Raw genomic sequence first — 144,179 nt, 5'->3', positions numbered from 1 at the left:
AGGGGAAGAGGTTAAATAAGCTTCCTTTCGTGAGAATTTAACACTATCGTTCTAAAGTGAGATAGTGCTTTTTAGCGTCAAAGGCTGCAATTTCCTCGAATGGAACATTGCAAATACCAGGATCTAAAGCAGGCTTTAGTAGCATTGGAAGCAGTCAGTCTTTTATCAACTATCAGGACCAACACAATGTGATCCATATTACTTCCATCTTGACACAAATTATATTCAGGCACAGGCTCCGACCAGAAGGTAGTGAGGACATTCTGATGCTGTGAAAGTCTTTTTAATGCCTAAAAGGAATGATTGTGATTTTTGCTTACCGTATAAATTGGTAAAATGATGCCGGAAGACTTTTTTTTTTTTTCCTTCAGTCTCGGCACTGCAGAGAAACTGTTGTGAAACACTGCCACTGGTGGTCATTCAGTATAATCTGCAGATGGAAAAGTCCACTGTTAGCACATTTACTATAAGAAATACCAACAATCTTGTTTGAGGGTAAACAGATCAATACTGTGGAGTCTGTATAATTCTGAAAATCAACAGCTCATTAGAAAATCAAATCTCAATTTGTGTTTTTAACCTCCTATACTTCTCTGAATCCTATGCCTCATATCTAACACTCTAAAAAACTGTAGCACATACATTAGGACATAGATAAATAGATCTTTTTCCATCCAAGTGGCATCGTACCCTTCTCACTGCATTTGTTTTAGGATAGGGTACACCAGTAGCAATTAAGCCAGCTGATAAGTTGAGAGGAAGGGTTTTGCTACAGTTAATGGGAATAATAAAAACTATGAATAGCATAATTACCATCTTCATTTTAGCCAATTCCTACCAGTTCAGCATGAGTGATGTTGGGACTCTTTATGCTTAAAACTTACCATCATACACAATTAGAAGTCTCAGAAAATGCCCTAAGGTCTTTCATCTTACATCTTAGTTTTCAGTTTGGCATCCTGTCTACCATGCTACTCATTTCATTACCAAGATAAATGTATACTACTGCTTGCTAGATAACAGAGTGGCCCTCATGTCAGACAACATCTTGCCTTAGCTTTATGATGTCAGCTTGCTAGGCAACAGAGTGGCCCTCATGTCAGACAACATCTTGCTGTAGCTTTATGATGTCAGCTTGCTAGGCAACAGAGTGGCCCTCATGTCAGACAACATCTTGGTTTAGCTTTATGAAGTCAGGTCACTGCTGGACCAATCGTCCTTGTGGAAGCTGAGCACAGAGAAGGATTAGATATCAAAAGTTATGCAGTAGGCTACTATCTGTATTCATGACTGCAAGGCAAATAGGAGGGTTAATGTTAAAGGACTCTAAACCACTTCAAAGCACTGGGGCCTTTTTGAAAGTGGGATGGAGATATATACAAAAACAGATTATCCTTAACAACAATCCAACTTGAGAGTCAGAGTCCAACATATAGAGTGCAGGGGAAGAGGTTAAATAAGCTTCCTTTCGTGAGAATTTAACACTATCGTTCTAAAGTGAGATAGTGCTTTTTAGCGTCAAAGGCTGCAATTTCCTCGAATGGAACATTGCAAATACCAGGATCTAAAGCAGGCTTTAGTAGCATTGGAAGCAGTCAGTCTTTTATCAACTATCAGGACCAACACAATGTGATCCATATTACTTCCATCTTGACACAAATTATATTCAGGCACAGGCTCCGACTAGAAGGTAGTGAGGACATTCTGATGCTGTGAAAGTCTTTTTAATGCCTAAAAGGAATGATTGTGATTTTTGCTTACCGTATAAATTGGTAAAATGATGCCGGAAGACTTTTTTTTTTTTTCCTTCAGTCTCGGCACTGCAGAGAAACTGTTGTGAAACACTGCCACTGGTGGTCATTCAGTATAATCTGCAGATGGAAAAGTCCACTGTTAGCACATTTACTATAAGAAATACCAACAATCTTGTTTGAGGGTAAACAGATCAATACTGTGGAGTCTGTATAATTCTGAAAATCAACAGCTCATTAGAAAATCAAATCTCAATTTGTGTTTTTAACCTCCTATACTTCTCTGAATCCTATGCCTCATATCTAACACTCTAAAAAACTGTAGCACATACATTAGGACATAGATAAATAGATCTTTTTCCATCCAAGTGGCATCGTACCCTTCTCACTGCATTTGTTTTAGGATAGGGTACACCAGTAGCAATTAAGCCAGCTGATAAGTTGAGAGGAAGGGTTTTGCTACAGTTAATGGGAATAATAAAAACTATGAATAGCATAATTACCATCTTCATTTTAGCCAATTCCTACCAGTTCAGCATGAGTGATGTTGGGACTCTTTATGCTTAAAACTTACCATCATACACAATTAGAAGTCTCAGAAAATGCCCTAAGGTCTTTCATCTTACATCTTAGTTTTCAGTTTGGCATCCTGTCTACCATGCTACTCATTTCATTACCAAGATAAATGTATACTACTGCTTGCTAGATAACAGAGTGGCCCTCATGTCAGACAACATCTTGCCTTAGCTTTATGATGTCAGCTTGCTAGGCAACAGAGTGGCCCTCATGTCAGACAACATCTTGCTGTAGCTTTATGATGTCAGCTTGCTAGGCAACAGAGTGGCCCTCATGTCAGACAACATCTTGCTTTAGGTTTATGATGTCAGGTCACTGCTGGACCAATCGTCCTTGTGGAAGCTGAGCACAGAGAAGGATTAGATATCAAAAGTTATGCAGTAGGCTACTATCTGTATTCATGACTGCAAGGCAAATAGGAGGGGGATGTTAAAGGACTCTAAACCACTTCAAAGCACTGGGGCCTTTTTGAAAGTGGGATGGAGATGTATACAAAAACAGAGATTATCCTTAACAACAATCCAACTTGAGAGTCAGAGTCCAACATACAGAGTGCAGGGGAAGAGGTTAAATAAGCTTCCTTTCGTGAGAATTTAACACTATCGTTCTAAAGTGAGATAGTGCTTTTTAGCGTCAAAGGCTGCAATTTCCTCGAATGGAACATTGCAAATACCAGGATCTAAAGCAGGCTTTAGTAGCATTGGAAGCAGTCAGTCTTATCAACTATCAGGACCAACACAATGTGATCCATATTACTTCCATCTTGACACAAATTATATTCAGGCACAGGCTCCGACTATAAAGTAGTGAGGACATTCTGATGCTGTGAAAGTCTTTTCAATGCCTAAAAGGAATGATTGTGTGATTTTTGCTTACCGTATAAATTGGTAAAATGATGCCGGAAGACTTTCTTTTTTTTTTCCTTCAGTCTCGGCACTGCAGAGAAACTGTTGTGAAACACTGCCACTGGTGGTCATTCAGTATAATCTGCAGATGGAAAAGTCCACTGTTAGCACATTTACTATAAGAAATACCAACAATCTTGTTTGAGGGTAAACAGATCAATACTGTGGAGTCTGTATAATTGTGAAAATCAACAGCTCATTAGAAAATCAAATCTCAATTTGTGTTTTTAACCTCCTATACTTCTCTGAATCCTATGCCTCATATCTAACACTCTAAAAAACTGTAGCACATACATTAGGACATAGATAAATAGATCTTTTTCCATCCAAGTGGCATCGTACCCTTCTCACTGCATTTGTTTTAGGATAGGGTACACCAGTAGCAATTAAGCCAGCTGATCAGTTTAGAGAGGAAGGGTTTTGCTACAGTTAATGGGAATAATAAAAACTATGAATAGCATAATTACCATCTTCATTCTAGCCAATTCCTACCAGTTCAGCATGAGTGATGTTGACACTCTGTATGCTTAAAACTTACCATCATACACAATTAGAAGTCTCAGAAAATGCCCTAAGGTCTTTTATCTTACATCTTAGTTTTCAGTTTGGCATCCTGTCTACCATGCTACTCATTTAATTACCAAGATAAATGTATACTACTGCTTGCTAGATAACAGAGTGGCCCTCATGTCAGACAACATCTTGCCTTAGCTTTATGATGTCAGCTTGCTAGGCAACAGAGTGGCCCTCATGTCAGACAACATCTTGCTGTAGCTTTATGATGTCAGGTCACTGCTGGACCAATCGTCCTTGTGGAAGCTGAGCACAGAGAAGGATTAGATATCAAAAGTTATGCAGTAGGCTACTATCTGTATTCATGACTGCAAGGCAAATAGGAGGGGGAATGTTAAAGGACTCTAAACCACTTCAAAGCACTGGGGCCTTTTTGAAAGTGGGATGGAGATGTATACAAAAACAGAGATTATCCTTAACAACAATCCAACTTGAGAGTCAGAGTCCAACATACAGAGTGCAGGGGAAGAGGTTAAATAAGATTCCTTTCGTGAGAATTTAACACTATCGTTCTAAAGTGAGATAGTGCTTTTTAGCGTCAAAGGCTGCAATTTCCTCGAATGGAACATTGCAAATACCAGGATCTAAAGCAGGCTTTAGTAGCATTGGAAGCAGTCAGTCTTTTATCAACTATCAGGACCAACACAATGTGATCCATATTACTTCCATCTTGACACAAATTATATTCAGGCACAGGCTCCGACCAGAAGGTAGTGAGGACATTCTGATGCTGTGAAAGTCTTTTTAATGCCTAAAAGGAATGATTGTGATTTTTGCTTACCGTATAAATTGGTAAAATGATGCCGGAAGACTTTTTTTTTTTTTCCTTCAGTCTCGGCACTGCAGAGAAACTGTTGTGAAACACTGCCACTGGTGGTCATTCAGTATAATCTGCAGATGGAAAAGTCCACTGTTAGCACATTTACTATAAGAAATACCAACAATCTTGTTTGAGGGTAAACAGATCAATACTGTGGAGTCTGTATAATTCTGAAAATCAACAGCTCATTAGAAAATCAAATCTCAATTTGTGTTTTTAACCTCCTATACTTCTCTGAATCCTATGCCTCATATCTAACACTCTAAAAAACTGTAGCACATACATTAGGACATAGATAAATAGATCTTTTTCCATCCAAGTGGCATCGTACCCTTCTCACTGCATTTGTTTTAGGATAGGGTACACCAGTAGCAATTAAGCCAGCTGATAAGTTGAGAGGAAGGGTTTTGCTACAGTTAATGGGAATAATAAAAACTATGAATAGCATAATTACCATCTTCATTTTAGCCAATTCCTACCAGTTCAGCATGAGTGATGTTGGGACTCTTTATGCTTAAAACTTACCATCATACACAATTAGAAGTCTCAGAAAATGCCCTAAGGTCTTTCATCTTACATCTTAGTTTTCAGTTTGGCATCCTGTCTACCATGCTACTCATTTCATTACCAAGATAAATGTATACTACTGCTTGCTAGATAACAGAGTGGCCCTCATGTCAGACAACATCTTGCCTTAGCTTTATGTCAGCTTGCTAGGCAACAGAGTGGCCCTCATGTCAGACAACATCTTGCTGTAGCTTTATGATGTCAGCTTGCTAGGCAACAGAGTGGCCCTCATGTCAGACAACATCTTGCTTTAGGTTTATGATGTCAGGTCACTGCTGGACCAATCGTCCTTGTGGAAGCTGAGCACAGAGAAGGATTAGATATCAAAAGTTATGCAGTAGGCTACTATCTGTATTCATGACTGCAAGGCAAATAGGAGGGGGATGTTAAAGGACTCTAAACCACTTCAAAGCACTGGGGCCTTTTTGAAAGTGGGATGGAGATGTATACAAAAACAGAGATTATCCTTAACAACAATCCAACTTGAGAGTCAGAGTCCAACATACAGAGTGCAGGGGAAGAGGTTAAATAAGCTTCCTTTCGTGAGAATTTAACACTATCGTTCTAAAGTGAGATAGTGCTTTTTAGCGTCAAAGGCTGCAATTTCCTCGAATGGAACATTGCAAATACCAGGATCTAAAGCAGGCTTTAGTAGCATTGGAAGCAGTCAGTCTTATCAACTATCAGGACCAACACAATGTGATCCATATTACTTCCATCTTGACACAAATTATATTCAGGCACAGGCTCCGACTATAAAGTAGTGAGGACATTCTGATGCTGTGAAAGTCTTTTCAATGCCTAAAAGGAATGATTGTGTGATTTTTGCTTACCGTATAAATTGGTAAAATGATGCCGGAAGACTTTCTTTTTTTTTTCCTTCAGTCTCGGCACTGCAGAGAAACTGTTGTGAAACACTGCCACTGGTGGTCATTCAGTATAATCTGCAGATGGAAAAGTCCACTGTTAGCACATTTACTATAAGAAATACCAACAATCTTGTTTGAGGGTAAACAGATCAATACTGTGGAGTCTGTATAATTGTGAAAATCAACAGCTCATTAGAAAATCAAATCTCAATTTGTGTTTTTAACCTCCTATACTTCTCTGAATCCTATGCCTCATATCTAACACTCTAAAAAACTGTAGCACATACATTAGGACATAAATAAATAGATCTTTTTCCATCCAAGTGGCATCGTACCCTTCTCACTGCATTTGTTTTAGGATAGGGTACACCAGTAGCAATTAAGCCAGCTGATCAGTTTAGAGAGGAAGGGTTTTGCTACAGTTAATGGGAATAATAAAAACTATGAATAGCATAATTACCATCTTCATTCTAGCCAATTCCTACCAGTTCAGCATGAGTGATGTTGACACTCTGTATGCTTAAAACTTACCATCATACACAATTAGAAGTCTCAGAAAATGCCCTAAGGTCTTTTATCTTACATCTTAGTTTTCAGTTTGGCATCCTGTCTACCATGCTACTCATTTAATTACCAAGATAAATGTATACTACTGCTTGCTAGATAACAGAGTGGCCCTCATGTCAGACAACATCTTGCCTTAGCTTTATGATGTCAGCTTGCTAGGCAACAGAGTGGCCCTCATGTCAGACAACATCTTGCTGTAGCTTTATGATGTCAGGTCACTGCTGGACCAATCGTCCTTGTGGAAGCTGAGCACAGAGAAGGATTAGATATCAAAAGTTATGCAGTAGGCTACTATCTGTATTCATGACTGCAAGGCAAATAGGAGGGGGAATGTTAAAGGACTCTAAACCACTTCAAAGCACTGGGGCCTTTTTGAAAGTGGGATGGAGATGTATACAAAAACAGAGATTATCCTTAACAACAATCCAACTTGAGAGTCAGAGTCCAACATACAGAGTGCAGGGGAAGAGGTTAAATAAGCTTCCTTTCGTGAGAATTTAACACTATCGTTCTAAAGTGAGATAGTGCTTTTTAGCGTCAAAGGCTGCAATTTCCTCGAATGGAACATTGCAAATACCAGGATCTAAAGCAGGCTTTAGTAGCATTGGAAGCAGTCAGTCTTTTATCAACTATCAGGACCAACACAATGTGATCCATATTACTTCCATCTTGACACAAATTATATTCAGGCACAGGCTCCGACCAGAAGGTAGTGAGGACATTCTGATGCTGTGAAAGTCTTTTTAATGCCTAAAAGGAATGATTGTGATTTTTGCTTACCGTATAAATTGGTAAAATGATGCCGGAAGACTTTTTTTTTTTTTCCTTCAGTCTCGGCACTGCAGAGAAACTGTTGTGAAACACTGCCACTGGTGGTCATTCAGTATAATCTGCAGATGGAAAAGTCCACTGTTAGCACATTTACTATAAGAAATACCAACAATCTTGTTTGAGGGTAAACAGATCAATACTGTGGAGTCTGTATAATTCTGAAAATCAACAGCTCATTAGAAAATCAAATCTCAATTTGTGTTTTTAACCTCCTATACTTCTCTGAATCCTATGCCTCATATCTAACACTCTAAAAAACTGTAGCACATACATTAGGACATAAATAAATAGATCTTTTTCCATCCAAGTGGCATCGTACCCTTCTCACTGCATTTGTTTTAGGATAGGGTACACCAGTAGCAATTAAGCCAGCTGATCAGTTTAGAGAGGAAGGGTTTTGCTACAGTTAATGGGAATAATAAAAACTATGAATAGCATAATTACCATCTTCATTCTAGCCAATTCCTACCAGTTCAGCATGAGTGATGTTGACACTCTGTATGCTTAAAACTTACCATCATACACAATTAGAAGTCTCAGAAAATGCCCTAAGGTCTTTTATCTTACATCTTAGTTTTCAGTTTGGCATCCTGTCTACCATGCTACTCATTTAATTACCAAGATAAATGTATACTACTGCTTGCTAGATAACAGAGTGGCCCTCATGTCAGACAACATCTTGCCTTAGCTTTATGATGTCAGCTTGCTAGGCAACAGAGTGGCCCTCATGTCAGACAACATCTTGCTGTAGCTTTATGATGTCAGGTCACTGCTGGACCAATCGTCCTTGTGGAAGCTGAGCACAGAGAAGGATTAGATATCAAAAGTTATGCAGTAGGCTACTATCTGTATTCATGACTGCAAGGCAAATAGGAGGGGGAATGTTAAAGGACTCTAAACCACTTCAAAGCACTGGGGCCTTTTTGAAAGTGGGATGGAGATATATACAAAAACAGAGATTATCCTTAACAACAATCCAACTTGAGAGTCAGAGTCCAACATACAGAGTGCAGGGGAAGAGGTTCAATAAGCTTCCTTTCGTGAGAATTTAACACTATCGTTCTAAAGTGAGATAGTGCTTTTTAGCGTCAAAGGCCGCAATTTCCTCGAATGGAACATTGCAAATACCAGGATCTAAAGCAGGCTTTAGTAGCATTGGAAGCAGTCAGTCTTTTATCAACTATCAGGACCAACACAATGTGATCCATATTACTTCCATCTTGACACAAATTATATTCAGGCACAGGCTCCGACTAAGGTAGTGAGGACATTCTGATGCTGCGAAAGTCTTTTTAATGCCTAAAAGCAATGATTGTGATTTTTTCTTACCGTATAAATTGGTAAAATGATGCCGGAAGACTTTTTTTTTTTTTTTTTCCTTCAGTCTCGGCACTGCAGAGAAACTGTTGTGAAACACTGCCACTGGTGGTCATTCAGTATAATCTGCAGATGGAAAAGTCCACTGTTAGCACATTTACTATAAGAAATACCAACAATCTTGTTTGAGGGTAAACAGATCAATACTGTGGAGTCTGTATAATTCTGAAAATCAACAGCTCATTAGAAAATCAAATCTCAATTTGTGTTTTTAACCTCCTATACTTCTCTGAATCCTATGCCTCATATCTAACACTCTAAAAAACTGTAGCACATACATTAGGACATAGATAAATAGATCTTTTTCCATCCAAGTGGCATCGTACCCTTCTCACTGCATTTGTTTTAGGATAGGGTACACCAGTAGCAATTAAGCCAGCTGATAAGTTGAGAGGAAGGGTTTTGCTACAGTTAATGGGAATAATAAAAACTATGAATAGCATAATTACCATCTTCATTTTAGCCAATTCCTACCAGTTCAGCATGAGTGATGTTGGGACTCTTTATGCTTAAAACTTACCATCATACACAATTAGAAGTCTCAGAAAATGCCCTAAGGTCTTTCATCTTACATCTTAGTTTTCAGTTTGGCATCCTGTCTACCATGCTACTCATTTCATTACCAAGATAAATGTATACTACTGCTTGCTAGATAACAGAGTGGCCCTCATGTCAGACAACATCTTGCCTTAGCTTTATGATGTCAGCTTGCTAGGCAACAGAGTGGCCCTCATGTCAGACAACATCTTGCTGTAGCTTTATGATGTCAGCTTGCTAGGCAACAGAGTGGCCCTCATGTCAGACAACATCTTGCTTTAGGTTTATGATGTCAGGTCACTGCTGGACCAATCGTCCTTGTGGAAGCTGAGCACAGAGAAGGATTAGATATCAAAAGTTATGCAGTAGGCTACTATCTGTATTCATGACTGCAAGGCAAATAGGAGGGGGATGTTAAAGGACTCTAAACCACTTCAAAGCACTGGGGCCTTTTTGAAAGTGGGATGGAGATGTATACAAAAACAGAGATTATCCTTAACAACAATCCAACTTGAGAGTCAGAGTCCAACATACAGAGTGCAGGGGAAGAGGTTAAATAAGCTTCCTTTCGTGAGAATTTAACACTATCGTTCTAAAGTGAGATAGTGCTTTTTAGCGTCAAAGGCTGCAATTTCCTCGAATGGAACATTGCAAATACCAGGATCTAAAGCAGGCTTTAGTAGCATTGGAAGCAGTCAGTCTTATCAACTATCAGGACCAACACAATGTGATCCATATTACTTCCATCTTGACACAAATTATATTCAGGCACAGGCTCCGACTATAAAGTAGTGAGGACATTCTGATGCTGTGAAAGTCTTTTCAATGCCTAAAAGGAATGATTGTGTGATTTTTGCTTACCGTATAAATTGGTAAAATGATGCCGGAAGACTTTCTTTTTTTTTTCCTTCAGTCTCGGCACTGCAGAGAAACTGTTGTGAAACACTGCCACTGGTGGTCATTCAGTATAATCTGCAGATGGAAAAGTCCACTGTTAGCACATTTACTATAAGAAATACCAACAATCTTGTTTGAGGGTAAACAGATCAATACTGTGGAGTCTGTATAATTGTGAAAATCAACAGCTCATTAGAAAATCAAATCTCAATTTGTGTTTTTAACCTCCTATACTTCTCTGAATCCTATGCCTCATATCTAACACTCTAAAAAACTGTAGCACATACATTAGGACATAGATAAATAGATCTTTTTCCATCCAAGTGGCATCGTACCCTTCTCACTGCATTTGTTTTAGGATAGGGTACACCAGTAGCAATTAAGCCAGCTGATCAGTTTAGAGAGGAAGGGTTTTGCTACAGTTAATGGGAATAATAAAAACTATGAATAGCATAATTACCATCTTCATTCTAGCCAATTCCTACCAGTTCAGCATGAGTGATGTTGACACTCTGTATGCTTAAAACTTACCATCATACACAATTAGAAGTCTCAGAAAATGCCCTAAGGTCTTTTATCTTACATCTTAGTTTTCAGTTTGGCATCCTGTCTACCATGCTACTCATTTAATTACCAAGATAAATGTATACTACTGCTTGCTAGATAACAGAGTGGCCCTCATGTCAGACAACATCTTGCCTTAGCTTTATGATGTCAGCTTGCTAGGCAACAGAGTGGCCCTCATGTCAGACAACATCTTGCTGTAGCTTTATGATGTCAGGTCACTGCTGGACCAATCGTCCTTGTGGAAGCTGAGCACAGAGAAGGATTAGATATCAAAAGTTATGCAGTAGGCTACTATCTGTATTCATGACTGCAGGGCAAATAGGAGGGGGAATGTTAAAGGACTCTAAACCACTTCAAAGCACTGGGGCCTTTTTGAAAGTGGGATGGAGATGTATACAAAAACAGAGATTATCCTTAACAACAATCCAACTTGAGAGTCAGAGTCCAACATACAGAGTGCAGGGGAAGAGGTTAAATAAGCTTCCTTTCGTGAGAATTTAACACTATCGTTCTAAAGTGAGATAGTGCTTTTTAGCGTCAAAGGCTGCAATTTCCTCGAATGGAACATTGCAAATACCAGGATCTAAAGCAGGCTTTAGTAGCATTGGAAGCAGTCAGTCTTTTATCAACTATCAGGACCAACACAATGTGATCCATATTACTTCCATCTTGACACAAATTATATTCAGGCACAGGCTCCGACCAGAAGGTAGTGAGGACATTCTGATGCTGTGAAAGTCTTTTTAATGCCTAAAAGGAATGATTGTGATTTTTGCTTACCGTATAAATTGGTAAAATGATGCCGGAAGACTTTTTTTTTTTTTCCTTCAGTCTCGGCACTGCAGAGAAACTGTTGTGAAACACTGCCACTGGTGGTCATTCAGTATAATCTGCAGATGGAAAAGTCCACTGTTAGCACATTTACTATAAGAAATACCAACAATCTTGTTTGAGGGTAAACAGATCAATACTGTGGAGTCTGTATAATTCTGAAAATCAACAGCTCATTAGAAAATCAAATCTCAATTTGTGTTTTTAACCTCCTATACTTCTCTGAATCCTATGCCTCATATCTAACACTCTAAAAAACTGTAGCACATACATTAGGACATAGATAAATAGATCTTTTTCCATCCAAGTGGCATCGTACCCTTCTCACTGCATTTGTTTTAGGATAGGGTACACCAGTAGCAATTAAGCCAGCTGATAAGTTGAGAGGAAGGGTTTTGCTACAGTTAATGGGAATAATAAAAACTATGAATAGCATAATTACCATCTTCATTTTAGCCAATTCCTACCAGTTCAGCATGAGTGATGTTGGGACTCTTTATGCTTAAAACTTACCATCATACACAATTAGAAGTCTCAGAAAATGCCCTAAGGTCTTTCATCTTACATCTTAGTTTTCAGTTTGGCATCCTGTCTACCATGCTACTCATTTCATTACCAAGATAAATGTATACTACTGCTTGCTAGATAACAGAGTGGCCCTCATGTCAGACAACATCTTGCCTTAGCTTTATGATGTCAGCTTGCTAGGCAACAGAGTGGCCCTCATGTCAGACAACATCTTGCTGTAGCTTTATGATGTCAGCTTGCTAGGCAACAGAGTGGCCCTCATGTCAGACAACATCTTGCTTTAGGTTTATGATGTCAGGTCACTGCTGGACCAATCGTCCTTGTGGAAGCTGAGCACAGAGAAGGATTAGATATCAAAAGTTATGCAGTAGGCTACTATCTGTATTCATGACTGCAAGGCAAATAGGAGGGGGATGTTAAAGGACTCTAAACCACTTCAAAGCACTGGGGCCTTTTTGAAAGTGGGATGGAGATGTATACAAAAACAGAGATTATCCTTAACAACAATCCAACTTGAGAGTCAGAGTCCAACATACAGAGTGCAGGGGAAGAGGTTAAATAAGCTTCCTTTCGTGAGAATTTAACACTATCGTTCTAAAGTGAGATAGTGCTTTTTAGCGTCAAAGGCTGCAATTTCCTCGAATGGAACATTGCAAATACCAGGATCTAAAGCAGGCTTTAGTAGCATTGGAAGCAGTCAGTCTTATCAACTATCAGGACCAACACAATGTGATCCATATTACTTCCATCTTGACACAAATTATATTCAGGCACAGGCTCCGACTATAAAGTAGTGAGGACATTCTGATGCTGTGAAAGTCTTTTCAATGCCTAAAAGGAATGATTGTGTGATTTTTGCTTACCGTATAAATTGGTAAAATGATGCCGGAAGACTTTCTTTTTTTTTTCCTTCAGTCTCGGCACTGCAGAGAAACTGTTGTGAAACACTGCCACTGGTGGTCATTCAGTATAATCTGCAGATGGAAAAGTCCACTGTTAGCACATTTACTATAAGAAATACCAACAATCTTGTTTGAGGGTAAACAGATCAATACTGTGGAGTCTGTATAATTGTGAAAATCAACAGCTCATTAGAAAATCAAATCTCAATTTGTGTTTTTAACCTCCTATACTTCTCTGAATCCTATGCCTCATATCTAACACTCTAAAAAACTGTAGCACATACATTAGGACATAGATAAATAGATCTTTTTCCATCCAAGTGGCATCGTACCCTTCTCACTGCATTTGTTTTAGGATAGGGTACACCAGTAGCAATTAAGCCAGCTGATCAGTTTAGAGAGGAAGGGTTTTGCTACAGTTAATGGGAATAATAAAAACTATGAATAGCATAATTACCATCTTCATTCTAGCCAATTCCTACCAGTTCAGCATGAGTGATGTTGACACTCTGTATGCTTAAAACTTACCATCATACACAATTAGAAGTCTCAGAAAATGCCCTAAGGTCTTTTATCTTACATCTTAGTTTTCAGTTTGGCATCCTGTCTACCATGCTACTCATTTAATTACCAAGATAAATGTATACTACTGCTTGCTAGATAACAGAGTGGCCCTCATGTCAGACAACATCTTGCCTTAGCTTTATGATGTCAGCTTGCTAGGCAACAGAGTGGCCCTCATGTCAGACAACATCTTGCTGTAGCTTTATGATGTCAGGTCACTGCTGGACCAATCGTCCTTGTGGAAGCTGAGCACAGAGAAGGATTAGATATCAAAAGTTATGCAGTAGGCTACTATCTGTATTCATGACTGCAAGGCAAATAGGAGGGGGAATGTTAAAGGACTCTAAACCACTTCAAAGCACTGGGGCCTTTTTGAAAGTGGGATGGAGATGTATACAAAAACAGAGATTATCCTTAACAACAATCCAACTTGAGAGTCAGAGTCCAACATACAGAGTGCAGGGGAAGAGGTTAAATAAGCTTCCTTTCGTGAGAATTTAACACTATCGTTCTAAAGTGAGATAGTGCTTTTTAGCGTCAAAGGCTGCAATTTCCTCGAATGGAACATTGCAAATACCAGGATCTAAAGCAGGCTTTAGTAGCATTGGAAGCAGTCAGTCTTTTATCAACTATCAGGACCAACACAATGTGATCCATATTACTTCCATCTTGACACAAATTATATTCAGGCACAGGCTCCGACCAGAAGGTAGTGAGGACATTCTGATGCTGTGAAAGTCTTTTTAATGCCTAAAAGGAATGATTGTGATTTTTGCTTACCGTATAAATTGGTAAAATGATGCCGGAAGACTTTTTTTTTTTTTCCTTCAGTCTCGGCACTGCAGAGAAACTGTTGTGAAACACTGCCACTGGTGGTCATTCAGTATAATCTGCAGATGGAAAAGTCCACTGTTAGCACATTTACTATAAGAAATACCAACAATCTTGTTTGAGGGTAAACAGATCAATACTGTGGAGTCTGTATAATTCTGAAAATCAACAGCTCATTAGAAAATCAAATCTCAATTTGTGTTTTTAACCTCCTATACTTCTCTGAATCCTATGCCTCATATCTAACACTCTAAAAAACTGTAGCACATACATTAGGACATAGATAAATAGATCTTTTTCCATCCAAGTGGCATCGTACCCTTCTCACTGCATTTGTTTTAGGATAGGGTACACCAGTAGCAATTAAGCCAGCTGATAAGTTGAGAGGAAGGGTTTTGCTACAGTTAATGGGAATAATAAAAACTATGAATAGCATAATTACCATCTTCATTTTAGCCAATTCCTACCAGTTCAGCATGAGTGATGTTGGGACTCTTTATGCTTAAAACTTACCATCATACACAATTAGAAGTCTCAGAAAATGCCCTAAGGTCTTTCATCTTACATCTTAGTTTTCAGTTTGGCATCCTGTCTACCATGCTACTCATTTCATTACCAAGATAAATGTATACTACTGCTTGCTAGATAACAGAGTGGCCCTCATGTCAGACAACATCTTGCCTTAGCTTTATGATGTCAGCTTGCTAGGCAACAGAGTGGCCCTCATGTCAGACAACATCTTGCTGTAGCTTTATGATGTCAGCTTGCTAGGCAACAGAGTGGCCCTCATGTCAGACAACATCTTGCTGTAGCTTTATGATGTCAGCTTGCTAGGCAACAGAGTGGCCCTCATGTCAGACAACATCTTGCTTTAGGTTTATGATGTCAGGTCACTGCTGGACCAATCGTCCTTGTGGAAGCTGAGCACAGAGAAGGATTAGATATCAAAAGTTATGCAGTAGGCTACTATCTGTATTCATGACTGCAAGGCAAATAGGAGGGGGATGTTAAAGGACTCTAAACCACTTCAAAGCACTGGGGCCTTTTTGAAAGTGGGATGGAGATGTATACAAAAACAGAGATTATCCTTAACAACAATCCAACTTGAGAGTCAGAGTCCAACATACAGAGTGCAGGGGAAGAGGTTAAATAAGCTTCCTTTCGTGAGAATTTAACACTATCGTTCTAAAGTGAGATAGTGCTTTTTAGCGTCAAAGGCTGCAATTTCCTCGAATGGAACATTGCAAATACCAGGATCTAAAGCAGGCTTTAGTAGCATTGGAAGCAGTCAGTCTTATCAACTATCAGGACCAACACAATGTGATCCATATTACTTCCATCTTGACACAAATTATATTCAGGCACAGGCTCCGACTATAAAGTAGTGAGGACATTCTGATGCTGTGAAAGTCTTTTCAATGCCTAAAAGGAATGATTGTGTGATTTTTGCTTACCGTATAAATTGGTAAAATGATGCCGGAAGACTTTCTTTTTTTTTTCCTTCAGTCTCGGCACTGCAGAGAAACTGTTGTGAAACACTGCCACTGGTGGTCATTCAGTATAATCTGCAGATGGAAAAGTCCACTGTTAGCACATTTACTATAAGAAATACCAACAATCTTGTTTGAGGGTAAACAGATCAATACTGTGGAGTCTGTATAATTGTGAAAATCAACAGCTCATTAGAAAATCAAATCTCAATTTGTGTTTTTAACCTCCTATACTTCTCTGAATCCTATGCCTCATATCTAACACTCTAAAAAACTGTAGCACATACATTAGGACATAAATAAATAGATCTTTTTCCATCCAAGTGGCATCGTACCCTTCTCACTGCATTTGTTTTAGGATAGGGTACACCAGTAGCAATTAAGCCAGCTGATCAGTTTAGAGAGGAAGGGTTTTGCTACAGTTAATGGGAATAATAAAAACTATGAATAGCATAATTACCATCTTCATTCTAGCCAATTCCTACCAGTTCAGCATGAGTGATGTTGACACTCTGTATGCTTAAAACTTACCATCATACACAATTAGAAGTCTCAGAAAATGCCCTAAGGTCTTTTATCTTACATCTTAGTTTTCAGTTTGGCATCCTGTCTACCATGCTACTCATTTAATTACCAAGATAAATGTATACTACTGCTTGCTAGATAACAGAGTGGCCCTCATGTCAGACAACATCTTGCCTTAGCTTTATGATGTCAGCTTGCTAGGCAACAGAGTGGCCCTCATGTCAGACAACATCTTGCTGTAGCTTTATGATGTCAGGTCACTGCTGGACCAATCGTCCTTGTGGAAGCTGAGCACAGAGAAGGATTAGATATCAAAAGTTATGCAGTAGGCTACTATCTGTATTCATGACTGCAAGGCAAATAGGAGGGGGAATGTTAAAGGACTCTAAACCACTTCAAAGCACTGGGGCCTTTTTGAAAGTGGGATGGAGATGTATACAAAAACAGAGATTATCCTTAACAACAATCCAACTTGAGAGTCAGAGTCCAACATACAGAGTGCAGGGGAAGAGGTTAAATAAGCTTCCTTTCGTGAGAATTTAACACTATCGTTCTAAAGTGAGATAGTGCTTTTTAGCGTCAAAGGCTGCAATTTCCTCGAATGGAACATTGCAAATACCAGGATCTAAAGCAGGCTTTAGTAGCATTGGAAGCAGTCAGTCTTTTATCAACTATCAGGACCAACACAATGTGATCCATATTACTTCCATCTTGACACAAATTATATTCAGGCACAGGCTCCGACCAGAAGGTAGTGAGGACATTCTGATGCTGTGAAAGTCTTTTTAATGCCTAAAAGGAATGATTGTGATTTTTGCTTACCGTATAAATTGGTAAAATGATGCCGGAAGACTTTTTTTTTTTTTCCTTCAGTCTCGGCACTGCAGAGAAACTGTTGTGAAACACTGCCACTGGTGGTCATTCAGTATAATCTGCAGATGGAAAAGTCCACTGTTAGCACATTTACTATAAGAAATACCAACAATCTTGTTTGAGGGTAAACAGATCAATACTGTGGAGTCTGTATAATTCTGAAAATCAACAGCTCATTAGAAAATCAAATCTCAATTTGTGTTTTTAACCTCCTATACTTCTCTGAATCCTATGCCTCATATCTAACACTCTAAAAAACTGTAGCACATACATTAGGACATAAATAAATAGATCTTTTTCCATCCAAGTGGCATCGTACCCTTCTCACTGCATTTGTTTTAGGATAGGGTACACCAGTAGCAATTAAGCCAGCTGATCAGTTTAGAGAGGAAGGGTTTTGCTACAGTTAATGGGAATAATAAAAACTATGAATAGCATAATTACCATCTTCATTCTAGCCAATTCCTACCAGTTCAGCATGAGTGATGTTGACACTCTGTATGCTTAAAACTTACCATCATACACAATTAGAAGTCTCAGAAAATGCCCTAAGGTCTTTTATCTTACATCTTAGTTTTCAGTTTGGCATCCTGTCTACCATGCTACTCATTTAATTACCAAGATAAATGTATACTACTGCTTGCTAGATAACAGAGTGGCCCTCATGTCAGACAACATCTTGCCTTAGCTTTATGATGTCAGCTTGCTAGGCAACAGAGTGGCCCTCATGTCAGACAACATCTTGCTGTAGCTTTATGATGTCAGGTCACTGCTGGACCAATCGTCCTTGTGGAAGCTGAGCACAGAGAAGGATTAGATATCAAAAGTTATGCAGTAGGCTACTATCTGTATTCATGACTGCAAGGCAAATAGGAGGGGGAATGTTAAAGGACTCTAAACCACTTCAAAGCACTGGGGCCTTTTTGAAAGTGGGATGGAGATATATACAAAAACAGAGATTATCCTTAACAACAATCCAACTTGAGAGTCAGAGTCCAACATACAGAGTGCAGGGGAAGAGGTTCAATAAGCTTCCTTTCGTGAGAATTTAACACTATCGTTCTAAAGTGAGATAGTGCTTTTTAGCGTCAAAGGCCGCAATTTCCTCGAATGGAACATTGCAAATACCAGGATCTAAAGCAGGCTTTAGTAGCATTGGAAGCAGTCAGTCTTTTATCAACTATTAGGACCAACACAATGTGATCCATATTACTTCCATCTTGACACAAATTATATTCAGGCACAGGCTCCGACTAAGGTAGTGAGGACATTCTGATGCTGCGAAAGTCTTTTTAATGCCTAAAAGCAATGATTGGGATTTTTTCTTACCGTATAAATTGGTAAAATGATGCCGGAAGACTTTTTTTTTTTTTTTTTCCTTCAGTCTCGGCACTGCAGAGAAACTGTTGTGAAACACTGCCACTGGTGGTCATTCAGTATAATCTGCAGATGGAAAAGTCCACTGTTAGCACATTTACTATAAGAAATACCAACAATCTTGTTTGAGGGTAAACAGATCAATACTGTGGAGTCTGTATAATTCTGAAAATCAACAGCTCATTAGAAAATCAAATCTCAATTTGTGTTTTTAACCTCCTATACTTCTCTGAATCCTATGCCTCATATCTAACACTCTAAAAAACTGTAGCACATACATTAGGACATAGATAAATAGATCTTTTTCCATCCAAGTGGCATCGTACCCTTCTCACTGCATTTGTTTTAGGATAGGGTACACCAGTAGCAATTAAGCCAGCTGATAAGTTGAGAGGAAGGGTTTTGCTACAGTTAATGGGAATAATAAAAACTATGAATAGCATAATTACCATCTTCATTTTAGCCAATTCCTACCAGTTCAGCATGAGTGATGTTGGGACTCTTTATGCTTAAAACTTACCATCATACACAATTAGAAGTCTCAGAAAATGCCCTAAGGTCTTTCATCTTACATCTTAGTTTTCAGTTTGGCATCCTGTCTACCATGCTACTCATTTCATTACCAAGATAAATGTATACTACTGCTTGCTAGATAACAGAGTGGCCCTCATGTCAGACAACATCTTGCCTTAGCTTTATGATGTCAGCTTGCTAGGCAACAGAGTGGCCCTCATGTCAGACAACATCTTGCTGTAGCTTTATGATGTCAGCTTGCTAGGCAACAGAGTGGCCCTCATGTCAGACAACATCTTGGTTTAGCTTTATGAAGTCAGGTCACTGCTGGACCAATCGTCCTTGTGGAAGCTGAGCACAGAGAAGGATTAGATATCAAAAGTTATGCAGTAGGCTACTATCTGTATTCATGACTGCAAGGCAAATAGGAGGGTTAATGTTAAAGGACTCTAAACCACTTCAAAGCACTGGGGCCTTTTTGAAAGTGGGATGGAGATATATACAAAAACAGAGATTATCCTTAACAACAATCCAACTTGAGAGTCAGAGTCCAACATATAGAGTGCAGGGGAAGAGGTTAAATAAGCTTCCTTTCGTGAGAATTTAACACTATCGTTCTAAAGTGAGATAGTGCTTTTTAGCGTCAAAGGCTGCAATTTCCTCGAATGGAACATTGCAAATACCAGGATCTAAAGCAGGCTTTAGTAGCATTGGAAGCAGTCAGTCTTTTATCAACTATCAGGACCAACACAATGTGATCCATATTACTTCCATCTTGACACAAATTATATTCAGGCACAGGCTCCGACTAGAAGGTAGTGAGGACATTCTGATGCTGTGAAAGTCTTTTTAATGCCTAAAAGGAATGATTGTGATTTTTGCTTACCGTATAAATTGGTAAAATGATGCCGGAAGACTTTTTTTTTTTTTCCTTCAGTCTCGGCACTGCAGAGAAACTGTTGTGAAACACTGCCACTGGTGGTCATTCAGTATAATCTGCAGATGGAAAAGTCCACTGTTAGCACATTTACTATAAGAAATACCAACAATCTTGTTTGAGGGTAAACAGATCAATACTGTGGAGTCTGTATAATTCTGAAAATCAACAGCTCATTAGAAAATCAAATCTCAATTTGTGTTTTTAACCTCCTATACTTCTCTGAATCCTATGCCTCATATCTAACACTCTAAAAAACTGTAGCACATACATTAGGACATAGATAAATAGATCTTTTTCCATCCAAGTGGCATCGTACCCTTCTCACTGCATTTGTTTTAGGATAGGGTACACCAGTAGCAATTAAGCCAGCTGATAAGTTGAGAGGAAGGGTTTTGCTACAGTTAATGGGAATAATAAAAACTATGAATAGCATAATTACCATCTTCATTCTAGCCAATTCCTACCAGTTCAGCATGAGTGATGTTGACACTCTGTATGCTTAAAACTTACCATCATACACAATTAGAAGTCTCAGAAAATGCCCTAAGGTCTTTTATCTTACATCTTAGTTTTCAGTTTGGCATCCTGTCTACCATGCTACTCATTTAATTACCAAGATAAATGTATACTACTGCTTGCTAGATAACAGAGTGGCCCTCATGTCAGACAACATCTTGCCTTAGCTTTATGATGTCAGCTTGCTAGGCAACAGAGTGGCCCTCATGTCAGACAACATCTTGCTGTAGCTTTATGATGTCAGGTCACTGCTGGACCAATCGTCCTTGTGGAAGCTGAGCACAGAGAAGGATTAGATATCAAAAGTTATGCAGTAGGCTACTATCTGTATTCATGACTGCAAGGCAAATAGGAGGGGGAATGTTAAAGGACTCTAAACCACTTCAAAGCACTGGGGCCTTTTTGAAAGTGGGATGGAGATGTATACAAAAACAGAGATTATCCTTAACAACAATCCAACTTGAGAGTCAGAGTCCAACATACAGAGTGCAGGGGAAGAGGTTAAATAAGCTTCCTTTCGTGAGAATTTAACACTATCGTTCTAAAGTGAGATAGTGCTTTTTAGCGTCAAAGGATGCAATTTCCTCGAATGGAACATTGCAAATACCAGGATCTAAAGCAGGCTTTAGTAGCATTGGAAGCAGTCAGTCTTTTATCAACTATCAGGACCAACACAATGTGATCCATATTACTTCCATCTTGACACAAATTATATTCAGGCACAGGCTCCGACCAGAAGGTAGTGAGGACATTCTGATGCTGTGAAAGTCTTTTTAATGCCTAAAAGGAATGATTGTGATTTTTGCTTACCGTATAAATTGGTAAAATGATGCCGGAAGACTTTTTTTTTTTTTCCTTCAGTCTCGGCACTGCAGAGAAACTGTTGTGAAACACTGCCACTGGTGGTCATTCAGTATAATCTGCAGATGGAAAAGTCCACTGTTAGCACATTTACTATAAGAAATACCAACAATCTTGTTTGAGGGTAAACAGATCAATACTGTGGAGTCTGTATAATTCTGAAAATCAACAGCTCATTAGAAAATCAAATCTCAATTTGTGTTTTTAACCTCCTATACTTCTCTGAATCCTATGCCTCATATCTAACACTCTAAAAAACTGTAGCACATACATTAGGACATAGATAAATAGATCTTTTTCCATCCAAGTGGCATCGTACCCTTCTCACTGCATTTGTTTTAGGATAGGGTACACCAGTAGCAATTAAGCCAGCTGATAAGTTGAGAGGAAGGGTTTTGCTACAGTTAATGGGAATAATAAAAACTATGAATAGCATAATTACCATCTTCATTTTAGCCAATTCCTACCAGTTCAGCATGAGTGATGTTGGGACTCTTTATGCTTAAAACTTACCATCATACACAATTAGAAGTCTCAGAAAATGCCCTAAGGTCTTTCATCTTACATCTTAGTTTTCAGTTTGGCATCCTGTCTACCATGCTACTCATTTCATTACCAAGATAAATGTATACTACTGCTTGCTAGATAACAGAGTGGCCCTCATGTCAGACAACATCTTGCCTTAGCTTTATGATGTCAGCTTGCTAGGCAACAGAGTGGCCCTCATGTCAGACAACATCTTGCTGTAGCTTTATGATGTCAGCTTGCTAGGCAACAGAGTGGCCCTCATGTCAGACAACATCTTGCTTTAGGTTTATGATGTCAGGTCACTGCTGGACCAATCGTCCTTGTGGAAGCTGAGCACAGAGAAGGATTAGATATCAAAAGTTATGCAGTAGGCTACTATCTGTATTCATGACTGCAAGGCAAATAGGAGGGGGATGTTAAAGGACTCTAAACCACTTCAAAGCACTGGGGCCTTTTTGAAAGTGGGATGGAGATGTATACAAAAACAGAGATTATCCTTAACAACAATCCAACTTGAGAGTCAGAGTCCAACATACAGAGTGCAGGGGAAGAGGTTAAATAAGCTTCCTTTCGTGAGAATTTAACACTATCGTTCTAAAGTGAGATAGTGCTTTTTAGCGTCAAAGGCTGCAATTTCCTCGAATGGAACATTGCAAATACCAGGATCTAAAGCAGGCTTTAGTAGCATTGGAAGCAGTCAGTCTTATCAACTATCAGGACCAACACAATGTGATCCATATTACTTCCATCTTGACACAAATTATATTCAGGCACAGGCTCCGACTATAAAGTAGTGAGGACATTCTGATGCTGTGAAAGTCTTTTCAATGCCTAAAAGGAATGATTGTGTGATTTTTGCTTACCGTATAAATTGGTAAAATGATGCCGGAAGACTTTCTTTTTTTTTTCCTTCAGTCTCGGCACTGCAGAGAAACTGTTGTGAAACACTGCCACTGGTGGTCATTCAGTATAATCTGCAGATGGAAAAGTCCACTGTTAGCACATTTACTATAAGAAATACCAACAATCTTGTTTGAGGGTAAACAGATCAATACTGTGGAGTCTGTATAATTGTGAAAATCAACAGCACATTTACTATAAGAAATACCAACAATCTTGTTTGAGGGTAAACAGATCAATACTGTGGAGTCTGTATAATTGTGAAAATCAACAGCTCATTAGAAAATCAAATCTCAATTTGTGTTTTTAACCTCCTATACTTCTCTGAATCCTATGCCTCATATCTAACACTCTAAAAAACTGTAGCACATACATTAGGACATAGATAAATAGATCTTTTTCCATCCAAGTGGCATCGTACCCTTCTCACTGCATTTGTTTTAGGATAGGGTACACCAGTAGCAATTAAGCCAGCTGATAAGTTGAGAGGAAGGGTTTTGCTACAGTTAATGGGAATAATAAAAACTATGAATAGCATAATTACCATCTTCATTTTAGCCAATTCCTACCAGTTCAGCATGAGTGATGTTGGGACTCTTTATGCTTAAAACTTACCATCATACACAATTAGAAGTCTCAGAAAATGCCCTAAGGTCTTTCATCTTACATCTTAGTTTTCAGTTTGGCATCCTGTCTACCATGCTACTCATTTCATTACCAAGATAAATGTATACTACTGCTTGCTAGATAACAGAGTGGCCCTCATGTCAGACAACATCTTGCCTTAGCTTTATGATGTCAGCTTGCTAGGCAACAGAGTGGCCCTCATGTCAGACAACATCTTGCTGTAGCTTTATGATGTCAGCTTGCTAGGCAACAGAGTGGCCCTCATGTCAGACAACATCTTGGTTTAGCTTTATGAAGTCAGGTCACTGCTGGACCAATCGTCCTTGTGGAAGCTGAGCACAGAGAAGGATTAGATATCAAAAGTTATGCAGTAGGCTACTATCTGTATTCATGACTGCAAGGCAAATAGGAGGGGGAATGTTAAAGGACTCTAAACCACTTCAAAGCACTGGGGCCTTTTTGAAAGTGGGATGGAGATGTATACAAAAACAGAGATTATCCTTAACAACAATCCAACTTGAGAGTCAGAGTCCAACATATAGAGTGCAGGGGAAGAGGTTAAATAAGCTTCCTTTCGTGAGAATTTAACACTATCGTTCTAAAGTGAGATAGTGCTTTTTAGCGTCAAAGGCTGCAATTTCCTCGAATGGAACATTGCAAATACCAGGATCTAAAGCAGGCTTTAGTAGCATTGGAAGCAGTCAGTCTTATCAACTATCAGGACCAACACAATGTGATCCATATTACTTCCATCTTGACACAAATTATATTCAGGCACAGGCTCCGACTATAAAGTAGTGAGGACATTCTGATGCTGTGAAAGTCTTTTCAATGCCTAAAAGGAATGATTGTGTGATTTTTGCTTACCGTATAAATTGGTAAAATGATGCCGGAAGACTTTCTTTTTTTTTTCCTTCAGTCTCGGCACTGCAGAGAAACTGTTGTGAAACACTGCCACTGGTGGTCATTCAGTATAATCTGCAGATGGAAAAGTCCACTGTTAGCACATTTACTATAAGAAATACCAACAATCTTGTTTGAGGGTAAACAGATCAATACTGTGGAGTCTGTATAATTGTGAAAATCAACAGCTCATTAGAAAATCAAATCTCAATTTGTGTTTTTAACCTCCTATACTTCTCTGAATCCTATGCCTCATATCTAACACTCTAAAAAACTGTAGCACATACATTAGGACATAGATAAATAGATCTTTTTCCATCCAAGTGGCATCGTACCCTTCTCACTGCATTTGTTTTAGGATAGGGTACACCAGTAGCAATTAAGCCAGCTGATCAGTTTAGAGAGGAAGGGTTTTGCTACAGTTAATGGGAATAATAAAAACTATGAATAGCATAATTACCATCTTCATTCTAGCCAATTCCTACCAGTTCAGCATGAGTGATGTTGACACTCTGTATGCTTAAAACTTACCATCATACACAATTAGAAGTCTCAGAAAATGCCCTAAGGTCTTTTATCTTACATCTTAGTTTTCAGTTTGGCATCCTGTCTACCATGCTACTCATTTAATTACCAAGATAAATGTATACTACTGCTTGCTAGATAACAGAGTGGCCCTCATGTCAGACAACATCTTGCCTTAGCTTTATGATGTCAGCTTGCTAGGCAACAGAGTGGCCCTCATGTCAGACAACATCTTGCTGTAGCTTTATGATGTCAGGTCACTGCTGGACCAATCGTCCTTGTGGAAGCTGAGCACAGAGAAGGATTAGATATCAAAAGTTATGCAGTAGGCTACTATCTGTATTCATGACTGCAAGGCAAATAGGAGGGGGAATGTTAAAGGACTCTAAACCACTTCAAAGCACTGGGGCCTTTTTGAAAGTGGGATGGAGATGTATACAAAAACAGAGATTATCCTTAACAACAATCCAACTTGAGAGTCAGAGTCCAACATACAGAGTGCAGGGGAAGAGGTTAAATAAGATTCCTTTCGTGAGAATTTAACACTATCGTTCTAAAGTGAGATAGTGCTTTTTAGCGTCAAAGGCTGCAATTTCCTCGAATGGAACATTGCAAATACCAGGATCTAAAGCAGGCTTTAGTAGCATTGGAAGCAGTCAGTCTTTTATCAACTATCAGGACCAACACAATGTGATCCATATTACTTCCATCTTGACACAAATTATATTCAGGCACAGGCTCCGACCAGAAGGTAGTGAGGACATTCTGATGCTGTGAAAGTCTTTTTAATGCCTAAAAGGAATGATTGTGATTTTTGCTTACCGTATAAATTGGTAAAATGATGCCGGAAGACTTTTTTTTTTTTTCCTTCAGTCTCGGCACTGCAGAGAAACTGTTGTGAAACACTGCCACTGGTGGTCATTCAGTATAATCTGCAGATGGAAAAGTCCACTGTTAGCACATTTACTATAAGAAATACCAACAATCTTGTTTGAGGGTAAACAGATCAATACTGTGGAGTCTGTATAATTCTGAAAATCAACAGCTCATTAGAAAATCAAATCTCAATTTGTGTTTTTAACCTCCTATACTTCTCTGAATCCTATGCCTCATATCTAACACTCTAAAAAACTGTAGCACATACATTAGGACATAGATAAATAGATCTTTTTCCATCCAAGTGGCATCGTACCCTTCTCACTGCATTTGTTTTAGGATAGGGTACACCAGTAGCAATTAAGCCAGCTGATAAGTTGAGAGGAAGGGTTTTGCTACAGTTAATGGGAATAATAAAAACTATGAATAGCATAATTACCATCTTCATTTTAGCCAATTCCTACCAGTTCAGCATGAGTGATGTTGGGACTCTTTATGCTTAAAACTTACCATCATACACAATTAGAAGTCTCAGAAAATGCCCTAAGGTCTTTCATCTTACATCTTAGTTTTCAGTTTGGCATCCTGTCTACCATGCTACTCATTTCATTACCAAGATAAATGTATACTACTGCTTGCTAGATAACAGAGTGGCCCTCATGTCAGACAACATCTTGCCTTAGCTTTATGTCAGCTTGCTAGGCAACAGAGTGGCCCTCATGTCAGACAACATCTTGCTGTAGCTTTATGATGTCAGCTTGCTAGGCAACAGAGTGGCCCTCATGTCAGACAACATCTTGCTTTAGGTTTATGATGTCAGGTCACTGCTGGACCAATCGTCCTTGTGGAAGCTGAGCACAGAGAAGGATTAGATATCAAAAGTTATGCAGTAGGCTACTATCTGTATTCATGACTGCAAGGCAAATAGGAGGGGGATGTTAAAGGACTCTAAACCACTTCAAAGCACTGGGGCCTTTTTGAAAGTGGGATGGAGATGTATACAAAAACAGAGATTATCCTTAACAACAATCCAACTTGAGAGTCAGAGTCCAACATACAGAGTGCAGGGGAAGAGGTTAAATAAGCTTCCTTTCGTGAGAATTTAACACTATCGTTCTAAAGTGAGATAGTGCTTTTTAGCGTCAAAGGCTGCAATTTCCTCGAATGGAACATTGCAAATACCAGGATCTAAAGCAGGCTTTAGTAGCATTGGAAGCAGTCAGTCTTATCAACTATCAGGACCAACACAATGTGATCCATATTACTTCCATCTTGACACAAATTATATTCAGGCACAGGCTCCGACTATAAAGTAGTGAGGACATTCTGATGCTGTGAAAGTCTTTTCAATGCCTAAAAGGAATGATTGTGTGATTTTTGCTTACCGTATAAATTGGTAAAATGATGCCGGAAGACTTTCTTTTTTTTTTCCTTCAGTCTCGGCACTGCAGAGAAACTGTTGTGAAACACTGCCACTGGTGGTCATTCAGTATAATCTGCAGATGGAAAAGTCCACTGTTAGCACATTTACTATAAGAAATACCAACAATCTTGTTTGAGGGTAAACAGATCAATACTGTGGAGTCTGTATAATTGTGAAAATCAACAGCTCATTAGAAAATCAAATCTCAATTTGTGTTTTTAACCTCCTATACTTCTCTGAATCCTATGCCTCATATCTAACACTCTAAAAAACTGTAGCACATACATTAGGACATAAATAAATAGATCTTTTTCCATCCAAGTGGCATCGTACCCTTCTCACTGCATTTGTTTTAGGATAGGGTACACCAGTAGCAATTAAGCCAGCTGATCAGTTTAGAGAGGAAGGGTTTTGCTACAGTTAATGGGAATAATAAAAACTATGAATAGCATAATTACCATCTTCATTCTAGCCAATTCCTACCAGTTCAGCATGAGTGATGTTGACACTCTGTATGCTTAAAACTTACCATCATACACAATTAGAAGTCTCAGAAAATGCCCTAAGGTCTTTTATCTTACATCTTAGTTTTCAGTTTGGCATCCTGTCTACCATGCTACTCATTTAATTACCAAGATAAATGTATACTACTGCTTGCTAGATAACAGAGTGGCCCTCATGTCAGACAACATCTTGCCTTAGCTTTATGATGTCAGCTTGCTAGGCAACAGAGTGGCCCTCATGTCAGACAACATCTTGCTGTAGCTTTATGATGTCAGGTCACTGCTGGACCAATCGTCCTTGTGGAAGCTGAGCACAGAGAAGGATTAGATATCAAAAGTTATGCAGTAGGCTACTATCTGTATTCATGACTGCAAGGCAAATAGGAGGGGGAATGTTAAAGGACTCTAAACCACTTCAAAGCACTGGGGCCTTTTTGAAAGTGGGATGGAGATGTATACAAAAACAGAGATTATCCTTAACAACAATCCAACTTGAGAGTCAGAGTCCAACATACAGAGTGCAGGGGAAGAGGTTAAATAAGCTTCCTTTCGTGAGAATTTAACACTATCGTTCTAAAGTGAGATAGTGCTTTTTAGCGTCAAAGGCTGCAATTTCCTCGAATGGAACATTGCAAATACCAGGATCTAAAGCAGGCTTTAGTAGCATTGGAAGCAGTCAGTCTTTTATCAACTATCAGGACCAACACAATGTGATCCATATTACTTCCATCTTGACACAAATTATATTCAGGCACAGGCTCCGACCAGAAGGTAGTGAGGACATTCTGATGCTGTGAAAGTCTTTTTAATGCCTAAAAGGAATGATTGTGATTTTTGCTTACCGTATAAATTGGTAAAATGATGCCGGAAGACTTTTTTTTTTTTTCCTTCAGTCTCGGCACTGCAGAGAAACTGTTGTGAAACACTGCCACTGGTGGTCATTCAGTATAATCTGCAGATGGAAAAGTCCACTGTTAGCACATTTACTATAAGAAATACCAACAATCTTGTTTGAGGGTAAACAGATCAATACTGTGGAGTCTGTATAATTCTGAAAATCAACAGCTCATTAGAAAATCAAATCTCAATTTGTGTTTTTAACCTCCTATACTTCTCTGAATCCTATGCCTCATATCTAACACTCTAAAAAACTGTAGCACATACATTAGGACATAAATAAATAGATCTTTTTCCATCCAAGTGGCATCGTACCCTTCTCACTGCATTTGTTTTAGGATAGGGTACACCAGTAGCAATTAAGCCAGCTGATCAGTTTAGAGAGGAAGGGTTTTGCTACAGTTAATGGGAATAATAAAAACTATGAATAGCATAATTACCATCTTCATTCTAGCCAATTCCTACCAGTTCAGCATGAGTGATGTTGACACTCTGTATGCTTAAAACTTACCATCATACACAATTAGAAGTCTCAGAAAATGCCCTAAGGTCTTTTATCTTACATCTTAGTTTTCAGTTTGGCATCCTGTCTACCATGCTACTCATTTAATTACCAAGATAAATGTATACTACTGCTTGCTAGATAACAGAGTGGCCCTCATGTCAGACAACATCTTGCCTTAGCTTTATGATGTCAGCTTGCTAGGCAACAGAGTGGCCCTCATGTCAGACAACATCTTGCTGTAGCTTTATGATGTCAGGTCACTGCTGGACCAATCGTCCTTGTGGAAGCTGAGCACAGAGAAGGATTAGATATCAAAAGTTATGCAGTAGGCTACTATCTGTATTCATGACTGCAAGGCAAATAGGAGGGGGAATGTTAAAGGACTCTAAACCACTTCAAAGCACTGGGGCCTTTTTGAAAGTGGGATGGAGATATATACAAAAACAGAGATTATCCTTAACAACAATCCAACTTGAGAGTCAGAGTCCAACATACAGAGTGCAGGGGAAGAGGTTCAATAAGCTTCCTTTCGTGAGAATTTAACACTATCGTTCTAAAGTGAGATAGTGCTTTTTAGCGTCAAAGGCCGCAATTTCCTCGAATGGAACATTGCAAATACCAGGATCTAAAGCAGGCTTTAGTAGCATTGGAAGCAGTCAGTCTTTTATCAACTATCAGGACCAACACAATGTGATCCATATTACTTCCATCTTGACACAAATTATATTCAGGCACAGGCTCCGACTAAGGTAGTGAGGACATTCTGATGCTGCGAAAGTCTTTTTAATGCCTAAAAGCAATGATTGTGATTTTTTCTTACCGTATAAATTGGTAAAATGATGCCGGAAGACTTTTTTTTTTTTTTTTTCCTTCAGTCTCGGCACTGCAGAGAAACTGTTGTGAAACACTGCCACTGGTGGTCATTCAGTATAATCTGCAGATGGAAAAGTCCACTGTTAGCACATTTACTATAAGAAATACCAACAATCTTGTTTGAGGGTAAACAGATCAATACTGTGGAGTCTGTATAATTCTGAAAATCAACAGCTCATTAGAAAATCAAATCTCAATTTGTGTTTTTAACCTCCTATACTTCTCTGAATCCTATGCCTCATATCTAACACTCTAAAAAACTGTAGCACATACATTAGGACATAGATAAATAGATCTTTTTCCATCCAAGTGGCATCGTACCCTTCTCACTGCATTTGTTTTAGGATAGGGTACACCAGTAGCAATTAAGCCAGCTGATAAGTTGAGAGGAAGGGTTTTGCTACAGTTAATGGGAATAATAAAAACTATGAATAGCATAATTACCATCTTCATTTTAGCCAATTCCTACCAGTTCAGCATGAGTGATGTTGGGACTCTTTATGCTTAAAACTTACCATCATACACAATTAGAAGTCTCAGAAAATGCCCTAAGGTCTTTCATCTTACATCTTAGTTTTCAGTTTGGCATCCTGTCTACCATGCTACTCATTTCATTACCAAGATAAATGTATACTACTGCTTGCTAGATAACAGAGTGGCCCTCATGTCAGACAACATCTTGCCTTAGCTTTATGATGTCAGCTTGCTAGGCAACAGAGTGGCCCTCATGTCAGACAACATCTTGCTGTAGCTTTATGATGTCAGCTTGCTAGGCAACAGAGTGGCCCTCATGTCAGACAACATCTTGCTTTAGGTTTATGATGTCAGGTCACTGCTGGACCAATCGTCCTTGTGGAAGCTGAGCACAGAGAAGGATTAGATATCAAAAGTTATGCAGTAGGCTACTATCTGTATTCATGACTGCAAGGCAAATAGGAGGGGGATGTTAAAGGACTCTAAACCACTTCAAAGCACTGGGGCCTTTTTGAAAGTGGGATGGAGATGTATACAAAAACAGAGATTATCCTTAACAACAATCCAACTTGAGAGTCAGAGTCCAACATACAGAGTGCAGGGGAAGAGGTTAAATAAGCTTCCTTTCGTGAGAATTTAACACTATCGTTCTAAAGTGAGATAGTGCTTTTTAGCGTCAAAGGCTGCAATTTCCTCGAATGGAACATTGCAAATACCAGGATCTAAAGCAGGCTTTAGTAGCATTGGAAGCAGTCAGTCTTATCAACTATCAGGACCAACACAATGTGATCCATATTACTTCCATCTTGACACAAATTATATTCAGGCACAGGCTCCGACTATAAAGTAGTGAGGACATTCTGATGCTGTGAAAGTCTTTTCAATGCCTAAAAGGAATGATTGTGTGATTTTTGCTTACCGTATAAATTGGTAAAATGATGCCGGAAGACTTTCTTTTTTTTTTCCTTCAGTCTCGGCACTGCAGAGAAACTGTTGTGAAACACTGCCACTGGTGGTCATTCAGTATAATCTGCAGATGGAAAAGTCCACTGTTAGCACATTTACTATAAGAAATACCAACAATCTTGTTTGAGGGTAAACAGATCAATACTGTGGAGTCTGTATAATTGTGAAAATCAACAGCTCATTAGAAAATCAAATCTCAATTTGTGTTTTTAACCTCCTATACTTCTCTGAATCCTATGCCTCATATCTAACACTCTAAAAAACTGTAGCACATACATTAGGACATAGATAAATAGATCTTTTTCCATCCAAGTGGCATCGTACCCTTCTCACTGCATTTGTTTTAGGATAGGGTACACCAGTAGCAATTAAGCCAGCTGATCAGTTTAGAGAGGAAGGGTTTTGCTACAGTTAATGGGAATAATAAAAACTATGAATAGCATAATTACCATCTTCATTCTAGCCAATTCCTACCAGTTCAGCATGAGTGATGTTGACACTCTGTATGCTTAAAACTTACCATCATACACAATTAGAAGTCTCAGAAAATGCCCTAAGGTCTTTTATCTTACATCTTAGTTTTCAGTTTGGCATCCTGTCTACCATGCTACTCATTTAATTACCAAGATAAATGTATACTACTGCTTGCTAGATAACAGAGTGGCCCTCATGTCAGACAACATCTTGCCTTAGCTTTATGATGTCAGCTTGCTAGGCAACAGAGTGGCCCTCATGTCAGACAACATCTTGCTGTAGCTTTATGATGTCAGGTCACTGCTGGACCAATCGTCCTTGTGGAAGCTGAGCACAGAGAAGGATTAGATATCAAAAGTTATGCAGTAGGCTACTATCTGTATTCATGACTGCAGGGCAAATAGGAGGGGGAATGTTAAAGGACTCTAAACCACTTCAAAGCACTGGGGCCTTTTTGAAAGTGGGATGGAGATGTATACAAAAACAGAGATTATCCTTAACAACAATCCAACTTGAGAGTCAGAGTCCAACATACAGAGTGCAGGGGAAGAGGTTAAATAAGCTTCCTTTCGTGAGAATTTAACACTATCGTTCTAAAGTGAGATAGTGCTTTTTAGCGTCAAAGGCTGCAATTTCCTCGAATGGAACATTGCAAATACCAGGATCTAAAGCAGGCTTTAGTAGCATTGGAAGCAGTCAGTCTTTTATCAACTATCAGGACCAACACAATGTGATCCATATTACTTCCATCTTGACACAAATTATATTCAGGCACAGGCTCCGACCAGAAGGTAGTGAGGACATTCTGATGCTGTGAAAGTCTTTTTAATGCCTAAAAGGAATGATTGTGATTTTTGCTTACCGTATAAATTGGTAAAATGATGCCGGAAGACTTTTTTTTTTTTTCCTTCAGTCTCGGCACTGCAGAGAAACTGTTGTGAAACACTGCCACTGGTGGTCATTCAGTATAATCTGCAGATGGAAAAGTCCACTGTTAGCACATTTACTATAAGAAATACCAACAATCTTGTTTGAGGGTAAACAGATCAATACTGTGGAGTCTGTATAATTCTGAAAATCAACAGCTCATTAGAAAATCAAATCTCAATTTGTGTTTTTAACCTCCTATACTTCTCTGAATCCTATGCCTCATATCTAACACTCTAAAAAACTGTAGCACATACATTAGGACATAGATAAATAGATCTTTTTCCATCCAAGTGGCATCGTACCCTTCTCACTGCATTTGTTTTAGGATAGGGTACACCAGTAGCAATTAAGCCAGCTGATAAGTTGAGAGGAAGGGTTTTGCTACAGTTAATGGGAATAATAAAAACTATGAATAGCATAATTACCATCTTCATTTTAGCCAATTCCTACCAGTTCAGCATGAGTGATGTTGGGACTCTTTATGCTTAAAACTTACCATCATACACAATTAGAAGTCTCAGAAAATGCCCTAAGGTCTTTCATCTTACATCTTAGTTTTCAGTTTGGCATCCTGTCTACCATGCTACTCATTTCATTACCAAGATAAATGTATACTACTGCTTGCTAGATAACAGAGTGGCCCTCATGTCAGACAACATCTTGCCTTAGCTTTATGATGTCAGCTTGCTAGGCAACAGAGTGGCCCTCATGTCAGACAACATCTTGCTGTAGCTTTATGATGTCAGCTTGCTAGGCAACAGAGTGGCCCTCATGTCAGACAACATCTTGCTTTAGGTTTATGATGTCAGGTCACTGCTGGACCAATCGTCCTTGTGGAAGCTGAGCACAGAGAAGGATTAGATATCAAAAGTTATGCAGTAGGCTACTATCTGTATTCATGACTGCAAGGCAAATAGGAGGGGGATGTTAAAGGACTCTAAACCACTTCAAAGCACTGGGGCCTTTTTGAAAGTGGGATGGAGATGTATACAAAAACAGAGATTATCCTTAACAACAATCCAACTTGAGAGTCAGAGTCCAACATACAGAGTGCAGGGGAAGAGGTTAAATAAGCTTCCTTTCGTGAGAATTTAACACTATCGTTCTAAAGTGAGATAGTGCTTTTTAGCGTCAAAGGCTGCAATTTCCTCGAATGGAACATTGCAAATACCAGGATCTAAAGCAGGCTTTAGTAGCATTGGAAGCAGTCAGTCTTATCAACTATCAGGACCAACACAATGTGATCCATATTACTTCCATCTTGACACAAATTATATTCAGGCACAGGCTCCGACTATAAAGTAGTGAGGACATTCTGATGCTGTGAAAGTCTTTTCAATGCCTAAAAGGAATGATTGTGTGATTTTTGCTTACCGTATAAATTGGTAAAATGATGCCGGAAGACTTTCTTTTTTTTTTCCTTCAGTCTCGGCACTGCAGAGAAACTGTTGTGAAACACTGCCACTGGTGGTCATTCAGTATAATCTGCAGATGGAAAAGTCCACTGTTAGCACATTTACTATAAGAAATACCAACAATCTTGTTTGAGGGTAAACAGATCAATACTGTGGAGTCTGTATAATTGTGAAAATCAACAGCTCATTAGAAAATCAAATCTCAATTTGTGTTTTTAACCTCCTATACTTCTCTGAATCCTATGCCTCATATCTAACACTCTAAAAAACTGTAGCACATACATTAGGACATAGATAAATAGATCTTTTTCCATCCAAGTGGCATCGTACCCTTCTCACTGCATTTGTTTTAGGATAGGGTACACCAGTAGCAATTAAGCCAGCTGATCAGTTTAGAGAGGAAGGGTTTTGCTACAGTTAATGGGAATAATAAAAACTATGAATAGCATAATTACCATCTTCATTCTAGCCAATTCCTACCAGTTCAGCATGAGTGATGTTGACACTCTGTATGCTTAAAACTTACCATCATACACAATTAGAAGTCTCAGAAAATGCCCTAAGGTCTTTTATCTTACATCTTAGTTTTCAGTTTGGCATCCTGTCTACCATGCTACTCATTTAATTACCAAGATAAATGTATACTACTGCTTGCTAGATAACAGAGTGGCCCTCATGTCAGACAACATCTTGCCTTAGCTTTATGATGTCAGCTTGCTAGGCAACAGAGTGGCCCTCATGTCAGACAACATCTTGCTGTAGCTTTATGATGTCAGGTCACTGCTGGACCAATCGTCCTTGTGGAAGCTGAGCACAGAGAAGGATTAGATATCAAAAGTTATGCAGTAGGCTACTATCTGTATTCATGACTGCAAGGCAAATAGGAGGGGGAATGTTAAAGGACTCTAAACCACTTCAAAGCACTGGGGCCTTTTTGAAAGTGGGATGGAGATGTATACAAAAACAGAGATTATCCTTAACAACAATCCAACTTGAGAGTCAGAGTCCAACATACAGAGTGCAGGGGAAGAGGTTAAATAAGCTTCCTTTCGTGAGAATTTAACACTATCGTTCTAAAGTGAGATAGTGCTTTTTAGCGTCAAAGGCTGCAATTTCCTCGAATGGAACATTGCAAATACCAGGATCTAAAGCAGGCTTTAGTAGCATTGGAAGCAGTCAGTCTTTTATCAACTATCAGGACCAACACAATGTGATCCATATTACTTCCATCTTGACACAAATTATATTCAGGCACAGGCTCCGACCAGAAGGTAGTGAGGACATTCTGATGCTGTGAAAGTCTTTTTAATGCCTAAAAGGAATGATTGTGATTTTTGCTTACCGTATAAATTGGTAAAATGATGCCGGAAGACTTTTTTTTTTTTTCCTTCAGTCTCGGCACTGCAGAGAAACTGTTGTGAAACACTGCCACTGGTGGTCATTCAGTATAATCTGCAGATGGAAAAGTCCACTGTTAGCACATTTACTATAAGAAATACCAACAATCTTGTTTGAGGGTAAACAGATCAATACTGTGGAGTCTGTATAATTCTGAAAATCAACAGCTCATTAGAAAATCAAATCTCAATTTGTGTTTTTAACCTCCTATACTTCTCTGAATCCTATGCCTCATATCTAACACTCTAAAAAACTGTAGCACATACATTAGGACATAGATAAATAGATCTTTTTCCATCCAAGTGGCATCGTACCCTTCTCACTGCATTTGTTTTAGGATAGGGTACACCAGTAGCAATTAAGCCAGCTGATAAGTTGAGAGGAAGGGTTTTGCTACAGTTAATGGGAATAATAAAAACTATGAATAGCATAATTACCATCTTCATTTTAGCCAATTCCTACCAGTTCAGCATGAGTGATGTTGGGACTCTTTATGCTTAAAACTTACCATCATACACAATTAGAAGTCTCAGAAAATGCCCTAAGGTCTTTCATCTTACATCTTAGTTTTCAGTTTGGCATCCTGTCTACCATGCTACTCATTTCATTACCAAGATAAATGTATACTACTGCTTGCTAGATAACAGAGTGGCCCTCATGTCAGACAACATCTTGCCTTAGCTTTATGATGTCAGCTTGCTAGGCAACAGAGTGGCCCTCATGTCAGACAACATCTTGCTGTAGCTTTATGATGTCAGCTTGCTAGGCAACAGAGTGGCCCTCATGTCAGACAACATCTTGCTGTAGCTTTATGATGTCAGCTTGCTAGGCAACAGAGTGGCCCTCATGTCAGACAACATCTTGCTTTAGGTTTATGATGTCAGGTCACTGCTGGACCAATCGTCCTTGTGGAAGCTGAGCACAGAGAAGGATTAGATATCAAAAGTTATGCAGTAGGCTACTATCTGTATTCATGACTGCAAGGCAAATAGGAGGGGGATGTTAAAGGACTCTAAACCACTTCAAAGCACTGGGGCCTTTTTGAAAGTGGGATGGAGATGTATACAAAAACAGAGATTATCCTTAACAACAATCCAACTTGAGAGTCAGAGTCCAACATACAGAGTGCAGGGGAAGAGGTTAAATAAGCTTCCTTTCGTGAGAATTTAACACTATCGTTCTAAAGTGAGATAGTGCTTTTTAGCGTCAAAGGCTGCAATTTCCTCGAATGGAACATTGCAAATACCAGGATCTAAAGCAGGCTTTAGTAGCATTGGAAGCAGTCAGTCTTATCAACTATCAGGACCAACACAATGTGATCCATATTACTTCCATCTTGACACAAATTATATTCAGGCACAGGCTCCGACTATAAAGTAGTGAGGACATTCTGATGCTGTGAAAGTCTTTTCAATGCCTAAAAGGAATGATTGTGTGATTTTTGCTTACCGTATAAATTGGTAAAATGATGCCGGAAGACTTTCTTTTTTTTTTCCTTCAGTCTCGGCACTGCAGAGAAACTGTTGTGAAACACTGCCACTGGTGGTCATTCAGTATAATCTGCAGATGGAAAAGTCCACTGTTAGCACATTTACTATAAGAAATACCAACAATCTTGTTTGAGGGTAAACAGATCAATACTGTGGAGTCTGTATAATTGTGAAAATCAACAGCTCATTAGAAAATCAAATCTCAATTTGTGTTTTTAACCTCCTATACTTCTCTGAATCCTATGCCTCATATCTAACACTCTAAAAAACTGTAGCACATACATTAGGACATAAATAAATAGATCTTTTTCCATCCAAGTGGCATCGTACCCTTCTCACTGCATTTGTTTTAGGATAGGGTACACCAGTAGCAATTAAGCCAGCTGATCAGTTTAGAGAGGAAGGGTTTTGCTACAGTTAATGGGAATAATAAAAACTATGAATAGCATAATTACCATCTTCATTCTAGCCAATTCCTACCAGTTCAGCATGAGTGATGTTGACACTCTGTATGCTTAAAACTTACCATCATACACAATTAGAAGTCTCAGAAAATGCCCTAAGGTCTTTTATCTTACATCTTAGTTTTCAGTTTGGCATCCTGTCTACCATGCTACTCATTTAATTACCAAGATAAATGTATACTACTGCTTGCTAGATAACAGAGTGGCCCTCATGTCAGACAACATCTTGCCTTAGCTTTATGATGTCAGCTTGCTAGGCAACAGAGTGGCCCTCATGTCAGACAACATCTTGCTGTAGCTTTATGATGTCAGGTCACTGCTGGACCAATCGTCCTTGTGGAAGCTGAGCACAGAGAAGGATTAGATATCAAAAGTTATGCAGTAGGCTACTATCTGTATTCATGACTGCAAGGCAAATAGGAGGGGGAATGTTAAAGGACTCTAAACCACTTCAAAGCACTGGGGCCTTTTTGAAAGTGGGATGGAGATGTATACAAAAACAGAGATTATCCTTAACAACAATCCAACTTGAGAGTCAGAGTCCAACATACAGAGTGCAGGGGAAGAGGTTAAATAAGCTTCCTTTCGTGAGAATTTAACACTATCGTTCTAAAGTGAGATAGTGCTTTTTAGCGTCAAAGGCTGCAATTTCCTCGAATGGAACATTGCAAATACCAGGATCTAAAGCAGGCTTTAGTAGCATTGGAAGCAGTCAGTCTTTTATCAACTATCAGGACCAACACAATGTGATCCATATTACTTCCATCTTGACACAAATTATATTCAGGCACAGGCTCCGACCAGAAGGTAGTGAGGACATTCTGATGCTGTGAAAGTCTTTTTAATGCCTAAAAGGAATGATTGTGATTTTTGCTTACCGTATAAATTGGTAAAATGATGCCGGAAGACTTTTTTTTTTTTTCCTTCAGTCTCGGCACTGCAGAGAAACTGTTGTGAAACACTGCCACTGGTGGTCATTCAGTATAATCTGCAGATGGAAAAGTCCACTGTTAGCACATTTACTATAAGAAATACCAACAATCTTGTTTGAGGGTAAACAGATCAATACTGTGGAGTCTGTATAATTCTGAAAATCAACAGCTCATTAGAAAATCAAATCTCAATTTGTGTTTTTAACCTCCTATACTTCTCTGAATCCTATGCCTCATATCTAACACTCTAAAAAACTGTAGCACATACATTAGGACATAAATAAATAGATCTTTTTCCATCCAAGTGGCATCGTACCCTTCTCACTGCATTTGTTTTAGGATAGGGTACACCAGTAGCAATTAAGCCAGCTGATCAGTTTAGAGAGGAAGGGTTTTGCTACAGTTAATGGGAATAATAAAAACTATGAATAGCATAATTACCATCTTCATTCTAGCCAATTCCTACCAGTTCAGCATGAGTGATGTTGACACTCTGTATGCTTAAAACTTACCATCATACACAATTAGAAGTCTCAGAAAATGCCCTAAGGTCTTTTATCTTACATCTTAGTTTTCAGTTTGGCATCCTGTCTACCATGCTACTCATTTAATTACCAAGATAAATGTATACTACTGCTTGCTAGATAACAGAGTGGCCCTCATGTCAGACAACATCTTGCCTTAGCTTTATGATGTCAGCTTGCTAGGCAACAGAGTGGCCCTCATGTCAGACAACATCTTGCTGTAGCTTTATGATGTCAGGTCACTGCTGGACCAATCGTCCTTGTGGAAGCTGAGCACAGAGAAGGATTAGATATCAAAAGTTATGCAGTAGGCTACTATCTGTATTCATGACTGCAAGGCAAATAGGAGGGGGAATGTTAAAGGACTCTAAACCACTTCAAAGCACTGGGGCCTTTTTGAAAGTGGGATGGAGATATATACAAAAACAGAGATTATCCTTAACAACAATCCAACTTGAGAGTCAGAGTCCAACATACAGAGTGCAGGGGAAGAGGTTCAATAAGCTTCCTTTCGTGAGAATTTAACACTATCGTTCTAAAGTGAGATAGTGCTTTTTAGCGTCAAAGGCCGCAATTTCCTCGAATGGAACATTGCAAATACCAGGATCTAAAGCAGGCTTTAGTAGCATTGGAAGCAGTCAGTCTTTTATCAACTATTAGGACCAACACAATGTGATCCATATTACTTCCATCTTGACACAAATTATATTCAGGCACAGGCTCCGACTAAGGTAGTGAGGACATTCTGATGCTGCGAAAGTCTTTTTAATGCCTAAAAGCAATGATTGGGATTTTTTCTTACCGTATAAATTGGTAAAATGATGCCGGAAGACTTTTTTTTTTTTTTTTTCCTTCAGTCTCGGCACTGCAGAGAAACTGTTGTGAAACACTGCCACTGGTGGTCATTCAGTATAATCTGCAGATGGAAAAGTCCACTGTTAGCACATTTACTATAAGAAATACCAACAATCTTGTTTGAGGGTAAACAGATCAATACTGTGGAGTCTGTATAATTCTGAAAATCAACAGCTCATTAGAAAATCAAATCTCAATTTGTGTTTTTAACCTCCTATACTTCTCTGAATCCTATGCCTCATATCTAACACTCTAAAAAACTGTAGCACATACATTAGGACATAGATAAATAGATCTTTTTCCATCCAAGTGGCATCGTACCCTTCTCACTGCATTTGTTTTAGGATAGGGTACACCAGTAGCAATTAAGCCAGCTGATAAGTTGAGAGGAAGGGTTTTGCTACAGTTAATGGGAATAATAAAAACTATGAATAGCATAATTACCATCTTCATTTTAGCCAATTCCTACCAGTTCAGCATGAGTGATGTTGGGACTCTTTATGCTTAAAACTTACCATCATACACAATTAGAAGTCTCAGAAAATGCCCTAAGGTCTTTCATCTTACATCTTAGTTTTCAGTTTGGCATCCTGTCTACCATGCTACTCATTTCATTACCAAGATAAATGTATACTACTGCTTGCTAGATAACAGAGTGGCCCTCATGTCAGACAACATCTTGCCTTAGCTTTATGATGTCAGCTTGCTAGGCAACAGAGTGGCCCTCATGTCAGACAACATCTTGCTGTAGCTTTATGATGTCAGCTTGCTAGGCAACAGAGTGGCCCTCATGTCAGACAACATCTTGGTTTAGCTTTATGAAGTCAGGTCACTGCTGGACCAATCGTCCTTGTGGAAGCTGAGCACAGAGAAGGATTAGATATCAAAAGTTATGCAGTAGGCTACTATCTGTATTCATGACTGCAAGGCAAATAGGAGGGTTAATGTTAAAGGACTCTAAACCACTTCAAAGCACTGGGGCCTTTTTGAAAGTGGGATGGAGATATATACAAAAACAGAGATTATCCTTAACAACAATCCAACTTGAGAGTCAGAGTCCAACATATAGAGTGCAGGGGAAGAGGTTAAATAAGCTTCCTTTCGTGAGAATTTAACACTATCGTTCTAAAGTGAGATAGTGCTTTTTAGCGTCAAAGGCTGCAATTTCCTCGAATGGAACATTGCAAATACCAGGATCTAAAGCAGGCTTTAGTAGCATTGGAAGCAGTCAGTCTTTTATCAACTATCAGGACCAACACAATGTGATCCATATTACTTCCATCTTGACACAAATTATATTCAGGCACAGGCTCCGACTAGAAGGTAGTGAGGACATTCTGATGCTGTGAAAGTCTTTTTAATGCCTAAAAGGAATGATTGTGATTTTTGCTTACCGTATAAATTGGTAAAATGATGCCGGAAGACTTTTTTTTTTTTTCCTTCAGTCTCGGCACTGCAGAGAAACTGTTGTGAAACACTGCCACTGGTGGTCATTCAGTATAATCTGCAGATGGAAAAGTCCACTGTTAGCACATTTACTATAAGAAATACCAACAATCTTGTTTGAGGGTAAACAGATCAATACTGTGGAGTCTGTATAATTCTGAAAATCAACAGCTCATTAGAAAATCAAATCTCAATTTGTGTTTTTAACCTCCTATACTTCTCTGAATCCTATGCCTCATATCTAACACTCTAAAAAACTGTAGCACATACATTAGGACATAGATAAATAGATCTTTTTCCATCCAAGTGGCATCGTACCCTTCTCACTGCATTTGTTTTAGGATAGGGTACACCAGTAGCAATTAAGCCAGCTGATAAGTTGAGAGGAAGGGTTTTGCTACAGTTAATGGGAATAATAAAAACTATGAATAGCATAATTACCATCTTCATTCTAGCCAATTCCTACCAGTTCAGCATGAGTGATGTTGACACTCTGTATGCTTAAAACTTACCATCATACACAATTAGAAGTCTCAGAAAATGCCCTAAGGTCTTTTATCTTACATCTTAGTTTTCAGTTTGGCATCCTGTCTACCATGCTACTCATTTAATTACCAAGATAAATGTATACTACTGCTTGCTAGATAACAGAGTGGCCCTCATGTCAGACAACATCTTGCCTTAGCTTTATGATGTCAGCTTGCTAGGCAACAGAGTGGCCCTCATGTCAGACAACATCTTGCTGTAGCTTTATGATGTCAGGTCACTGCTGGACCAATCGTCCTTGTGGAAGCTGAGCACAGAGAAGGATTAGATATCAAAAGTTATGCAGTAGGCTACTATCTGTATTCATGACTGCAAGGCAAATAGGAGGGGGAATGTTAAAGGACTCTAAACCACTTCAAAGCACTGGGGCCTTTTTGAAAGTGGGATGGAGATGTATACAAAAACAGAGATTATCCTTAACAACAATCCAACTTGAGAGTCAGAGTCCAACATACAGAGTGCAGGGGAAGAGGTTAAATAAGCTTCCTTTCGTGAGAATTTAACACTATCGTTCTAAAGTGAGATAGTGCTTTTTAGCGTCAAAGGATGCAATTTCCTCGAATGGAACATTGCAAATACCAGGATCTAAAGCAGGCTTTAGTAGCATTGGAAGCAGTCAGTCTTTTATCAACTATCAGGACCAACACAATGTGATCCATATTACTTCCATCTTGACACAAATTATATTCAGGCACAGGCTCCGACCAGAAGGTAGTGAGGACATTCTGATGCTGTGAAAGTCTTTTTAATGCCTAAAAGGAATGATTGTGATTTTTGCTTACCGTATAAATTGGTAAAATGATGCCGGAAGACTTTTTTTTTTTTTCCTTCAGTCTCGGCACTGCAGAGAAACTGTTGTGAAACACTGCCACTGGTGGTCATTCAGTATAATCTGCAGATGGAAAAGTCCACTGTTAGCACATTTACTATAAGAAATACCAACAATCTTGTTTGAGGGTAAACAGATCAATACTGTGGAGTCTGTATAATTCTGAAAATCAACAGCTCATTAGAAAATCAAATCTCAATTTGTGTTTTTAACCTCCTATACTTCTCTGAATCCTATGCCTCATATCTAACACTCTAAAAAACTGTAGCACATACATTAGGACATAGATAAATAGATCTTTTTCCATCCAAGTGGCATCGTACCCTTCTCACTGCATTTGTTTTAGGATAGGGTACACCAGTAGCAATTAAGCCAGCTGATAAGTTGAGAGGAAGGGTTTTGCTACAGTTAATGGGAATAATAAAAACTATGAATAGCATAATTACCATCTTCATTTTAGCCAATTCCTACCAGTTCAGCATGAGTGATGTTGGGACTCTTTATGCTTAAAACTTACCATCATACACAATTAGAAGTCTCAGAAAATGCCCTAAGGTCTTTCATCTTACATCTTAGTTTTCAGTTTGGCATCCTGTCTACCATGCTACTCATTTCATTACCAAGATAAATGTATACTACTGCTTGCTAGATAACAGAGTGGCCCTCATGTCAGACAACATCTTGCCTTAGCTTTATGATGTCAGCTTGCTAGGCAACAGAGTGGCCCTCATGTCAGACAACATCTTGCTGTAGCTTTATGATGTCAGCTTGCTAGGCAACAGAGTGGCCCTCATGTCAGACAACATCTTGCTTTAGGTTTATGATGTCAGGTCACTGCTGGACCAATCGTCCTTGTGGAAGCTGAGCACAGAGAAGGATTAGATATCAAAAGTTATGCAGTAGGCTACTATCTGTATTCATGACTGCAAGGCAAATAGGAGGGGGATGTTAAAGGACTCTAAACCACTTCAAAGCACTGGGGCCTTTTTGAAAGTGGGATGGAGATGTATACAAAAACAGAGATTATCCTTAACAACAATCCAACTTGAGAGTCAGAGTCCAACATACAGAGTGCAGGGGAAGAGGTTAAATAAGCTTCCTTTCGTGAGAATTTAACACTATCGTTCTAAAGTGAGATAGTGCTTTTTAGCGTCAAAGGCTGCAATTTCCTCGAATGGAACATTGCAAATACCAGGATCTAAAGCAGGCTTTAGTAGCATTGGAAGCAGTCAGTCTTATCAACTATCAGGACCAACACAATGTGATCCATATTACTTCCATCTTGACACAAATTATATTCAGGCACAGGCTCCGACTATAAAGTAGTGAGGACATTCTGATGCTGTGAAAGTCTTTTCAATGCCTAAAAGGAATGATTGTGTGATTTTTGCTTACCGTATAAATTGGTAAAATGATGCCGGAAGACTTTCTTTTTTTTTTCCTTCAGTCTCGGCACTGCAGAGAAACTGTTGTGAAACACTGCCACTGGTGGTCATTCAGTATAATCTGCAGATGGAAAAGTCCACTGTTAGCACATTTACTATAAGAAATACCAACAATCTTGTTTGAGGGTAAACAGATCAATACTGTGGAGTCTGTATAATTGTGAAAATCAACAGCACATTTACTATAAGAAATACCAACAATCTTGTTTGAGGGTAAACAGATCAATACTGTGGAGTCTGTATAATTGTGAAAATCAACAGCTCATTAGAAAATCAAATCTCAATTTGTGTTTTTAACCTCCTATACTTCTCTGAATCCTATGCCTCATATCTAACACTCTAAAAAACTGTAGCACATACATTAGGACATAGATAAATAGATCTTTTTCCATCCAAGTGGCATCGTACCCTTCTCACTGCATTTGTTTTAGGATAGGGTACACCAGTAGCAATTAAGCCAGCTGATAAGTTGAGAGGAAGGGTTTTGCTACAGTTAATGGGAATAATAAAAACTATGAATAGCATAATTACCATCTTCATTTTAGCCAATTCCTACCAGTTCAGCATGAGTGATGTTGGGACTCTTTATGCTTAAAACTTACCATCATACACAATTAGAAGTCTCAGAAAATGCCCTAAGGTCTTTCATCTTACATCTTAGTTTTCAGTTTGGCATCCTGTCTACCATGCTACTCATTTCATTACCAAGATAAATGTATACTACTGCTTGCTAGATAACAGAGTGGCCCTCATGTCAGACAACATCTTGCCTTAGCTTTATGATGTCAGCTTGCTAGGCAACAGAGTGGCCCTCATGTCAGACAACATCTTGCTGTAGCTTTATGATGTCAGCTTGCTAGGCAACAGAGTGGCCCTCATGTCAGACAACATCTTGGTTTAGCTTTATGAAGTCAGGTCACTGCTGGACCAATCGTCCTTGTGGAAGCTGAGCACAGAGAAGGATTAGATATCAAAAGTTATGCAGTAGGCTACTATCTGTATTCATGACTGCAAGGCAAATAGGAGGGGGAATGTTAAAGGACTCTAAACCACTTCAAAGCACTGGGGCCTTTTTGAAAGTGGGATGGAGATGTATACAAAAACAGAGATTATCCTTAACAACAATCCAACTTGAGAGTCAGAGTCCAACATATAGAGTGCAGGGGAAGAGGTTAAATAAGCTTCCTTTCGTGAGAATTTAACACTATCGTTCTAAAGTGAGATAGTGCTTTTTAGCGTCAAAGGCTGCAATTTCCTCGAATGGAACATTGCAAATACCAGGATCTAAAGCAGGCTTTAGTAGCATTGGAAGCAGTCAGTCTTTTATCAACTATCAGGACCAACACAATGTGATCCATATTACTTCCATCTTGACACAAATTATATTCAGGCACAGGCTCCGACTAGAAGGTAGTGAGGACATTCTGATGCTGTGAAAGTCTTTTTAATGCCTAAAAGGAATGATTGTGATTTTTGCTTACCGTATAAATTGGTAAAATGATGCCGGAAGACTTTTTTTTTTTTTCCTTCAGTCTCGGCACTGCAGAGAAACTGTTGTGAAACACTGCCACTGGTGGTCATTCAGTATAATCTGCAGATGGAAAAGTCCACTGTTAGCACATTTACTATAAGAAATACCAACAATCTTGTTTGAGGGTAAACAGATCAATACTGTGGAGTCTGTATAATTCTGAAAATCAACAGCTCATTAGAAAATCAAATCTCAATTTGTGTTTTTAACCTCCTATACTTCTCTGAATCCTATGCCTCATATCTAACACTCTAAAAAACTGTAGCACATACATTAGGACATAGATAAATAGATCTTTTTCCATCCAAGTGGCATCGTACCCTTCTCACTGCATTTGTTTTAGGATAGGGTACACCAGTAGCAATTAAGCCAGCTGATAAGTTGAGAGGAAGGGTTTTGCTACAGTTAATGGGAATAATAAAAACTATGAATAGCATAATTACCATCTTCATTCTAGCCAATTCCTACCAGTTCAGCATGAGTGATGTTGACACTCTGTATGCTTAAAACTTACCATCATACACAATTAGAAGTCTCAGAAAATGCCCTAAGGTCTTTTATCTTACATCTTAGTTTTCAGTTTGGCATCCTGTCTACCATGCTACTCATTTAATTACCAAGATAAATGTATACTACTGCTTGCTAGATAACAGAGTGGCCCTCATGTCAGACAACATCTTGCCTTAGCTTTATGATGTCAGCTTGCTAGGCAACAGAGTGGCCCTCATGTCAGACAACATCTTGCTGTAGCTTTATGATGTCAGGTCACTGCTGGACCAATCGTCCTTGTGGAAGCTGAGCACAGAGAAGGATTAGATATCAAAAGTTATGCAGTAGGCTACTATCTGTATTCATGACTGCAAGGCAAATAGGAGGGGGAATGTTAAAGGACTCTAAACCACTTCAAAGCACTGGGGCCTTTTTGAAAGTGGGATGGAGATGTATACAAAAACAGAGATTATCCTTAACAACAATCCAACTTGAGAGTCAGAGTCCAACATACAGAGTGCAGGGGAAGAGGTTAAATAAGCTTCCTTTCGTGAGAATTTAACACTATCGTTCTAAAGTGAGATAGTGCTTTTTAGCGTCAAAGGCTGCAATTTCCTCGAATGGAACATTGCAAATACCAGGATCTAAAGCAGGCTTTAGTAGCATTGGAAGCAGTCAGTCTTTTATCAACTATCAGGACCAACACAATGTGATCCATATTACTTCCATCTTGACACAAATTATATTCAGGCACAGGCTCCGACCAGAAGGTAGTGAGGACATTCTGATGCTGTGAAAGTCTTTTTAATGCCTAAAAGGAATGATTGTGATTTTTGCTTACCGTATAAATTGGTAAAATGATGCCGGAAGACTTTTTTTTTTTTTCCTTCAGTCTCGGCACTGCAGAGAAACTGTTGTGAAACACTGCCACTGGTGGTCATTCAGTATAATCTGCAGATGGAAAAGTCCACTGTTAGCACATTTACTATAAGAAATACCAACAATCTTGTATGAGGGTAAACAGATCAATACTGTGGAGTCTGTATAATTCTGAAAATCAACAGCTCATTAGAAAATCAAATCTCAATTTGTGTTTTTAACCTCCTATACTTCTCTGAATCCTATGCCTCATATCTAACACTCTAAAAAACTGTAGCACATACATTAGGACATAGATAAATAGATCTTTTTCCATCCAAGTGGCATCGTACCCTTCTCACTGCATTTGTTTTAGGATAGGGTACACCAGTAGCAATTAAGCCAGCTGATAAGTTGAGAGGAAGGGTTTTGCTACAGTTAATGGGAATAATAAAAACTATGAATAGCATAATTACCATCTTCATTTTAGCCAATTCCTACCAGTTCAGCATGAGTGATGTTGGGACTCTTTATGCTTAAAACTTACCATCATACACAATTAGAAGTCTCAGAAAATGCCCTAAGGTCTTTCATCTTACATCTTAGTTTTCAGTTTGGCATCCTGTCTACCATGCTACTCATTTCATTACCAAGATAAATGTATACTACTGCTTGCTAGATAACAGAGTGGCCCTCATGTCAGACAACATCTTGCCTTAGCTTTATGATGTCAGCTTGCTAGGCAACAGAGTGGCCCTCATGTCAGACAACATCTTGCTGTAGCTTTATGATGTCAGCTTGCTAGGCAACAGAGTGGCCCTCATGTCAGACAACATCTTGCTTTAGGTTTATGATGTCAGGTCACTGCTGGACCAATCGTCCTTGTGGAAGCTGAGCACAGAGAAGGATTAGATATCAAAAGTTATGCAGTAGGCTACTATCTGTATTCATGACTGCAAGGCAAATAGGAGGGGGATGTTAAAGGACTCTAAACCACTTCAAAGCACTGGGGCCTTTTTGAAAGTGGGATGGAGATGTATACAAAAACAGAGATTATCCTTAACAACAATCCAACTTGAGAGTCAGAGTCCAACATACAGAGTGCAGGGGAAGAGGTTAAATAAGCTTCCTTTCGTGAGAATTTAACACTATCGTTCTAAAGTGAGATAGTGCTTTTTAGCGTCAAAGGCTGCAATTTCCTCGAATGGAACATTGCAAATACCAGGATCTAAAGCAGGCTTTAGTAGCATTGGAAGCAGTCAGTCTTATCAACTATCAGGACCAACACAATGTGATCCATATTACTTCCATCTTGACACAAATTATATTCAGGCACAGGCTCCGACTATAAAGTAGTGAGGACATTCTGATGCTGTGAAAGTCTTTTCAATGCCTAAAAGGAATGATTGTGTGATTTTTGCTTACCGTATAAATTGGTAAAATGATGCCGGAAGACTTTCTTTTTTTTTTCCTTCAGTCTCGGCACTGCAGAGAAACTGTTGTGAAACACTGCCACTGGTGGTCATTCAGTATAATCTGCAGATGGAAAAGTCCACTGTTAGCACATTTACTATAAGAAATACCAACAATCTTGTTTGAGGGTAAACAGATCAATACTGTGGAGTCTGTATAATTGTGAAAATCAACAGCTCATTAGAAAATCAAATCTCAATTTGTGTTTTTAACCTCCTATACTTCTCTGAATCCTATGCCTCATATCTAACACTCTAAAAAACTGTAGCACATACATTAGGACATAGATAAATAGATCTTTTTCCATCCAAGTGGCATCGTACCCTTCTCACTGCATTTGTTTTAGGATAGGGTACACCAGTAGCAATTAAGCCAGCTGATCAGTTTAGAGAGGAAGGGTTTTGCTACAGTTAATGGGAATAATAAAAACTATGAATAGCATAATTACCATCTTCATTCTAGCCAATTCCTACCAGTTCAGCATGAGTGATGTTGACACTCTGTATGCTTAAAACTTACCATCATACACAATTAGAAGTCTCAGAAAATGCCCTAAGGTCTTTTATCTTACATCTTAGTTTTCAGTTTGGCATCCTGTCTACCATGCTACTCATTTAATTACCAAGATAAATGTATACTACTGCTTGCTAGATAACAGAGTGGCCCTCATGTCAGACAACATCTTGCCTTAGCTTTATGATGTCAGCTTGCTAGGCAACAGAGTGGCCCTCATGTCAGACAACATCTTGCTGTAGCTTTATGATGTCAGGTCACTGCTGGACCAATCGTCCTTGTGGAAGCTGAGCACAGAGAAGGATTAGATATCAAAAGTTATGCAGTAGGCTACTATCTGTATTCATGACTGCAAGGCAAATAGGAGGGGGAATGTTAAAGGACTCTAAACCACTTCAAAGCACTGGGGCCTTTTTGAAAGTGGGATGGAGATGTATACAAAAACAGAGATTATCCTTAACAACAATCCAACTTGAGAGTCAGAGTCCAACATACAGAGTGCAGGGGAAGAGGTTAAATAAGCTTCCTTTCGTGAGAATTTAACACTATCGTTCTAAAGTGAGATAGTGCTTTTTAGCGTCAAAGGCTGCAATTTCCTCGAATGGAACATTGCAAATACCAGGATCTAAAGCAGGCTTTAGTAGCATTGGAAGCAGTCAGTCTTTTATCAACTATCAGGACCAACACAATGTGATCCATATTACTTCCATCTTGACACAAATTATATTCAGGCACAGGCTCCGACCAGAAGGTAGTGAGGACATTCTGATGCTGTGAAAGTCTTTTTAATGCCTAAAAGGAATGATTGTGATTTTTGCTTACCGTATAAATTGGTAAAATGATGCCGGAAGACTTTTTTTTTTTTTCCTTCAGTCTCGGCACTGCAGAGAAACTGTTGTGAAACACTGCCACTGGTGGTCATTCAGTATAATCTGCAGATGGAAAAGTCCACTGTTAGCACATTTACTATAAGAAATACCAACAATCTTGTTTGAGGGTAAACAGATCAATACTGTGGAGTCTGTATAATTCTGAAAATCAACAGCTCATTAGAAAATCAAATCTCAATTTGTGTTTTTAACCTCCTATACTTCTCTGAATCCTATGCCTCATATCTAACACTCTAAAAAACTGTAGCACATACATTAGGACATAGATAAATAGATCTTTTTCCATCCAAGTGGCATCGTACCCTTCTCACTGCATTTGTTTTAGGATAGGGTACACCAGTAGCAATTAAGCCAGCTGATAAGTTGAGAGGAAGGGTTTTGCTACAGTTAATGGGAATAATAAAAACTATGAATAGCATAATTACCATCTTCATTTTAGCCAATTCCTACCAGTTCAGCATGAGTGATGTTGGGACTCTTTATGCTTAAAACTTACCATCATACACAATTAGAAGTCTCAGAAAATGCCCTAAGGTCTTTCATCTTACATCTTAGTTTTCAGTTTGGCATCCTGTCTACCATGCTACTCATTTCATTACCAAGATAAATGTATACTACTGCTTGCTAGATAACAGAGTGGCCCTCATGTCAGACAACATCTTGCCTTAGCTTTATGATGTCAGCTTGCTAGGCAACAGAGTGGCCCTCATGTCAGACAACATCTTGCTGTAGCTTTATGATGTCAGCTTGCTAGGCAACAGAGTGGCCCTCATGTCAGACAACATCTTGCTTTAGGTTTATGATGTCAGGTCACTGCTGGACCAATCGTCCTTGTGGAAGCTGAGCACAGAGAAGGATTAGATATCAAAAGTTATGCAGTAGGCTACTATCTGTATTCATGACTGCAAGGCAAATAGGAGGGGGATGTTAAAGGACTCTAAACCACTTCAAAGCACTGGGGCCTTTTTGAAAGTGGGATGGAGATGTATACAAAAACAGAGATTATCCTTAACAACAATCCAACTTGAGAGTCAGAGTCCAACATACAGAGTGCAGGGGAAGAGGTTAAATAAGCTTCCTTTCGTGAGAATTTAACACTATCGTTCTAAAGTGAGATAGTGCTTTTTAGCGTCAAAGGCTGCAATTTCCTCGAATGGAACATTGCAAATACCAGGATCTAAAGCAGGCTTTAGTAGCATTGGAAGCAGTCAGTCTTTTATCAACTATCAGGACCAACACAATGTGATCCATATTACTTCCATCTTGACACAAATTATATTCAGGCACAGGCTCCGACCAGAAGGTAGTGAGGACATTCTGATGCTGTGAAAGTCTTTTTAATGCCTAAAAGGAATGATTGTGATTTTTGCTTACCGTATAAATTGGTAAAATGATGCCGGAAGACTTTTTTTTTTTTTCCTTCAGTCTCGGCACTGCAGAGAAACTGTTGTGAAACACTGCCACTGGTGGTCATTCAGTATAATCTGCAGATGGAAAAGTCCACTGTTAGCACATTTACTATAAGAAATACCAACAATCTTGTTTGAGGGTAAACAGATCAATACTGTGGAGTCTGTATAATTCTGAAAATCAACAGCTCATTAGAAAATCAAATCTCAATTTGTGTTTTTAACCTCCTATACTTCTCTGAATCCTATGCCTCATATCTAACACTCTAAAAAACTGTAGCACATACATTAGGACATAGATAAATAGATCTTTTTCCATCCAAGTGGCATCGTACCCTTCTCACTGCATTTGTTTTAGGATAGGGTACACCAGTAGCAATTAAGCCAGCTGATAAGTTGAGAGGAAGGGTTTTGCTACAGTTAATGGGAATAATAAAAACTATGAATAGCATAATTACCATCTTCATTTTAGCCAATTCCTACCAGTTCAGCATGAGTGATGTTGGGACTCTTTATGCTTAAAACTTACCATCATACACAATTAGAAGTCTCAGAAAATGCCCTAAGGTCTTTCATCTTACATCTTAGTTTTCAGTTTGGCATCCTGTCTACCATGCTACTCATTTCATTACCAAGATAAATGTATACTACTGCTTGCTAGATAACAGAGTGGCCCTCATGTCAGACAACATCTTGCCTTAGCTTTATGATGTCAGCTTGCTAGGCAACAGAGTGGCCCTCATGTCAGACAACATCTTGCTGTAGCTTTATGATGTCAGCTTGCTAGGCAACAGAGTGGCCCTCATGTCAGACAACATCTTGCTTTAGGTTTATGATGTCAGGTCACTGCTGGACCAATCGTCCTTGTGGAAGCTGAGCACAGAGAAGGATTAGATATCAAAAGTTATGCAGTAGGCTACTATCTGTATTCATGACTGCAAGGCAAATAGGAGGGGGATGTTAAAGGACTCTAAACCACTTCAAAGCACTGGGGCCTTTTTGAAAGTGGGATGGAGATGTATACAAAAACAGAGATTATCCTTAACAACAATCCAACTTGAGAGTCAGAGTCCAACATACAGAGTGCAGGGGAAGAGGTTAAATAAGCTTCCTTTCGTGAGAATTTAACACTATCGTTCTAAAGTGAGATAGTGCTTTTTAGCGTCAAAGGCTGCAATTTCCTCGAATGGAACATTGCAAATACCAGGATCTAAAGCAGGCTTTAGTAGCATTGGAAGCAGTCAGTCTTATCAACTATCAGGACCAACACAATGTGATCCATATTACTTCCATCTTGACACAAATTATATTCAGGCACAGGCTCCGACTATAAAGTAGTGAGGACATTCTGATGCTGTGAAAGTCTTTTCAATGCCTAAAAGGAATGATTGTGTGATTTTTGCTTACCGTATAAATTGGTAAAATGATGCCGGAAGACTTTCTTTTTTTTTTCCTTCAGTCTCGGCACTGCAGAGAAACTGTTGTGAAACACTGCCACTGGTGGTCATTCAGTATAATCTGCAGATGGAAAAGTCCACTGTTAGCACATTTACTATAAGAAATACCAACAATCTTGTTTGAGGGTAAACAGATCAATACTGTGGAGTCTGTATAATTGTGAAAATCAACAGCACATTTACTATAAGAAATACCAACAATCTTGTTTGAGGGTAAACAGATCAATACTGTGGAGTCTGTATAATTGTGAAAATCAACAGCTCATTAGAAAATCAAATCTCAATTTGTGTTTTTAACCTCCTATACTTCTCTGAATCCTATGCCTCATATCTAACACTCTAAAAAACTGTAGCACATACATTAGGACATAGATAAATAGATCTTTTTCCATCCAAGTGGCATCGTACCCTTCTCACTGCATTTGTTTTAGGATAGGGTACACCAGTAGCAATTAAGCCAGCTGATAAGTTGAGAGGAAGGGTTTTGCTACAGTTAATGGGAATAATAAAAACTATGAATAGCATAATTACCATCTTCATTTTAGCCAATTCCTACCAGTTCAGCATGAGTGATGTTGGGACTCTTTATGCTTAAAACTTACCATCATACACAATTAGAAGTCTCAGAAAATGCCCTAAGGTCTTTCATCTTACATCTTAGTTTTCAGTTTGGCATCCTGTCTACCATGCTACTCATTTCATTACCAAGATAAATGTATACTACTGCTTGCTAGATAACAGAGTGGCCCTCATGTCAGACAACATCTTGCCTTAGCTTTATGATGTCAGCTTGCTAGGCAACAGAGTGGCCCTCATGTCAGACAACATCTTGCTGTAGCTTTATGATGTCAGCTTGCTAGGCAACAGAGTGGCCCTCATGTCAGACAACATCTTGGTTTAGCTTTATGAAGTCAGGTCACTGCTGGACCAATCGTCCTTGTGGAAGCTGAGCACAGAGAAGGATTAGATATCAAAAGTTATGCAGTAGGCTACTATCTGTATTCATGACTGCAAGGCAAATAGGAGGGGGAATGTTAAAGGACTCTAAACCACTTCAAAGCACTGGGGCCTTTTTGAAAGTGGGATGGAGATGTATACAAAAACAGAGATTATCCTTAACAACAATCCAACTTGAGAGTCAGAGTCCAACATATAGAGTGCAGGGGAAGAGGTTAAATAAGCTTCCTTTCGTGAGAATTTAACACTATCGTTCTAAAGTGAGATAGTGCTTTTTAGCGTCAAAGGCTGCAATTTCCTCGAATGGAACATTGCAAATACCAGGATCTAAAGCAGGCTTTAGTAGCATTGGAAGCAGTCAGTCTTTTATCAACTATCAGGACCAACACAATGTGATCCATATTACTTCCATCTTGACACAAATTATATTCAGGCACAGGCTCCGACTAGAAGGTAGTGAGGACATTCTGATGCTGTGAAAGTCTTTTTAATGCCTAAAAGGAATGATTGTGATTTTTGCTTACCGTATAAATTGGTAAAATGATGCCGGAAGACTTTTTTTTTTTTTCCTTCAGTCTCGGCACTGCAGAGAAACTGTTGTGAAACACTGCCACTGGTGGTCATTCAGTATAATCTGCAGATGGAAAAGTCCACTGTTAGCACATTTACTATAAGAAATACCAACAATCTTGTTTGAGGGTAAACAGATCAATACTGTGGAGTCTGTATAATTCTGAAAATCAACAGCTCATTAGAAAATCAAATCTCAATTTGTGTTTTTAACCTCCTATACTTCTCTGAATCCTATGCCTCATATCTAACACTCTAAAAAACTGTAGCACATACATTAGGACATAGATAAATAGATCTTTTTCCATCCAAGTGGCATCGTACCCTTCTCACTGCATTTGTTTTAGGATAGGGTACACCAGTAGCAATTAAGCCAGCTGATAAGTTGAGAGGAAGGGTTTTGCTACAGTTAATGGGAATAATAAAAACTATGAATAGCATAATTACCATCTTCATTCTAGCCAATTCCTACCAGTTCAGCATGAGTGATGTTGACACTCTGTATGCTTAAAACTTACCATCATACACAATTAGAAGTCTCAGAAAATGCCCTAAGGTCTTTTATCTTACATCTTAGTTTTCAGTTTGGCATCCTGTCTACCATGCTACTCATTTAATTACCAAGATAAATGTATACTACTGCTTGCTAGATAACAGAGTGGCCCTCATGTCAGACAACATCTTGCCTTAGCTTTATGATGTCAGCTTGCTAGGCAACAGAGTGGCCCTCATGTCAGACAACATCTTGCTGTAGCTTTATGATGTCAGGTCACTGCTGGACCAATCGTCCTTGTGGAAGCTGAGCACAGAGAAGGATTAGATATCAAAAGTTATGCAGTAGGCTACTATCTGTATTCATGACTGCAAGGCAAATAGGAGGGGGAATGTTAAAGGACTCTAAACCACTTCAAAGCACTGGGGCCTTTTTGAAAGTGGGATGGAGATGTATACAAAAACAGAGATTATCCTTAACAACAATCCAACTTGAGAGTCAGAGTCCAACATACAGAGTGCAGGGGAAGAGGTTAAATAAGCTTCCTTTCGTGAGAATTTAACACTATCGTTCTAAAGTGAGATAGTGCTTTTTAGCGTCAAAGGCTGCAATTTCCTCGAATGGAACATTGCAAATACCAGGATCTAAAGCAGGCTTTAGTAGCATTGGAAGCAGTCAGTCTTTTATCAACTATCAGGACCAACACAATGTGATCCATATTACTTCCATCTTGACACAAATTATATTCAGGCACAGGCTCCGACCAGAAGGTAGTGAGGACATTCTGATGCTGTGAAAGTCTTTTTAATGCCTAAAAGGAATGATTGTGATTTTTGCTTACCGTATAAATTGGTAAAATGATGCCGGAAGACTTTTTTTTTTTTTCCTTCAGTCTCGGCACTGCAGAGAAACTGTTGTGAAACACTGCCACTGGTGGTCATTCAGTATAATCTGCAGATGGAAAAGTCCACTGTTAGCACATTTACTATAAGAAATACCAACAATCTTGTATGAGGGTAAACAGATCAATACTGTGGAGTCTGTATAATTCTGAAAATCAACAGCTCATTAGAAAATCAAATCTCAATTTGTGTTTTTAACCTCCTATACTTCTCTGAATCCTATGCCTCATATCTAACACTCTAAAAAACTGTAGCACATACATTAGGACATAGATAAATAGATCTTTTTCCATCCAAGTGGCATCGTACCCTTCTCACTGCATTTGTTTTAGGATAGGGTACACCAGTAGCAATTAAGCCAGCTGATAAGTTGAGAGGAAGGGTTTTGCTACAGTTAATGGGAATAATAAAAACTATGAATAGCATAATTACCATCTTCATTTTAGCCAATTCCTACCAGTTCAGCATGAGTGATGTTGGGACTCTTTATGCTTAAAACTTACCATCATACACAATTAGAAGTCTCAGAAAATGCCCTAAGGTCTTTCATCTTACATCTTAGTTTTCAGTTTGGCATCCTGTCTACCATGCTACTCATTTCATTACCAAGATAAATGTATACTACTGCTTGCTAGATAACAGAGTGGCCCTCATGTCAGACAACATCTTGCCTTAGCTTTATGATGTCAGCTTGCTAGGCAACAGAGTGGCCCTCATGTCAGACAACATCTTGCTGTAGCTTTATGATGTCAGCTTGCTAGGCAACAGAGTGGCCCTCATGTCAGACAACATCTTGCTTTAGGTTTATGATGTCAGGTCACTGCTGGACCAATCGTCCTTGTGGAAGCTGAGCACAGAGAAGGATTAGATATCAAAAGTTATGCAGTAGGCTACTATCTGTATTCATGACTGCAAGGCAAATAGGAGGGGGATGTTAAAGGACTCTAAACCACTTCAAAGCACTGGGGCCTTTTTGAAAGTGGGATGGAGATGTATACAAAAACAGAGATTATCCTTAACAACAATCCAACTTGAGAGTCAGAGTCCAACATACAGAGTGCAGGGGAAGAGGTTAAATAAGCTTCCTTTCGTGAGAATTTAACACTATCGTTCTAAAGTGAGATAGTGCTTTTTAGCGTCAAAGGCTGCAATTTCCTCGAATGGAACATTGCAAATACCAGGATCTAAAGCAGGCTTTAGTAGCATTGGAAGCAGTCAGTCTTATCAACTATCAGGACCAACACAATGTGATCCATATTACTTCCATCTTGACACAAATTATATTCAGGCACAGGCTCCGACTATAAAGTAGTGAGGACATTCTGATGCTGTGAAAGTCTTTTCAATGCCTAAAAGGAATGATTGTGTGATTTTTGCTTACCGTATAAATTGGTAAAATGATGCCGGAAGACTTTCTTTTTTTTTTCCTTCAGTCTCGGCACTGCAGAGAAACTGTTGTGAAACACTGCCACTGGTGGTCATTCAGTATAATCTGCAGATGGAAAAGTCCACTGTTAGCACATTTACTATAAGAAATACCAACAATCTTGTTTGAGGGTAAACAGATCAATACTGTGGAGTCTGTATAATTGTGAAAATCAACAGCTCATTAGAAAATCAAATCTCAATTTGTGTTTTTAACCTCCTATACTTCTCTGAATCCTATGCCTCATATCTAACACTCTAAAAAACTGTAGCACATACATTAGGACATAGATAAATAGATCTTTTTCCATCCAAGTGGCATCGTACCCTTCTCACTGCATTTGTTTTAGGATAGGGTACACCAGTAGCAATTAAGCCAGCTGATCAGTTTAGAGAGGAAGGGTTTTGCTACAGTTAATGGGAATAATAAAAACTATGAATAGCATAATTACCATCTTCATTCTAGCCAATTCCTACCAGTTCAGCATGAGTGATGTTGACACTCTGTATGCTTAAAACTTACCATCATACACAATTAGAAGTCTCAGAAAATGCCCTAAGGTCTTTTATCTTACATCTTAGTTTTCAGTTTGGCATCCTGTCTACCATGCTACTCATTTAATTACCAAGATAAATGTATACTACTGCTTGCTAGATAACAGAGTGGCCCTCATGTCAGACAACATCTTGCCTTAGCTTTATGATGTCAGCTTGCTAGGCAACAGAGTGGCCCTCATGTCAGACAACATCTTGCTGTAGCTTTATGATGTCAGGTCACTGCTGGACCAATCGTCCTTGTGGAAGCTGAGCACAGAGAAGGATTAGATATCAAAAGTTATGCAGTAGGCTACTATCTGTATTCATGACTGCAAGGCAAATAGGAGGGGGAATGTTAAAGGACTCTAAACCACTTCAAAGCACTGGGGCCTTTTTGAAAGTGGGATGGAGATGTATACAAAAACAGAGATTATCCTTAACAACAATCCAACTTGAGAGTCAGAGTCCAACATACAGAGTGCAGGGGAAGAGGTTAAATAAGCTTCCTTTCGTGAGAATTTAACACTATCGTTCTAAAGTGAGATAGTGCTTTTTAGCGTCAAAGGCTGCAATTTCCTCGAATGGAACATTGCAAATACCAGGATCTAAAGCAGGCTTTAGTAGCATTGGAAGCAGTCAGTCTTTTATCAACTATCAGGACCAACACAATGTGATCCATATTACTTCCATCTTGACACAAATTATATTCAGGCACAGGCTCCGACCAGAAGGTAGTGAGGACATTCTGATGCTGTGAAAGTCTTTTTAATGCCTAAAAGGAATGATTGTGATTTTTGCTTACCGTATAAATTGGTAAAATGATGCCGGAAGACTTTTTTTTTTTTTCCTTCAGTCTCGGCACTGCAGAGAAACTGTTGTGAAACACTGCCACTGGTGGTCATTCAGTATAATCTGCAGATGGAAAAGTCCACTGTTAGCACATTTACTATAAGAAATACCAACAATCTTGTTTGAGGGTAAACAGATCAATACTGTGGAGTCTGTATAATTCTGAAAATCAACAGCTCATTAGAAAATCAAATCTCAATTTGTGTTTTTAACCTCCTATACTTCTCTGAATCCTATGCCTCATATCTAACACTCTAAAAAACTGTAGCACATACATTAGGACATAGATAAATAGATCTTTTTCCATCCAAGTGGCATCGTACCCTTCTCACTGCATTTGTTTTAGGATAGGGTACACCAGTAGCAATTAAGCCAGCTGATAAGTTGAGAGGAAGGGTTTTGCTACAGTTAATGGGAATAATAAAAACTATGAATAGCATAATTACCATCTTCATTTTAGCCAATTCCTACCAGTTCAGCATGAGTGATGTTGGGACTCTTTATGCTTAAAACTTACCATCATACACAATTAGAAGTCTCAGAAAATGCCCTAAGGTCTTTCATCTTACATCTTAGTTTTCAGTTTGGCATCCTGTCTACCATGCTACTCATTTCATTACCAAGATAAATGTATACTACTGCTTGCTAGATAACAGAGTGGCCCTCATGTCAGACAACATCTTGCCTTAGCTTTATGATGTCAGCTTGCTAGGCAACAGAGTGGCCCTCATGTCAGACAACATCTTGCTGTAGCTTTATGATGTCAGCTTGCTAGGCAACAGAGTGGCCCTCATGTCAGACAACATCTTGCTTTAGGTTTATGATGTCAGGTCACTGCTGGACCAATCGTCCTTGTGGAAGCTGAGCACAGAGAAGGATTAGATATCAAAAGTTATGCAGTAGGCTACTATCTGTATTCATGACTGCAAGGCAAATAGGAGGGGGATGTTAAAGGACTCTAAACCACTTCAAAGCACTGGGGCCTTTTTGAAAGTGGGATGGAGATGTATACAAAAACAGAGATTATCCTTAACAACAATCCAACTTGAGAGTCAGAGTCCAACATACAGAGTGCAGGGGAAGAGGTTAAATAAGCTTCCTTTCGTGAGAATTTAACACTATCGTTCTAAAGTGAGATAGTGCTTTTTAGCGTCAAAGGCTGCAATTTCCTCGAATGGAACATTGCAAATACCAGGATCTAAAGCAGGCTTTAGTAGCATTGGAAGCAGTCAGTCTTTTATCAACTATCAGGACCAACACAATGTGATCCATATTACTTCCATCTTGACACAAATTATATTCAGGCACAGGCTCCGACCAGAAGGTAGTGAGGACATTCTGATGCTGTGAAAGTCTTTTTAATGCCTAAAAGGAATGATTGTGATTTTTGCTTACCGTATAAATTGGTAAAATGATGCCGGAAGACTTTTTTTTTTTTTCCTTCAGTCTCGGCACTGCAGAGAAACTGTTGTGAAACACTGCCACTGGTGGTCATTCAGTATAATCTGCAGATGGAAAAGTCCACTGTTAGCACATTTACTATAAGAAATACCAACAATCTTGTTTGAGGGTAAACAGATCAATACTGTGGAGTCTGTATAATTCTGAAAATCAACAGCTCATTAGAAAATCAAATCTCAATTTGTGTTTTTAACCTCCTATACTTCTCTGAATCCTATGCCTCATATCTAACACTCTAAAAAACTGTAGCACATACATTAGGACATAGATAAATAGATCTTTTTCCATCCAAGTGGCATCGTACCCTTCTCACTGCATTTGTTTTAGGATAGGGTACACCAGTAGCAATTAAGCCAGCTGATAAGTTGAGAGGAAGGGTTTTGCTACAGTTAATGGGAATAATAAAAACTATGAATAGCATAATTACCATCTTCATTCTAGCCAATTCCTACCAGTTCAGCATGAGTGATGTTGACACTCTGTATGCTTAAAACTTACCATCATACACAATTAGAAGTCTCAGAAAATGCCCTAAGGTCTTTTATCTTACATCTTAGTTTTCAGTTTGGCATCCTGTCTACCATGCTACTCATTTAATTACCAAGATAAATGTATACTACTGCTTGCTAGATAACAGAGTGGCCCTCATGTCAGACAACATCTTGCCTTAGCTTTATGATGTCAGCTTGCTAGGCAACAGAGTGGCCCTCATGTCAGACAACATCTTGCTGTAGCTTTATGATGTCAGGTCACTGCTGGACCAATCGTCCTTGTGGAAGCTGAGCACAGAGAAGGATTAGATATCAAAAGTTATGCAGTAGGCTACTATCTGTATTCATGACTGCAAGGCAAATAGGAGGGGGAATGTTAAAGGACTCTAAACCACTTCAAAGCACTGGGGCCTTTTTGAAAGTGGGATGGAGATGTATACAAAAACAGAGATTATCCTTAACAACAATCCAACTTGAGAGTCAGAGTCCAACATACAGAGTGCAGGGGAAGAGGTTAAATAAGCTTCCTTTCGTGAGAATTTAACACTATCGTTCTAAAGTGAGATAGTGCTTTTTAGCGTCAAAGGCTGCAATTTCCTCGAATGGAACATTGCAAATACCAGGATCTAAAGCAGGCTTTAGTAGCATTGGAAGCAGTCAGTCTTTTATCAACTATCAGGACCAACACAATGTGATCCATATTACTTCCATCTTGACACAAATTATATTCAGGCACAGGCTCCGACCAGAAGGTAGTGAGGACATTCTGATGCTGTGAAAGTCTTTTTAATGCCTAAAAGGAATGATTGTGATTTTTGCTTACCGTATAAATTGGTAAAATGATGCCGGAAGACTTTTTTTTTTTTTCCTTCAGTCTCGGCACTGCAGAGAAACTGTTGTGAAACACTGCCACTGGTGGTCATTCAGTATAATCTGCAGATGGAAAAGTCCACTGTTAGCACATTTACTATAAGAAATACCAACAATCTTGTTTGAGGGTAAACAGATCAATACTGTGGAGTCTGTATAATTCTGAAAATCAACAGCTCATTAGAAAATCAAATCTCAATTTGTGTTTTTAACCTCCTATACTTCTCTGAATCCTATGCCTCATATCTAACACTCTAAAAAACTGTAGCACATACATTAGGACATAGATAAATAGATCTTTTTCCATCCAAGTGGCATCGTACCCTTCTCACTGCATTTGTTTTAGGATAGGGTACACCAGTAGCAATTAAGCCAGCTGATAAGTTGAGAGGAAGGGTTTTGCTACAGTTAATGGGAATAATAAAAACTATGAATAGCATAATTACCATCTTCATTTTAGCCAATTCCTACCAGTTCAGCATGAGTGATGTTGGGACTCTTTATGCTTAAAACTTACCATCATACACAATTAGAAGTCTCAGAAAATGCCCTAAGGTCTTTCATCTTACATCTTAGTTTTCAGTTTGGCATCCTGTCTACCATGCTACTCATTTCATTACCAAGATAAATGTATACTACTGCTTGCTAGATAACAGAGTGGCCCTCATGTCAGACAACATCTTGCCTTAGCTTTATGATGTCAGCTTGCTAGGCAACAGAGTGGCCCTCATGTCAGACAACATCTTGCTGTAGCTTTATGATGTCAGCTTGCTAGGCAACAGAGTGGCCCTCATGTCAGACAACATCTTGCTTTAGGTTTATGATGTCAGGTCACTGCTGGACCAATCGTCCTTGTGGAAGCTGAGCACAGAGAAGGATTAGATATCAAAAGTTATGCAGTAGGCTACTATCTGTATTCATGACTGCAAGGCAAATAGGAGGGGGATGTTAAAGGACTCTAAACCACTTCAAAGCACTGGGGCCTTTTTGAAAGTGGGATGGAGATGTATACAAAAACAGAGATTATCCTTAACAACAATCCAACTTGAGAGTCAGAGTCCAACATACAGAGTGCAGGGGAAGAGGTTAAATAAGCTTCCTTTCGTGAGAATTTAACACTATCGTTCTAAAGTGAGATAGTGCTTTTTAGCGTCAAAGGCTGCAATTTGCTCGAATGGAACATTGCAAATACCAGGATCTAACGCAGGCTTTAGTAGCATTGGAAGCAGTCAGTCTTATCAACTATCAGGACCAACACAATGTGATCCATATTACTTCCATCTTGACACAAATTATATTCAGGCACAGGCTCCGACTATAAAGTAGTGAGGACATTCTGATGCTGTGAAAGTCTTTTCAATGCCTAAAAGGAATGATTGTGTGATTTTTGCTTACCGTATAAATTGGTAAAATGATGCCGGAAGACTTTCTTTTTTTTTTCCTTCAGTCTCGGCACTGCAGAGAAACTGTTGTGAAACACTGCCACTGGTGGTCATTCAGTATAATCTGCAGATGGAAAAGTCCACTGTTAGCACATTTACTATAAGAAATACCAACAATCTTGTTTGAGGGTAAACAGATCAATACTGTGGAGTCTGTATAATTGTGAAAATCAACAGCTCATTAGAAAATCAAATCTCAATTTGTGTTTTTAACCTCCTATACTTCTCTGAATCCTATGCCTCATATCTAACACTCTAAAAAACTGTAGCACATACATTAGGACATAGATAAATAGATCTTTTTCCATCCAAGTGGCATCGTACCCTTCTCACTGCATTTGTTTTAGGATAGGGTACACCAGTAGCAATTAAGCCAGCTGATCAGTTTAGAGAGGAAGGGTTTTGCTACAGTTAATGGGAATAATAAAAACTATGAATAGCATAATTACCATCTTCATTCTAGCCAATTCCTACCAGTTCAGCATGAGTGATGTTGACACTCTGTATGCTTAAAACTTACCATCATACACAATTAGAAGTCTCAGAAAATGCCCTAAGGTCTTTTATCTTACATCTTAGTTTTCAGTTTGGCATCCTGTCTACCATGCTACTCATTTAATTACCAAGATAAATGTATACTACTGCTTGCTAGATAACAGAGTGGCCCTCATGTCAGACAACATCTTGCCTTAGCTTTATGATGTCAGCTTGCTAGGCAACAGAGTGGCCCTCATGTCAGACAACATCTTGCTGTAGCTTTATGATGTCAGGTCACTGCTGGACCAATCGTCCTTGTGGAAGCTGAGCACAGAGAAGGATTAGATATCAAAAGTTATGCAGTAGGCTACTATCTGTATTCATGACTGCAAGGCAAATAGGAGGGGGAATGTTAAAGGACTCTAAACCACTTCAAAGCACTGGGGCCTTTTTGAAAGTGGGATGGAGATGTATACAAAAACAGAGATTATCCTTAACAACAATCCAACTTGAGAGTCAGAGTCCAACATACAGAGTGCAGGGGAAGAGGTTAAATAAGCTTCCTTTCGTGAGAATTTAACACTATCGTTCTAAAGTGAGATAGTGCTTTTTAGCGTCAAAGGCTGCAATTTCCTCGAATGGAACATTGCAAATACCAGGATCTAAAGCAGGCTTTAGTAGCATTGGAAGCAGTCAGTCTTTTATCAACTATCAGGACCAACACAATGTGATCCATATTACTTCCATCTTGACACAAATTATATTCAGGCACAGGCTCCGACCAGAAGGTAGTGAGGACATTCTGATGCTGTGAAAGTCTTTTTAATGCCTAAAAGGAATGATTGTGATTTTTGCTTACCGTATAAATTGGTAAAATGATGCCGGAAGACTTTTTTTTTTTTTCCTTCAGTCTCGGCACTGCAGAGAAACTGTTGTGAAACACTGCCACTGGTGGTCATTCAGTATAATCTGCAGATGGAAAAGTCCACTGTTAGCACATTTACTATAAGAAATACCAACAATCTTGTTTGAGGGTAAACAGATCAATACTGTGGAGTCTGTATAATTCTGAAAATCAACAGCTCATTAGAAAATCAAATCTCAATTTGTGTTTTTAACCTCCTATACTTCTCTGAATCCTATGCCTCATATCTAACACTCTAAAAAACTGTAGCACATACATTAGGACATAAATAAATAGATCTTTTTCCATCCAAGTGGCATCGTACCCTTCTCACTGCATTTGTTTTAGGATAGGGTACACCAGTAGCAATTAAGCCAGCTGATCAGTTTAGAGAGGAAGGGTTTTGCTACAGTTAATGGGAATAATAAAAACTATGAATAGCATAATTACCATCTTCATTCTAGCCAATTCCTACCAGTTCAGCATGAGTGATGTTGACACTCTGTATGCTTAAAACTTACCATCATACACAATTAGAAGTCTCAGAAAATGCCCTAAGGTCTTTTATCTTACATCTTAGTTTTCAGTTTGGCATCCTGTCTACCATGCTACTCATTTAATTACCAAGATAAATGTATACTACTGCTTGCTAGATAACAGAGTGGCCCTCATGTCAGACAACATCTTGCCTTAGCTTTATGATGTCAGCTTGCTAGGCAACAGAGTGGCCCTCATGTCAGACAACATCTTGCTGTAGCTTTATGATGTCAGGTCACTGCTGGACCAATCGTCCTTGTGGAAGCTGAGCACAGAGAAGGATTAGATATCAAAAGTTATGCAGTAGGCTACTATCTGTATTCATGACTGCAAGGCAAATAGGAGGGGGAATGTTAAAGGACTCTAAACCACTTCAAAGCACTGGGGCCTTTTTGAAAGTGGGATGGAGATGTATACAAAAACAGAGATTATCCTTAACAACAATCCAACTTGAGAGTCAGAGTCCAACATACAGAGTGCAGGGGAAGAGGTTAAATAAGCTTCCTTTCGTGAGAATTTAACACTATCGTTCTAAAGTGAGATAGTGCTTTTTAGCGTCAAAGGCTGCAATTTCCTCGAATGGAACATTGCAAATACCAGGATCTAAAGCAGGCTTTAGTAGCATTGGAAGCAGTCAGTCTTTTATCAACTATCAGGACCAACACAATGTGATCCATATTACTTCCATCTTGACACAAATTATATTCAGGCACAGGCTCCGACCAGAAGGTAGTGAGGACATTCTGATGCTGTGAAAGTCTTTTTAATGCCTAAAAGGAATGATTGTGATTTTTGCTTACCGTATAAATTGGTAAAATGATGCCGGAAGACTTTTTTTTTTTTTCCTTCAGTCTCGGCACTGCAGAGAAACTGTTGTGAAACACTGCCACTGGTGGTCATTCAGTATAATCTGCAGATGGAAAAGTCCACTGTTAGCACATTTACTATAAGAAATACCAACAATCTTGTTTGAGGGTAAACAGATCAATACTGTGGAGTCTGTATAATTCTGAAAATCAACAGCTCATTAGAAAATCAAATCTCAATTTGTGTTTTTAACCTCCTATACTTCTCTGAATCCTATGCCTCATATCTAACACTCTAAAAAACTGTAGCACATACATTAGGACATAAATAAATAGATCTTTTTCCATCCAAGTGGCATCGTACCCTTCTCACTGCATTTGTTTTAGGATAGGGTACACCAGTAGCAATTAAGCCAGCTGATCAGTTTAGAGAGGAAGGGTTTTGCTACAGTTAATGGGAATAATAAAAACTATGAATAGCATAATTACCATCTTCATTCTAGCCAATTCCTACCAGTTCAGCATGAGTGATGTTGACACTCTGTATGCTTAAAACTTACCATCATACACAATTAGAAGTCTCAGAAAATGCCCTAAGGTCTTTTATCTTACATCTTAGTTTTCAGTTTGGCATCCTGTCTACCATGCTACTCATTTAATTACCAAGATAAATGTATACTACTGCTTGCTAGATAACAGAGTGGCCCTCATGTCAGACAACATCTTGCCTTAGCTTTATGATGTCAGCTTGCTAGGCAACAGAGTGGCCCTCATGTCAGACAACATCTTGCTGTAGCTTTATGATGTCAGGTCACTGCTGGACCAATCGTCCTTGTGGAAGCTGAGCACAGAGAAGGATTAGATATCAAAAGTTATGCAGTAGGCTACTATCTGTATTCATGACTGCAAGGCAAATAGGAGGGGGAATGTTAAAGGACTCTAAACCACTTCAAAGCACTGGGGCCTTTTTGAAAGTGGGATGGAGATGTATACAAAAACAGAGATTATCCTTAACAACAATCCAACTTGAGAGTCAGAGTCCAACATACAGAGTGCAGGGGAAGAGGTTAAATAAGCTTCCTTTCGTGAGAATTTAACACTATCGTTCTAAAGTGAGATAGTGCTTTTTAGCGTCAAAGGCTGCAATTTCCTCGAATGGAACATTGCAAATACCAGGATCTAAAGCAGGCTTTAGTAGCATTGGAAGCAGTCAGTCTTTTATCAACTATCAGGACCAACACAATGTGATCCATATTACTTCCATCTTGACACAAATTATATTCAGGCACAGGCTCCGACCAGAAGGTAGTGAGGACATTCTGATGCTGTGAAAGTCTTTTTAATGCCTAAAAGGAATGATTGTGATTTTTGCTTACCGTATAAATTGGTAAAATGATGCCGGAAGACTTTTTTTTTTTTTCCTTCAGTCTCGGCACTGCAGAGAAACTGTTGTGAAACACTGCCACTGGTGGTCATTCAGTATAATCTGCAGATGGAAAAGTCCACTGTTAGCACATTTACTATAAGAAATACCAACAATCTTGTTTGAGGGTAAACAGATCAATACTGTGGAGTCTGTATAATTCTGAAAATCAACAGCTCATTAGAAAATCAAATCTCAATTTGTGTTTTTAACCTCCTATACTTCTCTGAATCCTATGCCTCATATCTAACACTCTAAAAAACTGTAGCACATACATTAGGACATAGATAAATAGATCTTTTTCCATCCAAGTGGCATCGTACCCTTCTCACTGCATTTGTTTTAGGATAGGGTACACCAGTAGCAATTAAGCCAGCTGATAAGTTGAGAGGAAGGGTTTTGCTACAGTTAATGGGAATAATAAAAACTATGAATAGCATAATTACCATCTTCATTTTAGCCAATTCCTACCAGTTCAGCATGAGTGATGTTGGGACTCTTTATGCTTAAAACTTACCATCATACACAATTAGAAGTCTCAGAAAATGCCCTAAGGTCTTTCATCTTACATCTTAGTTTTCAGTTTGGCATCCTGTCTACCATGCTACTCATTTCATTACCAAGATAAATGTATACTACTGCTTGCTAGATAACAGAGTGGCCCTCATGTCAGACAACATCTTGCCTTAGCTTTATGATGTCAGCTTGCTAGGCAACAGAGTGGCCCTCATGTCAGACAACATCTTGCTGTAGCTTTATGATGTCAGCTTGCTAGGCAACAGAGTGGCCCTCATGTCAGACAACATCTTGCTTTAGGTTTATGATGTCAGGTCACTGCTGGACCAATCGTCCTTGTGGAAGCTGAGCACAGAGAAGGATTAGATATCAAAAGTTATGCAGTAGGCTACTATCTGTATTCATGACTGCAAGGCAAATAGGAGGGGGATGTTAAAGGACTCTAAACCACTTCAAAGCACTGGGGCCTTTTTGAAAGTGGGATGGAGATGTATACAAAAACAGAGATTATCCTTAACAACAATCCAACTTGAGAGTCAGAGTCCAACATACAGAGTGCAGGGGAAGAGGTTAAATAAGCTTCCTTTCGTGAGAATTTAACACTATCGTTCTAAAGTGAGATAGTGCTTTTTAGCGTCAAAGGCTGCAATTTCCTCGAATGGAACATTGCAAATACCAGGATCTAAAGCAGGCTTTAGTAGCATTGGAAGCAGTCAGTCTTATCAACTATCAGGACCAACACAATGTGATCCATATTACTTCCATCTTGACACAAATTATATTCAGGCACAGGCTCCGACTATAAAGTAGTGAGGACATTCTGATGCTGTGAAAGTCTTTTCAATGCCTAAAAGGAATGATTGTGTGATTTTTGCTTACCGTATAAATTGGTAAAATGATGCCGGAAGACTTTCTTTTTTTTTTCCTTCAGTCTCGGCACTGCAGAGAAACTGTTGTGAAACACTGCCACTGGTGGTCATTCAGTATAATCTGCAGATGGAAAAGTCCACTGTTAGCACATTTACTATAAGAAATACCAACAATCTTGTTTGAGGGTAAACAGATCAATACTGTGGAGTCTGTATAATTGTGAAAATCAACAGCTCATTAGAAAATCAAATCTCAATTTGTGTTTTTAACCTCCTATACTTCTCTGAATCCTATGCCTCATATCTAACACTCTAAAAAACTGTAGCACATACATTAGGACATAGATAAATAGATCTTTTTCCATCCAAGTGGCATCGTACCCTTCTCACTGCATTTGTTTTAGGATAGGGTACACCAGTAGCAATTAAGCCAGCTGATCAGTTTAGAGAGGAAGGGTTTTGCTACAGTTAATGGGAATAATAAAAACTATGAATAGCATAATTACCATCTTCATTCTAGCCAATTCCTACCAGTTCAGCATGAGTGATGTTGACACTCTGTATGCTTAAAACTTACCATCATACACAATTAGAAGTCTCAGAAAATGCCCTAAGGTCTTTTATCTTACATCTTAGTTTTCAGTTTGGCATCCTGTCTACCATGCTACTCATTTAATTACCAAGATAAATGTATACTACTGCTTGCTAGATAACAGAGTGGCCCTCATGTCAGACAACATCTTGCCTTAGCTTTATGATGTCAGCTTGCTAGGCAACAGAGTGGCCCTCATGTCAGACAACATCTTGCTGTAGCTTTATGATGTCAGGTCACTGCTGGACCAATCGTCCTTGTGGAAGCTGAGCACAGAGAAGGATTAGATATCAAAAGTTATGCAGTAGGCTACTATCTGTATTCATGACTGCAAGGCAAATAGGAGGGGGAATGTTAAAGGACTCTAAACCACTTCAAAGCACTGGGGCCTTTTTGAAAGTGGGATGGAGATGTATACAAAAACAGAGATTATCCTTAACAACAATCCAACTTGAGAGTCAGAGTCCAACATACAGAGTGCAGGGGAAGAGGTTAAATAAGCTTCCTTTCGTGAGAATTTAACACTATCGTTCTAAAGTGAGATAGTGCTTTTTAGCGTCAAAGGCTGCAATTTCCTCGAATGGAACATTGCAAATACCAGGATCTAAAGCAGGCTTTAGTAGCATTGGAAGCAGTCAGTCTTTTATCAACTATCAGGACCAACACAATGTGATCCATATTACTTCCATCTTGACACAAATTATATTCAGGCACAGGCTCCGACCAGAAGGTAGTGAGGACATTCTGATGCTGTGAAAGTCTTTTTAATGCCTAAAAGGAATGATTGTGATTTTTGCTTACCGTATAAATTGGTAAAATGATGCCGGAAGACTTTTTTTTTTTTTCCTTCAGTCTCGGCACTGCAGAGAAACTGTTGTGAAACACTGCCACTGGTGGTCATTCAGTATAATCTGCAGATGGAAAAGTCCACTGTTAGCACATTTACTATAAGAAATACCAACAATCTTGTTTGAGGGTAAACAGATCAATACTGTGGAGTCTGTATAATTCTGAAAATCAACAGCTCATTAGAAAATCAAATCTCAATTTGTGTTTTTAACCTCCTATACTTCTCTGAATCCTATGCCTCATATCTAACACTCTAAAAAACTGTAGCACATACATTAGGACATAGATAAATAGATCTTTTTCCATCCAAGTGGCATCGTACCCTTCTCACTGCATTTGTTTTAGGATAGGGTACACCAGTAGCAATTAAGCCAGCTGATAAGTTGAGAGGAAGGGTTTTGCTACAGTTAATGGGAATAATAAAAACTATGAATAGCATAATTACCATCTTCATTTTAGCCAATTCCTACCAGTTCAGCATGAGTGATGTTGGGACTCTTTATGCTTAAAACTTACCATCATACACAATTAGAAGTCTCAGAAAATGCCCTAAGGTCTTTCATCTTACATCTTAGTTTTCAGTTTGGCATCCTGTCTACCATGCTACTCATTTCATTACCAAGATAAATGTATACTACTGCTTGCTAGATAACAGAGTGGCCCTCATGTCAGACAACATCTTGCCTTAGCTTTATGATGTCAGCTTGCTAGGCAACAGAGTGGCCCTCATGTCAGACAACATCTTGCTGTAGCTTTATGATGTCAGCTTGCTAGGCAACAGAGTGGCCCTCATGTCAGACAACATCTTGCTTTAGGTTTATGATGTCAGGTCACTGCTGGACCAATCGTCCTTGTGGAAGCTGAGCACAGAGAAGGATTAGATATCAAAAGTTATGCAGTAGGCTACTATCTGTATTCATGACTGCAAGGCAAATAGGAGGGGGATGTTAAAGGACTCTAAACCACTTCAAAGCACTGGGGCCTTTTTGAAAGTGGGATGGAGATGTATACAAAAACAGAGATTATCCTTAACAACAATCCAACTTGAGAGTCAGAGTCCAACATACAGAGTGCAGGGGAAGAGGTTAAATAAGCTTCCTTTCGTGAGAATTTAACACTATCGTTCTAAAGTGAGATAGTGCTTTTTAGCGTCAAAGGCTGCAATTTCCTCGAATGGAACATTGCAAATACCAGGATCTAAAGCAGGCTTTAGTAGCATTGGAAGCAGTCAGTCTTTTATCAACTATCAGGACCAACACAATGTGATCCATATTACTTCCATCTTGACACAAATTATATTCAGGCACAGGCTCCGACCAGAAGGTAGTGAGGACATTCTGATGCTGTGAAAGTCTTTTTAATGCCTAAAAGGAATGATTGTGATTTTTGCTTACCGTATAAATTGGTAAAATGATGCCGGAAGACTTTTTTTTTTTTTCCTTCAGTCTCGGCACTGCAGAGAAACTGTTGTGAAACACTGCCACTGGTGGTCATTCAGTATAATCTGCAGATGGAAAAGTCCACTGTTAGCACATTTACTATAAGAAATACCAACAATCTTGTTTGAGGGTAAACAGATCAATACTGTGGAGTCTGTATAATTCTGAAAATCAACAGCTCATTAGAAAATCAAATCTCAATTTGTGTTTTTAACCTCCTATACTTCTCTGAATCCTATGCCTCATATCTAACACTCTAAAAAACTGTAGCACATACATTAGGACATAGATAAATAGATCTTTTTCCATCCAAGTGGCATCGTACCCTTCTCACTGCATTTGTTTTAGGATAGGGTACACCAGTAGCAATTAAGCCAGCTGATAAGTTGAGAGGAAGGGTTTTGCTACAGTTAATGGGAATAATAAAAACTATGAATAGCATAATTACCATCTTCATTCTAGCCAATTCCTACCAGTTCAGCATGAGTGATGTTGACACTCTGTATGCTTAAAACTTACCATCATACACAATTAGAAGTCTCAGAAAATGCCCTAAGGTCTTTTATCTTACATCTTAGTTTTCAGTTTGGCATCCTGTCTACCATGCTACTCATTTAATTACCAAGATAAATGTATACTACTGCTTGCTAGATAACAGAGTGGCCCTCATGTCAGACAACATCTTGCCTTAGCTTTATGATGTCAGCTTGCTAGGCAACAGAGTGGCCCTCATGTCAGACAACATCTTGCTGTAGCTTTATGATGTCAGGTCACTGCTGGACCAATCGTCCTTGTGGAAGCTGAGCACAGAGAAGGATTAGATATCAAAAGTTATGCAGTAGGCTACTATCTGTATTCATGACTGCAAGGCAAATAGGAGGGGGAATGTTAAAGGACTCTAAACCACTTCAAAGCACTGGGGCCTTTTTGAAAGTGGGATGGAGATGTATACAAAAACAGAGATTATCCTTAACAACAATCCAACTTGAGAGTCAGAGTCCAACATACAGAGTGCAGGGGAAGAGGTTAAATAAGCTTCCTTTCGTGAGAATTTAACACTATCGTTCTAAAGTGAGATAGTGCTTTTTAGCGTCAAAGGCTGCAATTTCCTCGAATGGAACATTGCAAATACCAGGATCTAAAGCAGGCTTTAGTAGCATTGGAAGCAGTCAGTCTTTTATCAACTATCAGGACCAACACAATGTGATCCATATTACTTCCATCTTGACACAAATTATATTCAGGCACAGGCTCCGACCAGAAGGTAGTGAGGACATTCTGATGCTGTGAAAGTCTTTTTAATGCCTAAAAGGAATGATTGTGATTTTTGCTTACCGTATAAATTGGTAAAATGATGCCGGAAGACTTTTTTTTTTTTTCCTTCAGTCTCGGCACTGCAGAGAAACTGTTGTGAAACACTGCCACTGGTGGTCATTCAGTATAATCTGCAGATGGAAAAGTCCACTGTTAGCACATTTACTATAAGAAATACCAACAATCTTGTTTGAGGGTAAACAGATCAATACTGTGGAGTCTGTATAATTCTGAAAATCAACAGCTCATTAGAAAATCAAATCTCAATTTGTGTTTTTAACCTCCTATACTTCTCTGAATCCTATGCCTCATATCTAACACTCTAAAAAACTGTAGCACATACATTAGGACATAGATAAATAGATCTTTTTCCATCCAAGTGGCATCGTACCCTTCTCACTGCATTTGTTTTAGGATAGGGTACACCAGTAGCAATTAAGCCAGCTGATAAGTTGAGAGGAAGGGTTTTGCTACAGTTAATGGGAATAATAAAAACTATGAATAGCATAATTACCATCTTCATTTTAGCCAATTCCTACCAGTTCAGCATGAGTGATGTTGGGACTCTTTATGCTTAAAACTTACCATCATACACAATTAGAAGTCTCAGAAAATGCCCTAAGGTCTTTCATCTTACATCTTAGTTTTCAGTTTGGCATCCTGTCTACCATGCTACTCATTTCATTACCAAGATAAATGTATACTACTGCTTGCTAGATAACAGAGTGGCCCTCATGTCAGACAACATCTTGCCTTAGCTTTATGATGTCAGCTTGCTAGGCAACAGAGTGGCCCTCATGTCAGACAACATCTTGCTGTAGCTTTATGATGTCAGCTTGCTAGGCAACAGAGTGGCCCTCATGTCAGACAACATCTTGCTTTAGGTTTATGATGTCAGGTCACTGCTGGACCAATCGTCCTTGTGGAAGCTGAGCACAGAGAAGGATTAGATATCAAAAGTTATGCAGTAGGCTACTATCTGTATTCATGACTGCAAGGCAAATAGGAGGGGGATGTTAAAGGACTCTAAACCACTTCAAAGCACTGGGGCCTTTTTGAAAGTGGGATGGAGATGTATACAAAAACAGAGATTATCCTTAACAACAATCCAACTTGAGAGTCAGAGTCCAACATACAGAGTGCAGGGGAAGAGGTTAAATAAGCTTCCTTTCGTGAGAATTTAACACTATCGTTCTAAAGTGAGATAGTGCTTTTTAGCGTCAAAGGCTGCAATTTGCTCGAATGGAACATTGCAAATACCAGGATCTAACGCAGGCTTTAGTAGCATTGGAAGCAGTCAGTCTTATCAACTATCAGGACCAACACAATGTGATCCATATTACTTCCATCTTGACACAAATTATATTCAGGCACAGGCTCCGACTATAAAGTAGTGAGGACATTCTGATGCTGTGAAAGTCTTTTCAATGCCTAAAAGGAATGATTGTGTGATTTTTGCTTACCGTATAAATTGGTAAAATGATGCCGGAAGACTTTCTTTTTTTTTTCCTTCAGTCTCGGCACTGCAGAGAAACTGTTGTGAAACACTGCCACTGGTGGTCATTCAGTATAATCTGCAGATGGAAAAGTCCACTGTTAGCACATTTACTATAAGAAATACCAACAATCTTGTTTGAGGGTAAACAGATCAATACTGTGGAGTCTGTATAATTGTGAAAATCAACAGCTCATTAGAAAATCAAATCTCAATTTGTGTTTTTAACCTCCTATACTTCTCTGAATCCTATGCCTCATATCTAACACTCTAAAAAACTGTAGCACATACATTAGGACATAGATAAATAGATCTTTTTCCATCCAAGTGGCATCGTACCCTTCTCACTGCATTTGTTTTAGGATAGGGTACACCAGTAGCAATTAAGCCAGCTGATCAGTTTAGAGAGGAAGGGTTTTGCTACAGTTAATGGGAATAATAAAAACTATGAATAGCATAATTACCATCTTCATTCTAGCCAATTCCTACCAGTTCAGCATGAGTGATGTTGACACTCTGTATGCTTAAAACTTACCATCATACACAATTAGAAGTCTCAGAAAATGCCCTAAGGTCTTTTATCTTACATCTTAGTTTTCAGTTTGGCATCCTGTCTACCATGCTACTCATTTAATTACCAAGATAAATGTATACTACTGCTTGCTAGATAACAGAGTGGCCCTCATGTCAGACAACATCTTGCCTTAGCTTTATGATGTCAGCTTGCTAGGCAACAGAGTGGCCCTCATGTCAGACAACATCTTGCTGTAGCTTTATGATGTCAGGTCACTGCTGGACCAATCGTCCTTGTGGAAGCTGAGCACAGAGAAGGATTAGATATCAAAAGTTATGCAGTAGGCTACTATCTGTATTCATGACTGCAAGGCAAATAGGAGGGGGAATGTTAAAGGACTCTAAACCACTTCAAAGCACTGGGGCCTTTTTGAAAGTGGGATGGAGATGTATACAAAAACAGAGATTATCCTTAACAACAATCCAACTTGAGAGTCAGAGTCCAACATACAGAGTGCAGGGGAAGAGGTTAAATAAGCTTCCTTTCGTGAGAATTTAACACTATCGTTCTAAAGTGAGATAGTGCTTTTTAGCGTCAAAGGCTGCAATTTCCTCGAATGGAACATTGCAAATACCAGGATCTAAAGCAGGCTTTAGTAGCATTGGAAGCAGTCAGTCTTTTATCAACTATCAGGACCAACACAATGTGATCCATATTACTTCCATCTTGACACAAATTATATTCAGGCACAGGCTCCGACCAGAAGGTAGTGAGGACATTCTGATGCTGTGAAAGTCTTTTTAATGCCTAAAAGGAATGATTGTGATTTTTGCTTACCGTATAAATTGGTAAAATGATGCCGGAAGACTTTTTTTTTTTTTCCTTCAGTCTCGGCACTGCAGAGAAACTGTTGTGAAACACTGCCACTGGTGGTCATTCAGTATAATCTGCAGATGGAAAAGTCCACTGTTAGCACATTTACTATAAGAAATACCAACAATCTTGTTTGAGGGTAAACAGATCAATACTGTGGAGTCTGTATAATTCTGAAAATCAACAGCTCATTAGAAAATCAAATCTCAATTTGTGTTTTTAACCTCCTATACTTCTCTGAATCCTATGCCTCATATCTAACACTCTAAAAAACTGTAGCACATACATTAGGACATAGATAAATAGATCTTTTTCCATCCAAGTGGCATCGTACCCTTCTCACTGCATTTGTTTTAGGATAGGGTACACCAGTAGCAATTAAGCCAGCTGATAAGTTGAGAGGAAGGGTTTTGCTACAGTTAATGGGAATAATAAAAACTATGAATAGCATAATTACCATCTTCATTCTAGCCAATTCCTACCAGTTCAGCATGAGTGATGTTGACACTCTGTATGCTTAAAACTTACCATCATACACAATTAGAAGTCTCAGAAAATGCCCTAAGGTCTTTTATCTTACATCTTAGTTTTCAGTTTGGCATCCTGTCTACCATGCTACTCATTTAATTACCAAGATAAATGTATACTACTGCTTGCTAGATAACAGAGTGGCCCTCATGTCAGACAACATCTTGCCTTAGCTTTATGATGTCAGCTTGCTAGGCAACAGAGTGGCCCTCATGTCAGACAACATCTTGCTGTAGCTTTATGATGTCAGGTCACTGCTGGACCAATCGTCCTTGTGGAAGCTGAGCACAGAGAAGGATTAGATATCAAAAGTTATGCAGTAGGCTACTATCTGTATTCATGACTGCAAGGCAAATAGGAGGGGGAATGTTAAAGGACTCTAAACCACTTCAAAGCACTGGGGCCTTTTTGAAAGTGGGATGGAGATGTATACAAAAACAGAGATTATCCTTAACAACAATCCAACTTGAGAGTCAGAGTCCAACATACAGAGTGCAGGGGAAGAGGTTAAATAAGCTTCCTTTCGTGAGAATTTAACACTATCGTTCTAAAGTGAGATAGTGCTTTTTAGCGTCAAAGGCTGCAATTTCCTCGAATGGAACATTGCAAATACCAGGATCTAAAGCAGGCTTTAGTAGCATTGGAAGCAGTCAGTCTTTTATCAACTATCAGGACCAACACAATGTGATCCATATTACTTCCATCTTGACACAAATTATATTCAGGCACAGGCTCCGACCAGAAGGTAGTGAGGACATTCTGATGCTGTGAAAGTCTTTTTAATGCCTAAAAGGAATGATTGTGATTTTTGCTTACCGTATAAATTGGTAAAATGATGCCGGAAGACTTTTTTTTTTTTTCCTTCAGTCTCGGCACTGCAGAGAAACTGTTGTGAAACACTGCCACTGGTGGTCATTCAGTATAATCTGCAGATGGAAAAGTCCACTGTTAGCACATTTACTATAAGAAATACCAACAATCTTGTTTGAGGGTAAACAGATCAATACTGTGGAGTCTGTATAATTCTGAAAATCAACAGCTCATTAGAAAATCAAATCTCAATTTGTGTTTTTAACCTCCTATACTTCTCTGAATCCTATGCCTCATATCTAACACTCTAAAAAACTGTAGCACATACATTAGGACATAGATAAATAGATCTTTTTCCATCCAAGTGGCATCGTACCCTTCTCACTGCATTTGTTTTAGGATAGGGTACACCAGTAGCAATTAAGCCAGCTGATAAGTTGAGAGGAAGGGTTTTGCTACAGTTAATGGGAATAATAAAAACTATGAATAGCATAATTACCATCTTCATTTTAGCCAATTCCTACCAGTTCAGCATGAGTGATGTTGGGACTCTTTATGCTTAAAACTTACCATCATACACAATTAGAAGTCTCAGAAAATGCCCTAAGGTCTTTCATCTTACATCTTAGTTTTCAGTTTGGCATCCTGTCTACCATGCTACTCATTTCATTACCAAGATAAATGTATACTACTGCTTGCTAGATAACAGAGTGGCCCTCATGTCAGACAACATCTTGCCTTAGCTTTATGATGTCAGCTTGCTAGGCAACAGAGTGGCCCTCATGTCAGACAACATCTTGCTGTAGCTTTATGATGTCAGCTTGCTAGGCAACAGAGTGGCCCTCATGTCAGACAACATCTTGCTTTAGGTTTATGATGTCAGGTCACTGCTGGACCAATCGTCCTTGTGGAAGCTGAGCACAGAGAAGGATTAGATATCAAAAGTTATGCAGTAGGCTACTATCTGTATTCATGACTGCAAGGCAAATAGGAGGGGGATGTTAAAGGACTCTAAACCACTTCAAAGCACTGGGGCCTTTTTGAAAGTGGGATGGAGATGTATACAAAAACAGAGATTATCCTTAACAACAATCCAACTTGAGAGTCAGAGTCCAACATACAGAGTGCAGGGGAAGAGGTTAAATAAGCTTCCTTTCGTGAGAATTTAACACTATCGTTCTAAAGTGAGATAGTGCTTTTTAGCGTCAAAGGCTGCAATTTGCTCGAATGGAACATTGCAAATACCAGGATCTAACGCAGGCTTTAGTAGCATTGGAAGCAGTCAGTCTTATCAACTATCAGGACCAACACAATGTGATCCATATTACTTCCATCTTGACACAAATTATATTCAGGCACAGGCTCCGACTATAAAGTAGTGAGGACATTCTGATGCTGTGAAAGTCTTTTCAATGCCTAAAAGGAATGATTGTGTGATTTTTGCTTACCGTATAAATTGGTAAAATGATGCCGGAAGACTTTCTTTTTTTTTTCCTTCAGTCTCGGCACTGCAGAGAAACTGTTGTGAAACACTGCCACTGGTGGTCATTCAGTATAATCTGCAGATGGAAAAGTCCACTGTTAGCACATTTACTATAAGAAATACCAACAATCTTGTTTGAGGGTAAACAGATCAATACTGTGGAGTCTGTATAATTGTGAAAATCAACAGCTCATTAGAAAATCAAATCTCAATTTGTGTTTTTAACCTCCTATACTTCTCTGAATCCTATGCCTCATATCTAACACTCTAAAAAACTGTAGCACATACATTAGGACATAGATAAATAGATCTTTTTCCATCCAAGTGGCATCGTACCCTTCTCACTGCATTTGTTTTAGGATAGGGTACACCAGTAGCAATTAAGCCAGCTGATCAGTTTAGAGAGGAAGGGTTTTGCTACAGTTAATGGGAATAATAAAAACTATGAATAGCATAATTACCATCTTCATTCTAGCCAATTCCTACCAGTTCAGCATGAGTGATGTTGACACTCTGTATGCTTAAAACTTACCATCATACACAATTAGAAGTCTCAGAAAATGCCCTAAGGTCTTTTATCTTACATCTTAGTTTTCAGTTTGGCATCCTGTCTACCATGCTACTCATTTAATTACCAAGATAAATGTATACTACTGCTTGCTAGATAACAGAGTGGCCCTCATGTCAGACAACATCTTGCCTTAGCTTTATGATGTCAGCTTGCTAGGCAACAGAGTGGCCCTCATGTCAGACAACATCTTGCTGTAGCTTTATGATGTCAGGTCACTGCTGGACCAATCGTCCTTGTGGAAGCTGAGCACAGAGAAGGATTAGATATCAAAAGTTATGCAGTAGGCTACTATCTGTATTCATGACTGCAAGGCAAATAGGAGGGGGAATGTTAAAGGACTCTAAACCACTTCAAAGCACTGGGGCCTTTTTGAAAGTGGGATGGAGATGTATACAAAAACAGAGATTATCCTTAACAACAATCCAACTTGAGAGTCAGAGTCCAACATACAGAGTGCAGGGGAAGAGGTTAAATAAGCTTCCTTTCGTGAGAATTTAACACTATCGTTCTAAAGTGAGATAGTGCTTTTTAGCGTCAAAGGCTGCAATTTCCTCGAATGGAACATTGCAAATACCAGGATCTAAAGCAGGCTTTAGTAGCATTGGAAGCAGTCAGTCTTTTATCAACTATCAGGACCAACACAATGTGATCCATATTACTTCCATCTTGACACAAATTATATTCAGGCACAGGCTCCGACCAGAAGGTAGTGAGGACATTCTGATGCTGTGAAAGTCTTTTTAATGCCTAAAAGGAATGATTGTGATTTTTGCTTACCGTATAAATTGGTAAAATGATGCCGGAAGACTTTTTTTTTTTTTCCTTCAGTCTCGGCACTGCAGAGAAACTGTTGTGAAACACTGCCACTGGTGGTCATTCAGTATAATCTGCAGATGGAAAAGTCCACTGTTAGCACATTTACTATAAGAAATACCAACAATCTTGTTTGAGGGTAAACAGATCAATACTGTGGAGTCTGTATAATTCTGAAAATCAACAGCTCATTAGAAAATCAAATCTCAATTTGTGTTTTTAACCTCCTATACTTCTCTGAATCCTATGCCTCATATCTAACACTCTAAAAAACTGTAGCACATACATTAGGACATAAATAAATAGATCTTTTTCCATCCAAGTGGCATCGTACCCTTCTCACTGCATTTGTTTTAGGATAGGGTACACCAGTAGCAATTAAGCCAGCTGATCAGTTTAGAGAGGAAGGGTTTTGCTACAGTTAATGGGAATAATAAAAACTATGAATAGCATAATTACCATCTTCATTCTAGCCAATTCCTACCAGTTCAGCATGAGTGATGTTGACACTCTGTATGCTTAAAACTTACCATCATACACAATTAGAAGTCTCAGAAAATGCCCTAAGGTCTTTTATCTTACATCTTAGTTTTCAGTTTGGCATCCTGTCTACCATGCTACTCATTTAATTACCAAGATAAATGTATACTACTGCTTGCTAGATAACAGAGTGGCCCTCATGTCAGACAACATCTTGCCTTAGCTTTATGATGTCAGCTTGCTAGGCAACAGAGTGGCCCTCATGTCAGACAACATCTTGCTGTAGCTTTATGATGTCAGGTCACTGCTGGACCAATCGTCCTTGTGGAAGCTGAGCACAGAGAAGGATTAGATATCAAAAGTTATGCAGTAGGCTACTATCTGTATTCATGACTGCAAGGCAAATAGGAGGGGGAATGTTAAAGGACTCTAAACCACTTCAAAGCACTGGGGCCTTTTTGAAAGTGGGATGGAGATGTATACAAAAACAGAGATTATCCTTAACAACAATCCAACTTGAGAGTCAGAGTCCAACATACAGAGTGCAGGGGAAGAGGTTAAATAAGCTTCCTTTCGTGAGAATTTAACACTATCGTTCTAAAGTGAGATAGTGCTTTTTAGCGTCAAAGGCTGCAATTTCCTCGAATGGAACATTGCAAATACCAGGATCTAAAGCAGGCTTTAGTAGCATTGGAAGCAGTCAGTCTTTTATCAACTATCAGGACCAACACAATGTGATCCATATTACTTCCATCTTGACACAAATTATATTCAGGCACAGGCTCCGACCAGAAGGTAGTGAGGACATTCTGATGCTGTGAAAGTCTTTTTAATGCCTAAAAGGAATGATTGTGATTTTTGCTTACCGTATAAATTGGTAAAATGATGCCGGAAGACTTTTTTTTTTTTTCCTTCAGTCTCGGCACTGCAGAGAAACTGTTGTGAAACACTGCCACTGGTGGTCATTCAGTATAATCTGCAGATGGAAAAGTCCACTGTTAGCACATTTACTATAAGAAATACCAACAATCTTGTTTGAGGGTAAACAGATCAATACTGTGGAGTCTGTATAATTCTGAAAATCAACAGCTCATTAGAAAATCAAATCTCAATTTGTGTTTTTAACCTCCTATACTTCTCTGAATCCTATGCCTCATATCTAACACTCTAAAAAACTGTAGCACATACATTAGGACATAGATAAATAGATCTTTTTCCATCCAAGTGGCATCGTACCCTTCTCACTGCATTTGTTTTAGGATAGGGTACACCAGTAGCAATTAAGCCAGCTGATAAGTTGAGAGGAAGGGTTTTGCTACAGTTAATGGGAATAATAAAAACTATGAATAGCATAATTACCATCTTCATTTTAGCCAATTCCTACCAGTTCAGCATGAGTGATGTTGGGACTCTTTATGCTTAAAACTTACCATCATACACAATTAGAAGTCTCAGAAAATGCCCTAAGGTCTTTCATCTTACATCTTAGTTTTCAGTTTGGCATCCTGTCTACCATGCTACTCATTTCATTACCAAGATAAATGTATACTACTGCTTGCTAGATAACAGAGTGGCCCTCATGTCAGACAACATCTTGCCTTAGCTTTATGATGTCAGCTTGCTAGGCAACAGAGTGGCCCTCATGTCAGACAACATCTTGCTGTAGCTTTATGATGTCAGCTTGCTAGGCAACAGAGTGGCCCTCATGTCAGACAACATCTTGCTTTAGGTTTATGATGTCAGGTCACTGCTGGACCAATCGTCCTTGTGGAAGCTGAGCACAGAGAAGGATTAGATATCAAAAGTTATGCAGTAGGCTACTATCTGTATTCATGACTGCAAGGCAAATAGGAGGGGGATGTTAAAGGACTCTAAACCACTTCAAAGCACTGGGGCCTTTTTGAAAGTGGGATGGAGATGTATACAAAAACAGAGATTATCCTTAACAACAATCCAACTTGAGAGTCAGAGTCCAACATACAGAGTGCAGGGGAAGAGGTTAAATAAGCTTCCTTTCGTGAGAATTTAACACTATCGTTCTAAAGTGAGATAGTGCTTTTTAGCGTCAAAGGCTGCAATTTCCTCGAATGGAACATTGCAAATACCAGGATCTAAAGCAGGCTTTAGTAGCATTGGAAGCAGTCAGTCTTATCAACTATCAGGACCAACACAATGTGATCCATATTACTTCCATCTTGACACAAATTATATTCAGGCACAGGCTCCGACTATAAAGTAGTGAGGACATTCTGATGCTGTGAAAGTCTTTTCAATGCCTAAAAGGAATGATTGTGTGATTTTTGCTTACCGTATAAATTGGTAAAATGATGCCGGAAGACTTTCTTTTTTTTTTCCTTCAGTCTCGGCACTGCAGAGAAACTGTTGTGAAACACTGCCACTGGTGGTCATTCAGTATAATCTGCAGATGGAAAAGTCCACTGTTAGCACATTTACTATAAGAAATACCAACAATCTTGTTTGAGGGTAAACAGATCAATACTGTGGAGTCTGTATAATTGTGAAAATCAACAGCACATTTACTATAAGAAATACCAACAATCTTGTTTGAGGGTAAACAGATCAATACTGTGGAGTCTGTATAATTGTGAAAATCAACAGCTCATTAGAAAATCAAATCTCAATTTGTGTTTTTAACCTCCTATACTTCTCTGAATCCTATGCCTCATATCTAACACTCTAAAAAACTGTAGCACATACATTAGGACATAGATAAATAGATCTTTTTCCATCCAAGTGGCATCGTACCCTTCTCACTGCATTTGTTTTAGGATAGGGTACACCAGTAGCAATTAAGCCAGCTGATAAGTTGAGAGGAAGGGTTTTGCTACAGTTAATGGGAATAATAAAAACTATGAATAGCATAATTACCATCTTCATTTTAGCCAATTCCTACCAGTTCAGCATGAGTGATGTTGGGACTCTTTATGCTTAAAACTTACCATCATACACAATTAGAAGTCTCAGAAAATGCCCTAAGGTCTTTCATCTTACATCTTAGTTTTCAGTTTGGCATCCTGTCTACCATGCTACTCATTTCATTACCAAGATAAATGTATACTACTGCTTGCTAGATAACAGAGTGGCCCTCATGTCAGACAACATCTTGCCTTAGCTTTATGATGTCAGCTTGCTAGGCAACAGAGTGGCCCTCATGTCAGACAACATCTTGCTGTAGCTTTATGATGTCAGCTTGCTAGGCAACAGAGTGGCCCTCATGTCAGACAACATCTTGGTTTAGCTTTATGAAGTCAGGTCACTGCTGGACCAATCGTCCTTGTGGAAGCTGAGCACAGAGAAGGATTAGATATCAAAAGTTATGCAGTAGGCTACTATCTGTATTCATGACTGCAAGGCAAATAGGAGGGTTAATGTTAAAGGACTCTAAACCACTTCAAAGCACTGGGGCCTTTTTGAAAGTGGGATGGAGATATATACAAAAACAGAGATTATCCTTAACAACAATCCAACTTGAGAGTCAGAGTCCAACATATAGAGTGCAGGGGAAGAGGTTAAATAAGCTTCCTTTCGTGAGAATTTAACACTATCGTTCTAAAGTGAGATAGTGCTTTTTAGCGTCAAAGGCTGCAATTTCCTCGAATGGAACATTGCAAATACCAGGATCTAAAGCAGGCTTTAGTAGCATTGGAAGCAGTCAGTCTTTTATCAACTATCAGGACCAACACAATGTGATCCATATTACTTCCATCTTGACACAAATTATATTCAGGCACAGGCTCCGACTAGAAGGTAGTGAGGACATTCTGATGCTGTGAAAGTCTTTTTAATGCCTAAAAGGAATGATTGTGATTTTTGCTTACCGTATAAATTGGTAAAATGATGCCGGAAGACTTTTTTTTTTTTTCCTTCAGTCTCGGCACTGCAGAGAAACTGTTGTGAAACACTGCCACTGGTGGTCATTCAGTATAATCTGCAGATGGAAAAGTCCACTGTTAGCACATTTACTATAAGAAATACCAACAATCTTGTTTGAGGGTAAACAGATCAATACTGTGGAGTCTGTATAATTCTGAAAATCAACAGCTCATTAGAAAATCAAATCTCAATTTGTGTTTTTAACCTCCTATACTTCTCTGAATCCTATGCCTCATATCTAACACTCTAAAAAACTGTAGCACATACATTAGGACATAGATAAATAGATCTTTTTCCATCCAAGTGGCATCGTACCCTTCTCACTGCATTTGTTTTAGGATAGGGTACACCAGTAGCAATTAAGCCAGCTGATAAGTTGAGAGGAAGGGTTTTGCTACAGTTAATGGGAATAATAAAAACTATGAATAGCATAATTACCATCTTCATTCTAGCCAATTCCTACCAGTTCAGCATGAGTGATGTTGACACTCTGTATGCTTAAAACTTACCATCATACACAATTAGAAGTCTCAGAAAATGCCCTAAGGTCTTTTATCTTACATCTTAGTTTTCAGTTTGGCATCCTGTCTACCATGCTACTCATTTAATTACCAAGATAAATGTATACTACTGCTTGCTAGATAACAGAGTGGCCCTCATGTCAGACAACATCTTGCCTTAGCTTTATGATGTCAGCTTGCTAGGCAACAGAGTGGCCCTCATGTCAGACAACATCTTGCTGTAGCTTTATGATGTCAGGTCACTGCTGGACCAATCGTCCTTGTGGAAGCTGAGCACAGAGAAGGATTAGATATCAAAAGTTATGCAGTAGGCTACTATCTGTATTCATGACTGCAAGGCAAATAGGAGGGGGAATGTTAAAGGACTCTAAACCACTTCAAAGCACTGGGGCCTTTTTGAAAGTGGGATGGAGATGTATACAAAAACAGAGATTATCCTTAACAACAATCCAACTTGAGAGTCAGAGTCCAACATACAGAGTGCAGGGGAAGAGGTTAAATAAGCTTCCTTTCGTGAGAATTTAACACTATCGTTCTAAAGTGAGATAGTGCTTTTTAGCGTCAAAGGCTGCAATTTCCTCGAATGGAACATTGCAAATACCAGGATCTAAAGCAGGCTTTAGTAGCATTGGAAGCAGTCAGTCTTTTATCAACTATCAGGACCAACACAATGTGATCCATATTACTTCCATCTTGACACAAATTATATTCAGGCACAGGCTCCGACCAGAAGGTAGTGAGGACATTCTGATGCTGTGAAAGTCTTTTTAATGCCTAAAAGGAATGATTGTGATTTTTGCTTACCGTATAAATTGGTAAAATGATGCCGGAAGACTTTTTTTTTTTTTCCTTCAGTCTCGGCACTGCAGAGAAACTGTTGTGAAACACTGCCACTGGTGGTCATTCAGTATAATCTGCAGATGGAAAAGTCCACTGTTAGCACATTTACTATAAGAAATACCAACAATCTTGTTTGAGGGTAAACAGATCAATACTGTGGAGTCTGTATAATTCTGAAAATCAACAGCTCATTAGAAAATCAAATCTCAATTTGTGTTTTTAACCTCCTATACTTCTCTGAATCCTATGCCTCATATCTAACACTCTAAAAAACTGTAGCACATACATTAGGACATAGATAAATAGATCTTTTTCCATCCAAGTGGCATCGTACCCTTCTCACTGCATTTGTTTTAGGATAGGGTACACCAGTAGCAATTAAGCCAGCTGATAAGTTGAGAGGAAGGGTTTTGCTACAGTTAATGGGAATAATAAAAACTATGAATAGCATAATTACCATCTTCATTTTAGCCAATTCCTACCAGTTCAGCATGAGTGATGTTGGGACTCTTTATGCTTAAAACTTACCATCATACACAATTAGAAGTCTCAGAAAATGCCCTAAGGTCTTTCATCTTACATCTTAGTTTTCAGTTTGGCATCCTGTCTACCATGCTACTCATTTCATTACCAAGATAAATGTATACTACTGCTTGCTAGATAACAGAGTGGCCCTCATGTCAGACAACATCTTGCCTTAGCTTTATGATGTCAGCTTGCTAGGCAACAGAGTGGCCCTCATGTCAGACAACATCTTGCTGTAGCTTTATGATGTCAGCTTGCTAGGCAACAGAGTGGCCCTCATGTCAGACAACATCTTGCTTTAGGTTTATGATGTCAGGTCACTGCTGGACCAATCGTCCTTGTGGAAGCTGAGCACAGAGAAGGATTAGATATCAAAAGTTATGCAGTAGGCTACTATCTGTATTCATGACTGCAAGGCAAATAGGAGGGGGATGTTAAAGGACTCTAAACCACTTCAAAGCACTGGGGCCTTTTTGAAAGTGGGATGGAGATGTATACAAAAACAGAGATTATCCTTAACAACAATCCAACTTGAGAGTCAGAGTCCAACATACAGAGTGCAGGGGAAGAGGTTAAATAAGCTTCCTTTCGTGAGAATTTAACACTATCGTTCTAAAGTGAGATAGTGCTTTTTAGCGTCAAAGGCTGCAATTTCCTCGAATGGAACATTGCAAATACCAGGATCTAAAGCAGGCTTTAGTAGCATTGGAAGCAGTCAGTCTTATCAACTATCAGGACCAACACAATGTGATCCATATTACTTCCATCTTGACACAAATTATATTCAGGCACAGGCTCCGACTATAAAGTAGTGAGGACATTCTGATGCTGTGAAAGTCTTTTCAATGCCTAAAAGGAATGATTGTGTGATTTTTGCTTACCGTATAAATTGGTAAAATGATGCCGGAAGACTTTCTTTTTTTTTTCCTTCAGTCTCGGCACTGCAGAGAAACTGTTGTGAAACACTGCCACTGGTGGTCATTCAGTATAATCTGCAGATGGAAAAGTCCACTGTTAGCACATTTACTATAAGAAATACCAACAATCTTGTTTGAGGGTAAACAGATCAATACTGTGGAGTCTGTATAATTGTGAAAATCAACAGCTCATTAGAAAATCAAATCTCAATTTGTGTTTTTAACCTCCTATACTTCTCTGAATCCTATGCCTCATATCTAACACTCTAAAAAACTGTAGCACATACATTAGGACATAGATAAATAGATCTTTTTCCATCCAAGTGGCATCGTACCCTTCTCACTGCATTTGTTTTAGGATAGGGTACACCAGTAGCAATTAAGCCAGCTGATCAGTTTAGAGAGGAAGGGTTTTGCTACAGTTAATGGGAATAATAAAAACTATGAATAGCATAATTACCATCTTCATTCTAGCCAATTCCTACCAGTTCAGCATGAGTGATGTTGACACTCTGTATGCTTAAAACTTACCATCATACACAATTAGAAGTCTCAGAAAATGCCCTAAGGTCTTTTATCTTACATCTTAGTTTTCAGTTTGGCATCCTGTCTACCATGCTACTCATTTAATTACCAAGATAAATGTATACTACTGCTTGCTAGATAACAGAGTGGCCCTCATGTCAGACAACATCTTGCCTTAGCTTTATGATGTCAGCTTGCTAGGCAACAGAGTGGCCCTCATGTCAGACAACATCTTGCTGTAGCTTTATGATGTCAGGTCACTGCTGGACCAATCGTCCTTGTGGAAGCTGAGCACAGAGAAGGATTAGATATCAAAAGTTATGCAGTAGGCTACTATCTGTATTCATGACTGCAAGGCAAATAGGAGGGGGAATGTTAAAGGACTCTAAACCACTTCAAAGCACTGGGGCCTTTTTGAAAGTGGGATGGAGATGTATACAAAAACAGAGATTATCCTTAACAACAATCCAACTTGAGAGTCAGAGTCCAACATACAGAGTGCAGGGGAAGAGGTTAAATAAGCTTCCTTTCGTGAGAATTTAACACTATCGTTCTAAAGTGAGATAGTGCTTTTTAGCGTCAAAGGCTGCAATTTCCTCGAATGGAACATTGCAAATACCAGGATCTAAAGCAGGCTTTAGTAGCATTGGAAGCAGTCAGTCTTTTATCAACTATCAGGACCAACACAATGTGATCCATATTACTTCCATCTTGACACAAATTATATTCAGGCACAGGCTCCGACCAGAAGGTAGTGAGGACATTCTGATGCTGTGAAAGTCTTTTTAATGCCTAAAAGGAATGATTGTGATTTTTGCTTACCGTATAAATTGGTAAAATGATGCCGGAAGACTTTTTTTTTTTTTCCTTCAGTCTCGGCACTGCAGAGAAACTGTTGTGAAACACTGCCACTGGTGGTCATTCAGTATAATCTGCAGATGGAAAAGTCCACTGTTAGCACATTTACTATAAGAAATACCAACAATCTTGTTTGAGGGTAAACAGATCAATACTGTGGAGTCTGTATAATTCTGAAAATCAACAGCTCATTAGAAAATCAAATCTCAATTTGTGTTTTTAACCTCCTATACTTCTCTGAATCCTATGCCTCATATCTAACACTCTAAAAAACTGTAGCACATACATTAGGACATAGATAAATAGATCTTTTTCCATCCAAGTGGCATCGTACCCTTCTCACTGCATTTGTTTTAGGATAGGGTACACCAGTAGCAATTAAGCCAGCTGATAAGTTGAGAGGAAGGGTTTTGCTACAGTTAATGGGAATAATAAAAACTATGAATAGCATAATTACCATCTTCATTTTAGCCAATTCCTACCAGTTCAGCATGAGTGATGTTGGGACTCTTTATGCTTAAAACTTACCATCATACACAATTAGAAGTCTCAGAAAATGCCCTAAGGTCTTTCATCTTACATCTTAGTTTTCAGTTTGGCATCCTGTCTACCATGCTACTCATTTCATTACCAAGATAAATGTATACTACTGCTTGCTAGATAACAGAGTGGCCCTCATGTCAGACAACATCTTGCCTTAGCTTTATGATGTCAGCTTGCTAGGCAACAGAGTGGCCCTCATGTCAGACAACATCTTGCTGTAGCTTTATGATGTCAGCTTGCTAGGCAACAGAGTGGCCCTCATGTCAGACAACATCTTGCTTTAGGTTTATGATGTCAGGTCACTGCTGGACCAATCGTCCTTGTGGAAGCTGAGCACAGAGAAGGATTAGATATCAAAAGTTATGCAGTAGGCTACTATCTGTATTCATGACTGCAAGGCAAATAGGAGGGGGATGTTAAAGGACTCTAAACCACTTCAAAGCACTGGGGCCTTTTTGAAAGTGGGATGGAGATGTATACAAAAACAGAGATTATCCTTAACAACAATCCAACTTGAGAGTCAGAGTCCAACATACAGAGTGCAGGGGAAGAGGTTAAATAAGCTTCCTTTCGTGAGAATTTAACACTATCGTTCTAAAGTGAGATAGTGCTTTTTAGCGTCAAAGGCTGCAATTTCCTCGAATGGAACATTGCAAATACCAGGATCTAAAGCAGGCTTTAGTAGCATTGGAAGCAGTCAGTCTTTTATCAACTATCAGGACCAACACAATGTGATCCATATTACTTCCATCTTGACACAAATTATATTCAGGCACAGGCTCCGACCAGAAGGTAGTGAGGACATTCTGATGCTGTGAAAGTCTTTTTAATGCCTAAAAGGAATGATTGTGATTTTTGCTTACCGTATAAATTGGTAAAATGATGCCGGAAGACTTTTTTTTTTTTTCCTTCAGTCTCGGCACTGCAGAGAAACTGTTGTGAAACACTGCCACTGGTGGTCATTCAGTATAATCTGCAGATGGAAAAGTCCACTGTTAGCACATTTACTATAAGAAATACCAACAATCTTGTTTGAGGGTAAACAGATCAATACTGTGGAGTCTGTATAATTCTGAAAATCAACAGCTCATTAGAAAATCAAATCTCAATTTGTGTTTTTAACCTCCTATACTTCTCTGAATCCTATGCCTCATATCTAACACTCTAAAAAACTGTAGCACATACATTAGGACATAGATAAATAGATCTTTTTCCATCCAAGTGGCATCGTACCCTTCTCACTGCATTTGTTTTAGGATAGGGTACACCAGTAGCAATTAAGCCAGCTGATAAGTTGAGAGGAAGGGTTTTGCTACAGTTAATGGGAATAATAAAAACTATGAATAGCATAATTACCATCTTCATTCTAGCCAATTCCTACCAGTTCAGCATGAGTGATGTTGACACTCTGTATGCTTAAAACTTACCATCATACACAATTAGAAGTCTCAGAAAATGCCCTAAGGTCTTTTATCTTACATCTTAGTTTTCAGTTTGGCATCCTGTCTACCATGCTACTCATTTAATTACCAAGATAAATGTATACTACTGCTTGCTAGATAACAGAGTGGCCCTCATGTCAGACAACATCTTGCCTTAGCTTTATGATGTCAGCTTGCTAGGCAACAGAGTGGCCCTCATGTCAGACAACATCTTGCTGTAGCTTTATGATGTCAGGTCACTGCTGGACCAATCGTCCTTGTGGAAGCTGAGCACAGAGAAGGATTAGATATCAAAAGTTATGCAGTAGGCTACTATCTGTATTCATGACTGCAAGGCAAATAGGAGGGGGAATGTTAAAGGACTCTAAACCACTTCAAAGCACTGGGGCCTTTTTGAAAGTGGGATGGAGATGTATACAAAAACAGAGATTATCCTTAACAACAATCCAACTTGAGAGTCAGAGTCCAACATACAGAGTGCAGGGGAAGAGGTTAAATAAGCTTCCTTTCGTGAGAATTTAACACTATCGTTCTAAAGTGAGATAGTGCTTTTTAGCGTCAAAGGCTGCAATTTCCTCGAATGGAACATTGCAAATACCAGGATCTAAAGCAGGCTTTAGTAGCATTGGAAGCAGTCAGTCTTTTATCAACTATCAGGACCAACACAATGTGATCCATATTACTTCCATCTTGACACAAATTATATTCAGGCACAGGCTCCGACCAGAAGGTAGTGAGGACATTCTGATGCTGTGAAAGTCTTTTTAATGCCTAAAAGGAATGATTGTGATTTTTGCTTACCGTATAAATTGGTAAAATGATGCCGGAAGACTTTTTTTTTTTTTCCTTCAGTCTCGGCACTGCAGAGAAACTGTTGTGAAACACTGCCACTGGTGGTCATTCAGTATAATCTGCAGATGGAAAAGTCCACTGTTAGCACATTTACTATAAGAAATACCAACAATCTTGTTTGAGGGTAAACAGATCAATACTGTGGAGTCTGTATAATTCTGAAAATCAACAGCTCATTAGAAAATCAAATCTCAATTTGTGTTTTTAACCTCCTATACTTCTCTGAATCCTATGCCTCATATCTAACACTCTAAAAAACTGTAGCACATACATTAGGACATAGATAAATAGATCTTTTTCCATCCAAGTGGCATCGTACCCTTCTCACTGCATTTGTTTTAGGATAGGGTACACCAGTAGCAATTAAGCCAGCTGATAAGTTGAGAGGAAGGGTTTTGCTACAGTTAATGGGAATAATAAAAACTATGAATAGCATAATTACCATCTTCATTTTAGCCAATTCCTACCAGTTCAGCATGAGTGATGTTGGGACTCTTTATGCTTAAAACTTACCATCATACACAATTAGAAGTCTCAGAAAATGCCCTAAGGTCTTTCATCTTACATCTTAGTTTTCAGTTTGGCATCCTGTCTACCATGCTACTCATTTCATTACCAAGATAAATGTATACTACTGCTTGCTAGATAACAGAGTGGCCCTCATGTCAGACAACATCTTGCCTTAGCTTTATGATGTCAGCTTGCTAGGCAACAGAGTGGCCCTCATGTCAGACAACATCTTGCTGTAGCTTTATGATGTCAGCTTGCTAGGCAACAGAGTGGCCCTCATGTCAGACAACATCTTGCTTTAGGTTTATGATGTCAGGTCACTGCTGGACCAATCGTCCTTGTGGAAGCTGAGCACAGAGAAGGATTAGATATCAAAAGTTATGCAGTAGGCTACTATCTGTATTCATGACTGCAAGGCAAATAGGAGGGGGATGTTAAAGGACTCTAAACCACTTCAAAGCACTGGGGCCTTTTTGAAAGTGGGATGGAGATGTATACAAAAACAGAGATTATCCTTAACAACAATCCAACTTGAGAGTCAGAGTCCAACATACAGAGTGCAGGGGAAGAGGTTAAATAAGCTTCCTTTCGTGAGAATTTAACACTATCGTTCTAAAGTGAGATAGTGCTTTTTAGCGTCAAAGGCTGCAATTTGCTCGAATGGAACATTGCAAATACCAGGATCTAACGCAGGCTTTAGTAGCATTGGAAGCAGTCAGTCTTATCAACTATCAGGACCAACACAATGTGATCCATATTACTTCCATCTTGACACAAATTATATTCAGGCACAGGCTCCGACTATAAAGTAGTGAGGACATTCTGATGCTGTGAAAGTCTTTTCAATGCCTAAAAGGAATGATTGTGTGATTTTTGCTTACCGTATAAATTGGTAAAATGATGCCGGAAGACTTTCTTTTTTTTTTCCTTCAGTCTCGGCACTGCAGAGAAACTGTTGTGAAACACTGCCACTGGTGGTCATTCAGTATAATCTGCAGATGGAAAAGTCCACTGTTAGCACATTTACTATAAGAAATACCAACAATCTTGTTTGAGGGTAAACAGATCAATACTGTGGAGTCTGTATAATTGTGAAAATCAACAGCACATTTACTATAAGAAATACCAACAATCTTGTTTGAGGGTAAACAGATCAATACTGTGGAGTCTGTATAATTGTGAAAATCAACAGCTCATTAGAAAATCAAATCTCAATTTGTGTTTTTAACCTCCTATACTTCTCTGAATCCTATGCCTCATATCTAACACTCTAAAAAACTGTAGCACATACATTAGGACATAGATAAATAGATCTTTTTCCATCCAAGTGGCATCGTACCCTTCTCACTGCATTTGTTTTAGGATAGGGTACACCAGTAGCAATTAAGCCAGCTGATAAGTTGAGAGGAAGGGTTTTGCTACAGTTAATGGGAATAATAAAAACTATGAATAGCATAATTACCATCTTCATTTTAGCCAATTCCTACCAGTTCAGCATGAGTGATGTTGGGACTCTTTATGCTTAAAACTTACCATCATACACAATTAGAAGTCTCAGAAAATGCCCTAAGGTCTTTCATCTTACATCTTAGTTTTCAGTTTGGCATCCTGTCTACCATGCTACTCATTTCATTACCAAGATAAATGTATACTACTGCTTGCTAGATAACAGAGTGGCCCTCATGTCAGACAACATCTTGCCTTAGCTTTATGATGTCAGCTTGCTAGGCAACAGAGTGGCCCTCATGTCAGACAACATCTTGCTGTAGCTTTATGATGTCAGCTTGCTAGGCAACAGAGTGGCCCTCATGTCAGACAACATCTTGGTTTAGCTTTATGAAGTCAGGTCACTGCTGGACCAATCGTCCTTGTGGAAGCTGAGCACAGAGAAGGATTAGATATCAAAAGTTATGCAGTAGGCTACTATCTGTATTCATGACTGCAAGGCAAATAGGAGGGTTAATGTTAAAGGACTCTAAACCACTTCAAAGCACTGGGGCCTTTTTGAAAGTGGGATGGAGATATATACAAAAACAGAGATTATCCTTAACAACAATCCAACTTGAGAGTCAGAGTCCAACATATAGAGTGCAGGGGAAGAGGTTAAATAAGCTTCCTTTCGTGAGAATTTAACACTATCGTTCTAAAGTGAGATAGTGCTTTTTAGCGTCAAAGGCTGCAATTTCCTCGAATGGAACATTGCAAATACCAGGATCTAAAGCAGGCTTTAGTAGCATTGGAAGCAGTCAGTCTTTTATCAACTATCAGGACCAACACAATGTGATCCATATTACTTCCATCTTGACACAAATTATATTCAGGCACAGGCTCCGACTAGAAGGTAGTGAGGACATTCTGATGCTGTGAAAGTCTTTTTAATGCCTAAAAGGAATGATTGTGATTTTTGCTTACCGTATAAATTGGTAAAATGATGCCGGAAGACTTTTTTTTTTTTTCCTTCAGTCTCGGCACTGCAGAGAAACTGTTGTGAAACACTGCCACTGGTGGTCATTCAGTATAATCTGCAGATGGAAAAGTCCACTGTTAGCACATTTACTATAAGAAATACCAACAATCTTGTTTGAGGGTAAACAGATCAATACTGTGGAGTCTGTATAATTCTGAAAATCAACAGCTCATTAGAAAATCAAATCTCAATTTGTGTTTTTAACCTCCTATACTTCTCTGAATCCTATGCCTCATATCTAACACTCTAAAAAACTGTAGCACATACATTAGGACATAGATAAATAGATCTTTTTCCATCCAAGTGGCATCGTACCCTTCTCACTGCATTTGTTTTAGGATAGGGTACACCAGTAGCAATTAAGCCAGCTGATAAGTTGAGAGGAAGGGTTTTGCTACAGTTAATGGGAATAATAAAAACTATGAATAGCATAATTACCATCTTCATTCTAGCCAATTCCTACCAGTTCAGCATGAGTGATGTTGACACTCTGTATGCTTAAAACTTACCATCATACACAATTAGAAGTCTCAGAAAATGCCCTAAGGTCTTTTATCTTACATCTTAGTTTTCAGTTTGGCATCCTGTCTACCATGCTACTCATTTAATTACCAAGATAAATGTATACTACTGCTTGCTAGATAACAGAGTGGCCCTCATGTCAGACAACATCTTGCCTTAGCTTTATGATGTCAGCTTGCTAGGCAACAGAGTGGCCCTCATGTCAGACAACATCTTGCTGTAGCTTTATGATGTCAGGTCACTGCTGGACCAATCGTCCTTGTGGAAGCTGAGCACAGAGAAGGATTAGATATCAAAAGTTATGCAGTAGGCTACTATCTGTATTCATGACTGCAAGGCAAATAGGAGGGGGAATGTTAAAGGACTCTAAACCACTTCAAAGCACTGGGGCCTTTTTGAAAGTGGGATGGAGATGTATACAAAAACAGAGATTATCCTTAACAACAATCCAACTTGAGAGTCAGAGTCCAACATACAGAGTGCAGGGGAAGAGGTTAAATAAGCTTCCTTTCGTGAGAATTTAACACTATCGTTCTAAAGTGAGATAGTGCTTTTTAGCGTCAAAGGCTGCAATTTCCTCGAATGGAACATTGCAAATACCAGGATCTAAAGCAGGCTTTAGTAGCATTGGAAGCAGTCAGTCTTTTATCAACTATCAGGACCAACACAATGTGATCCATATTACTTCCATCTTGACACAAATTATATTCAGGCACAGGCTCCGACCAGAAGGTAGTGAGGACATTCTGATGCTGTGAAAGTCTTTTTAATGCCTAAAAGGAATGATTGTGATTTTTGCTTACCGTATAAATTGGTAAAATGATGCCGGAAGACTTTTTTTTTTTTTCCTTCAGTCTCGGCACTGCAGAGAAACTGTTGTGAAACACTGCCACTGGTGGTCATTCAGTATAATCTGCAGATGGAAAAGTCCACTGTTAGCACATTTACTATAAGAAATACCAACAATCTTGTTTGAGGGTAAACAGATCAATACTGTGGAGTCTGTATAATTCTGAAAATCAACAGCTCATTAGAAAATCAAATCTCAATTTGTGTTTTTAACCTCCTATACTTCTCTGAATCCTATGCCTCATATCTAACACTCTAAAAAACTGTAGCACATACATTAGGACATAGATAAATAGATCTTTTTCCATCCAAGTGGCATCGTACCCTTCTCACTGCATTTGTTTTAGGATAGGGTACACCAGTAGCAATTAAGCCAGCTGATAAGTTGAGAGGAAGGGTTTTGCTACAGTTAATGGGAATAATAAAAACTATGAATAGCATAATTACCATCTTCATTTTAGCCAATTCCTACCAGTTCAGCATGAGTGATGTTGGGACTCTTTATGCTTAAAACTTACCATCATACACAATTAGAAGTCTCAGAAAATGCCCTAAGGTCTTTCATCTTACATCTTAGTTTTCAGTTTGGCATCCTGTCTACCATGCTACTCATTTCATTACCAAGATAAATGTATACTACTGCTTGCTAGATAACAGAGTGGCCCTCATGTCAGACAACATCTTGCCTTAGCTTTATGATGTCAGCTTGCTAGGCAACAGAGTGGCCCTCATGTCAGACAACATCTTGCTGTAGCTTTATGATGTCAGCTTGCTAGGCAACAGAGTGGCCCTCATGTCAGACAACATCTTGCTTTAGGTTTATGATGTCAGGTCACTGCTGGACCAATCGTCCTTGTGGAAGCTGAGCACAGAGAAGGATTAGATATCAAAAGTTATGCAGTAGGCTACTATCTGTATTCATGACTGCAAGGCAAATAGGAGGGGGATGTTAAAGGACTCTAAACCACTTCAAAGCACTGGGGCCTTTTTGAAAGTGGGATGGAGATGTATACAAAAACAGAGATTATCCTTAACAACAATCCAACTTGAGAGTCAGAGTCCAACATACAGAGTGCAGGGGAAGAGGTTAAATAAGCTTCCTTTCGTGAGAATTTAACACTATCGTTCTAAAGTGAGATAGTGCTTTTTAGCGTCAAAGGCTGCAATTTCCTCGAATGGAACATTGCAAATACCAGGATCTAAAGCAGGCTTTAGTAGCATTGGAAGCAGTCAGTCTTATCAACTATCAGGACCAACACAATGTGATCCATATTACTTCCATCTTGACACAAATTATATTCAGGCACAGGCTCCGACTATAAAGTAGTGAGGACATTCTGATGCTGTGAAAGTCTTTTCAATGCCTAAAAGGAATGATTGTGTGATTTTTGCTTACCGTATAAATTGGTAAAATGATGCCGGAAGACTTTCTTTTTTTTTTCCTTCAGTCTCGGCACTGCAGAGAAACTGTTGTGAAACACTGCCACTGGTGGTCATTCAGTATAATCTGCAGATGGAAAAGTCCACTGTTAGCACATTTACTATAAGAAATACCAACAATCTTGTTTGAGGGTAAACAGATCAATACTGTGGAGTCTGTATAATTGTGAAAATCAACAGCTCATTAGAAAATCAAATCTCAATTTGTGTTTTTAACCTCCTATACTTCTCTGAATCCTATGCCTCATATCTAACACTCTAAAAAACTGTAGCACATACATTAGGACATAGATAAATAGATCTTTTTCCATCCAAGTGGCATCGTACCCTTCTCACTGCATTTGTTTTAGGATAGGGTACACCAGTAGCAATTAAGCCAGCTGATCAGTTTAGAGAGGAAGGGTTTTGCTACAGTTAATGGGAATAATAAAAACTATGAATAGCATAATTACCATCTTCATTCTAGCCAATTCCTACCAGTTCAGCATGAGTGATGTTGACACTCTGTATGCTTAAAACTTACCATCATACACAATTAGAAGTCTCAGAAAATGCCCTAAGGTCTTTTATCTTACATCTTAGTTTTCAGTTTGGCATCCTGTCTACCATGCTACTCATTTAATTACCAAGATAAATGTATACTACTGCTTGCTAGATAACAGAGTGGCCCTCATGTCAGACAACATCTTGCCTTAGCTTTATGATGTCAGCTTGCTAGGCAACAGAGTGGCCCTCATGTCAGACAACATCTTGCTGTAGCTTTATGATGTCAGGTCACTGCTGGACCAATCGTCCTTGTGGAAGCTGAGCACAGAGAAGGATTAGATATCAAAAGTTATGCAGTAGGCTACTATCTGTATTCATGACTGCAAGGCAAATAGGAGGGGGAATGTTAAAGGACTCTAAACCACTTCAAAGCACTGGGGCCTTTTTGAAAGTGGGATGGAGATGTATACAAAAACAGAGATTATCCTTAACAACAATCCAACTTGAGAGTCAGAGTCCAACATACAGAGTGCAGGGGAAGAGGTTAAATAAGCTTCCTTTCGTGAGAATTTAACACTATCGTTCTAAAGTGAGATAGTGCTTTTTAGCGTCAAAGGCTGCAATTTCCTCGAATGGAACATTGCAAATACCAGGATCTAAAGCAGGCTTTAGTAGCATTGGAAGCAGTCAGTCTTTTATCAACTATCAGGACCAACACAATGTGATCCATATTACTTCCATCTTGACACAAATTATATTCAGGCACAGGCTCCGACCAGAAGGTAGTGAGGACATTCTGATGCTGTGAAAGTCTTTTTAATGCCTAAAAGGAATGATTGTGATTTTTGCTTACCGTATAAATTGGTAAAATGATGCCGGAAGACTTTTTTTTTTTTTCCTTCAGTCTCGGCACTGCAGAGAAACTGTTGTGAAACACTGCCACTGGTGGTCATTCAGTATAATCTGCAGATGGAAAAGTCCACTGTTAGCACATTTACTATAAGAAATACCAACAATCTTGTTTGAGGGTAAACAGATCAATACTGTGGAGTCTGTATAATTCTGAAAATCAACAGCTCATTAGAAAATCAAATCTCAATTTGTGTTTTTAACCTCCTATACTTCTCTGAATCCTATGCCTCATATCTAACACTCTAAAAAACTGTAGCACATACATTAGGACATAGATAAATAGATCTTTTTCCATCCAAGTGGCATCGTACCCTTCTCACTGCATTTGTTTTAGGATAGGGTACACCAGTAGCAATTAAGCCAGCTGATAAGTTGAGAGGAAGGGTTTTGCTACAGTTAATGGGAATAATAAAAACTATGAATAGCATAATTACCATCTTCATTTTAGCCAATTCCTACCAGTTCAGCATGAGTGATGTTGGGACTCTTTATGCTTAAAACTTACCATCATACACAATTAGAAGTCTCAGAAAATGCCCTAAGGTCTTTCATCTTACATCTTAGTTTTCAGTTTGGCATCCTGTCTACCATGCTACTCATTTCATTACCAAGATAAATGTATACTACTGCTTGCTAGATAACAGAGTGGCCCTCATGTCAGACAACATCTTGCCTTAGCTTTATGATGTCAGCTTGCTAGGCAACAGAGTGGCCCTCATGTCAGACAACATCTTGCTGTAGCTTTATGATGTCAGCTTGCTAGGCAACAGAGTGGCCCTCATGTCAGACAACATCTTGCTTTAGGTTTATGATGTCAGGTCACTGCTGGACCAATCGTCCTTGTGGAAGCTGAGCACAGAGAAGGATTAGATATCAAAAGTTATGCAGTAGGCTACTATCTGTATTCATGACTGCAAGGCAAATAGGAGGGGGATGTTAAAGGACTCTAAACCACTTCAAAGCACTGGGGCCTTTTTGAAAGTGGGATGGAGATGTATACAAAAACAGAGATTATCCTTAACAACAATCCAACTTGAGAGTCAGAGTCCAACATACAGAGTGCAGGGGAAGAGGTTAAATAAGCTTCCTTTCGTGAGAATTTAACACTATCGTTCTAAAGTGAGATAGTGCTTTTTAGCGTCAAAGGCTGCAATTTCCTCGAATGGAACATTGCAAATACCAGGATCTAAAGCAGGCTTTAGTAGCATTGGAAGCAGTCAGTCTTTTATCAACTATCAGGACCAACACAATGTGATCCATATTACTTCCATCTTGACACAAATTATATTCAGGCACAGGCTCCGACCAGAAGGTAGTGAGGACATTCTGATGCTGTGAAAGTCTTTTTAATGCCTAAAAGGAATGATTGTGATTTTTGCTTACCGTATAAATTGGTAAAATGATGCCGGAAGACTTTTTTTTTTTTTCCTTCAGTCTCGGCACTGCAGAGAAACTGTTGTGAAACACTGCCACTGGTGGTCATTCAGTATAATCTGCAGATGGAAAAGTCCACTGTTAGCACATTTACTATAAGAAATACCAACAATCTTGTTTGAGGGTAAACAGATCAATACTGTGGAGTCTGTATAATTCTGAAAATCAACAGCTCATTAGAAAATCAAATCTCAATTTGTGTTTTTAACCTCCTATACTTCTCTGAATCCTATGCCTCATATCTAACACTCTAAAAAACTGTAGCACATACATTAGGACATAGATAAATAGATCTTTTTCCATCCAAGTGGCATCGTACCCTTCTCACTGCATTTGTTTTAGGATAGGGTACACCAGTAGCAATTAAGCCAGCTGATAAGTTGAGAGGAAGGGTTTTGCTACAGTTAATGGGAATAATAAAAACTATGAATAGCATAATTACCATCTTCATTCTAGCCAATTCCTACCAGTTCAGCATGAGTGATGTTGACACTCTGTATGCTTAAAACTTACCATCATACACAATTAGAAGTCTCAGAAAATGCCCTAAGGTCTTTTATCTTACATCTTAGTTTTCAGTTTGGCATCCTGTCTACCATGCTACTCATTTAATTACCAAGATAAATGTATACTACTGCTTGCTAGATAACAGAGTGGCCCTCATGTCAGACAACATCTTGCCTTAGCTTTATGATGTCAGCTTGCTAGGCAACAGAGTGGCCCTCATGTCAGACAACATCTTGCTGTAGCTTTATGATGTCAGGTCACTGCTGGACCAATCGTCCTTGTGGAAGCTGAGCACAGAGAAGGATTAGATATCAAAAGTTATGCAGTAGGCTACTATCTGTATTCATGACTGCAAGGCAAATAGGAGGGGGAATGTTAAAGGACTCTAAACCACTTCAAAGCACTGGGGCCTTTTTGAAAGTGGGATGGAGATGTATACAAAAACAGAGATTATCCTTAACAACAATCCAACTTGAGAGTCAGAGTCCAACATACAGAGTGCAGGGGAAGAGGTTAAATAAGCTTCCTTTCGTGAGAATTTAACACTATCGTTCTAAAGTGAGATAGTGCTTTTTAGCGTCAAAGGCTGCAATTTCCTCGAATGGAACATTGCAAATACCAGGATCTAAAGCAGGCTTTAGTAGCATTGGAAGCAGTCAGTCTTTTATCAACTATCAGGACCAACACAATGTGATCCATATTACTTCCATCTTGACACAAATTATATTCAGGCACAGGCTCCGACCAGAAGGTAGTGAGGACATTCTGATGCTGTGAAAGTCTTTTTAATGCCTAAAAGGAATGATTGTGATTTTTGCTTACCGTATAAATTGGTAAAATGATGCCGGAAGACTTTTTTTTTTTTTCCTTCAGTCTCGGCACTGCAGAGAAACTGTTGTGAAACACTGCCACTGGTGGTCATTCAGTATAATCTGCAGATGGAAAAGTCCACTGTTAGCACATTTACTATAAGAAATACCAACAATCTTGTTTGAGGGTAAACAGATCAATACTGTGGAGTCTGTATAATTCTGAAAATCAACAGCTCATTAGAAAATCAAATCTCAATTTGTGTTTTTAACCTCCTATACTTCTCTGAATCCTATGCCTCATATCTAACACTCTAAAAAACTGTAGCACATACATTAGGACATAGATAAATAGATCTTTTTCCATCCAAGTGGCATCGTACCCTTCTCACTGCATTTGTTTTAGGATAGGGTACACCAGTAGCAATTAAGCCAGCTGATAAGTTGAGAGGAAGGGTTTTGCTACAGTTAATGGGAATAATAAAAACTATGAATAGCATAATTACCATCTTCATTTTAGCCAATTCCTACCAGTTCAGCATGAGTGATGTTGGGACTCTTTATGCTTAAAACTTACCATCATACACAATTAGAAGTCTCAGAAAATGCCCTAAGGTCTTTCATCTTACATCTTAGTTTTCAGTTTGGCATCCTGTCTACCATGCTACTCATTTCATTACCAAGATAAATGTATACTACTGCTTGCTAGATAACAGAGTGGCCCTCATGTCAGACAACATCTTGCCTTAGCTTTATGATGTCAGCTTGCTAGGCAACAGAGTGGCCCTCATGTCAGACAACATCTTGCTGTAGCTTTATGATGTCAGCTTGCTAGGCAACAGAGTGGCCCTCATGTCAGACAACATCTTGCTTTAGGTTTATGATGTCAGGTCACTGCTGGACCAATCGTCCTTGTGGAAGCTGAGCACAGAGAAGGATTAGATATCAAAAGTTATGCAGTAGGCTACTATCTGTATTCATGACTGCAAGGCAAATAGGAGGGGGATGTTAAAGGACTCTAAACCACTTCAAAGCACTGGGGCCTTTTTGAAAGTGGGATGGAGATGTATACAAAAACAGAGATTATCCTTAACAACAATCCAACTTGAGAGTCAGAGTCCAACATACAGAGTGCAGGGGAAGAGGTTAAATAAGCTTCCTTTCGTGAGAATTTAACACTATCGTTCTAAAGTGAGATAGTGCTTTTTAGCGTCAAAGGCTGCAATTTGCTCGAATGGAACATTGCAAATACCAGGATCTAACGCAGGCTTTAGTAGCATTGGAAGCAGTCAGTCTTATCAACTATCAGGACCAACACAATGTGATCCATATTACTTCCATCTTGACACAAATTATATTCAGGCACAGGCTCCGACTATAAAGTAGTGAGGACATTCTGATGCTGTGAAAGTCTTTTCAATGCCTAAAAGGAATGATTGTGTGATTTTTGCTTACCGTATAAATTGGTAAAATGATGCCGGAAGACTTTCTTTTTTTTTTCCTTCAGTCTCGGCACTGCAGAGAAACTGTTGTGAAACACTGCCACTGGTGGTCATTCAGTATAATCTGCAGATGGAAAAGTCCACTGTTAGCACATTTACTATAAGAAATACCAACAATCTTGTTTGAGGGTAAACAGATCAATACTGTGGAGTCTGTATAATTGTGAAAATCAACAGCTCATTAGAAAATCAAATCTCAATTTGTGTTTTTAACCTCCTATACTTCTCTGAATCCTATGCCTCATATCTAACACTCTAAAAAACTGTAGCACATACATTAGGACATAGATAAATAGATCTTTTTCCATCCAAGTGGCATCGTACCCTTCTCACTGCATTTGTTTTAGGATAGGGTACACCAGTAGCAATTAAGCCAGCTGATCAGTTTAGAGAGGAAGGGTTTTGCTACAGTTAATGGGAATAATAAAAACTATGAATAGCATAATTACCATCTTCATTCTAGCCAATTCCTACCAGTTCAGCATGAGTGATGTTGACACTCTGTATGCTTAAAACTTACCATCATACACAATTAGAAGTCTCAGAAAATGCCCTAAGGTCTTTTATCTTACATCTTAGTTTTCAGTTTGGCATCCTGTCTACCATGCTACTCATTTAATTACCAAGATAAATGTATACTACTGCTTGCTAGATAACAGAGTGGCCCTCATGTCAGACAACATCTTGCCTTAGCTTTATGATGTCAGCTTGCTAGGCAACAGAGTGGCCCTCATGTCAGACAACATCTTGCTGTAGCTTTATGATGTCAGGTCACTGCTGGACCAATCGTCCTTGTGGAAGCTGAGCACAGAGAAGGATTAGATATCAAAAGTTATGCAGTAGGCTACTATCTGTATTCATGACTGCAAGGCAAATAGGAGGGGGAATGTTAAAGGACTCTAAACCACTTCAAAGCACTGGGGCCTTTTTGAAAGTGGGATGGAGATGTATACAAAAACAGAGATTATCCTTAACAACAATCCAACTTGAGAGTCAGAGTCCAACATACAGAGTGCAGGGGAAGAGGTTAAATAAGCTTCCTTTCGTGAGAATTTAACACTATCGTTCTAAAGTGAGATAGTGCTTTTTAGCGTCAAAGGCTGCAATTTCCTCGAATGGAACATTGCAAATACCAGGATCTAAAGCAGGCTTTAGTAGCATTGGAAGCAGTCAGTCTTTTATCAACTATCAGGACCAACACAATGTGATCCATATTACTTCCATCTTGACACAAATTATATTCAGGCACAGGCTCCGACCAGAAGGTAGTGAGGACATTCTGATGCTGTGAAAGTCTTTTTAATGCCTAAAAGGAATGATTGTGATTTTTGCTTACCGTATAAATTGGTAAAATGATGCCGGAAGACTTTTTTTTTTTTTCCTTCAGTCTCGGCACTGCAGAGAAACTGTTGTGAAACACTGCCACTGGTGGTCATTCAGTATAATCTGCAGATGGAAAAGTCCACTGTTAGCACATTTACTATAAGAAATACCAACAATCTTGTTTGAGGGTAAACAGATCAATACTGTGGAGTCTGTATAATTCTGAAAATCAACAGCTCATTAGAAAATCAAATCTCAATTTGTGTTTTTAACCTCCTATACTTCTCTGAATCCTATGCCTCATATCTAACACTCTAAAAAACTGTAGCACATACATTAGGACATAAATAAATAGATCTTTTTCCATCCAAGTGGCATCGTACCCTTCTCACTGCATTTGTTTTAGGATAGGGTACACCAGTAGCAATTAAGCCAGCTGATCAGTTTAGAGAGGAAGGGTTTTGCTACAGTTAATGGGAATAATAAAAACTATGAATAGCATAATTACCATCTTCATTCTAGCCAATTCCTACCAGTTCAGCATGAGTGATGTTGACACTCTGTATGCTTAAAACTTACCATCATACACAATTAGAAGTCTCAGAAAATGCCCTAAGGTCTTTTATCTTACATCTTAGTTTTCAGTTTGGCATCCTGTCTACCATGCTACTCATTTAATTACCAAGATAAATGTATACTACTGCTTGCTAGATAACAGAGTGGCCCTCATGTCAGACAACATCTTGCCTTAGCTTTATGATGTCAGCTTGCTAGGCAACAGAGTGGCCCTCATGTCAGACAACATCTTGCTGTAGCTTTATGATGTCAGGTCACTGCTGGACCAATCGTCCTTGTGGAAGCTGAGCACAGAGAAGGATTAGATATCAAAAGTTATGCAGTAGGCTACTATCTGTATTCATGACTGCAAGGCAAATAGGAGGGGGAATGTTAAAGGACTCTAAACCACTTCAAAGCACTGGGGCCTTTTTGAAAGTGGGATGGAGATGTATACAAAAACAGAGATTATCCTTAACAACAATCCAACTTGAGAGTCAGAGTCCAACATACAGAGTGCAGGGGAAGAGGTTAAATAAGCTTCCTTTCGTGAGAATTTAACACTATCGTTCTAAAGTGAGATAGTGCTTTTTAGCGTCAAAGGCTGCAATTTCCTCGAATGGAACATTGCAAATACCAGGATCTAAAGCAGGCTTTAGTAGCATTGGAAGCAGTCAGTCTTTTATCAACTATCAGGACCAACACAATGTGATCCATATTACTTCCATCTTGACACAAATTATATTCAGGCACAGGCTCCGACCAGAAGGTAGTGAGGACATTCTGATGCTGTGAAAGTCTTTTTAATGCCTAAAAGGAATGATTGTGATTTTTGCTTACCGTATAAATTGGTAAAATGATGCCGGAAGACTTTTTTTTTTTTTCCTTCAGTCTCGGCACTGCAGAGAAACTGTTGTGAAACACTGCCACTGGTGGTCATTCAGTATAATCTGCAGATGGAAAAGTCCACTGTTAGCACATTTACTATAAGAAATACCAACAATCTTGTTTGAGGGTAAACAGATCAATACTGTGGAGTCTGTATAATTCTGAAAATCAACAGCTCATTAGAAAATCAAATCTCAATTTGTGTTTTTAACCTCCTATACTTCTCTGAATCCTATGCCTCATATCTAACACTCTAAAAAACTGTAGCACATACATTAGGACATAGATAAATAGATCTTTTTCCATCCAAGTGGCATCGTACCCTTCTCACTGCATTTGTTTTAGGATAGGGTACACCAGTAGCAATTAAGCCAGCTGATAAGTTGAGAGGAAGGGTTTTGCTACAGTTAATGGGAATAATAAAAACTATGAATAGCATAATTACCATCTTCATTTTAGCCAATTCCTACCAGTTCAGCATGAGTGATGTTGGGACTCTTTATGCTTAAAACTTACCATCATACACAATTAGAAGTCTCAGAAAATGCCCTAAGGTCTTTCATCTTACATCTTAGTTTTCAGTTTGGCATCCTGTCTACCATGCTACTCATTTCATTACCAAGATAAATGTATACTACTGCTTGCTAGATAACAGAGTGGCCCTCATGTCAGACAACATCTTGCCTTAGCTTTATGATGTCAGCTTGCTAGGCAACAGAGTGGCCCTCATGTCAGACAACATCTTGCTGTAGCTTTATGATGTCAGCTTGCTAGGCAACAGAGTGGCCCTCATGTCAGACAACATCTTGCTTTAGGTTTATGATGTCAGGTCACTGCTGGACCAATCGTCCTTGTGGAAGCTGAGCACAGAGAAGGATTAGATATCAAAAGTTATGCAGTAGGCTACTATCTGTATTCATGACTGCAAGGCAAATAGGAGGGGGATGTTAAAGGACTCTAAACCACTTCAAAGCACTGGGGCCTTTTTGAAAGTGGGATGGAGATGTATACAAAAACAGAGATTATCCTTAACAACAATCCAACTTGAGAGTCAGAGTCCAACATACAGAGTGCAGGGGAAGAGGTTAAATAAGCTTCCTTTCGTGAGAATTTAACACTATCGTTCTAAAGTGAGATAGTGCTTTTTAGCGTCAAAGGCTGCAATTTCCTCGAATGGAACATTGCAAATACCAGGATCTAAAGCAGGCTTTAGTAGCATTGGAAGCAGTCAGTCTTATCAACTATCAGGACCAACACAATGTGATCCATATTACTTCCATCTTGACACAAATTATATTCAGGCACAGGCTCCGACTATAAAGTAGTGAGGACATTCTGATGCTGTGAAAGTCTTTTCAATGCCTAAAAGGAATGATTGTGTGATTTTTGCTTACCGTATAAATTGGTAAAATGATGCCGGAAGACTTTCTTTTTTTTTTCCTTCAGTCTCGGCACTGCAGAGAAACTGTTGTGAAACACTGCCACTGGTGGTCATTCAGTATAATCTGCAGATGGAAAAGTCCACTGTTAGCACATTTACTATAAGAAATACCAACAATCTTGTTTGAGGGTAAACAGATCAATACTGTGGAGTCTGTATAATTGTGAAAATCAACAGCTCATTAGAAAATCAAATCTCAATTTGTGTTTTTAACCTCCTATACTTCTCTGAATCCTATGCCTCATATCTAACACTCTAAAAAACTGTAGCACATACATTAGGACATAAATAAATAGATCTTTTTCCATCCAAGTGGCATCGTACCCTTCTCACTGCATTTGTTTTAGGATAGGGTACACCAGTAGCAATTAAGCCAGCTGATCAGTTTAGAGAGGAAGGGTTTTGCTACAGTTAATGGGAATAATAAAAACTATGAATAGCATAATTACCATCTTCATTCTAGCCAATTCCTACCAGTTCAGCATGAGTGATGTTGACACTCTGTATGCTTAAAACTTACCATCATACACAATTAGAAGTCTCAGAAAATGCCCTAAGGTCTTTTATCTTACATCTTAGTTTTCAGTTTGGCATCCTGTCTACCATGCTACTCATTTAATTACCAAGATAAATGTATACTACTGCTTGCTAGATAACAGAGTGGCCCTCATGTCAGACAACATCTTGCCTTAGCTTTATGATGTCAGCTTGCTAGGCAACAGAGTGGCCCTCATGTCAGACAACATCTTGCTGTAGCTTTATGATGTCAGGTCACTGCTGGACCAATCGTCCTTGTGGAAGCTGAGCACAGAGAAGGATTAGATATCAAAAGTTATGCAGTAGGCTACTATCTGTATTCATGACTGCAAGGCAAATAGGAGGGGGAATGTTAAAGGACTCTAAACCACTTCAAAGCACTGGGGCCTTTTTGAAAGTGGGATGGAGATGTATACAAAAACAGAGATTATCCTTAACAACAATCCAACTTGAGAGTCAGAGTCCAACATACAGAGTGCAGGGGAAGAGGTTAAATAAGCTTCCTTTCGTGAGAATTTAACACTATCGTTCTAAAGTGAGATAGTGCTTTTTAGCGTCAAAGGCTGCAATTTCCTCGAATGGAACATTGCAAATACCAGGATCTAAAGCAGGCTTTAGTAGCATTGGAAGCAGTCAGTCTTTTATCAACTATCAGGACCAACACAATGTGATCCATATTACTTCCATCTTGACACAAATTATATTCAGGCACAGGCTCCGACCAGAAGGTAGTGAGGACATTCTGATGCTGTGAAAGTCTTTTTAATGCCTAAAAGGAATGATTGTGATTTTTGCTTACCGTATAAATTGGTAAAATGATGCCGGAAGACTTTTTTTTTTTTTTCCTTCAGTCTCGGCACTGCAGAGAAACTGTTGTGAAACACTGCCACTGGTGGTCATTCAGTATAATCTGCAGATGGAAAAGTCCACTGTTAGCACATTTACTATAAGAAATACCAACAATCTTGTTTGAGGGTAAACAGATCAATACTGTGGAGTCTGTATAATTCTGAAAATCAACAGCTCATTAGAAAATCAAATCTCAATTTGTGTTTTTAACCTCCTATACTTCTCTGAATCCTATGCCTCATATCTAACACTCTAAAAAACTGTAGCACATACATTAGGACATAGATAAATAGATCTTTTTCCATCCAAGTGGCATCGTACCCTTCTCACTGCATTTGTTTTAGGATAGGGTACACCAGTAGCAATTAAGCCAGCTGATAAGTTGAGAGGAAGGGTTTTGCTACAGTTAATGGGAATAATAAAAACTATGAATAGCATAATTACCATCTTCATTTTAGCCAATTCCTACCAGTTCAGCATGAGTGATGTTGGGACTCTTTATGCTTAAAACTTACCATCATACACAATTAGAAGTCTCAGAAAATGCCCTAAGGTCTTTCATCTTACATCTTAGTTTTCAGTTTGGCATCCTGTCTACCATGCTACTCATTTCATTACCAAGATAAATGTATACTACTGCTTGCTAGATAACAGAGTGGCCCTCATGTCAGACAACATCTTGCCTTAGCTTTATGATGTCAGCTTGCTAGGCAACAGAGTGGCCCTCATGTCAGACAACATCTTGCTGTAGCTTTATGATGTCAGCTTGCTAGGCAACAGAGTGGCCCTCATGTCAGACAACATCTTGCTTTAGGTTTATGATGTCAGGTCACTGCTGGACCAATCGTCCTTGTGGAAGCTGAGCACAGAGAAGGATTAGATATCAAAAGTTATGCAGTAGGCTACTATCTGTATTCATGACTGCAAGGCAAATAGGAGGGGGATGTTAAAGGACTCTAAACCACTTCAAAGCACTGGGGCCTTTTTGAAAGTGGGATGGAGATGTATACAAAAACAGAGATTATCCTTAACAACAATCCAACTTGAGAGTCAGAGTCCAACATACAGAGTGCAGGGGAAGAGGTTAAATAAGCTTCCTTTCGTGAGAATTTAACACTATCGTTCTAAAGTGAGATAGTGCTTTTTAGCGTCAAAGGCTGCAATTTCCTCGAATGGAACATTGCAAATACCAGGATCTAAAGCAGGCTTTAGTAGCATTGGAAGCAGTCAGTCTTTTATCAACTATCAGGACCAACACAATGTGATCCATATTACTTCCATCTTGACACAAATTATATTCAGGCACAGGCTCCGACCAGAAGGTAGTGAGGACATTCTGATGCTGTGAAAGTCTTTTTAATGCCTAAAAGGAATGATTGTGATTTTTGCTTACCGTATAAATTGGTAAAATGATGCCGGAAGACTTTTTTTTTTTTTCCTTCAGTCTCGGCACTGCAGAGAAACTGTTGTGAAACACTGCCACTGGTGGTCATTCAGTATAATCTGCAGATGGAAAAGTCCACTGTTAGCACATTTACTATAAGAAATACCAACAATCTTGTTTGAGGGTAAACAGATCAATACTGTGGAGTCTGTATAATTCTGAAAATCAACAGCTCATTAGAAAATCAAATCTCAATTTGTGTTTTTAACCTCCTATACTTCTCTGAATCCTATGCCTCATATCTAACACTCTAAAAAACTGTAGCACATACATTAGGACATAGATAAATAGATCTTTTTCCATCCAAGTGGCATCGTACCCTTCTCACTGCATTTGTTTTAGGATAGGGTACACCAGTAGCAATTAAGCCAGCTGATAAGTTGAGAGGAAGGGTTTTGCTACAGTTAATGGGAATAATAAAAACTATGAATAGCATAATTACCATCTTCATTCTAGCCAATTCCTACCAGTTCAGCATGAGTGATGTTGACACTCTGTATGCTTAAAACTTACCATCATACACAATTAGAAGTCTCAGAAAATGCCCTAAGGTCTTTTATCTTACATCTTAGTTTTCAGTTTGGCATCCTGTCTACCATGCTACTCATTTAATTACCAAGATAAATGTATACTACTGCTTGCTAGATAACAGAGTGGCCCTCATGTCAGACAACATCTTGCCTTAGCTTTATGATGTCAGCTTGCTAGGCAACAGAGTGGCCCTCATGTCAGACAACATCTTGCTGTAGCTTTATGATGTCAGGTCACTGCTGGACCAATCGTCCTTGTGGAAGCTGAGCACAGAGAAGGATTAGATATCAAAAGTTATGCAGTAGGCTACTATCTGTATTCATGACTGCAAGGCAAATAGGAGGGGGAATGTTAAAGGACTCTAAACCACTTCAAAGCACTGGGGCCTTTTTGAAAGTGGGATGGAGATGTATACAAAAACAGAGATTATCCTTAACAACAATCCAACTTGAGAGTCAGAGTCCAACATACAGAGTGCAGGGGAAGAGGTTAAATAAGCTTCCTTTCGTGAGAATTTAACACTATCGTTCTAAAGTGAGATAGTGCTTTTTAGCGTCAAAGGCTGCAATTTCCTCGAATGGAACATTGCAAATACCAGGATCTAAAGCAGGCTTTAGTAGCATTGGAAGCAGTCAGTCTTTTATCAACTATCAGGACCAACACAATGTGATCCATATTACTTCCATCTTGACACAAATTATATTCAGGCACAGGCTCCGACCAGAAGGTAGTGAGGACATTCTGATGCTGTGAAAGTCTTTTTAATGCCTAAAAGGAATGATTGTGATTTTTGCTTACCGTATAAATTGGTAAAATGATGCCGGAAGACTTTTTTTTTTTTTCCTTCAGTCTCGGCACTGCAGAGAAACTGTTGTGAAACACTGCCACTGGTGGTCATTCAGTATAATCTGCAGATGGAAAAGTCCACTGTTAGCACATTTACTATAAGAAATACCAACAATCTTGTTTGAGGGTAAACAGATCAATACTGTGGAGTCTGTATAATTCTGAAAATCAACAGCTCATTAGAAAATCAAATCTCAATTTGTGTTTTTAACCTCCTATACTTCTCTGAATCCTATGCCTCATATCTAACACTCTAAAAAACTGTAGCACATACATTAGGACATAGATAAATAGATCTTTTTCCATCCAAGTGGCATCGTACCCTTCTCACTGCATTTGTTTTAGGATAGGGTACACCAGTAGCAATTAAGCCAGCTGATAAGTTGAGAGGAAGGGTTTTGCTACAGTTAATGGGAATAATAAAAACTATGAATAGCATAATTACCATCTTCATTTTAGCCAATTCCTACCAGTTCAGCATGAGTGATGTTGGGACTCTTTATGCTTAAAACTTACCATCATACACAATTAGAAGTCTCAGAAAATGCCCTAAGGTCTTTCATCTTACATCTTAGTTTTCAGTTTGGCATCCTGTCTACCATGCTACTCATTTCATTACCAAGATAAATGTATACTACTGCTTGCTAGATAACAGAGTGGCCCTCATGTCAGACAACATCTTGCCTTAGCTTTATGATGTCAGCTTGCTAGGCAACAGAGTGGCCCTCATGTCAGACAACATCTTGCTGTAGCTTTATGATGTCAGCTTGCTAGGCAACAGAGTGGCCCTCATGTCAGACAACATCTTGCTTTAGGTTTATGATGTCAGGTCACTGCTGGACCAATCGTCCTTGTGGAAGCTGAGCACAGAGAAGGATTAGATATCAAAAGTTATGCAGTAGGCTACTATCTGTATTCATGACTGCAAGGCAAATAGGAGGGGGATGTTAAAGGACTCTAAACCACTTCAAAGCACTGGGGCCTTTTTGAAAGTGGGATGGAGATGTATACAAAAACAGAGATTATCCTTAACAACAATCCAACTTGAGAGTCAGAGTCCAACATACAGAGTGCAGGGGAAGAGGTTAAATAAGCTTCCTTTCGTGAGAATTTAACACTATCGTTCTAAAGTGAGATAGTGCTTTTTAGCGTCAAAGGCTGCAATTTGCTCGAATGGAACATTGCAAATACCAGGATCTAACGCAGGCTTTAGTAGCATTGGAAGCAGTCAGTCTTATCAACTATCAGGACCAACACAATGTGATCCATATTACTTCCATCTTGACACAAATTATATTCAGGCACAGGCTCCGACTATAAAGTAGTGAGGACATTCTGATGCTGTGAAAGTCTTTTCAATGCCTAAAAGGAATGATTGTGTGATTTTTGCTTACCGTATAAATTGGTAAAATGATGCCGGAAGACTTTCTTTTTTTTTTCCTTCAGTCTCGGCACTGCAGAGAAACTGTTGTGAAACACTGCCACTGGTGGTCATTCAGTATAATCTGCAGATGGAAAAGTCCACTGTTAGCACATTTACTATAAGAAATACCAACAATCTTGTTTGAGGGTAAACAGATCAATACTGTGGAGTCTGTATAATTGTGAAAATCAACAGCTCATTAGAAAATCAAATCTCAATTTGTGTTTTTAACCTCCTATACTTCTCTGAATCCTATGCCTCATATCTAACACTCTAAAAAACTGTAGCACATACATTAGGACATAGATAAATAGATCTTTTTCCATCCAAGTGGCATCGTACCCTTCTCACTGCATTTGTTTTAGGATAGGGTACACCAGTAGCAATTAAGCCAGCTGATCAGTTTAGAGAGGAAGGGTTTTGCTACAGTTAATGGGAATAATAAAAACTATGAATAGCATAATTACCATCTTCATTCTAGCCAATTCCTACCAGTTCAGCATGAGTGATGTTGACACTCTGTATGCTTAAAACTTACCATCATACACAATTAGAAGTCTCAGAAAATGCCCTAAGGTCTTTTATCTTACATCTTAGTTTTCAGTTTGGCATCCTGTCTACCATGCTACTCATTTAATTACCAAGATAAATGTATACTACTGCTTGCTAGATAACAGAGTGGCCCTCATGTCAGACAACATCTTGCCTTAGCTTTATGATGTCAGCTTGCTAGGCAACAGAGTGGCCCTCATGTCAGACAACATCTTGCTGTAGCTTTATGATGTCAGGTCACTGCTGGACCAATCGTCCTTGTGGAAGCTGAGCACAGAGAAGGATTAGATATCAAAAGTTATGCAGTAGGCTACTATCTGTATTCATGACTGCAAGGCAAATAGGAGGGGGAATGTTAAAGGACTCTAAACCACTTCAAAGCACTGGGGCCTTTTTGAAAGTGGGATGGAGATGTATACAAAAACAGAGATTATCCTTAACAACAATCCAACTTGAGAGTCAGAGTCCAACATACAGAGTGCAGGGGAAGAGGTTAAATAAGCTTCCTTTCGTGAGAATTTAACACTATCGTTCTAAAGTGAGATAGTGCTTTTTAGCGTCAAAGGCTGCAATTTCCTCGAATGGAACATTGCAAATACCAGGATCTAAAGCAGGCTTTAGTAGCATTGGAAGCAGTCAGTCTTTTATCAACTATCAGGACCAACACAATGTGATCCATATTACTTCCATCTTGACACAAATTATATTCAGGCACAGGCTCCGACCAGAAGGTAGTGAGGACATTCTGATGCTGTGAAAGTCTTTTTAATGCCTAAAAGGAATGATTGTGATTTTTGCTTACCGTATAAATTGGTAAAATGATGCCGGAAGACTTTTTTTTTTTTTCCTTCAGTCTCGGCACTGCAGAGAAACTGTTGTGAAACACTGCCACTGGTGGTCATTCAGTATAATCTGCAGATGGAAAAGTCCACTGTTAGCACATTTACTATAAGAAATACCAACAATCTTGTTTGAGGGTAAACAGATCAATACTGTGGAGTCTGTATAATTCTGAAAATCAACAGCTCATTAGAAAATCAAATCTCAATTTGTGTTTTTAACCTCCTATACTTCTCTGAATCCTATGCCTCATATCTAACACTCTAAAAAACTGTAGCACATACATTAGGACATAAATAAATAGATCTTTTTCCATCCAAGTGGCATCGTACCCTTCTCACTGCATTTGTTTTAGGATAGGGTACACCAGTAGCAATTAAGCCAGCTGATCAGTTTAGAGAGGAAGGGTTTTGCTACAGTTAATGGGAATAATAAAAACTATGAATAGCATAATTACCATCTTCATTCTAGCCAATTCCTACCAGTTCAGCATGAGTGATGTTGACACTCTGTATGCTTAAAACTTACCATCATACACAATTAGAAGTCTCAGAAAATGCCCTAAGGTCTTTTATCTTACATCTTAGTTTTCAGTTTGGCATCCTGTCTACCATGCTACTCATTTAATTACCAAGATAAATGTATACTACTGCTTGCTAGATAACAGAGTGGCCCTCATGTCAGACAACATCTTGCCTTAGCTTTATGATGTCAGCTTGCTAGGCAACAGAGTGGCCCTCATGTCAGACAACATCTTGCTGTAGCTTTATGATGTCAGGTCACTGCTGGACCAATCGTCCTTGTGGAAGCTGAGCACAGAGAAGGATTAGATATCAAAAGTTATGCAGTAGGCTACTATCTGTATTCATGACTGCAAGGCAAATAGGAGGGGGAATGTTAAAGGACTCTAAACCACTTCAAAGCACTGGGGCCTTTTTGAAAGTGGGATGGAGATGTATACAAAAACAGAGATTATCCTTAACAACAATCCAACTTGAGAGTCAGAGTCCAACATACAGAGTGCAGGGGAAGAGGTTAAATAAGCTTCCTTTCGTGAGAATTTAACACTATCGTTCTAAAGTGAGATAGTGCTTTTTAGCGTCAAAGGCTGCAATTTCCTCGAATGGAACATTGCAAATACCAGGATCTAAAGCAGGCTTTAGTAGCATTGGAAGCAGTCAGTCTTTTATCAACTATCAGGACCAACACAATGTGATCCATATTACTTCCATCTTGACACAAATTATATTCAGGCACAGGCTCCGACCAGAAGGTAGTGAGGACATTCTGATGCTGTGAAAGTCTTTTTAATGCCTAAAAGGAATGATTGTGATTTTTGCTTACCGTATAAATTGGTAAAATGATGCCGGAAGACTTTTTTTTTTTTTCCTTCAGTCTCGGCACTGCAGAGAAACTGTTGTGAAACACTGCCACTGGTGGTCATTCAGTATAATCTGCAGATGGAAAAGTCCACTGTTAGCACATTTACTATAAGAAATACCAACAATCTTGTTTGAGGGTAAACAGATCAATACTGTGGAGTCTGTATAATTCTGAAAATCAACAGCTCATTAGAAAATCAAATCTCAATTTGTGTTTTTAACCTCCTATACTTCTCTGAATCCTATGCCTCATATCTAACACTCTAAAAAACTGTAGCACATACATTAGGACATAGATAAATAGATCTTTTTCCATCCAAGTGGCATCGTACCCTTCTCACTGCATTTGTTTTAGGATAGGGTACACCAGTAGCAATTAAGCCAGCTGATAAGTTGAGAGGAAGGGTTTTGCTACAGTTAATGGGAATAATAAAAACTATGAATAGCATAATTACCATCTTCATTTTAGCCAATTCCTACCAGTTCAGCATGAGTGATGTTGGGACTCTTTATGCTTAAAACTTACCATCATACACAATTAGAAGTCTCAGAAAATGCCCTAAGGTCTTTCATCTTACATCTTAGTTTTCAGTTTGGCATCCTGTCTACCATGCTACTCATTTCATTACCAAGATAAATGTATACTACTGCTTGCTAGATAACAGAGTGGCCCTCATGTCAGACAACATCTTGCCTTAGCTTTATGATGTCAGCTTGCTAGGCAACAGAGTGGCCCTCATGTCAGACAACATCTTGCTGTAGCTTTATGATGTCAGCTTGCTAGGCAACAGAGTGGCCCTCATGTCAGACAACATCTTGCTTTAGGTTTATGATGTCAGGTCACTGCTGGACCAATCGTCCTTGTGGAAGCTGAGCACAGAGAAGGATTAGATATCAAAAGTTATGCAGTAGGCTACTATCTGTATTCATGACTGCAAGGCAAATAGGAGGGGGATGTTAAAGGACTCTAAACCACTTCAAAGCACTGGGGCCTTTTTGAAAGTGGGATGGAGATGTATACAAAAACAGAGATTATCCTTAACAACAATCCAACTTGAGAGTCAGAGTCCAACATACAGAGTGCAGGGGAAGAGGTTAAATAAGCTTCCTTTCGTGAGAATTTAACACTATCGTTCTAAAGTGAGATAGTGCTTTTTAGCGTCAAAGGCTGCAATTTCCTCGAATGGAACATTGCAAATACCAGGATCTAAAGCAGGCTTTAGTAGCATTGGAAGCAGTCAGTCTTATCAACTATCAGGACCAACACAATGTGATCCATATTACTTCCATCTTGACACAAATTATATTCAGGCACAGGCTCCGACTATAAAGTAGTGAGGACATTCTGATGCTGTGAAAGTCTTTTCAATGCCTAAAAGGAATGATTGTGTGATTTTTGCTTACCGTATAAATTGGTAAAATGATGCCGGAAGACTTTCTTTTTTTTTTCCTTCAGTCTCGGCACTGCAGAGAAACTGTTGTGAAACACTGCCACTGGTGGTCATTCAGTATAATCTGCAGATGGAAAAGTCCACTGTTAGCACATTTACTATAAGAAATACCAACAATCTTGTTTGAGGGTAAACAGATCAATACTGTGGAGTCTGTATAATTGTGAAAATCAACAGCTCATTAGAAAATCAAATCTCAATTTGTGTTTTTAACCTCCTATACTTCTCTGAATCCTATGCCTCATATCTAACACTCTAAAAAACTGTAGCACATACATTAGGACATAAATAAATAGATCTTTTTCCATCCAAGTGGCATCGTACCCTTCTCACTGCATTTGTTTTAGGATAGGGTACACCAGTAGCAATTAAGCCAGCTGATCAGTTTAGAGAGGAAGGGTTTTGCTACAGTTAATGGGAATAATAAAAACTATGAATAGCATAATTACCATCTTCATTCTAGCCAATTCCTACCAGTTCAGCATGAGTGATGTTGACACTCTGTATGCTTAAAACTTACCATCATACACAATTAGAAGTCTCAGAAAATGCCCTAAGGTCTTTTATCTTACATCTTAGTTTTCAGTTTGGCATCCTGTCTACCATGCTACTCATTTAATTACCAAGATAAATGTATACTACTGCTTGCTAGATAACAGAGTGGCCCTCATGTCAGACAACATCTTGCCTTAGCTTTATGATGTCAGCTTGCTAGGCAACAGAGTGGCCCTCATGTCAGACAACATCTTGCTGTAGCTTTATGATGTCAGGTCACTGCTGGACCAATCGTCCTTGTGGAAGCTGAGCACAGAGAAGGATTAGATATCAAAAGTTATGCAGTAGGCTACTATCTGTATTCATGACTGCAAGGCAAATAGGAGGGGGAATGTTAAAGGACTCTAAACCACTTCAAAGCACTGGGGCCTTTTTGAAAGTGGGATGGAGATGTATACAAAAACAGAGATTATCCTTAACAACAATCCAACTTGAGAGTCAGAGTCCAACATACAGAGTGCAGGGGAAGAGGTTAAATAAGCTTCCTTTCGTGAGAATTTAACACTATCGTTCTAAAGTGAGATAGTGCTTTTTAGCGTCAAAGGCTGCAATTTCCTCGAATGGAACATTGCAAATACCAGGATCTAAAGCAGGCTTTAGTAGCATTGGAAGCAGTCAGTCTTTTATCAACTATCAGGACCAACACAATGTGATCCATATTACTTCCATCTTGACACAAATTATATTCAGGCACAGGCTCCGACCAGAAGGTAGTGAGGACATTCTGATGCTGTGAAAGTCTTTTTAATGCCTAAAAGGAATGATTGTGATTTTTGCTTACCGTATAAATTGGTAAAATGATGCCGGAAGACTTTTTTTTTTTTTCCTTCAGTCTCGGCACTGCAGAGAAACTGTTGTGAAACACTGCCACTGGTGGTCATTCAGTATAATCTGCAGATGGAAAAGTCCACTGTTAGCACATTTACTATAAGAAATACCAACAATCTTGTTTGAGGGTAAACAGATCAATACTGTGGAGTCTGTATAATTCTGAAAATCAACAGCTCATTAGAAAATCAAATCTCAATTTGTGTTTTTAACCTCCTATACTTCTCTGAATCCTATGCCTCATATCTAACACTCTAAAAAACTGTAGCACATACATTAGGACATAAATAAATAGATCTTTTTCCATCCAAGTGGCATCGTACCCTTCTCACTGCATTTGTTTTAGGATAGGGTACACCAGTAGCAATTAAGCCAGCTGATCAGTTTAGAGAGGAAGGGTTTTGCTACAGTTAATGGGAATAATAAAAACTATGAATAGCATAATTACCATCTTCATTCTAGCCAATTCCTACCAGTTCAGCATGAGTGATGTTGACACTCTGTATGCTTAAAACTTACCATCATACACAATTAGAAGTCTCAGAAAATGCCCTAAGGTCTTTTATCTTACATCTTAGTTTTCAGTTTGGCATCCTGTCTACCATGCTACTCATTTAATTACCAAGATAAATGTATACTACTGCTTGCTAGATAACAGAGTGGCCCTCATGTCAGACAACATCTTGCCTTAGCTTTATGATGTCAGCTTGCTAGGCAACAGAGTGGCCCTCATGTCAGACAACATCTTGCTGTAGCTTTATGATGTCAGGTCACTGCTGGACCAATCGTCCTTGTGGAAGCTGAGCACAGAGAAGGATTAGATATCAAAAGTTATGCAGTAGGCTACTATCTGTATTCATGACTGCAAGGCAAATAGGAGGGGGAATGTTAAAGGACTCTAAACCACTTCAAAGCACTGGGGCCTTTTTGAAAGTGGGATGGAGATGTATACAAAAACAGAGATTATCCTTAACAACAATCCAACTTGAGAGTCAGAGTCCAACATACAGAGTGCAGGGGAAGAGGTTAAATAAGCTTCCTTTCGTGAGAATTTAACACTATCGTTCTAAAGTGAGATAGTGCTTTTTAGCGTCAAAGGCTGCAATTTCCTCGAATGGAACATTGCAAATACCAGGATCTAAAGCAGGCTTTAGTAGCATTGGAAGCAGTCAGTCTTTTATCAACTATCAGGACCAACACAATGTGATCCATATTACTTCCATCTTGACACAAATTATATTCAGGCACAGGCTCCGACCAGAAGGTAGTGAGGACATTCTGATGCTGTGAAAGTCTTTTTAATGCCTAAAAGGAATGATTGTGATTTTTGCTTACCGTATAAATTGGTAAAATGATGCCGGAAGACTTTTTTTTTTTTTCCTTCAGTCTCGGCACTGCAGAGAAACTGTTGTGAAACACTGCCACTGGTGGTCATTCAGTATAATCTGCAGATGGAAAAGTCCACTGTTAGCACATTTACTATAAGAAATACCAACAATCTTGTTTGAGGGTAAACAGATCAATACTGTGGAGTCTGTATAATTCTGAAAATCAACAGCTCATTAGAAAATCAAATCTCAATTTGTGTTTTTAACCTCCTATACTTCTCTGAATCCTATGCCTCATATCTAACACTCTAAAAAACTGTAGCACATACATTAGGACATAGATAAATAGATCTTTTTCCATCCAAGTGGCATCGTACCCTTCTCACTGCATTTGTTTTAGGATAGGGTACACCAGTAGCAATTAAGCCAGCTGATAAGTTGAGAGGAAGGGTTTTGCTACAGTTAATGGGAATAATAAAAACTATGAATAGCATAATTACCATCTTCATTTTAGCCAATTCCTACCAGTTCAGCATGAGTGATGTTGGGACTCTTTATGCTTAAAACTTACCATCATACACAATTAGAAGTCTCAGAAAATGCCCTAAGGTCTTTCATCTTACATCTTAGTTTTCAGTTTGGCATCCTGTCTACCATGCTACTCATTTCATTACCAAGATAAATGTATACTACTGCTTGCTAGATAACAGAGTGGCCCTCATGTCAGACAACATCTTGCCTTAGCTTTATGATGTCAGCTTGCTAGGCAACAGAGTGGCCCTCATGTCAGACAACATCTTGCTGTAGCTTTATGATGTCAGCTTGCTAGGCAACAGAGTGGCCCTCATGTCAGACAACATCTTGCTTTAGGTTTATGATGTCAGGTCACTGCTGGACCAATCGTCCTTGTGGAAGCTGAGCACAGAGAAGGATTAGATATCAAAAGTTATGCAGTAGGCTACTATCTGTATTCATGACTGCAAGGCAAATAGGAGGGGGATGTTAAAGGACTCTAAACCACTTCAAAGCACTGGGGCCTTTTTGAAAGTGGGATGGAGATGTATACAAAAACAGAGATTATCCTTAACAACAATCCAACTTGAGAGTCAGAGTCCAACATACAGAGTGCAGGGGAAGAGGTTAAATAAGCTTCCTTTCGTGAGAATTTAACACTATCGTTCTAAAGTGAGATAGTGCTTTTTAGCGTCAAAGGCTGCAATTTCCTCGAATGGAACATTGCAAATACCAGGATCTAAAGCAGGCTTTAGTAGCATTGGAAGCAGTCAGTCTTATCAACTATCAGGACCAACACAATGTGATCCATATTACTTCCATCTTGACACAAATTATATTCAGGCACAGGCTCCGACTATAAAGTAGTGAGGACATTCTGATGCTGTGAAAGTCTTTTCAATGCCTAAAAGGAATGATTGTGTGATTTTTGCTTACCGTATAAATTGGTAAAATGATGCCGGAAGACTTTCTTTTTTTTTTCCTTCAGTCTCGGCACTGCAGAGAAACTGTTGTGAAACACTGCCACTGGTGGTCATTCAGTATAATCTGCAGATGGAAAAGTCCACTGTTAGCACATTTACTATAAGAAATACCAACAATCTTGTTTGAGGGTAAACAGATCAATACTGTGGAGTCTGTATAATTGTGAAAATCAACAGCTCATTAGAAAATCAAATCTCAATTTGTGTTTTTAACCTCCTATACTTCTCTGAATCCTATGCCTCATATCTAACACTCTAAAAAACTGTAGCACATACATTAGGACATAAATAAATAGATCTTTTTCCATCCAAGTGGCATCGTACCCTTCTCACTGCATTTGTTTTAGGATAGGGTACACCAGTAGCAATTAAGCCAGCTGATCAGTTTAGAGAGGAAGGGTTTTGCTACAGTTAATGGGAATAATAAAAACTATGAATAGCATAATTACCATCTTCATTCTAGCCAATTCCTACCAGTTCAGCATGAGTGATGTTGACACTCTGTATGCTTAAAACTTACCATCATACACAATTAGAAGTCTCAGAAAATGCCCTAAGGTCTTTTATCTTACATCTTAGTTTTCAGTTTGGCATCCTGTCTACCATGCTACTCATTTAATTACCAAGATAAATGTATACTACTGCTTGCTAGATAACAGAGTGGCCCTCATGTCAGACAACATCTTGCCTTAGCTTTATGATGTCAGCTTGCTAGGCAACAGAGTGGCCCTCATGTCAGACAACATCTTGCTGTAGCTTTATGATGTCAGGTCACTGCTGGACCAATCGTCCTTGTGGAAGCTGAGCACAGAGAAGGATTAGATATCAAAAGTTATGCAGTAGGCTACTATCTGTATTCATGACTGCAAGGCAAATAGGAGGGGGAATGTTAAAGGACTCTAAACCACTTCAAAGCACTGGGGCCTTTTTGAAAGTGGGATGGAGATGTATACAAAAACAGAGATTATCCTTAACAACAATCCAACTTGAGAGTCAGAGTCCAACATACAGAGTGCAGGGGAAGAGGTTAAATAAGCTTCCTTTCGTGAGAATTTAACACTATCGTTCTAAAGTGAGATAGTGCTTTTTAGCGTCAAAGGCTGCAATTTCCTCGAATGGAACATTGCAAATACCAGGATCTAAAGCAGGCTTTAGTAGCATTGGAAGCAGTCAGTCTTTTATCAACTATCAGGACCAACACAATGTGATCCATATTACTTCCATCTTGACACAAATTATATTCAGGCACAGGCTCCGACCAGAAGGTAGTGAGGACATTCTGATGCTGTGAAAGTCTTTTTAATGCCTAAAAGGAATGATTGTGATTTTTGCTTACCGTATAAATTGGTAAAATGATGCCGGAAGACTTTTTTTTTTTTTCCTTCAGTCTCGGCACTGCAGAGAAACTGTTGTGAAACACTGCCACTGGTGGTCATTCAGTATAATCTGCAGATGGAAAAGTCCACTGTTAGCACATTTACTATAAGAAATACCAACAATCTTGTTTGAGGGTAAACAGATCAATACTGTGGAGTCTGTATAATTGTGAAAATCAACAGCTCATTAGAAAATCAAATCTCAATTTGTGTTTTTAACCTCCTATACTTCTCTGAATCCTATGCCTCATATCTAACACTCTAAAAAACTGTAGCACATACATTAGGACATAAATAAATAGATCTTTTTCCATCCAAGTGGCATCGTACCCTTCTCACTGCATTTGTTTTAGGATAGGGTACACCAGTAGCAATTAAGCCAGCTGATCAGTTTAGAGAGGAAGGGTTTTGCTACAGTTAATGGGAATAATAAAAACTATGAATAGCATAATTACCATCTTCATTCTAGCCAATTCCTACCAGTTCAGCATGAGTGATGTTGACACTCTGTATGCTTAAAACTTACCATCATACACAATTAGAAGTCTCAGAAAATGCCCTAAGGTCTTTTATCTTACATCTTAGTTTTCAGTTTGGCATCCTGTCTACCATGCTACTCATTTAATTACCAAGATAAATGTATACTACTGCTTGCTAGATAACAGAGTGGCCCTCATGTCAGACAACATCTTGCCTTAGCTTTATGATGTCAGCTTGCTAGGCAACAGAGTGGCCCTCATGTCAGACAACATCTTGCTGTAGCTTTATGATGTCAGGTCACTGCTGGACCAATCGTCCTTGTGGAAGCTGAGCACAGAGAAGGATTAGATATCAAAAGTTATGCAGTAGGCTACTATCTGTATTCATGACTGCAAGGCAAATAGGAGGGGGAATGTTAAAGGACTCTAAACCACTTCAAAGCACTGGGGCCTTTTTGAAAGTGGGATGGAGATGTATACAAAAACAGAGATTATCCTTAACAACAATCCAACTTGAGAGTCAGAGTCCAACATACAGAGTGCAGGGGAAGAGGTTAAATAAGCTTCCTTTCGTGAGAATTTAACACTATCGTTCTAAAGTGAGATAGTGCTTTTTAGCGTCAAAGGCTGCAATTTCCTCGAATGGAACATTGCAAATACCAGGATCTAAAGCAGGCTTTAGTAGCATTGGAAGCAGTCAGTCTTTTATCAACTATCAGGACCAACACAATGTGATCCATATTACTTCCATCTTGACACAAATTATATTCAGGCACAGGCTCCGACCAGAAGGTAGTGAGGACATTCTGATGCTGTGAAAGTCTTTTTAATGCCTAAAAGGAATGATTGTGATTTTTGCTTACCGTATAAATTGGTAAAATGATGCCGGAAGACTTTTTTTTTTTTTCCTTCAGTCTCGGCACTGCAGAGAAACTGTTGTGAAACACTGCCACTGGTGGTCATTCAGTATAATCTGCAGATGGAAAAGTCCACTGTTAGCACATTTACTATAAGAAATACCAACAATCTTGTTTGAGGGTAAACAGATCAATACTGTGGAGTCTGTATAATTGTGAAAATCAACAGCTCATTAGAAAATCAAATCTCAATTTGTGTTTTTAACCTCCTATACTTCTCTGAATCCTATGCCTCATATCTAACACTCTAAAAAACTGTAGCACATACATTAGGACATAAATAAATAGATCTTTTTCCATCCAAGTGGCATCGTACCCTTCTCACTGCATTTGTTTTAGGATAGGGTACACCAGTAGCAATTAAGCCAGCTGATCAGTTTAGAGAGGAAGGGTTTTGCTACAGTTAATGGGAATAATAAAAACTATGAATAGCATAATTACCATCTTCATTTTAGCCAATTCCTACCAGTTCAGCATGAGTGATGTTGGGACTCTTTATGCTTAAAACTTACCATCATACACAATTAGAAGTCTCAGAAAATGCCCTAAGGTCTTTCATCTTACATCTTAGTTTTCAGTTTGGCATCCTGTCTACCATGCTACTCATTTCATTACCAAGATAAATGTATACTACTGCTTGCTAGATAACAGAGTGGCCCTCATGTCAGACAACATCTTGCCTTAGCTTTATGATGTCAGCTTGCTAGGCAACAGAGTGGCCCTCATGTCAGACAACATCTTGCTGTAGCTTTATGATGTCAGCTTGCTAGGCAACAGAGTGGCCCTCATGTCAGACAACATCTTGCTTTAGGTTTATGATGTCAGGTCACTGCTGGACCAATCGTCCTTGTGGAAGCTGAGCACAGAGAAGGATTAGATATCAAAAGTTATGCAGTAGGCTACTATCTGTATTCATGACTGCAAGGCAAATAGGAGGGGGATGTTAAAGGACTCTAAACCACTTCAAAGCACTGGGGCCTTTTTGAAAGTGGGATGGAGATGTATACAAAAACAGAGATTATCCTTAACAACAATCCAACTTGAGAGTCAGAGTCCAACATACAGAGTGCAGGGGAAGAGGTTAAATAAGCTTCCTTTCGTGAGAATTTAACACTATCGTTCTAAAGTGAGATAGTGCTTTTTAGCGTCAAAGGCTGCAATTTCCTCGAATGGAACATTGCAAATACCAGGATCTAAAGCAGGCTTTAGTAGCATTGGAAGCAGTCAGTCTTATCAACTATCAGGACCAACACAATGTGATCCATATTACTTCCATCTTGACACAAATTATATTCAGGCACAGGCTCCGACTATAAAGTAGTGAGGACATTCTGATGCTGTGAAAGTCTTTTCAATGCCTAAAAGGAATGATTGTGTGATTTTTGCTTACCGTATAAATTGGTAAAATGATGCCGGAAGACTTTCTTTTTTTTTTCCTTCAGTCTCGGCACTGCAGAGAAACTGTTGTGAAACACTGCCACTGGTGGTCATTCAGTATAATCTGCAGATGGAAAAGTCCACTGTTAGCACATTTACTATAAGAAATACCAACAATCTTGTTTGAGGGTAAACAGATCAATACTGTGGAGTCTGTATAATTGTGAAAATCAACAGCTCATTAGAAAATCAAATCTCAATTTGTGTTTTTAACCTCCTATACTTCTCTGAATCCTATGCCTCATATCTAACACTCTAAAAAACTGTAGCACATACATTAGGACATAAATAAATAGATCTTTTTCCATCCAAGTGGCATCGTACCCTTCTCACTGCATTTGTTTTAGGATAGGGTACACCAGTAGCAATTAAGCCAGCTGATCAGTTTAGAGAGGAAGGGTTTTGCTACAGTTAATGGGAATAATAAAAACTATGAATAGCATAATTACCATCTTCATTCTAGCCAATTCCTACCAGTTCAGCATGAGTGATGTTGACACTCTGTATGCTTAAAACTTACCATCATACACAATTAGAAGTCTCAGAAAATGCCCTAAGGTCTTTTATCTTACATCTTAGTTTTCAGTTTGGCATCCTGTCTACCATGCTACTCATTTAATTACCAAGATAAATGTATACTACTGCTTGCTAGATAACAGAGTGGCCCTCATGTCAGACAACATCTTGCCTTAGCTTTATGATGTCAGCTTGCTAGGCAACAGAGTGGCCCTCATGTCAGACAACATCTTGCTGTAGCTTTATGATGTCAGGTCACTGCTGGACCAATCGTCCTTGTGGAAGCTGAGCACAGAGAAGGATTAGATATCAAAAGTTATGCAGTAGGCTACTATCTGTATTCATGACTGCAAGGCAAATAGGAGGGGGAATGTTAAAGGACTCTAAACCACTTCAAAGCACTGGGGCCTTTTTGAAAGTGGGATGGAGATGTATACAAAAACAGAGATTATCCTTAACAACAATCCAACTTGAGAGTCAGAGTCCAACATACAGAGTGCAGGGGAAGAGGTTAAATAAGCTTCCTTTCGTGAGAATTTAACACTATCGTTCTAAAGTGAGATAGTGCTTTTTAGCGTCAAAGGCTGCAATTTCCTCGAATGGAACATTGCAAATACCAGGATCTAAAGCAGGCTTTAGTAGCATTGGAAGCAGTCAGTCTTTTATCAACTATCAGGACCAACACAATGTGATCCATATTACTTCCATCTTGACACAAATTATATTCAGGCACAGGCTCCGACCAGAAGGTAGTGAGGACATTCTGATGCTGTGAAAGTCTTTTTAATGCCTAAAAGGAATGATTGTGATTTTTGCTTACCGTATAAATTGGTAAAATGATGCCGGAAGACTTTTTTTTTTTTTCCTTCAGTCTCGGCACTGCAGAGAAACTGTTGTGAAACACTGCCACTGGTGGTCATTCAGTATAATCTGCAGATGGAAAAGTCCACTGTTAGCACATTTACTATAAGAAATACCAACAATCTTGTTTGAGGGTAAACAGATCAATACTGTGGAGTCTGTATAATTGTGAAAATCAACAGCTCATTAGAAAATCAAATCTCAATTTGTGTTTTTAACCTCCTATACTTCTCTGAATCCTATGCCTCATATCTAACACTCTAAAAAACTGTAGCACATACATTAGGACATAAATAAATAGATCTTTTTCCATCCAAGTGGCATCGTACCCTTCTCACTGCATTTGTTTTAGGATAGGGTACACCAGTAGCAATTAAGCCAGCTGATCAGTTTAGAGAGGAAGGGTTTTGCTACAGTTAATGGGAATAATAAAAACTATGAATAGCATAATTACCATCTTCATTCTAGCCAATTCCTACCAGTTCAGCATGAGTGATGTTGACACTCTGTATGCTTAAAACTTACCATCATACACAATTAGAAGTCTCAGAAAATGCCCTAAGGTCTTTTATCTTACATCTTAGTTTTCAGTTTGGCATCCTGTCTACCATGCTACTCATTTAATTACCAAGATAAATGTATACTACTGCTTGCTAGATAACAGAGTGGCCCTCATGTCAGACAACATCTTGCCTTAGCTTTATGATGTCAGCTTGCTAGGCAACAGAGTGGCCCTCATGTCAGACAACATCTTGCTGTAGCTTTATGATGTCAGGTCACTGCTGGACCAATCGTCCTTGTGGAAGCTGAGCACAGAGAAGGATTAGATATCAAAAGTTATGCAGTAGGCTACTATCTGTATTCATGACTGCAAGGCAAATAGGAGGGGGAATGTTAAAGGACTCTAAACCACTTCAAAGCACTGGGGCCTTTTTGAAAGTGGGATGGAGATGTATACAAAAACAGAGATTATCCTTAACAACAATCCAACTTGAGAGTCAGAGTCCAACATACAGAGTGCAGGGGAAGAGGTTAAATAAGCTTCCTTTCGTGAGAATTTAACACTATCGTTCTAAAGTGAGATAGTGCTTTTTAGCGTCAAAGGCTGCAATTTCCTCGAATGGAACATTGCAAATACCAGGATCTAAAGCAGGCTTTAGTAGCATTGGAAGCAGTCAGTCTTTTATCAACTATCAGGACCAACACAATGTGATCCATATTACTTCCATCTTGACACAAATTATATTCAGGCACAGGCTCCGACCAGAAGGTAGTGAGGACATTCTGATGCTGTGAAAGTCTTTTTAATGCCTAAAAGGAATGATTGTGATTTTTGCTTACCGTATAAATTGGTAAAATGATGCCGGAAGACTTTTTTTTTTTTTCCTTCAGTCTCGGCACTGCAGAGAAACTGTTGTGAAACACTGCCACTGGTGGTCATTCAGTATAATCTGCAGATGGAAAAGTCCACTGTTAGCACATTTACTATAAGAAATACCAACAATCTTGTTTGAGGGTAAACAGATCAATACTGTGGAGTCTGTATAATTGTGAAAATCAACAGCTCATTAGAAAATCAAATCTCAATTTGTGTTTTTAACCTCCTATACTTCTCTGAATCCTATGCCTCATATCTAACACTCTAAAAAACTGTAGCACATACATTAGGACATAAATAAATAGATCTTTTTCCATCCAAGTGGCATCGTACCCTTCTCACTGCATTTGTTTTAGGATAGGGTACACCAGTAGCAATTAAGCCAGCTGATCAGTTTAGAGAGGAAGGGTTTTGCTACAGTTAATGGGAATAATAAAAACTATGAATAGCATAATTACCATCTTCATTTTAGCCAATTCCTACCAGTTCAGCATGAGTGATGTTGGGACTCTTTATGCTTAAAACTTACCATCATACACAATTAGAAGTCTCAGAAAATGCCCTAAGGTCTTTCATCTTACATCTTAGTTTTCAGTTTGGCATCCTGTCTACCATGCTACTCATTTCATTACCAAGATAAATGTATACTACTGCTTGCTAGATAACAGAGTGGCCCTCATGTCAGACAACATCTTGCCTTAGCTTTATGATGTCAGCTTGCTAGGCAACAGAGTGGCCCTCATGTCAGACAACATCTTGCTGTAGCTTTATGATGTCAGCTTGCTAGGCAACAGAGTGGCCCTCATGTCAGACAACATCTTGCTTTAGGTTTATGATGTCAGGTCACTGCTGGACCAATCGTCCTTGTGGAAGCTGAGCACAGAGAAGGATTAGATATCAAAAGTTATGCAGTAGGCTACTATCTGTATTCATGACTGCAAGGCAAATAGGAGGGGGATGTTAAAGGACTCTAAACCACTTCAAAGCACTGGGGCCTTTTTGAAAGTGGGATGGAGATGTATACAAAAACAGAGATTATCCTTAACAACAATCCAACTTGAGAGTCAGAGTCCAACATACAGAGTGCAGGGGAAGAGGTTAAATAAGCTTCCTTTCGTGAGAATTTAACACTATCGTTCTAAAGTGAGATAGTGCTTTTTAGCGTCAAAGGCTGCAATTTCCTCGAATGGAACATTGCAAATACCAGGATCTAAAGCAGGCTTTAGTAGCATTGGAAGCAGTCAGTCTTATCAACTATCAGGACCAACACAATGTGATCCATATTACTTCCATCTTGACACAAATTATATTCAGGCACAGGCTCCGACTATAAAGTAGTGAGGACATTCTGATGCTGTGAAAGTCTTTTCAATGCCTAAAAGGAATGATTGTGTGATTTTTGCTTACCGTATAAATTGGTAAAATGATGCCGGAAGACTTTCTTTTTTTTTTCCTTCAGTCTCGGCACTGCAGAGAAACTGTTGTGAAACACTGCCACTGGTGGTCATTCAGTATAATCTGCAGATGGAAAAGTCCACTGTTAGCACATTTACTATAAGAAATACCAACAATCTTGTTTGAGGGTAAACAGATCAATACTGTGGAGTCTGTATAATTGTGAAAATCAACAGCTCATTAGAAAATCAAATCTCAATTTGTGTTTTTAACCTCCTATACTTCTCTGAATCCTATGCCTCATATCTAACACTCTAAAAAACTGTAGCACATACATTAGGACATAAATAAATAGATCTTTTTCCATCCAAGTGGCATCGTACCCTTCTCACTGCATTTGTTTTAGGATAGGGTACACCAGTAGCAATTAAGCCAGCTGATCAGTTTAGAGAGGAAGGGTTTTGCTACAGTTAATGGGAATAATAAAAACTATGAATAGCATAATTACCATCTTCATTCTAGCCAATTCCTACCAGTTCAGCATGAGTGATGTTGACACTCTGTATGCTTAAAACTTACCATCATACACAATTAGAAGTCTCAGAAAATGCCCTAAGGTCTTTTATCTTACATCTTAGTTTTCAGTTTGGCATCCTGTCTACCATGCTACTCATTTAATTACCAAGATAAATGTATACTACTGCTTGCTAGATAACAGAGTGGCCCTCATGTCAGACAACATCTTGCCTTAGCTTTATGATGTCAGCTTGCTAGGCAACAGAGTGGCCCTCATGTCAGACAACATCTTGCTGTAGCTTTATGATGTCAGGTCACTGCTGGACCAATCGTCCTTGTGGAAGCTGAGCACAGAGAAGGATTAGATATCAAAAGTTATGCAGTAGGCTACTATCTGTATTCATGACTGCAAGGCAAATAGGAGGGGGAATGTTAAAGGACTCTAAACCACTTCAAAGCACTGGAGCCTTTTTGAAAGTGGGATGGAGATGTATACAAAAACAGAGATTATCCTTAACAACAATCCAACTTGAGAGTCAGAGTCCAACATACAGAGTGCAGGGGAAGAGGTTAAATAAGCTTCCTTTCGTGAGAATTTAACACTATCGTTCTAAAGTGAGATAGTGCTTTTTAGCGTCAAAGGCTGCAATTTCCTCGAATGGAACATTGCAAATACCAGGATCTAAAGCAGGCTTTAGTAGCATTGGAAGCAGTCAGTCTTTTATCAACTATCAGGACCAACACAATGTGATCCATATTACTTCCATCTTGACACAAATTATATTCAGGCACAGGCTCCGACCAGAAGGTAGTGAGGACATTCTGATGCTGTGAAAGTCTTTTTAATGCCTAAAAGGAATGATTGTGATTTTTGCTTACCGTATAAATTGGTAAAATGATGCCGGAAGACTTTTTTTTTTTTTCCTTCAGTCTCGGCACTGCAGAGAAACTGTTGTGAAACACTGCCACTGGTGGTCATTCAGTATAATCTGCAGATGGAAAAGTCCACTGTTAGCACATTTACTATAAGAAATACCAACAATCTTGTTTGAGGGTAAACAGATCAATACTGTGGAGTCTGTATAATTGTGAAAATCAACAGCTCATTAGAAAATCAAATCTCAATTTGTGTTTTTAACCTCCTATACTTCTCTGAATCCTATGCCTCATATCTAACACTCTAAAAAACTGTAGCACATACATTAGGACATAAATAAATAGATCTTTTTCCATCCAAGTGGCATCGTACCCTTCTCACTGCATTTGTTTTAGGATAGGGTACACCAGTAGCAATTAAGCCAGCTGATCAGTTTAGAGAGGAAGGGTTTTGCTACAGTTAATGGGAATAATAAAAACTATGAATAGCATAATTACCATCTTCATTCTAGCCAATTCCTACCAGTTCAGCATGAGTGATGTTGACACTCTGTATGCTTAAAACTTACCATCATACACAATTAGAAGTCTCAGAAAATGCCCTAAGGTCTTTTATCTTACATCTTAGTTTTCAGTTTGGCATCCTGTCTACCATGCTACTCATTTAATTACCAAGATAAATGTATACTACTGCTTGCTAGATAACAGAGTGGCCCTCATGTCAGACAACATCTTGCCTTAGCTTTATGATGTCAGCTTGCTAGGCAACAGAGTGGCCCTCATGTCAGACAACATCTTGCTGTAGCTTTATGATGTCAGGTCACTGCTGGACCAATCGTCCTTGTGGAAGCTGAGCACAGAGAAGGATTAGATATCAAAAGTTATGCAGTAGGCTACTATCTGTATTCATGACTGCAAGGCAAATAGGAGGGGGAATGTTAAAGGACTCTAAACCACTTCAAAGCACTGGGGCCTTTTTGAAAGTGGGATGGAGATGTATACAAAAACAGAGATTATCCTTAACAACAATCCAACTTGAGAGTCAGAGTCCAACATACAGAGTGCAGGGGAAGAGGTTAAATAAGCTTCCTTTCGTGAGAATTTAACACTATCGTTCTAAAGTGAGATAGTGCTTTTTAGCGTCAAAGGCTGCAATTTCCTCGAATGGAACATTGCAAATACCAGGATCTAAAGCAGGCTTTAGTAGCATTGGAAGCAGTCAGTCTTTTATCAACTATCAGGACCAACACAATGTGATCCATATTACTTCCATCTTGACACAAATTATATTCAGGCACAGGCTCCGACCAGAAGGTAGTGAGGACATTCTGATGCTGTGAAAGTCTTTTTAATGCCTAAAAGGAATGATTGTGATTTTTGCTTACCGTATAAATTGGTAAAATGATGCCGGAAGACTTTTTTTTTTTTTCCTTCAGTCTCGGCACTGCAGAGAAACTGTTGTGAAACACTGCCACTGGTGGTCATTCAGTATAATCTGCAGATGGAAAAGTCCACTGTTAGCACATTTACTATAAGAAATACCAACAATCTTGTTTGAGGGTAAACAGATCAATACTGTGGAGTCTGTATAATTCTGAAAATCAACAGCTCATTAGAAAATCAAATCTCAATTTGTGTTTTTAACCTCCTATACTTCTCTGAATCCTATGCCTCATATCTAACACTCTAAAAAACTGTAGCACATACATTAGGACATAGATAAATAGATCTTTTTCCATCCAAGTGGCATCGTACCCTTCTCACTGCATTTGTTTTAGGATAGGGTACACCAGTAGCAATTAAGCCAGCTGATAAGTTGAGAGGAAGGGTTTTGCTACAGTTAATGGGAATAATAAAAACTATGAATAGCATAATTACCATCTTCATTTTAGCCAATTCCTACCAGTTCAGCATGAGTGATGTTGGGACTCTTTATGCTTAAAACTTACCATCATACACAATTAGAAGTCTCAGAAAATGCCCTAAGGTCTTTCATCTTACATCTTAGTTTTCAGTTTGGCATCCTGTCTACCATGCTACTCATTTCATTACCAAGATAAATGTATACTACTGCTTGCTAGATAACAGAGTGGCCCTCATGTCAGACAACATCTTGCCTTAGCTTTATGATGTCAGCTTGCTAGGCAACAGAGTGGCCCTCATGTCAGACAACATCTTGCTGTAGCTTTATGATGTCAGCTTGCTAGGCAACAGAGTGGCCCTCATGTCAGACAACATCTTGCTTTAGGTTTATGATGTCAGGTCACTGCTGGACCAATCGTCCTTGTGGAAGCTGAGCACAGAGAAGGATTAGATATCAAAAGTTATGCAGTAGGCTACTATCTGTATTCATGACTGCAAGGCAAATAGGAGGGGGATGTTAAAGGACTCTAAACCACTTCAAAGCACTGGGGCCTTTTTGAAAGTGGGATGGAGATGTATACAAAAACAGAGATTATCCTTAACAACAATCCAACTTGAGAGTCAGAGTCCAACATACAGAGTGCAGGGGAAGAGGTTAAATAAGCTTCCTTTCGTGAGAATTTAACACTATCGTTCTAAAGTGAGATAGTGCTTTTTAGCGTCAAAGGCTGCAATTTCCTCGAATGGAACATTGCAAATACCAGGATCTAAAGCAGGCTTTAGTAGCATTGGAAGCAGTCAGTCTTATCAACTATCAGGACCAACACAATGTGATCCATATTACTTCCATCTTGACACAAATTATATTCAGGCACAGGCTCCGACTATAAAGTAGTGAGGACATTCTGATGCTGTGAAAGTCTTTTCAATGCCTAAAAGGAATGATTGTGTGATTTTTGCTTACCGTATAAATTGGTAAAATGATGCCGGAAGACTTTCTTTTTTTTTTCCTTCAGTCTCGGCACTGCAGAGAAACTGTTGTGAAACACTGCCACTGGTGGTCATTCAGTATAATCTGCAGATGGAAAAGTCCACTGTTAGCACATTTACTATAAGAAATACCAACAATCTTGTTTGAGGGTAAACAGATCAATACTGTGGAGTCTGTATAATTGTGAAAATCAACAGCTCATTAGAAAATCAAATCTCAATTTGTGTTTTTAACCTCCTATACTTCTCTGAATCCTATGCCTCATATCTAACACTCTAAAAAACTGTAGCACATACATTAGGACATAAATAAATAGATCTTTTTCCATCCAAGTGGCATCGTACCCTTCTCACTGCATTTGTTTTAGGATAGGGTACACCAGTAGCAATTAAGCCAGCTGATCAGTTTAGAGAGGAAGGGTTTTGCTACAGTTAATGGGAATAATAAAAACTATGAATAGCATAATTACCATCTTCATTCTAGCCAATTCCTACCAGTTCAGCATGAGTGATGTTGACACTCTGTATGCTTAAAACTTACCATCATACACAATTAGAAGTCTCAGAAAATGCCCTAAGGTCTTTTATCTTACATCTTAGTTTTCAGTTTGGCATCCTGTCTACCATGCTACTCATTTAATTACCAAGATAAATGTATACTACTGCTTGCTAGATAACAGAGTGGCCCTCATGTCAGACAACATCTTGCCTTAGCTTTATGATGTCAGCTTGCTAGGCAACAGAGTGGCCCTCATGTCAGACAACATCTTGCTGTAGCTTTATGATGTCAGGTCACTGCTGGACCAATCGTCCTTGTGGAAGCTGAGCACAGAGAAGGATTAGATATCAAAAGTTATGCAGTAGGCTACTATCTGTATTCATGACTGCAAGGCAAATAGGAGGGGGAATGTTAAAGGACTCTAAACCACTTCAAAGCACTGGGGCCTTTTTGAAAGTGGGATGGAGATGTATACAAAAACAGAGATTATCCTTAACAACAATCCAACTTGAGAGTCAGAGTCCAACATACAGAGTGCAGGGGAAGAGGTTAAATAAGCTTCCTTTCGTGAGAATTTAACACTATCGTTCTAAAGTGAGATAGTGCTTTTTAGCGTCAAAGGCTGCAATTTCCTCGAATGGAACATTGCAAATACCAGGATCTAAAGCAGGCTTTAGTAGCATTGGAAGCAGTCAGTCTTTTATCAACTATCAGGACCAACACAATGTGATCCATATTACTTCCATCTTGACACAAATTATATTCAGGCACAGGCTCCGACCAGAAGGTAGTGAGGACATTCTGATGCTGTGAAAGTCTTTTTAATGCCTAAAAGGAATGATTGTGATTTTTGCTTACCGTATAAATTGGTAAAATGATGCCGGAAGACTTTTTTTTTTTTTCCTTCAGTCTCGGCACTGCAGAGAAACTGTTGTGAAACACTGCCACTGGTGGTCATTCAGTATAATCTGCAGATGGAAAAGTCCACTGTTAGCACATTTACTATAAGAAATACCAACAATCTTGTTTGAGGGTAAACAGATCAATACTGTGGAGTCTGTATAATTGTGAAAATCAACAGCTCATTAGAAAATCAAATCTCAATTTGTGTTTTTAACCTCCTATACTTCTCTGAATCCTATGCCTCATATCTAACACTCTAAAAAACTGTAGCACATACATTAGGACATAAATAAATAGATCTTTTTCCATCCAAGTGGCATCGTACCCTTCTCACTGCATTTGTTTTAGGATAGGGTACACCAGTAGCAATTAAGCCAGCTGATCAGTTTAGAGAGGAAGGGTTTTGCTACAGTTAATGGGAATAATAAAAACTATGAATAGCATAATTACCATCTTCATTCTAGCCAATTCCTACCAGTTCAGCATGAGTGATGTTGACACTCTGTATGCTTAAAACTTACCATCATACACAATTAGAAGTCTCAGAAAATGCCCTAAGGTCTTTTATCTTACATCTTAGTTTTCAGTTTGGCATCCTGTCTACCATGCTACTCATTTAATTACCAAGATAAATGTATACTACTGCTTGCTAGATAACAGAGTGGCCCTCATGTCAGACAACATCTTGCCTTAGCTTTATGATGTCAGCTTGCTAGGCAACAGAGTGGCCCTCATGTCAGACAACATCTTGCTGTAGCTTTATGATGTCAGGTCACTGCTGGACCAATCGTCCTTGTGGAAGCTGAGCACAGAGAAGGATTAGATATCAAAAGTTATGCAGTAGGCTACTATCTGTATTCATGACTGCAAGGCAAATAGGAGGGGGAATGTTAAAGGACTCTAAACCACTTCAAAGCACTGGGGCCTTTTTGAAAGTGGGATGGAGATGTATACAAAAACAGAGATTATCCTTAACAACAATCCAACTTGAGAGTCAGAGTCCAACATACAGAGTGCAGGGGAAGAGGTTAAATAAGCTTCCTTTCGTGAGAATTTAACACTATCGTTCTAAAGTGAGATAGTGCTTTTTAGCGTCAAAGGCTGCAATTTCCTCGAATGGAACATTGCAAATACCAGGATCTAAAGCAGGCTTTAGTAGCATTGGAAGCAGTCAGTCTTTTATCAACTATCAGGACCAACACAATGTGATCCATATTACTTCCATCTTGACACAAATTATATTCAGGCACAGGCTCCGACCAGAAGGTAGTGAGGACATTCTGATGCTGTGAAAGTCTTTTTAATGCCTAAAAGGAATGATTGTGATTTTTGCTTACCGTATAAATTGGTAAAATGATGCCGGAAGACTTTTTTTTTTTTCCTTCAGTCTCGGCACTGCAGAGAAACTGTTGTGAAACACTGCCACTGGTGGTCATTCAGTATAATCTGCAGATGGAAAAGTCCACTGTTAGCACATTTACTATAAGAAATACCAACAATCTTGTTTGAGGGTAAACAGATCAATACTGTGGAGTCTGTATAATTCTGAAAATCAACAGCTCATTAGAAAATCAAATCTCAATTTGTGTTTTTAACCTCCTATACTTCTCTGAATCCTATGCCTCATATCTAACACTCTAAAAAACTGTAGCACATACATTAGGACATAGATAAATAGATCTTTTTCCATCCAAGTGGCATCGTACCCTTCTCACTGCATTTGTTTTAGGATAGGGTACACCAGTAGCAATTAAGCCAGCTGATAAGTTGAGAGGAAGGGTTTTGCTACAGTTAATGGGAATAATAAAAACTATGAATAGCATAATTACCATCTTCATTTTAGCCAATTCCTACCAGTTCAGCATGAGTGATGTTGGGACTCTTTATGCTTAAAACTTACCATCATACACAATTAGAAGTCTCAGAAAATGCCCTAAGGTCTTTCATCTTACATCTTAGTTTTCAGTTTGGCATCCTGTCTACCATGCTACTCATTTCATTACCAAGATAAATGTATACTACTGCTTGCTAGATAACAGAGTGGCCCTCATGTCAGACAACATCTTGCCTTAGCTTTATGATGTCAGCTTGCTAGGCAACAGAGTGGCCCTCATGTCAGACAACATCTTGCTGTAGCTTTATGATGTCAGCTTGCTAGGCAACAGAGTGGCCCTCATGTCAGACAACATCTTGCTTTAGGTTTATGATGTCAGGTCACTGCTGGACCAATCGTCCTTGTGGAAGCTGAGCACAGAGAAGGATTAGATATCAAAAGTTATGCAGTAGGCTACTATCTGTATTCATGACTGCAAGGCAAATAGGAGGGGGATGTTAAAGGACTCTAAACCACTTCAAAGCACTGGGGCCTTTTTGAAAGTGGGATGGAGATGTATACAAAAACAGAGATTATCCTTAACAACAATCCAACTTGAGAGTCAGAGTCCAACATACAGAGTGCAGGGGAAGAGGTTAAATAAGCTTCCTTTCGTGAGAATTTAACACTATCGTTCTAAAGTGAGATAGTGCTTTTTAGCGTCAAAGGCTGCAATTTCCTCGAATGGAACATTGCAAATACCAGGATCTAAAGCAGGCTTTAGTAGCATTGGAAGCAGTCAGTCTTATCAACTATCAGGACCAACACAATGTGATCCATATTACTTCCATCTTGACACAAATTATATTCAGGCACAGGCTCCGACTATAAAGTAGTGAGGACATTCTGATGCTGTGAAAGTCTTTTCAATGCCTAAAAGGAATGATTGTGTGATTTTTGCTTACCGTATAAATTGGTAAAATGATGCCGGAAGACTTTCTTTTTTTTTTCCTTCAGTCTCGGCACTGCAGAGAAACTGTTGTGAAACACTGCCACTGGTGGTCATTCAGTATAATCTGCAGATGGAAAAGTCCACTGTTAGCACATTTACTATAAGAAATACCAACAATCTTGTTTGAGGGTAAACAGATCAATACTGTGGAGTCTGTATAATTGTGAAAATCAACAGCTCATTAGAAAATCAAATCTCAATTTGTGTTTTTAACCTCCTATACTTCTCTGAATCCTATGCCTCATATCTAACACTCTAAAAAACTGTAGCACATACATTAGGACATAAATAAATAGATCTTTTTCCATCCAAGTGGCATCGTACCCTTCTCACTGCATTTGTTTTAGGATAGGGTACACCAGTAGCAATTAAGCCAGCTGATCAGTTTAGAGAGGAAGGGTTTTGCTACAGTTAATGGGAATAATAAAAACTATGAATAGCATAATTACCATCTTCATTCTAGCCAATTCCTACCAGTTCAGCATGAGTGATGTTGACACTCTGTATGCTTAAAACTTACCATCATACACAATTAGAAGTCTCAGAAAATGCCCTAAGGTCTTTTATCTTACATCTTAGTTTTCAGTTTGGCATCCTGTCTACCATGCTACTCATTTAATTACCAAGATAAATGTATACTACTGCTTGCTAGATAACAGAGTGGCCCTCATGTCAGACAACATCTTGCCTTAGCTTTATGATGTCAGCTTGCTAGGCAACAGAGTGGCCCTCATGTCAGACAACATCTTGCTGTAGCTTTATGATGTCAGGTCACTGCTGGACCAATCGTCCTTGTGGAAGCTGAGCACAGAGAAGGATTAGATATCAAAAGTTATGCAGTAGGCTACTATCTGTATTCATGACTGCAAGGCAAATAGGAGGGGGAATGTTAAAGGACTCTAAACCACTTCAAAGCACTGGGGCCTTTTTGAAAGTGGGATGGAGATGTATACAAAAACAGAGATTATCCTTAACAACAATCCAACTTGAGAGTCAGAGTCCAACATACAGAGTGCAGGGGAAGAGGTTAAATAAGCTTCCTTTCGTGAGAATTTAACACTATCGTTCTAAAGTGAGATAGTGCTTTTTAGCGTCAAAGGCTGCAATTTCCTCGAATGGAACATTGCAAATACCAGGATCTAAAGCAGGCTTTAGTAGCATTGGAAGCAGTCAGTCTTTTATCAACTATCAGGACCAACACAATGTGATCCATATTACTTCCATCTTGACACAAATTATATTCAGGCACAGGCTCCGACCAGAAGGTAGTGAGGACATTCTGATGCTGTGAAAGTCTTTTTAATGCCTAAAAGGAATGATTGTGATTTTTGCTTACCGTATAAATTGGTAAAATGATGCCGGAAGACTTTTTTTTTTTTTCCTTCAGTCTCGGCACTGCAGAGAAACTGTTGTGAAACACTGCCACTGGTGGTCATTCAGTATAATCTGCAGATGGAAAAGTCCACTGTTAGCACATTTACTATAAGAAATACCAACAATCTTGTTTGAGGGTAAACAGATCAATACTGTGGAGTCTGTATAATTCTGAAAATCAACAGCTCATTAGAAAATCAAATCTCAATTTGTGTTTTTAACCTCCTATACTTCTCTGAATCCTATGCCTCATATCTAACACTCTAAAAAACTGTAGCACATACATTAGGACATAGATAAATAGATCTTTTTCCATCCAAGTGGCATTGTACCCTTCTCACTGCATTTGTTTTAGGATAGGGTACACCAGTAGCAATTAAGCCAGCTGATAAGTTGAGAGGAAGGGTTTTGCTACAGTTAATGGGAATAATAAAAACTATGAATAGCATAATTACCATCTTCATTTTAGCCAATTCCTACCAGTTCAGCATGAGTGATGTTGGGACTCTTTATGCTTAAAACTTACCATCATACACAATTAGAAGTCTCAGAAAATGCCCTAAGGTCTTTCATCTTACATCTTAGTTTTCAGTTTGGCATCCTGTCTACCATGCTACTCATTTCATTACCAAGATAAATGTATACTACTGCTTGCTAGATAACAGAGTGGCCCTCATGTCAGACAACATCTTGCCTTAGCTTTATGATGTCAGCTTGCTAGGCAACAGAGTGGCCCTCATGTCAGACAACATCTTGCTGTAGCTTTATGATGTCAGCTTGCTAGGCAACAGAGTGGCCCTCATGTCAGACAACATCTTGCTTTAGGTTTATGATGTCAGGTCACTGCTGGACCAATCGTCCTTGTGGAAGCTGAGCACAGAGAAGGATTAGATATCAAAAGTTATGCAGTAGGCTACTATCTGTATTCATGACTGCAAGGCAAATAGGAGGGGGATGTTAAAGGACTCTAAACCACTTCAAAGCACTGGGGCCTTTTTGAAAGTGGGATGGAGATGTATACAAAAACAGAGATTATCCTTAACAACAATCCAACTTGAGAGTCAGAGTCCAACATACAGAGTGCAGGGGAAGAGGTTAAATAAGCTTCCTTTCGTGAGAATTTAACACTATCGTTCTAAAGTGAGATAGTGCTTTTTAGCGTCAAAGGCTGCAATTTCCTCGAATGGAACATTGCAAATACCAGGATCTAAAGCAGGCTTTAGTAGCATTGGAAGCAGTCAGTCTTTTATCAACTATCAGGACCAACACAATGTGATCCATATTACTTCCATCTTGACACAAATTATATTCAGGCACAGGCTCCGACCAGAAGGTAGTGAGGACATTCTGATGCTGTGAAAGTCTTTTTAATGCCTAAAAGGAATGATTGTGATTTTTGCTTACCGTATAAATTGGTAAAATGATGCCGGAAGACTTTTTTTTTTTTTCCTTCAGTCTCGGCACTGCAGAGAAACTGTTGTGAAACACTGCCACTGGTGGTCATTCAGTATAATCTGCAGATGGAAAAGTCCACTGTTAGCACATTTACTATAAGAAATACCAACAATCTTGTTTGAGGGTAAACAGATCAATACTGTGGAGTCTGTATAATTCTGAAAATCAACAGCTCATTAGAAAATCAAATCTCAATTTGTGTTTTTAACCTCCTATACTTCTCTGAATCATATGCCTCATATCTAACACTCTAAAAAACTGTAGCACATACATTAGGACATAGATAAATAGATCTTTTTCCATCCAAGTGGCATCGTACCCTTCTCACTGCATTTGTTTTAGGATAGGGTACACCAGTAGCAATTAAGCCAGCTGATAAGTTGAGAGGAAGGGTTTTGCTACAGTTAATGGGAATAATAAAAACTATGAATAGCATAATTACCATCTTCATTTTAGCCAATTCCTACCAGTTCAGCATGAGTGATGTTGGGACTCTTTATGCTTAAAACTTACCATCATACACAATTAGAAGTCTCAGAAAATGCCATAAGGTCTTTCATCTTACATCTTAGTTTTCAGTTTGGCATCCTGTCTACCATGCTACTCATTTCATTACCAAGATAAATGTATACTACTGCTTGCTAGATAACAGAGTGGCCCTCATGTCAGACAACATCTTGCCTTAGCTTTATGATGTCAGCTTGCTAGGCAACAGAGTGGCCCTCATGTCAGACAACATCTTGCTGTAGCTTTATGATGTCAGCTTGCTAGGCAACAGAGTGGCCCTCATGTCAGACAACATCTTGCTGTAGCTTTATGATGTCAGGTCACTGCTGGACCAATCGTCCTTGTGGAAGCTGAGCACAGAGAAGGATTAGATATCAAAAGTTATGCAGTAGGCTACTATCTGTATTCATGACTGCAAGGCAAATAGGAGGGGGATGTTAAAGGACTCTAAACCACTTCAAAGCACTGGGGCCTTTTTGAAAGTGGGATGGAGATATATACAAAAACAGAGATTATCCTTAACAACAATCCAACTTGAGAGTCAGAGTCCAACATACAGAGTGCAGGGGAAGAGGTTAAATAAGCTTCCTTTCGTGAGAATTTAACACTATCGTTCTAAAGTGAGATAGTGCTTTTTAGCGTCAAAGGCTGCAATTTCCTCGAATGGAACATTGCAAATACCAGGATCTAAAGCAGGCTTTAGTAGCATTGGAAGCAGTCAGTCTTATCAACTATCAGGACCAACACAATGTGATCCATATTACTTCCATCTTGACACAAATTATATTCAGGCACAGGCTCCGACTATAAAGTAGTGAGGACATTCTGATGCTGTGAAAGTCTTTTCAATGCCTAAAAGGAATGATTGTGTGATTTTTGCTTACCGTATAAATTGGTAAAATGATGCCGGAAGACTTTCTTTTTTTTTTCCTTCAGTCTCGGCACTGCAGAGAAACTGTTGTGAAACACTGCCACTGGTGGTCATTCAGTATAATCTGCAGATGGAAAAGTCCACTGTTAGCACATTTACTATAAGAAATACCAACAATCTTGTTTGAGGGTAAACAGACCAATACTGTGGAGTCTGTATAATTGTGAAAATCAACAGCTCATTAGAAAATCAAATCTCAATTTGTGTTTTTAACCTCCTATACTTCTCTGAATCCTATGCCTCATATCTAACACTCTAAAAAACTGTAGCACATACATTAGGACATAAATAAATAGATCTTTTTCCATCCAAGTGGCATCGTACCCTTCTCACTGCATTTGTTTTAGGATAGGGTACACCAGTAGCAATTAAGCCAGCTGATCAGTTTAGAGAGGAAGGGTTTTGCTACAGTTAATGGGAATAATAAAAACTATGAATAGCATAATTACCATCTTCATTCTAGCCAATTCCTACCAGTTCAGCATGAGTGATGTTGACACTCTGTATGCTTAAAACTTACCATCATACACAATTAGAAGTCTCAGAAAATGCCCTAAGGTCTTTTATCTTACATCTTAGTTTTCAGTTTGGCATCCTGTCTACCATGCTACTCATTTAATTACCAAGATAAATGTATACTACTGCTTGCTAGATAACAGAGTGGCCCTCATGTCAGACAACATCTTGCCTTAGCTTTATGATGTCAGCTTGCTAGGCAACAGAGTGGCCCTCATGTCAGACAACATCTTGCTGTAGCTTTATGATGTCAGCTTGCTAGGCAACAGAGTGGCCCTCATGTCAGACAACATCTTGGTTTAGCTTTATGAAGTCAGGTCACTGCTGGACCAATCGTCCTTGTGGAAGCTGAGCACAGAGAAGGATTAGATATCAAAAGTTATGCAGTAGGCTACTATCTGTATTCATGACTGCAAGGCAAATAGGAGGGTTAATGTTAAAGGACTCTAAACCACTTCAAAGCACTGGGGCCTTTTTGAAAGTGGGATGGAGATATACACAAAAACAGATTATCCTTAACAACAATCCAACTTGAGAGTCAGAGTCCAACATATAGAGTGCAGGGGAAGAGGTTAAATAAGCTTCCTTTCGTAAGAATTTAACACTATCGTTCTAAAGTGAGATAGTGCTTTTTAGCGTCAAAGGCAGCAATTTCCTCGAATGGAACATTGCAAATACCAGGATCTAAAGCAGGCTTTAGTAGCATTGGAAGCAGTCTGTCTTTTATCAACTATCAGGACCAACACAATGTGATCCATATTACTTCCATCTTGACACAAATTATATTCAGGCACAGGCTCCGACTAGAAGGTAGTGAGGACATTCTGATGCTGTGAAAGTCTTTTTAATGCCTAAAAGGAATGATTGTGATTTTTGCTTACCGTATAAATTGGTAAAATGATGCCAGAAGACTTTCTTTAATTTTTTTCCTTCAGTCTCGGCACTGCAGAGAAACTGTTGTGAAACACGGCCACTGGTGGTCATTCAGTATAATCTGCAGATGGAAAAGTCCACTGTTAGCACATTTACTATAAGAAATACCAAAAATCTTGTTTGAGGGTAAACAGATCAATACTGTGGAGTCTGTATAATTGTGAAAATCAACAGCTCATTAGAAAATCAAATCACAATTTGTGTTTTTAACCTCCTATACTTCTCTGAATCCTATGCCTCATATCTAACACTCTCTAAAAAACTGTAGCACATACATTAGGACATAGATAAATAGATCTTTTTCCATCCAAGTGGCATCGTACCCTTCTCACTGCATTTGTTTTAGGATAGGATACACCAGTAGCAATTAAGCCAGCTGATAAGTTGAGAGGAAGGGTTTTGCTACAGTTAATGGGAATAATAAAAACTATGAATAGCATAATTACCATCTTCATTTTAGCCAATTCCTACCAGTTCAGCATGAGTGATGTTGAGACTCTTTCTGCTTAAAACTTACCATCATACACAATTAGAAGTCTCAGAAAATGCCATAAGGTCTTTCATCTTACATCTTAGTTTTCAGTTTGGCATCCTGTCTACCATGCTACTCATTTAATTACCAAGATAAATGTATACTACTGCTTGCTAGATAACAGAGTGGCCCTCATGTCAGACAACATCTTGCTGTAGCTTTATGATGTCAGCTTGCTAGGCAACAGAGTGGCCCTCATGTCAGACAACATCTTACTGTAGCTTTATGAT

Source organism: Triturus cristatus, chromosome 12 (genome assembly GCF_964204655.1).
Source record: "Triturus cristatus chromosome 12, aTriCri1.1, whole genome shotgun sequence".
In the NCBI taxonomy this organism is placed as follows: domain Eukaryota; kingdom Metazoa; phylum Chordata; class Amphibia; order Caudata; family Salamandridae; genus Triturus; species Triturus cristatus.
The sequence above is the reverse complement of the archived record's forward strand: the minus strand, read 5'-3'. Positions refer to the sequence as shown.